Source organism: Myotis yumanensis, unplaced genomic scaffold (assembly GCF_028538775.1).
Source record: "Myotis yumanensis isolate MYYU_CA2020_CCGP unplaced genomic scaffold, mMyoYum1.0.hap1 SCAF_14, whole genome shotgun sequence".
NCBI lineage: Eukaryota > Metazoa > Chordata > Mammalia > Chiroptera > Vespertilionidae > Myotis > Myotis yumanensis.
In genome coordinates, this window is record NW_027223765.1 from 57987154 (window position 1) to 58112525 (window position 125372).

The following is a 125372-nucleotide window of genomic DNA, read 5'->3' on the forward strand; positions in this document are numbered from 1 at the left end:
TCCCTCATGTGTACAGCCAGACAGCACAAAGTAGCTCTCGCTTTACACAGACTCTCACACTTACATTCATACACCAGACAGTTCAAGTTTTTGACTTCTACCAAATGTTTACTCAGAGTTTAAGCAATCCATCCAATTTCTAACAATTTCCCAATTTCTGAGGGAGCTCTATAGCTTCCCAGGAGGTGATCAAGCTCCCCATCCACTCACCCGGAGTGGGCCTGACTGATAGGGGGTTGATGAAGATGACTGACCCTATCCCATTTGACAAAGACAAAGACAACAAAGAACAAAAACAAAACAAACAAGCCAAATGCAACCTAAGGTTGCCCGGAACCTGCAGCTTGCTCCTTGAAGTCCTGAAAATTTTTCAAAAAACATTGCAGCAGGGTGCACACAGAAGCAGACAACTTTTTGACAATAAACACCAAGACAAATACCAGACAGAGAAACCCAGTGCAGCCTACAGCCGCACTAACCAGGGACCCTGGCCACCGTCGTGGCCTCGGGTCAGGACCAGGAGTACCGCTGCGTCCAGCCCTCCGTATAGGTCCTTCCGTGGGACGTCCCAATTCCTGTTTAACGACCGGTCCGTTACCTCTCTCGAGAGTCCAGGTGGCTCGGTTTCCCAATTGAAAGTTTTGGGTGGACTGGAAGCCGCCTTGGTAGTCGTTCTCCACAGGTGTGGGGTATCTCGCTGAGTGCCCGGCGACAAGTGGGGGAGAGCCTCCTGCCTTGAATAGGGGGTCCCTCTCCTCCCTGCCGGGGGAGAGCCTCCTGCCCTAAACAAGGGGTCCCTCTCACCCCTGCCAGGTATCTCGCTGCGGACCTCCAAATGTTATGGGTTGGCTCAACGAGATAGACCACCGACTCAGAATTTAAATTTAAAAGCCTTTTATTAAGCTGGCCAGCTGACCACAGCACCTATCTTCCCCTCTGGAAGATTCGGAGCATGTGGCCCCGACCAAGTGTGCAGCAAGATCTTTTATTGCCAACTACCCAGTGTTAGAAAAAAAAGAAAAAACCAACTACAAAGCGGTTTATTAGCCGTTCCTGGTACTGTCAGGGTAAAAAGTTTACATAAAATTTACGAGCAGGGTCACACCTGGCTGGGTTCAATCATAACACATTGCTTTTTTAGCGAGATAATTAGCAATTTTTCTCTCCCATGGTCCCTGCTCTTGACACAATCAGTAACTTTTTCCAGGCCGCAGTCCCTCCCCCCAACACATTCAGTAAGTTTCTCATGTTTCATTTCCTCCCCCTAGCACACTGGGCCCCGGGCCGAGCAGAGGGGCTGCCGCGCCGCGGGAATCTCCGCGCATTTCACGCCCGGCCCGAGAAGCCGGCTTGGCGGCTGCGGAGGAGCCCCCATGGCACCCGGCTCTTTCGCACCAGCACCTGGCGCCCTGCAGGGCCGGGACGCGTTTCTCCCGCCCTGCAGGGCCGGGACGCGTTTCTCCCGACCTGCGGCCTCGGGGCTCCGGCCCTGAGCTCTGCCAGCCCCGGAGAGTGACTCCCCGAAGACCCCCTTCCTCGGAGCGAACAGGAGGCCGCGCGTTACAGCGCCTCGCTCTGGCCTCAGCTGACGGGGCCAGACGCCCCCCCGCCCCGCCCGGTCTCACCAGCCGCGTCCTCTGGGCGGCCGCCTGCAGGGGTCACGTGCCCACAGCCTGGGGCCTGGCTCTCCCGCGGGGTGGGGGGGACCCCCTGGCTCTGCCACCCGGGGACAGGGACAGGGAGGGCTCTGCGCCCGGAGCCGACTCCGCGTGGGGCCTCCGCCGGCTACTGGGCGGTGGCCACGTCCCCGCGGGCCCGTCTCACTCTATTGGGAGCTTTGGCGCAGAATCCAAACCGAGCGCTGTCCTTGCCGGGCACAGTCCAGGCACCGTGCCTCTGTCCGGACGGTGGCCGCTGGCGGCCCAGGGCGCCGCCTCTCACCCCACATGGCGGCGGCGCTGTGGCTCCAGGCGTGGGGGGCTCACACCCCATCCGGGGAGGGTGCCCAGTCGACCCTCGGGGCGTGTCTCTTCGGAGCAGCAGCCGGGAGCCGGGCCTGCACCCCAACTCTGCATCTGGGGCTTCTGATTTGATTCAACCTTTAGCTGAGAGTTCTTGGGGTTCAGCAGAAATAAGAACTAAGTTTCGCTGGGGTGATGCCCAGGGCGTTCACTGGCCACCCCAATAAACAGAACCAGAGAACGCAGGGGTCTGGGACAGGCAGACCGGACCCTCGGGGTGCAGTCAGGGGCAGAGCCGCGGTCACTGGAAAGAGCCCAGGTCAGGCCGAGGAGGACGCCACCCGCTGAGCTCAAGCGCCTCCCGCAGCCGGTGGGTCGGGATGGGAGTGTGCAGCCAGCCGGCCTGGAGGAGCCCCATCCTGCACATGTCTCCACACCTGCCCCGGGGCAGTCGACAGGCAGGGCCGCCTGGTGGGGAGCACACAGCCCCCCTCCCCCAGCACACAGCCCCTCCCCCAGAACACAGCCCCCCAGCACACAACCCGGATCCTCAGAGGGTGAAGCCACCCCATCACCCTTCTGCCGCCTCGTAGAGTGACAGTGCTAGGGGCCTTGGCGGGGACCGCGCCGAGGGTGGGGGACCTGTGTCCATTCCACTTCCAGGAAATAGTGCACCCCATCTTCACCGGAGGGCTTAGAGCAGCCACGTCTCACGAGGAGGAAGCCGGGCAGGTCTGGGCCCAGGCGGTGCCAGCAGCAGCCTGGAGAGGGGTGGGTGTGGGCTTGTCGGTGAACAGTCCACCCCTCAGGGCCCTGCTGATTCTTGGCAGCAAAGGCGGTTCTGGCTGAGCCGCCTGCTTTGCGCACGGTGGGCTCTGGGCCGAGGAGGGGAGCAGGAGGGGAGCCGGGAAGCCGGCCGATTGCTGTGAGGGCACCTGCCCAGCCTCTCAGGCAACTCCCTGCTGCTGGTCAGGCTGGGTGGCCAGAGACCAGGCCCTCTGCTGCTCCCCGCTGCTCCTGACGGGGGTGGGCCTGTCGCCTCCTCCAGGTCCCAGCCAGCCCTTAGGGCCACTGTCAGGAGACTCACAGACACAGAACTCAACAGGCACTGCGTCAGGGGCCGGCAGGCACCGCCCGGCATCAGTGTGGTTAGTCTACTCGGACAAAGAAAAAGTCAAGAACTGGGCCCCGCCGTGGGTGCTGTGCTAGACTTAGACTAGTAACTCTCATTCTCTCCCCCAAGCATCTGGAAAGATGAAATCATCACCCCCATTCTACAGATGAAGAAATTGAGGCCCAAGGAAGTTTAATGAGATGCTGAAGGTCACAGAGCGGGGAGGGTAGCCCCAACCTGTCTTTACAGCAGGGGAGACACCCTCCCGTCAGCCTCGGTCGGTCTCCCACACAGCACCCCCGCCCTGAGACAGTAGCTGTGCGCCTGGGCAGCGCTCTCGCCCGCCCGTGAGCTGGAGCTGCATATGGACAGGGTGGCCGGGCTGAGTGACTGTGGCGCAGGCCCGGGTCCTGCCTGCCTGGCCTCCCCTCACTGCACAGCCAGGCTGCCTGCCCCCCGCCCCTGCCCGGTGCAGGCGGGTCCCAGCGTGCCCTCAGGCCACAGCTCAGGGCTGGCGGACATGTGTCCTGTCTCCTTGCAATCACCTTGGGGTGATTCAAGGTCAGGCATGTTTGTTTCCATGTCGCAGCCCTTCATTCCTTCAGCCATGAGAGCCACCAGGTGATCAGGTACACTGATGGTGCCTTTTATACCTCTCTCTTTTTGCCTACATACAGCTTCTGCTGCCTTGCAAACCACCTGGACATTTCCGTCTGTCATCCACTCAGGGGGCTGTGGGCGGAGGCCACGCCCACCACACCTGCTCGCAGGTGCCAGCCTCCCAGTGGTCCAGGCAAGTTGCTCTATGTCCAAGGTCACAGTGGAGGACACTGAGAATCACGTGACAATGGGCTGGGTACCAAGGGAGACACACTGTGCTTAGCTGTGGACGAAAGGGGCCACAGGCTGACCTGACCAGCTCAGGGGAGGCCTGCATGGCGGTCTTGCAAACTCAGACCTAAAGTCACCACAAAGGATGGTCTGAAATTAAACTTTAATTGAAAGCAGTGATGGTGGGTAGTCACCTCCTAAGCTGGTATCTTCACTGACAAGGTCAACCTTTACCTTTACTGAGCCTCTGTCTTTTTGCATCTAAGATAACATACCCTTGAAATGTCTGGGTAACCTGTAACTTCTCTTTTTCCAGACCCCTTGGGGCACAACCTAATGTGCCTGGGCGCCAGGACAGAGACCACAAATTCCTTCATTGTTATCATGTTAATTGTTCCTACACCCACCTAAGTATGTGTCTATCATTTTACTTTTTATCCAATCCCAGGATAATCTATCACCAATGGATTTCATGTGACCCCCCTGCATCCCTCCTTTGATTGCAATGAATAAAAATAGATATAACCCGCCATTCTCTGGAGCACTATCCCAATCCGTTGAGATATTACTTCCCGGCAATTGTCGACAGTTTGGCTCAAATAAACTCACAAAAATTCTTTACAGGTTTCAATGTGTTTTTTTTGTGTTTTTTTCGTTAACATTACTTGGTGTACTCACGGCAGGATTCCAAAGCAGCTCACCCAGGACCATCCTTTGGACCCGTACTCGGTGCTAGGATCCAGCAAGGGGCCCATTGGTGAACTTGGGAGAGTTGTCTCTTGGATCCAGGACCTTTCCTTGCTTTGGTAGAGGGTCTGACTTTATTTGAGCTGTTTTAAAATCCTCGAGGTGGAACCAGGGTTGACAGAACCCAGGCTAAGGTGGGACTGGAGGAAAAAAATGGGTGGCTGGTTTTGATTTTGGCTTTTCAAATGGAATTGCTTTCTGAGAGTCTAAGAAAAAACCTATGCATATAAATGAGCTGAATTCATTCTGCCCCGAGATAAAGGGGCACATCCTCCCTCCAGTCCAATTCTGGGGTGTTCTTAGGTGACTAAGAATCTTTGTGGAGGTGTCCGAAATGCAGGAGCCCCATAAGGAAGTCCCAACTCAACTGTAATTAACTCACTGGCTCATCTAGGGGGCCACCATAAGGCTTGGTACCCACTACATAACATGTCTAAAAAATTTGCTCAGACTACAGATATCCAAAAATAAAAAAATTTACAAGTGAGAACAGAACAGAATGAGCCCTATCCTGTTCTGAGCCTGCTTTCAGTCTGGGGATCCTTGGAGGTATTGTTTTCCGACTTTGACTTTTGGAGTTCCAGGGAGATAAGGCTTCAACTGAGATAACCAGAATCAGGTCAGCGAGGTGAGGAGTCCCAGACTCTGCCAGTCATCAAGGAGCCTGAAGAAAGTGAAGCTTAGTGGCAGACTTGTAACGTCAGATCAACAGAGGAAAGAGTCCCAGGTGCTGCCAAGCGTTAAGGTCAGTGGGTCCCAATTGGCCAGCTGTCCCCAATACAAGTCATGCCTCACAGTCGGAATAATGAGAGCTGCAACCTTAAGGAAGATCTTCAGGCCCCAAGAGAGGCACAGGGCCTGGTAGGTTTACAGGTTCCCATCGTTGAAGAGGAAGAAGCCACCAGTACCAACACCTCATTCTCCTCTCTCTCTCCTTTGACCCCTGGCACTCGAGGATTTGCCTGCCACTGGGATACTTAGTCTTTTTCAGAGTTTACAGATAACCTACTCCTCCTCCACTGCCAACACAGTCACTCTATCAAGCCACCAAGAAGAGGATCCAAGTACCTTGCAAACTCCACCAAATCCTGAGTCCTTGTTCACTGAAGTGCTAAAAAATAAGATGTATGACTTGGTGCGGTACCTGATTATCAAGTATGCCACAAAGGAGCCCATCACAAAGGCAGAAATACTAGAGAGTGTCATCAGTGAGCACAAGGATCACTTCCCTGTGATCTTCAAGAGAGCCTGTGAGTGCATGGAGATTGTCTTTGGCGTTGAAGTGAAGGAAGTGGACCCCATCAGCCATTCCTACGTGCTCATTAAATTACTAGACCTCACCTATGATGGGATGCTGAGTGATGTCCAGGGCATGCCCAAGACTGGCCTCCTGGTATTAATCTTGGACATAATCTTCATGCACAGAAACCGTGTCTCAGAAGAGAGAATCTGGGAAGTGCTGAATATGATTGGGTTGCATGCTGGGAAGAATAATTTCATCTATGGGGAGCCCAGGAAGCTCATCACTGAAGATCTCGTGCAGGAAAAGTACTTGGAATACCAGCAGGTGCCCACTAGTGATCCTCCATACTATGAGTTCCTGTGGGGTCCAAGAGCCCATGCTGAAACCACCAAGATGAAAGTCCTGAAATTTTTCACCAGGGTCACTGGGAATGACCCCACTGCTCTCCCACACTTGTATGAGGATGCATTGAGAGATGAGAGAGAGAAAGCCCAGGCTGAAGTTTCCTCGGATGATACTATTGCCACAGACGATGAAAGTTCAAGTGTCCTGTCCAGCAGCTTCTCCTGCCCTGAGTGAAGTCGGAAGCTTACCATTCTTCACTCTCCATTTGAACACAGCAGCCAAAGTTCTAAGCAGTGGAGGACTGGGGTGGATATGGAGGGAACACCTTAGTGTTCCTGTTCAATATAGGTGATTTGGAGATTTTATCTTTTTTGTTTAAATTGTTTTTCCTTGTAATAAAAAGTTTAACTAGAAAAAATAAAATAAATAAATAAATAGAATTTACAAGTGTGCACAACCCACAGACACCACAGAATACTCTCCAAGGCCAGAAGCTCCCAACCCCAAGCCCTCATTTAATAGGAAGCCTTTACTTGCGAGTGCTTTACAGAAATGGGAAGATTTAACTAGAATATATCAACTTAGAAATGGCCAAAGTGCAGTTGTCCTTGGGTACCTACATTAATATCTTGCATGCAGAAATTAGAAAAATGCCTGCCAGCTCTGAAATTAAACTGAATGAGTATATGGGAAACATGTCTTGATTTGGAAATTAGAAGCTTCTAAGGAAAAGCATAGAAAAAAAATTCTTCTAAAAAAGATGAAAATAAGAAATGTTAGAGACTGTCTCAGAACTATTCTGAAGTTAATAAATGCCTACACCCCGTCTTCCCCCCTGTAGGAAGCATGCCTCTGACTTATCGTCATAGAAAAGAAACAGTAGGGGCCAGGCCATTACTGAATTCCCCCAGAGCAAACAGGGTGTGGGGTGGGGAGAGGGTATGAGCTGGCAGCACAGGTCCTAGGACAAAGGGAGGCTGAGCACAAAAGGTCACAAAAGACCTGCCAAGGATGGGAGACAGACATTCCAGGCCTAGGGAATACTTTCCCCAAAACAGTCCATTGAGAGAATGCTGAGGTTCTGGGGAGCAGCCGTCCCCAAACCAGGGACAGGAGACACTGCCCTGCTTTGGTGTGTGTGTGTTTGTTTTCTAATGCAGGGCGCTCTGTGGTATCTGTGGGTTGTGCGTGCTTGTGAATACTGTATGTTAAGTTTCTGTTGATGTTTTGTGTCTTTGTTGTTTGGATCAATCTGTTCACAGATGGGGCATGTCCGGCTTTGCTGGGAGCCCAGCTGCTGTGGGCAGGCTGAACGGCAGGAACTTCAAGGTCTCTTTGCTAGCTTAGTTTTGCCGTTTTATGAACATAGGGAAAGGAACCCTCTGTCTCTGTGCTGTGTGGTCATTTTGCTGAGCTGGGTTAAGGTTCTAAGGCTAATGTCCCAGTCCATCCTTTTGAGAGGACTCATGTATTTACTGTACGGTTGTTTTTTATGTTTGTTTACCAGCTCTGCAGTCTGCAGAAATGGTAAGGGGGTGGAGGGCACTCCCATTTTGTAAAGAATAAGCCTGCAAATTACCCATTTAAAAAAAAAAAATTTGGGGGGGGGGGGGGTCAAGATAATGCTTTGGGTAATAATTGGCTTTAAAATCTCACAGTTGTTAAAATTAGAATAAATAGATGTAACTAAAATGAAGGGTTTATGATAAAGCTTTTCAGTGATAATTATAAATATGTTAATGATAAAAGTTCAGTCACTCAAGAGGAGATTGACTGCAGGAAGGGGCCAGTTGTCCTTAAAGGTAGAGCAGTTTAAAAATAAAAAAATAAAAGAGTTAAAACTTCTGTTGGAAGATCCACGTGACTTAGCTGACCAGCTAGACCCATTTTGGGGCCCACAAGTGTATATGTAGACCGAGTTAATGTCTATCGTGGGAATACTATTCTCAGGAAAAGAAGGGGGAATGATTCAAAGGTCGGCTATGGCTATCTGGGAAAGGGAGCACCTGGCTGGCCCTGGTGTGCTTCCAGCAGATGTAAAATTTCCAAAAACTGGAGCCTCAGTGGGACCTTAACAACGAGGCTCATATGGGACATGAGAGATCTCAGGGAACTAATAATTAAAGGGATTAGGGGAGCAGTTCCCTGGTCTCAGAACCTAAATACAGCCTTCAATAATCAGCAAGGCAAAGAAGAAGGGCCTTCGGAATTTTCCCAAGACTAAAGATCAAATGAGAAAGCACTCTGGACCAGACCCCAAGGACCCATTGGGACAAGGAATATTAAAATTACATTTTGTCATCGCTTCTCGGCCTTTTGGCTAAGATCAAGTGTGTAAAATCACATTTTGTCACCAATAGTTGGCCTGACATCTCAAGAAAACTATAAAAGTTAGAGAAGTGGAAGGACAGAAGTATAGAAGAACTGTTAAAAAGAGGCTCAGAAGGTCTATGAATGCAGAGATGAGAGAGGCAGAAACAGAAAGCTGACATAATGCTCACAACTGTAGAACAAGTAGCTCAGCAAAGGGCTGGCCCTGAGGGCCAGAAACAGAAGCCATAACAGTATGGGCATCCCCAAAGAGGGGGAGCATATGGTCACACAGAAAAAGGAAGGGGCCCCTCACTGGGCCTTTAGATCCCAAGGCCAGCATTCTCACCCCTCTTCCCAATGAACAGTTTCTTTACTTAACAGTCCTGATACTATCAGAAGCTGAATTCATTATCACCCAAACCTGAGCATGTTATCTCTAAGGAAAAGTGTGGCAGTTTTAAATCCAAGCAGCTGGGGGCCCGGAAACTGCAGTCCTAGAACAGGCTGCAGGGCCTGCTCCCTTCCTCCTTCGCCTTTTCTCTGGCCTCATATGTCTAATTGGTAACTTAAGAATTTTGGAGCATTGCTGGGTTAAATAGGAAAAAATATTCCTATCTACTTATATAAAAACCATGGGTGGTGTTCATCATGTCCAGAACCGCTGTGACCAAGCAGAAGGAAGTCAGTCCTGCAGGGGTTGTCTTGGAAACGGCTGCACCCTCCCACAAGCTGTTTCCCGGAGCTGTTTCCTGTAAGGGTGGGGTTTGAGGCAGGAACCCACCCTGGGAGCGTGGAGGCATATCTTTCTAAAGTGTGCCGGGCCAGCACGGCCAGGAGTGAACCTGAGTGGAGGTGGCTGAAAGGCTTAGAACAGACAGACAAGAGAATAAAAGCCGGGTCTTGGTGGGACACTGCTTCTCTGAGAGACAGAGACCACGCCCACAGCCATGCCTTTATTTTATAGCAGATGCTACAAGGCAAAGTAAGGGCGTGACCAAGATGTTTACAACATTCTCCTGGGTTTCAATCCTACTCAACTACATGCAACTGAACTCTATTAAGCCCACATCACTCAGGCACGTGGAGTCACGTGTGTGGACCATAGGTTCAAGCTTACAACTACAGCTGTTGGCTATAATTGTGCTGGGAGGGCCCTGCCCTGCAAGCTGGGACTTGCATGTGGCAATGAGAGGACTGTGCCCTCTCATCAGTCCAAGGCTTGGACCTGTCCAAAACACTGTAGCGGCTCCCCACAATAAAGTTTTAATTCTGTTTCTTTGTTACTAAAGTTGTGGCCCCACCCCATAACAAAGAAACAATTTCTGGAGGATGAGGCCCAGGAATCAGGATTTTAAAAAGATTCCCAGGTGATTCTAATGTGCAGCCAAGGTTGAGAACCACTTCTATAGATAATATTAAAAATATATCTAGCCCTAACCAGTTTGGCTCAGTGGATAGAGCATCAGCCTGTGGACTGAAGGGTCCCAGGTTCGATTTCGGTCAAGGGCATGTACCTTGGTTACAGGCACATCCCTCGTGGGGGGTGTGCAGGAGGCAGCTGATCGATATTTCTCTCTCATTGATGTTTCTAACTCTCTATCCCTCTCCCTTCCTCTCTGTAAAAGATCAATAAAATATATTAAAAAATATATATATCTAAATGTGCAATTCTTTGTCCAAAAAATGAGCATGTTCAAAAATTAAATGAAGAAAATTTGGATATACTCAATGGAGATTTTCACACATATTTGAGTGATGATTCCATTGATTCCACAGATGATGCTGAAAAGGAAAATTTTGCCATCGAATTTCTTAATAGTATTACTCCTTCGGGAATGCCGTGTCATAAATTAAAATTGAAAGTGGGTGCAATCATCATGCTATTGAGAAATCTCAATAGTAAATGGGGTCTTTGTAATGGTACCAGATTTATTATCAAAAGATTACGACCTAACATTATGGAAGCTGAAGTATTAACAGGATCTGCAGAGGGAGAGGCTGTTCTGATTCCAAGACGGTTTCCTGTGATGCTAGCATTTGTGATGACTATTAATAAATCACAAGGACAGACTCTAGACAAAGTAGGCATATTCCTACCTGAACCCATTTTTGCACATGGTCAGTTATATGTTGCTTTCTCTCGAGTTTGAAGAGCATGTGATGTTACACTTAAAGTTCTAAGTACTTCATCACAAGGGAAATTAGTCAAGCACTCTGAAAGTGTTTTCACTCTTAACGTGGTGTACAGGGAGATATTAGAATAAGTTTAATCACTTTATCAGTCATTGTTTGCATCACTGTTGTTTTTATATCATGTTTTTGTTGTTTTCATATCATGTTTCTGTTGTTTTTATATCATGCCTCTGTTGTTATATCCTTTTGTTACTGTTTATTAATAAATTTATATATTATTTTCATATACATTTTACTAATTTCATCTCTCACACTTCTATTATAGAGAAAGGGCAAATAGCAATATTAAAATATCTCTGCTAATTAATTCCCCTTTTTTAAAAAAAATCAGCTGCCTCCTGCACACTCCCCACTGGGGATGTGCCCGCAACCAAGGTACATGCCCTTGACCGAAATCGAACCCGGGACCCCGCAGGCCGATGTTCTATCCACTGAGCCAAACCTGTTAGGGCAATTAATTCCCTTTTAATGTGCAAGAATTTCATGCACCGGGCTACTAGTATAATAAAAGCCTAATATGCAAATCTACCGAATGGCAGAACAACTGGTTGCTATGATGTGCACTGACCACCAGGGGGCAGACGCTCAATGCAGGAGCTGCTCCCAGCCTGAAGGCCCCAACCAGCAGCAGCGGCAGGGCACAGGGCTGGTGAGTGGGCAGCACCAGGCCAGCCAAGGTGGGTGCCAGCAGGGGCCCAGCCACCAAGACTACTCCACCTGCACCCATTAGTACCCACCCGAAGCCGGCCCACCCACACCCAGTGCAGGGATTTTACTATCCTAGCCTATATGGTAAGAGCCTAATATGCTAAGTGTCCAATTGTTTGTTTGACCAGTCGCTATGACGTGCACTGACTACCAGGGGGCAGAAGCTCCAATTGGTAGGTTAGCTTGCTGCTGAGGTCTGGCCAATAAGGACTGGGCGAGATGGGCAGGACACGCCCTGGGGCCCTCCCTCGATCCCTCCCTGACCCCAATCGTGCACCGGTGGGGTCCCTCGGCCTGGCCTGCATCCTCTCGCAATTTGGGACCCCTCGAGGGATGTCGGAGAGCCAGTTTTGGTCCGATCCCCGCAGGCCAGACCGAGGAATCCATGCACCGGACCTCTAGTGTTAGCATAAAACATTGAAACCTGTAAAGAATTTTTGAGTTTATTTGAGCCAAACTGTCTACAATTGCCAGGAAGCAAAACCTCAACTGATTGAGATAATGCTCCAAAGAATAGCAGGTTACATCTATTTTTATACATTGCAATCAAAGAAAGGGACGTAGGTGGGTTACATGAAATCCATGGGTGATAGATTAGAGAGGCAGGAGAAAGCAAAGTGGGGAAACCTCTGGGACTGGATAAGAAGTAAAATGATAGACACATACTTAGGTGGGTGCAGGGACAATTAACATGATAACAATGAAGGAATTTGTGGTATCTTTCCTGGCACCCAGGCACATTAGGTTGTGCCCCAAGGGGTCCGGAAAAAGGGAAGTTACAAGTTACCAGACATTTCAAGGGTATGTTATCTTAGATGCAAAAAGACAGAGACTCAGTTAAGGTAAAGGTTGACCATGTCAGTGAAGATACCGGCCTAGGAGGTGACTATCCACCATCACTGCTTTTAGTTAAAGTTTAATTTCAGACCATCCTTTGTGGTGGCCTTAGGTCTCTGAGTTTGCAAGATCGCCATGCAGGCCTTCCCTGAGCTTGTCAGGTGAGCATGTGGCCCCTTTCGACCACACATCCCCCTTTTGGCCATAAATCAATCCAAAGGATGCATTGATGACCAACCTTTTGGTTGGATAATGCAGTCCCACGGTGCTAGGAAGGCTCATTCCTAGGATGTCTCAGTGTCAGCATGTCTTGCTGAACAGGTGAACCACTGGGGATGGGGCAAGACCATAACTTTAGATGGCATTTAAGGTGGAATTATTATTATTTAAAAAAAAGGGCATGTAAATGGGAGGCAGTCAGTTCCTATATGTCCTTGTTAAAAAGTATTTTGGATCGTTTATAATTTTTGAGCCACCATGATCCAAGTCTTTTTGCTGTTTGTCAAGTTTTGATTTTTTGCATCTAGTATAACATTTACATACTAGTAACAAAAGTAACAGTAATAAACCAGTAACATTGATAAGGTACAGAAAATGTCTACTATTAGACAAGGAAGGATCTGAGGGGAAATAAGTATCTGCTATTAACCAGAAGTTCCAATTTTTCTTCTGGGCAGTTAATTTCATCTATTGCTATATTTAGACAATATTCATCTAAAATACTCATCTAGATTAGATCTATATATAATTCTACCAGGGGACTTATTAGGGAGGTTTTCTTGGAGAAGTTTGTCCAAGGTAGGTCCTTTATAATAGATACAGCATGAAAAAATGCACCAAAGCTTATATTGATAGTAGAAGACCACCAATGTGTGGCCAACAAAACATTAACTTCATTATCATAGCTGATAATCAGAATATCACTGTCGAGCAGGTGGGAAAGATTAGCAGGTACCCAAGTTAAATTTTTCACGTCTAATAGGGAAAGGGGTCTAGGGAGACAGATGTTGTTTCCACTAGGAAATCATAAGGAGGATAATTATTTTATATACATTCAATCAGTAACAAGTAGGTGATATAAGAATAAGGTTTGAGCAGCATCAATCTGTGAGCATACAGGCCTTGTTGACGTCTTGGGATGGCTGTCTACCTCCTCCATAGTCGGCGCTTCTCATCCTTGAGATGAAGCTGAGTGTCAGAGACGGGGCAGATGTCCATTCATGGTGGTCAGGTACCAGGTAAGGTGAGGTCCCTTTAACACTGTTGGAGAGCATCTTTCATTAATGTATTTCCCGATAGACAAAAACCTCCAGGTTGTCGTAGTCTTTGAATCTTTGTCTCCTGTGAAATGAATGTTACTAATTTGTTAGTCCCTACAATGCAGAATGTCTGCTTTTTAGTTTTCCTTACATTTGGGAAACAAAAGATTTTAAAAATCAACAATATTTTAAAGAGTCATAAGAATAATCATTCTCAATTCATTTAGTCCCATAATTATTTTTGTTTATCCTGATTATTTGCCAGTACTTTTCGAATTCAGTTATTCCTTGAAGGTCTATAAATCTTCATTCAGTTTAAAGATCTGACCTGCTTAGAAGCCTGCAAGTTAGAGTAGGTCAGAGTCCTTTTCATGGATTTTTTTAAAGACATAATATACCTGCAAATGCATCAGAGTAAAGCCATGGCTGTCCATGAGTGACAAAATTTAAAAGTGGCACGGTTATAGATTTGATAAAATGTTGCTTTTCTATAAAATATAACATTCCAAGACAACATTTTCTTAGTAAATATTAATTACTGTAAAGTGACATAGAGAATAATATAAAATTTGTATACTTTTAGATTCAATATATAATTTCAGCATATAAAGTAAGTTTTTAAAATGGGGCACATGGCTTATTGCAAACGGTGTATTGAGCATTGAAAATAATTCATAAACTCCGAATATGTGAAATGCAAATACCCAGAGTATCACTCACTGGCAGACGCCCCCCAGGGAACCGTCACTTTGGCTTGCCCGGGGTCCCTGACTGGACACATGCCCGCCCCACTGAGAGTTTCCTATTTGAACTTGGCTCTGAATCTTTGCAAGTTCCTTTCTGAAGCAGACTGAAATTTCTATAACATTCATTTAAACAAAATATATGCATATAAATAGAACATATTTATTAATTTCTATTTGACAGAGCTTCCCATGTAATGTCAAGTATATTAAATTGGCCTAATTTAGTTCAAAAATATTTCTTTTAAGAAGAGAGAATAAATCCTTGAGTTACTCCAGGGCCCATTGGAATGACTCAAAGTCATCTCTTGGTTAAAGTCTTAACATTTTAACTTTTTGAAAAATTGTCAAATATACTTAACCAAAAGATTATATCATAAACTCTTTGTAAATCTAGGAAAAAACATATATTTTATGGTAGTAACTCTAAAAGACATTAATCAAACTTAAACCGCTTTTAATATTAAAAATTTTGTCCAGACCACAGAATTCTGCTTATAAGTATTTAATATCTTTTTAATCGGGCCAATAAAATATCATATCCTAGTAATGCCATCCGGAGGCTGAAAATTTACCACATGTAATACACAAACACATACCAGAGGAAACGCAAGAATTATTTTCCTCAAAAATGAATTTCCATACTTCATGCATTCTATTATCACAACCATATAATTTATCCCAACTTAATTTGAACTTTTAACTCTTAGAAGCCTCAAATTTTAGGTGGCAATTGTTACTTAGCATTTCTCAGATTAGTAATACATTCACATTTTTAAGGATATATTTCAAATGAAATACAAGACATACTCAATTAATAGATTCAAATCTATCCTCTAGATTCCCCAAATGAGGCAAACTCAGATTAATTAATGTTTCAGTATCCTGTTATTTCAAAATACCTAGGTATTAAAAATTATTGTTATTACTAGAGGCCCGCTGCATGAAATTCATGCACGGGTAGGGTCCCTAGACCTGGGCGGTGATCAGGGCTGATCTGTGGGGCGACTGGCGGGGCGATCGAGGGGCCCCTGAGAAAAGTCTTTTTTTTTTTTTTAAGTTTTTATTTTTTATTTTAATTTTTATTTTTTTTTATTTTTCGCTAAAAGTATTACAAAGGGTATTACATAAGTGTCCTTTTTTCCCCCCCGCCCTTAACAAGCCCCTGCCCTTCCTTACCCCCCAGTGTCTTATGTCCATTAGTTATGGTTATATGGATGCATACAAGTCCTTCGGTTGATCTCTTACTCCCCTCCCTCCAGTCCCCCAACCCTCCCTGGTCTTCCACTGCAGTCCGACAATCAGTTTGAGGCAGCTCTGCCTCTGTATCTATTATTGTTCAAAAGTTTGTAATGGTCTTAATTATCCATGAAAGAGTGAGATCATGTGGTATTTTTCCTTCACTGACTGGCTTGTTTCACTTAGCATAATGCCCTCCAGTTCCATCCATGCTGTTGCAAATGGTAAGAGTTCCTTCTTTTTAATAGCAGCATAGTATTCCATCGTGTAGATGTACCACCGTTTTCTAATCCATTCATCTACTGATGGGCACTTAGGCTGTTTCCAGATCTTAGCTATGGTGAATTGTGCTGCTATGAACATCGGGGTGCATATATCCTTTCTGATTGGTGTTTCTGTTTTCTTGGGATATATTCCTAGAAGTGGGATCATAGGGTCAAATGGGAGTTCCATTTCCAATTTTTTGAGGAACCTCCATACTGCCTTCCATAGTGGCTGCACCAGTCTGCATTCCCACCAGCAGTGCACAAGTGTTCCTTTTTCTCCACAACCTCTCCAGCACTTGTCGTTTGTTGATTTGTTGATGATGGCCATTCTGACAGGTGTGAGATGGTACCTCATTGTTGTTTTGATTTGCATCTCTCGGATGATTAGTGACTTTGAGCATGTTTTCATATGTCTCTTGGCTTTCTGAATGTCCTCTTTTGAAAGGTGTCTATTTAGATCCTTTGCCCATTTTTTGATTGGATTGTTTATCTTCTTTTTGTTAAGTTGTGTGAGTTCCCTATAAATTTTGGAGATTAAGCCCTTATCAGATATGACATTGGCAAATATGTTTTCCCACGAGGTGGGTTTTCTTGTTGTTTTGTTGATGGTTTCTTTTGCTGTGCAGAAGCTTTTTATTTTGATGTAGTCCCATTTGTTCAGTTTCTCTTTAGTTTCAACTGCCCTAGGAGCTGTATCAGTGAAGAAATTGTTTTGGCATATGTCTGAGATTTTGTTGCCTTTGTATTCTTCTAGAATTTTAATGGTTTCCTGTCGTACATTTAAGTCCTTTATCCATTTTGAGTTTATTCTTGTGTATGGTGTAAGTTGGTGGTCTAGTTTCATTTTCTTGCATATATCTGTCCAATTTTCCCAACACCATTTATTGAAGAGACTATCTTGGCTCCATTGTATGTTCATGCCTCCTTTGTCAAAAATTAATTGAGCATATTGGTTGGGGCTAATTTCTGGACTCTCTATTCGATTCCACTGATCTATATGTCTGTTCTTGTGCCAGTACCAGGCAGTTTTGAGAACAGTGGCTTTGTAATACAGCTTGATATCTGGCATTGAGATCCCACCTACTTAGTTCTTTCTCAGGATCGCTGCAGCTATTCGGGGTCTTTTTTTATTCCAGATGAATTTTTGGAGAGTTCGTTCTAGATCTTTGAAGAAGACCATTGGTATTTTAATGGGAAGTGCGTTGAATTTATAGATTGCTTTGGGTAGTATGGAGATTTTAATGATGTTGATTCTACCAATCCAAGAACATGGTATGTTCTTCCATCTGTTTATGTCTTCCTCTATCTCTTTTTTCAACGTCCTGTAGTTTTCTGAGTAGAGGTCTTTAACCTCTTTAGTTAAGTTTATTCCTAGGTATCTTAATTTTTTTGGTGCGATGGTAAATGGGATTGTTTATCTAATCTCTCTTTCTGAAAGTTCACTATTGGTGTAAAGAAATGCCTCAGATTTCTTGGGGTTAATTTTGTATCCTGCTACATTGCGAAATTCATGTATTAAGTCTAGTAGCTTTTTGATGGAGTCTCTAGGGTTTTGTATGTATAATATCATGTCATCTGCAAATAAGGACAGTTTTACTTCCTCTTTTCCAATTTGGATGCCTTTTATTTCTTCTTCTTGCCTAATTGCAATGGCTAATACTTCCAGTACTATGTTGAACAGGTTGGTGAGAGTGGGCATCCCTGTCTTGTTCCTGTTCTTAGGGGAAATGGTGTTAGTTTTTGTCCATTGAGTATGATGTTGGCTGTGGGCCTGTCATATATGGCTTTTATTATGTTGAGGTATGATCCTTCTATTCCCACCTTGCTGAGAGTTTTTATCAAAAATGGGTGTTGGATTTTGTCGAATGCTTTTTCTGCATCAATTGATATGACCATGTGGTTTTTTTCTTTCAATTTGTTTATGTGATGTATCACATTTATTGATTTACGGATGTTGTACCATCCTTGCATCCCTGGGATAAATCCTACTTGGTCATGGTGTATGATCCTTCTGATGTACTGCTGGATCCGATTTGCTAAGATTTTGTTGAGGATTTTGGCATCTATGTTCATGAGGGATATTGGCCTGTAATTCTCTTTCATTGTGTTGTCTTTACCTGGTTTTGGAATTAGGGTGATGCTAGCTTCATAGAATGTGTTTGGAAGTGTTCCTTCCTCTTGAACTTTTTGTAGTAATCTGAGGAGGATAGGTTTTAGTTCTTCCTTGAAAGTTTGGTAAAACTCCCCTGAGAAGCCGTCTGGTCCTGGGCTTTTGTTTGCTGGAAGCTTTTTGATAACTGCTTCAATTTCTTCCATAGTTATTGGCCTATTGAGATTTTTAGATTCTTCCTGATTGAGTTTTGGAATGTTGTATTTTTCTAGGAATTTGTCCATTTCCTCCAGGTTGTCTAGTTTGTTGGAGTAGAGTTGCCCGTAGTATTGTTTAACAATCATTTGTATTTCTGTGGGGTCTGTTGTTATTTCACCTCTATCATTTCTGATTTGGTTTATTTGAGACCTCTCTCTTTGCTTCTTGGTGAGCCTGGCTAGGGGTTTGTCAATCTTGTTTATCCTTTCAAAGAACCAGCTCTTGGTTTCATTGATTTTCTGTATTGTTTTTTGGTCTCTATTTCATTGATTTCTGCTCTAATCTTTATTATCTCCTTCCTTCTGCTCACTCTGGGGTTTTCTTGTTGCTCTCTTTCTAATTCTTTGAGTTGTAGAGTTAGATGATTAACTACCATTTTTTTCTTGTTTTTTTGAGATAGGCCTGTAGACCTATAAACTTCCCTCTCAGGATTGCTTTTATTGTGTCCCAGAGGTTTTGGATTGTTGTGTTTTCATTGTCATTAGTGTCCAGGATGTTTTTAATTTCTTCTTTGATGTCATTGGTAACCCAATCAATATTTAATAACATGCTATTCAGCTTCCAAGTGTTTGAGTATTTTGGGTTGTTTTTATTGTAGTTTATTTCTAACATTATGCCATTGTGGTCTGAGAAGATGCTTTTTATGATTTCAATCTTCTTGAATTTGTGGAGACTTTGCTTGTGACCCAATATGTGGTCTATTTTTGAATATGTCCCATGAGCACCTGAGAGGAATGTATATTCCGCAGCTTTGGGGTGAAGTGTTCTGAAGATGTCAATTAAGTCCATCTGATCTAGTGAGTCATTTAGGATTGCTGTTTCTTTGCTGATTGTTTGTCTAGCGGACTTATCCAGTGATGTCAGTGGTGTATTAAAGTCCCCTACTATGATTGTATTATTGTCGATCTCTCCCCTGATATCTTCCAGAAGTTTTCTTATGTATGTGGGTGCTCCTGCATTGGGTGCATATATGTTTACCAGGGTTATATCTTCTGTTGTATTGATCCCTTTAGTATTATGAAGTGGCCTTCCTTATCTCTGGTTATGGCCTTCACTTTGAGATGTATTTTGTCCGATATAAGTATTGCTACCCCAGCTTTCTTTTCCTTTCCATTTGCGTGAAAGATATTTTTCCATCCCTTCACTTTCAGTCTGTGTGAGTCCCTTCTAATGAGGTGGGTCTCTTGTAGACAGCAGATATATGGGTCATGTTTTTTTATCCATTCAGCCACTCGATGTCTTTTGGTTGGAGCATTTAGTCCATTTACATTTAAAGTTATTATTGAAAGGTACTTGTTTGTAGCCATTTCTTTTTTGTGTGTGTGGCTGTTTTCTTTCTGAGCTTGATATTTCTTCTTTTTACACCAGTCCCTTTAGCATTTCTTGCATGGCTGGCTTGGTGGTGATAAACTCCCTTAGCCCTTTTTTGTCTGTGAAGCTTCTTATTTCCCCTTCAATTTTGAATGATAGCCTTGCTGGATAGAGTATTCTTGGATTCAGTCCTTTGCTTTGCATCGCTTTGTAGATTTCCGTCCATTCTTTTCTGGCCTGATGTGTTTCTGTTGAGAAATCATTTGATAATCTAATGGGAGATCCCTTGTATGTTACTTTCCGTCTCTCTCTTGCAGCCTGTAAGATTCTCTCTTTATCCTGAACATTTGCCATGGTAATTATGATGTGTCTTGGTGTGGGTCTTTTCGGGTTCACCTTGTTTGGGACTCTCTGTGCTTGTGTGACTTTTTTCTTCCTCACCTCAGGGAAGTTTTCTGATATTATTTCTTCGAATAGGTTTTCTAACCCATGTCCATCTTTCTGTTGTTCTGGCACCCCTATTATTCGTATGTTGTTTTGTTTCATGTTGTCCCAAAGCTCCCTTAGGCTCTCCTCCTGTCTTTTAATTTTTTTCTCCATTTGCAGTACAGTTTGAGTGTGTTTTGCTTCCTTGTCTTCTAACTCACTAATTCGGTCCTCCGCTTCTCCCAGTCTACTGTTGATAATTTCAATGGTGGTTTTTATTGCAGCTATGTCGCTCTTCATTTCTTCTTGGGACTTACTTAAGTTGTTGATTTTTTCATCTGTTTCTTCTAGCTTCTTGCATAAGTAGTTGATTTTTTCATCTGTTTCTTCTTGCTTCTTGAACATCCGGTGCATGTACTCTAGGAACCTTATTCTGAATTCTTTTTCCGTCATGTTGCATATCTCTGTCTCACTTAGCTGCTTTTCTGGCGAGTTCTCCTTTTCTTTCCTTTGGGGGTTTCTTTGTCTACCCATGTTTGATCTCACTGACATGACTAGTTGAGTCGTTCAGTGGCTGGACCCTGGGTGGCAGTGGCTGCTCCCTGGGTGGCAGTGGCTCCTCGGGCTGTGGTTGCTCCTTGGGCGGTTGTGGTAGCAGAGGCTCCTGTGTTGATAGCAGAGCCTCTGGTGGGTGCTGTTAACAGCTGTGGTGGCTCTTCTGGCTGGTGGAGGGAGGCTTCACACACAGCAACTGTTCCCCAGGCAGAGCGTGTGGTGATCAGGAGGCCGCTGTTGCTTGAATCTGCTTTCCGTGGAGGGATGCAGGTCTCCTCTGGGCTCTTGCAGTCGCGCTGCTTTAGAGTCGTTGCCTCCGGGTTAGTAGCCGATCTCTGGATGTGGGTAACAGCTACACAAGATGGCGCGGTCTCGCCGCTGCGCTGGCGCCCAGGGGGAGGTTTCAGCCTCAATCTCTAACCATCCCCATTTTTTAGGAGTTCTCTGTCTTTCCTGGCTGCAAACTGTCTCTCAGCTGAGCCTCCTTAGCTTGATTGGGCTGATTGTTACCCGTTTCAGCTGCTCGCCCTTATCTGCTCCGGGACAAAGCACCAACACGTCCGTCTAAGCCTCCGCCATTTTTTCCCTGAGAAAATTCTTGAGCACGTTCTGACATGCTGTTGGTATTCAGGAGTTTACACACGTGCCAAATGGCAGTCACCCCAACTAGACTGTTAAGACAAACTGGAATTTATATTGGGAATACAAACACTCTCAACCTGCATAACCCAGAGTAAAAGTGTCAGACCCTTTCTTGAAATAAAAATGCTACTGAGATTAATGCATATCATTTCCTCCCCAAAGCAAACTGGTTTATTTAATTCATTCAACAGATATTTATAGAGAGCACCAAGAACATGGGCATTGATGATTTAGCGGTAACAAACCACAACACAGACCCCACTCCCTATGAGCTAACACTCAAATGAGAAAATATTAATGGACATTTACACTTCCAATCAGGATGGAGTAACAGGGACCAGATTTACTCTCCCACCTGAAATAACCAAAAAAGAAAAACAGAAATAACACACAAACCAATGGACATCAGGTAACAAAAGACAGTGATCCTGTGGGGTGGAAAACAAACTTCGTGAGGCTCACCCACTGCCCCGAGGGACTGTCCAGGCTGCACAGGGAGGGGAAACCCAGGCAGAAGCAGTGGACTCGGGTGCAGGGGACAGAGGCGAGGGCGCAGGGAGAGCAAGGCAGCGGGAACTGGCAGGTCAGAGCACCGAGAGGAGACAGCTGCAGAGGGACCTCTCCTGATACTGGCCTGGTGTCAGGAGAGGTCCCTGCACACTCCAGAGGACACCTGCTGATGAGCATGCAATGAGGCTGGAATAGCACTGAGCACTTACACAGGTACCCGCTCCCACCAGATAGATGGGAAAACTCATAATTCATAGGGCATGGGAAACTCTTTCCTTAGTCCTGTGACATAGTTTGTCCCACACTGAGCCCTCTTCCAGGCCTGCCTATAAATTACAAAAGCAAGACCCATAAAGATCAAACTATTTCCAAGTAACTTAACTGCATCCCCAAACAAAAGTAAAGAACATTTGTCATACATACCCAGTACCCAATGAGATAGAATTCACAATGTCTGCATTCCAACAGAAAATTACAAGGCATGCAAAGATGACTCCTATTGAGCAATTGTATCCAGAATTTATAACAAAAACTCTCAAAACTCAAAAATAAGAAAGCAACCCCAGCTTAAAAAAATTGGCAAGATAGGGAACCAGGATGGCGGCATAGGTAAACACCTGAATTTGCTGCCGCGCACAACCACATTAAAACTACAACTAAAAGACAAAATGAATATCATCCAGAACCACGGGAAGGCTCGCTGAGTGGAAATTCTACAACTAGAAGGAAAGAGAAAAGCGCATTGAGTCTGGTAGGAGGTGCAGAGGTGTGGAAGTGTGGAGGTACAGAGGCACGCGAAATGGGCTGGCAGCTGGGTATGCTGTTGTCTTTTTCAACCGGGAGGGAGATACAAGTTCCCAACTGCTCTGAACTCCAGTTATGGGTGAGAATTTGGGGACCCAGACTCATACGGAGAGAAACTGAACTGTCTGGCATCGGGCCGGAACATGAGGGCGGCTTTCTCGCAGAGGTGCTTGCAGCGTTCACTGTTCCTGCACCGGGCCATGGGACACAGAGACCCTGGGGCCTATCTGGGACAGAGCCGATGGCAACCATTGCTGTTTGCACCGCCTGGTGATTCCCTGAGACCTCGCCCCACACAATTGACAATCCCACCCAAGCTCAGTGCAGAGGCTTTTGCATACTAATGGCCTGGCCTTTCTCCACCTAAAAACCTGTCAAACTGTAGCTGGGTCAGAGAACCCCAGAGCTTCCAAAAGAAGGCCTAAGGCTCGTCAGCAGCCTGCATTGCTTCACAGCTGTGCCTCATCTGGGCACCTCCAAACCCCAAACAAAGAGGAGGAATCTGCAGATCTCTCTGTAGCTCTTGCTGGGTGGTCTCAGGCCATGGCTGACTTTGCACCTCCTTGGAGATCCAAGAGCCAGTCTATCCAGTGGTCAGAGTGAGACCATCCAGATTACAACGCTTCACATCCATAAGAGACACACTCAAGGGGCAGACTCAGTGAGTGCCAAAGCCCCACTGAAGCAAGGCCTACCCCATAAGGGTGTGTCCAGCACAGAAGTTCTTCCATTGTAGACACAATTGGTCCTCACAGCCAACTGACCTGGAGGTCAATTCCTCCCAGTGATACCAACAGCAATCAAGGCTTAACTACAAGACTGTGCACACAGCCCACAAAGGGGTGCACCAAGAGTGTCCACCTCAGGTAATTAGGGATGCTGAGCCACTGGGCACTATAGGACACCTACCACGCAAGGCCACTCTATCAACACAGGGAAGAAGCCAAAATGCAGAGACAAAGAAAAAGGTCACAAATGAAAGAAATGGAGGAAAGCAAACTACTGGATATAGAGTTCAAAACCACGGTTATAAGGCTACTCAAGAATTTTCTAGAAACCTCTGAGAAATATAGTGAAACCCTCAAGGATATGAAAAAGGACCAATTAGAAATTAAGCATACACTGACTGAAATAAATAATAATATACAGAGATCCAACAGCAGATTAGAGGATCCCAAGAATCAAGGCAAATATAAAGAAGCAAAAAACACCCAACTGGAAAAGCAAAAGGAAAAAAGAATCCAAAAATATGAAGATAGTGCAAGGAGCCTCTGGGACAACTTCAAGTGTACCAATATCCAAATTATAGGGGTGCCAGAAGAGAGAGAGCAAGATATTGAAAACTTATTTGAAGAAATAATGACAGAAAACTTTCCCTACCTGGTGAAAGAAATAGACTTACAAGTCCAGGAAGTGCAGAGAACCCCAAACAAAAGGAATCCAAAGAGGACCACACCAAGACACATCATAATTGAAATGCCAAGAGCAAAAGACAAAGAGAGAATCTTAAAAACAGCAAGAGAAAAACAGTTACCTACAAGGGAGTACCCATACGATTGTCAGCTGATTTCTCAATAGAAACTATGCAGGCCAGAAGGGAGTGGTAAGAAATATTCAAAGTGATGAACAGCAAGAACCTACAACCAAGATTACTTTACCCAGCAAAGCTATCATTTAGAATTGAAGGTCAGATAAAGAGCTTCACAGATAAGAAAAAGCTAAAGGAGTTCATCACCACCAAACTAGGATTATATGAAATGCCGAAGGGTATTCTTTAAGAAGAGGAAGAAGAAAAAGGTAAAGATAAAAAATTATGAACAACAAAGTGACAACAAATATGTATCTATCAACAAGTGAATCTAAAAATCAAGTGAATAAAAAATCTGATGAACAGAATAAACTGGTGAATAGAATAGAATCAGGGGCATAGAAAGGGAGGGGACTGACAATTCTCGGGGGGAAGGGAGTGTTGGGGGTGCGGGAAGAGACTGGACAAAAATCGTACACGTATGGACAAGGACAGTGGCGGGGGGGAGGGGGTGTGGGTAAGGGCAGGAGGTGGGGTAGGAACCAGGTGGAGGGGAGCTATGGGGGGAAAAAGAGGACCAACTGTAATAATCTGAAAAATGAAGATTAAAACCACAATGAGATACAGCTGCATACCTACTAAAATGGTAAAATTTTAAAAAGCTGACCATACCAAGTAATGACAAGAATGTGAAAGAACTATAACTCTTATACACAGCTGGTGGGAATGTAAAATGGTATAGCCACTTTGAAAAAACAGTTTAGCAGTTGTTTAAATTGTTAAACATACACTTACCATGACTGCTCAGTCATTCCACTCCCAAGAGAAATAAGCATATGTCCACACAAAAGCTTGTACAGAAATATTCATAACAGCTTTATTGGGAGAGCGGTGGGGTGGGCGCCAGGGCACCATGAGGACACTTGGAGCTGAGGTAAGTACAGTCTCTTAATTGCAAAGATGATTGATTTGGTGCATGTGTCAACGCCGATCGCATCGTACTCTTGAAGTGTGTGCAGCTTATTGCATGTCAAGTATATCTTGGTAAAGCTTTTGAAGATATTAATGGGCTCCACATTCAAGGGATTCTGGCAGAACTATTGTTTTCCATCTTTAGATACTAATTATACTTTGGTAAAAGTACTTTAGAACTTTATTTTTAAAGTAGCAGGAAGGAAACTAAAAGTTATCAACATTGCTCATTAAAAAACTATGTTGTATACTTTAAGAAAAAGTACAAGTAAAAATGAAGAATTCTCAGTCAGTAACTAAAACCAAACCTGACATCATTCTCACCCATAAATGGAACCCTCACCGCCCGTCCCCGGGAGGGTGCCATCTGCCTGTGCCCTGCGGGGCCCAGGAACGGGACCCTCGGGCTCTGAGAGCTGCACCACCGTCTCCAGTTGTTCTCCAAGCTCCTCTATCAGAGGCCCGGCTCCCACAGGGGCCTGCGCAGAGGCCAGTAGCTCTCCCCGACAGGCATCAGCCCTCGGGACAGCCAAGCGTCCGCATAGCCCATGGCCATCAACACGCAGGGCGCGGCTTTCGTCAAGAACGGGGCCTTGCAAGGACCGTCCTCTCCCGGTTCCCCTGCCTGCGAGCCCCTCTGGCTCTGAGTCTGGGTCTGCGGTCCCGGCTGAGGAGGTGCTGCTGTTGGAGTCCTCGGAGCCACTGGCCTCAGAACTGGAGGGTGGTGTTGGCCTGGAGGCGGGGCAGGCTGCTTCTTCCTCACAGACGAGCAGTGCAGCTGCCTCCAGCTCATTCACTTCCAACCCCAGCTGGGCCTTCGTCAGGGGGGCTTTCTTCAAGGCTTCTGCAAGAACTGCCAACCTTGTGGACCTTGGAAACCATGGAAGAAGAAATAGTCAGATATTCATTACCTGGCCTGTGGGCACAGGAAGCTGTGCTTAAAGCAATGACGCCCTAGAGCTGATGCACCCTTCCCATGATACCAGGACACTCGCCCAGCAGATCAAAGCCCTCACTGATACGGAGCTGGTCACGCATGACCCGGGAGCCCGCAAGCCTTCCTTTATGATCTCAGGATGAGGAAGGGCCTTGTAGCCAAGACTCAAAATCCAGAAGCCACAAAAGCAAAGCAAAAATGGGCAACTTCAACTAACGAGACCAGCAACTTCTGTAGCAAAACACTAAAGCCATCGCCACTGAAGTCCGAGGCTGTGTGCAAACTGAGAGAAGTACCCGCAGCTCCTATCACAGCACAGGCCCCATGTCCATAACCCACCAGTGACACGGATAAAAGATGTCAGCAGGCAACTCTCACCGAAGGAAACACAAATCCTTTTGAATATATAAAAAAGGATTTAACTTCAGTCAAATAAGCGAAATACAAATTGAAGTCACACAGATAGTGTTTTCACTTATCAAATTGCAAAAATCCAAGCATTTGATAACCCTGCCCAGGCTGTGGGGGAAGGGCCACCATTCGCTGGTGGTAAGAGAGGAAGCAGGCACAGCCCCACAAGGAGCACTTGGCAACAGCTTTCAAAATGGGAAATGTCCACACTCCTGATCCAGCAAAACCGTTTTGGAAATTAAACACATGTGCTACACAACACAGGCCCGAGGTTTTTACTGCACCATTGCGTTTAGTGCCTCAAATGGGAAACAACCAAATGTCCATGAACCCGGGACCAGTAACTAATCCTGGCACATCCATACCAAGGATGTAAGTCTATAGCTGAATAAAAAATAAAGCATTCCATGGGCTAACCAAGACCCATTGTTTATTTTTAAGTCTTTGTAAACATAATACCTATTCAAAAGTTTCAAATGTACAACAAAGAAAAAAAGCAATATTAGAGAGTAGCATAGACTGCTTTTTATTTTTATAAAAAAAGTTTCATGATATTTCAGAAAATATTTTTCTAAATCTGTCACATTCTGTTATACTGAGTAAATAAACTTTTCATTAACTTGGAAGTACTGAGTTTTTTGGTTTTTGCAAGAAGCAACACAAAGCATATTGCAGTTCTCCAAACATGGTCTTCATTGCTCTACAGAGGAATCTGATGTGACTACTGCGCAAAGGGGCAGCAAGTGAAGAGGTCATGACTCTGCCTCCCTAACTTCAAAGGTTAAATAAGTGTAGTCTGTCCCATATTTTGAGCATGAGGCTTCATTTCTTTTTTTTTTCTTTTTTAAAATATATTTTATTGATTTTTTACAGAGAGGAAGGGAGAGGAATAGAGAGTTAGAAACATCCATGAGAGAGAAACATGGATCAGCTGCCTCCTGCACACCCCCTACTGGGGCTGTGCCCGCAACCCAGGTACATGTCCTTGATCAGAATCGAACCTGGGACCCTAGTCCACAGGCTGACGCTCTATCCACTAAACCAAACCGGTTAGGGCGAGGCTTCATTTCAATAGAGCTGAAGAGAATGGAACCTGCAGGGGGAGCCACTGAACAAGGTGGTAATTTTCATCTACGCACCAACATATATTTGAGACACTTTTGTTTCAAAATATTTAGCGTAATAATGAGTTTGTGCAGCATAGCTTCCCCTGCCCTGCCTCTCCAGTGTAACCACAAACAGAAGCTCCACTACAAGGTGTTTGTGTCCCGGGGAGGGGGGGGGTCGGTACAGTGGGGAGGACGGGATAAGGGCAATAGCCATCACTGATGGGCAACTCCCTTCTACGTGGGGACAACCCTGTTTCAGTGCTGGACTTTCCAGAGCTGAGGAAAGGGACGGTGCCCAGGGTAAGCAGAGACGAGGTGAGATCGGCAGAGTCAGTAACTAATTCCCCAAAGGGCTAGAAGCCTGGCATGAAGTCTGGCCAGTGGAGGCAGCTTCAAGCATACTGATGGAGTAGGACGGCTGTAATATAATGTGCATCCATGTTCAGGATAGTTGTTGTTGATGTCCACCATACGTGTACACTGAAACTTCACTTCCAGTGGTGAAGGGCTCAGCCTGAGCATGAGCCGGGACATCTCTCCCCCGAGGCCCTATCAGCCTGAGAACCAGCCACAGCCTCTCTCTGGCTGAGGGAGGTCCTGTCCGCACGACACAGCTTTACAAAATAAAGAGCAATGACCTTGGGAAAGAAAACTATGTCTCTTATTAAGCTGCGATATTAGAAATAAATATTTTCAAATAAATGCTTTTCTTCAGTAAATGTGAGACTATACATCTCCCATTTTTAATAGTCACGACAAATACTTTCCACAATACATGAAGGATGATGTTTCACAAACATCACTGCACAGCCCACGAAGAAGTTTCAGTTTTATTCCCACACTAGTGGCCCAGTGCACGGATTCATGCACATTGAAAATAAAATAATTATGGCCCAGCTCCCAGGTGCTGAGGTGACCCCCACTGCTGCCGCTGGTTGCCATCTGCAGGGCAATTGGTTGGGGCCAGGCCACCCACCTGGCTCCCTCAGCAACTGGGAGCTGGCCCCACTCCCCCCTGCTGGTCACCAATTGCCCCGCAGATCAGCCACCACTCGCACCCACCTTAGCTTGGCACCACCCACTCACCTGCTCCACCATCCCATCACAGTCCCACTGTCATGGGGGCCCATTGGAGCCGGCAGCGCCTTCACTGCTGCCCGCTGCCAGCGCCGGGTCACCGACGCCCACCATGTCCTGGGCCACTCTCTGGTGGTCAGAGCACGTCATAGTGAGCAGTCGAACGACTGCCCGAGGGGGCAATTTGCACATCAGGCTTTTATTATATAGGACTACAGATGATACAGAAGCTGAGGGTCTGAGCCCTGCTGGCCTTCCCAGCCACAAGGGTGCAGGGCCAAAGGCTGCGCAGTGCTCCTCCCGCCCCCGTGGGTGTCCAGGCCTGAAGAGTTTCACCTCTGAGGACCTCCTTCCTTCCTCCCTTCCCAATTGGAGCTCGATTCCACATCCCCAAATAAGCCAATTCGGACTGGCACAGCCCAGAATTCTCCAAAGAAGCTATGACTGATACCCCTCACTGAGCAATCTCAGAGTTCATTCCAAGTCTGCCACTCCTTGAAGTATTTACACCTAACCTTTAACTACAGAGGTTTAGAATAAGAGAAAAGAAAAGAATTATTTTGGTGGATATTAGTAAACACTACAGTAGATAAGTCAATTCAAGTTGAAACTATTTTGATCCTTGTTATCTATTATAAAAAAGTTTTATCTGTCATTTACAACAGTATGCATTTGGAATTTCAAAGTCCCTCACCTGTAATCCTGGCTCTTTTCAACAAGCATACCCCTCACATGTTGGGATTAAAAAGAGTCAACTCGTCCTAGCCGGTTTGGCTCAGTGATTGGAGCACTGGCCTGTGGACTGAAGGGTCCCAGGTTTGATTACAGTCAAGGGCATGTACCTCAGTTGCAGGCTCAATCCCTGGCCAGGGCGTGCGCAGGAGGCAACCAATCCACGTGTCTCTTTCACATGGATGTTTTTTGTCTCTCCTCCTCCCTTCCTCTCTCACTAAAACTCAATGGAGGAAATATTATTGGGTGAGGATTAGCAACAACAACAAAATAAAATAAAAAGGGTCAAGTCTAACAGGCTGAGCAGTGAAGAGGAGGAGCCCTGAACCAGTTGGAATTCTGTCTATCACCAGCTGATTGAATTTTTATCCTTCAGAAAAAGGTCTGTTTCTCACTATTCACACTATATTATGTTTAAAGTGACCTATTTACATAAGATATGTAAAAATGACTTATATGCTCTCTTCTGATTCTTCACCAAGCTGATCCATCTCTAGTTCTTATTATTCTCCTCTTACTGCTTGAAGCTGGCTAGTTTCCTAAATTAATATTAAGGTTCTCATTGAAACAGTTTATAGAAAAATCATTCAAAACCCTCTCCCTAAAGAATGCTAGGATAAAAAGTGATTAAAAATGTCAAATATCATTGGTGTAGACTGTGTCCTAATAGTCTGAAGAATGAAAGTTGGGTTTGTTTCTATTCAATTATTTTCCACTGATAACTTAGCAATCACTGTTTGCTAAAAAATAAAAATAAGTTAAGCCATGTCCTTCCACCAGGCCCTGGCTTGGGGTGCCGTCCTTCCCATGGCGGGACACCTGGCTTCTAACTTTGCCTTCTCGTCCCCACCAGGTGGTGGAGGCAATGGGCCAGGAGGGCCGGAGCCGGGCTGGGTTGACCCTCAGACATGGCTGGGCTTCCAGGCCCTCCCGTCAGGTCTGCCATTGGGCCGGGGCTTGCCCCCAGGGCCGAGGTGTGGGGGATTCCCCCATGCCCCCCCCAATATGAGGTCTGCAGGGGGATGGCCCACTGTGCACCTCAGGCTGGAGTGGGGCTGGCACCCCAAGGTGGCCTGGAGACCCCCCAGCTTGAGGGCAAGGCAGGAGCCAGGGGGGACAGCAACTCCGAGGGGGCCTCCCCCGAGCCCTGCGCTGCCCTGCCTGGGGCCCTGAAGCTGGACAAGGAGAAGCTGGAGCTCAACCCCAAGGAGGAGAGCATGAGAGCTCTGCAGAAGGACATGGAGCAATTCACCAAGCTCCTGAAGCAGAAGAGGATCACTCTGGGGTACACCCAGGCCGATGTGGGGCTTACCCTGGGCATTCTCTTTGGCAAGGTGTTCAGCCAAATGACCATCTGTGCTTTGAGGCTCTGCAGCTCAGTTTGAAGAACATGTGAAGCTGCGGCCCCTGCTGCAGAAGTGGGTGGAGGGAGCTGACAACAACGAGAACCTGTAGGAGATATGCAAACCAGAGACCCTGCTGCAGGCCCCAAAGAGAAAGCAGACGAGTATGGAGACCTGAGTGAAGGGCAACCTGGAGAACATGTTCCTGCAGTGCCCGAAGCCCGCCCTGCAGCAGATCAGCCGCATCGCCCAGCAGCTCGGGCTGGCGAAGGACGTGGTCCGAGTGTGGTTCTGCAACCGTTGCCAGAAGGGCAAACTATCAAGCAGTGACTATTCTCAAAAGAGGATTGAGGCTCCCAGGCCTCCTTTCTCAGGGGACCAGAATATTTTCCTGTGGCCCCAGGGCCCCACTTTGGCCCAGGCTATGCGGGCCCTCACTTCACTACGCTGTACTCCACGGTCCAGTTCCCTGAGGGTGAGGCCTTTCCCGCTGTGCCCGTCACCACTCTGGGCTCTCCCATTCATTCAAACTGAGCTGCCTGCCTTCCCAGGACGGAGAAAAGGAAAGAACCCCGGACAGTTCCAGGGCTTTGGGATTATGTTCTTCTCATTAAGCACTGGGAGCACAAACGGTGTGGGGAGCTGGTTGGCGGGACGGTAAAGTTCAGTGATGCTCTTGATTTTAATCCCCTATCACTTTGATTTTAATAAAGAAACATGTGACACAGAAAAAAAATTAAGCCATGTAAAAGTAGCCTTTTGTTCTTTCAATCACTGGTACAATTAAAGCTGGTTCCAAGTTGGCCACTCCTTATCCATTACAGAGTCTGCCTCTGTAAGGCCTTTCCACTTCAGGAAGCACCTCATTTAACGTAGTCAGTGGTTTTGCACTGTCACAACTCAGACCAGGCTGTGCATGTCAAAAAGCCTGTCAAACAGCATTATCGGTTCACACAGTGCTTACAAACACCAGGTCCATGCTGATGCATCACAGCAAGTACGCAATCTGTGTTACTAGTTGTATTACAGTGTATATTTTATATTTAAGTAAAAGACATCTACCTGGAAGAATGTACTTGTTACAGAACAAAGAGATTTAGCATTGAAAAGAGACGATAATTGAATTGTGCTGTATTTTCATAAATTATACTCAAAACAGGTTTTTCTTGGAAAGTTTTTAGAAACATAATCTGCCATGTAACTTTTAAAAAGTTTCATTTTGTTTGTATATGCAAAATAATATTCTGTTTATAAAAAAATTTCAACTGAAAACTAGCTGGAGAGAAGCTGATAACCACGGATGAAAAATGGAAACCGCATAGAGACTAGAAAGTGCAGAGAACAGAAAGGGGTGGCCGGGCTCCCACAGACAGCAGCTGAGGTCTGGAACGCTATCTCAGCTGTGAGTGGTTCCCATTCAGAACTCTGGGGTCTAAACCCCAAGCTGGGTCCCCCAGCAGAGAGAACCAGAACTGAGAAGGGTACCCACATAACATCTGGCTGTGAAAGGCAGCGGGGTTGCTGTCTGCCAGGAAGAGAAGACGGAAATGCAGGCACCTTTTTAAAGGAACACACAACATTTCATGTGCAGCCACTCACCTTGGGCTCCAGCAGAGGCAGGGCAGAGTGGACTGGACCTGAGTAAGCAGAAGCCAGGGTTGGGGCTCTTGGGTTGGAGCCAGGAGGGCAGCCACCCCGGTTGCTTGTGCTGAGTCATTCCCTCATGCTGCAGAGGACATCTTTTTCCTGTGAACCTTTGCTATCCAGGTGGTTTTTGCCTGGGGAGGTGGGAAGGGAGGCAGTTGACCCACACTGTTGGAAGACCTCTCCCTCCAACCAGTTGTCCATAGCCTAAGGCCAATCAAGGCTGAGAACAATCAGACTGCTGGCAGAGGAGGGCCTCTGGAAGCTTTGAGTCTTTGCCTGACCTCCTTCTGGGCCCAGGGATAGGAAAAGCAGACCCTGGTGCACATGTTGGTCCTTTCCAAAGGCACCCGGCCCCAGCAGAGGAGGCACGGGCTGTGGTTTGCTAATAGTTCCAAACGATACTCAGGGCCAGTCACAAACAGCATCTGACACGGTCCTGCACTAGAGGCTGGAAGTCCTAGCAGATCTCTTATTACACAGACACAAACCCAAACAGGCAGCCAAAATGGGAAGACATAAAAACAAGTACCAAATGAAAGAACAAGGGATAAATGAAATGGAGATAAAAAAATTTATGAGATACAGAGTTCAGAATAATGACGGCAAAGATGCTCAACAGAATGAAAAAAAATATAGTGACTATGAAGAATGACATCTACACTAATAAAAGAGAAACATGGTAATTAGCGTACAACCGCTACCCTTTTCATTGGCTAATCAGTGAGTATATGCAAATTAACTGTCAGCCAAGATGGCGGCCGGCAGCCAGGCACTGAAGTGAGCATGAGGCTTGCTTGCTGCGGACTCCAATGTTCCCCGCCTCACTTGCCGGCCTCTTAACTGCAAGTCTATGCAACTACGTACTATGTTGCAAATAAGAAGGTAAACAAAACCCCAGAAACAGGCGGACTGAAACCCAGCCGGACCGAAACATTGTATCCATGTTTTCAGCAGCGAGGCCTCAGAGCTAAAGCTGGCCCAGAATAAAAAAAAAAAAAAAAGAAGAAAACAAGGAGTGGTTGGGAGCTTTAGTCACTCGCCACCCGGAAAACAGCCCTCAGCCCCTCACCCAGACTGGCCAGGCACCCCAGTGGGGACCCCCACCCTGATCCAGGACACCCTTCAGGGCAAACGAGCCGGCCCCCACCCATGTACCAGGCCTCTATTCTATATGATAAAAGGGTAATATGCCTCCCAGCACCGGGATCAGTGGAGCAGCGAGGCTCCCGGCACCGGGATCAGCGTGACAGGGGGCAGCGCCCAAAACACCTGATCACCCTGCGGCTCTGTGTGTGACAGGGGGCGGGGCCACAACCTCCCTATCCGCCCTGCTCTGTTCGTGACAGGGAAAGGCGCCCCAACCCCCTGATCAGCCCTGCTCTGTGCCTGATAGGGGGGAGCTCCCCAATCCCGATTGCCTTGGGTCTCTGTGCTTGACAGGGTGCGGCGCCCCAACCCACCCCCGCCACGGGCCCTGCTCTGTGCCTGATAGGGGGGAGCTCCCCAATCCCCTGATCGGCCCTACTGTGTGTGTGACAGGGTGCGGCGCCCCAAACCCCGCCCCCCTGCCCCCATGGGCCCTGCTCTGTGACAGGGTAGAGCCATAACCTCTCCATCAGCCCTGCCCCTAGTGTGACAGCGGTGGCACCCCATCCCCCTGATCGGCCCTGCTCTGTGGGTGATAGAGGGTGGCGCCCCAACCCCCCTCCACGGGCCTTGCTCTGTGTGTGACAGGGTAGAGCCATAACCTCCCCATTGGCCCTGCCCTGAGTGTGACAGGGTGCAGCGCCCCAACCCCCTGATCCGCCCTGCTCTGTGTGTGACAGGGGGCGGTGCCCCAACTCCCCTATCGGCCCTACTCTGTGAGTGACAGGGGGGAGCTCCTCAACCCCCCGATGGGCCCTGCTCTGTGTGTGACAGGGTACGGAGCACCAACCCCCCTGATGGGCCCTGCTCTGTGAGTGACAGGGGGCAGCGCCCCAACCCCCTGATTGGCCCTGCTCTGTGCATCACAGGGGGTGGCGCCGCAACCTCCCCACTGACCCTGCCTTGAGTGTGATAGGGGGCGGTGCCCCAACCCCCCAATCGGCCCTACCCTGAGCGTGACTGAGGGTGGCATCACAACCTCCCAATCCGCCCTGCTCTGTGCATGACAGGGGGGTGGCGCCCCAACTCCCCAATCGGCCCTGCTCTGAGCCCGACCAGGGGCTGCACCTAGGGATTGGGCCTGCCCTCTGCCACCCAGGAGCAGGCCTAAGCCAGCAGGTCATTATCTCCCTAGGGGTCCCAGACTGTGAGAGGGCACAGGCCGGGCTGAGGGACCCCCCTTTCCCCCACCGAGTGCACAAATTTTTGTGCACCATGCCTCTAATCTATATATATAAAACCCTAATATGCAAATAGACTGAACAGCGAAACAACAAGTCGCCATGACGTGTGCTGACCACAGGGGGCGTGCGCAGAACATGGCAGGCATTGGCAGCAGAGCGTGGAACATGGCAGGAATCGGCCACGGCGGGATGGTGGAGCAGGTGAGTGGGGGCACCAGAACAAGGCAGGGAGCTGGTCACTGTTATCAGGGTGAGCCTCTGGTGGTTACTGAAAATTCTTTGCTCCCGTGCACCGCGGTCCTGCTATGCACTTGCACCTGCTGCCGACTCTGGCCCCCCTCGCACCTGCTGCTGGCAGTGGCCCCACTCAAACCTGCAGCTGGCACCAAAGCCCTCGCTCACACCCAGGGCCAGCGCTGGCTCCAATCGCTCTGCACCATCAGCAGGTGCAAACGGGGCTGGTGTTATCAGCGCATGGGAGTGGTAGCGGAGGGAGTGGGGCTGCCGGCCAACAGGGGACTGGAGGCTGTGGCGGGAGGGGCAGAGCAGGGGCGCAGAGGATGGGCCAAGACCTGCCCCTGTGCCCACCACGGCCTCGTGGCCCACGGTTCCTTTCAAGGTGCATGAATTTGTGAATTGGGCCCCTAGAAGAACTATAAAAAACACAGTGGAAGGAATACACAGAAGATTGGGAGATGAGGAGGATCGGATCAGTGAATTAAAAAACAGGGTAGAAAAAATTCACTCAACCAGAGAATTAAAAAGAAAAAAACAATTTAAAAATAGGAGGACAGCTTAAGGGAGCTGTGGGACAACATGAAACCGTAACAATATTTGCATCATATGTGTGCTAGAAGGAGAGGAAAGTGAGTAAGAAATAGAGAACATGTATGAAGAAATAATGTCAGGTAACTTCCCTAATCTGGTGAAGGGAAAAGTCACATAAGTCCAGGAGGCACAGAGAGTCCCAAGCAAGAAGAACCCAACAGACCCACGCCCAGACACATCATATTAAAATGTCAAAAATTAAGGACAAAGAGAGAATCTTAAAGGCAGCAAGAAAAAAGAAATTTGTTATCTACAAAGGAGCTCCCATAGGCTGTCAACTGATTTCTCATCAGAAAGTCTACAGGCCAGAAGGGAATGGCTATGAAGTATTCAAGGTAAAGAAAATCAAGTACTGAAACCAAGATTACTACAACCAGCAAGGCTGTCATTCAAAATAGATGGTGAAATAAAGAGCTTCCCAGACAAAAAAGGCTAACGGAGTTTATCGCCACCAAGCCAGCACCGGAAAAAGTGTTAAGGGGCTTCTGTAAGGGGAAGAAGAGAGAGAGAGAGAGAGAGAGAGAGAGAGAAAGAGAAACATAGGCACACAGAATTAAAATGGCAATAAATAAGTACCTATCAATAATAACCCTAAATGTAAATGGATTAAATGCTCCAATCAAAAGATGTAGGGTAGCTGAATGGATACAAAACATGACCCAACTATATGCTTTCTACAAGAGACCCACCTCAGAAGAAAAGACTTACAGAGGATGAAAATGAAGGAATGGAAAATAATTTTCCATGCAAATGGAAACAAACAAACAAAAATGCTGGGGTAGCAATACTCATATCCAACAAAACAGACTTCAAAATGAAGGTCATCACAAGATACAACAAAGGTTACTACATGATACTAAAGGGATCAAGCCAACAAGAGGATAATACTTTGATAAACATATATGCACCCAATTTGGAACACTGAGATATACAAAAAAACTTCTAGCCCTAGCTGATTTGGCTCAGTGGCTAGAGCGTTGGCCTGGGAACTGAAGGGTCCTAGGTTCGATTCCGGTCAAGGGCATATGCCCAGGTTGCAAACTCAATACCCAGTAGGGAGCGTGCAGAAGGCAGCCTATCAATTATTCTTTCTTATCATTGATGTTTCTATCTCTCTCTCCCTCTCCCCTCCTCTCTGAAATAAATAAGAACATATTAAAAGAAACAAAAAAACAAGCAAAAACAACTAGAATACTAGAATGCTCATGGCTGTGTGAGATGAAGTGAGGAAGTGAGAAATAGACTCAGGAAAATACAGAATTATTTTAAAATAAGGTGCTAGCTTTCACGGATAAACTATATGGAAAAGAAAGAAACCAGAAGGTGAAAGGTGAGAAAGAAATTAGTTATGAAAATCATGGACATTCACTGCAATATAATTAATCCAGAGCCAAGAAAGTCCACAGCAACAGATATTGAAAAGCTCAATTATGTTGTACTTGAAAAATTAAGAATGAAATTAGAAAATTTAATAAAATTTTCCGCAACCTAAAACCAAAGAAAAAAATGTTTAAGAGAAAGTCTAACACTCCCCATATCAACCTGAGGGCACCCTTCTACTTAATGAGATATGTGATTTCCCTTGTTATTAAGAAATGCAACTCAAAGAAATGGGATCCTAGAACAATTATCAATGTTTATCAATGTTCATTACATGTTTATAAAATCCTTTCCCTCAAAGAAAAAAAGAAAGATGTAAATCCACACAAAAAGACTATTTCAATTTAGTTTTGTTATGAAAGCAGCGGGATTGGCAACACAGCATGATGAGCTCAATCAGCTGAGGACTGAATGAAGTGATGCCACACCATCATGACTTCAGGGCTGGAGACACAATTTCCCATCTGGCAAAATCTACATTTCCAACACAAATGCTGACACCACCTGCTGAATATTATTAGGGGTTATCTTGCCCAGTCCCTAACATTTTCTTTACAACAGGTAATAGCTTCAAGATTTTTTATTTCACTCTGCAATATAATTGCTTCCCCATGAACAGAAAAAGAAGTAAATGCTATATAATGGCTCACTTGAAACAGGCATTAAAGCCATACTAGAGCATTAATTTACCAACCACAATAATAGAAAAAATATCATAATCATTTTTCTTCTAAGTAACAAATGATATTGCGCCATTACTTTTCTACACTGAAGAATCACTGCGATCAAGAGCTCTCTTTGTGAGTTCTCAATTAATAGTTTCTTAATAGTGAAATGGATACTTGGGCATGTGTGGTAAGAATCAGGTCTAAGAACCCTTTCACAAATGAAAATTCACTGCATTGTTAAACTGCATATAGTCCTGAGTGAGGCAATGGGAAACCCTTTCTGAAGTTTACATACAAAGTGCAAGCATCCCACTTGTGAGTGTTCAGACCCTTAGGTATATGTTACCAGGAATCATGTGATTCGGCTCTGAGGGTTGCATTTTTTAATGCTCTGAACAATGGATTCTGTTAGCCAGTGGTTAGCCAGTGAAGACACAGCTTTGTAATCAGCACTGATTAGGTTTGTGCCCTGAGATGTTTACATAGGTGCACACAGGCACACTCACACTGCACTGAAGTAAAGTATCAACAGGTTCCAATCCTCAGGCTTGAGATTTCATATTGTACTAGAGCAGTGGTTCTCAACCTTCTGGCCCTTTAAATACAGTTCCTCATGTTGTGACCCAACCATAAAATTATTTTTGTTGCTACTTCATAACTGTAATGTTGCTACTGTTATGAATCGTAATGTAAATATCTGATATGCAGGATGGTCTTAGGTGACCCCTGTGAAAGGGTTGTTCGACCACCAAAGGGGTTGCGATCCACAGGTTGAGAACCACTGTACTAGAGGCCCGGTGCACGAAATTCGTGCACTTAGGGGGCGGTCCCTCAGCCCAGCCTGTGCCCTCTTGCAGTCCGGAAGCCCTCAGGGGATGTCCAACTGATGGCTTAAGCCTGCTCCCCAGCAGTCAGACATCCTTAGCACTACTGCGGAGGCGGGAGAGGCTCCCGCCACCACTACCACGCTCGCCAGCCGTGAGCCTGGCTTCTGGTTGAGCAGCGCTCCCCCTGTGGGAGCGCACTGACCACCAGGGGACAGCTCCTGCATTGAGCGTCTGCCCCATGGTGGTCAGTGCGTGTCATAGCAACCGGTCGTTCCACCATTCAGTCGATTTGCATATTAGCCTTTTATTATATAGGACAGTCAATGGCATAGCATTAAATATTTATAACTGCCTGTTTTAACATTTATTTCCTAAGCAGTGCCAATTTTTTTTTTAAGTAAAATTAGCTTTTCAACATCTGCACTTCCTCCCTAAGCTACCCAGGTTGATTCATTTACTTCTTAAAATGTTTGGTAGCTAAGTGAGGCTTCTTCTCTTTCATTAAAATTTATCTCCCAGGTTATTTCATGTTCTTCCTCAGGGGTAAGTAGGTATTCCTGAAATGGGAACATACAGAATTCATATGTAATTCAAAACTTACTTGGCTTTCTGAATCCACACACAGTAGTCCGAGATATAGAGATCGTTTAGAATGTAAGCTTGGTCACTTTCCTGAAAAATTTTGTGAATATCCAGGAGACACTTTAAAACTGCACTTTTACCTAAAGGAAATTTAAAAAAATAAAATCATCTTTAAGAAAATATATCTGATTTTTTTAAACTGAGAATTTCAGACACCAGGAGGTAATATACAGCAGTTCAGAGTTTTAATTGTTCTTTAGAATATTTTCCATATTCCTTTGTTGCATAAAATTGTATCACACTATTAGGTCCAAAGCCCATTATTTTTTCCTTAAGAATTATGAGTAAGCCTTATACGCTATTGCTATAGCTAATTAACTGTGGTTACCAAAAGAAGTACTATGAACACAGCTAGATATATTAAACAAAAAGAAGCAACCCAGACTAAATGAATATTTACATGCACCATAACTTCAATCAGATAATGTTCTTCTAATTCAAACTTTCAAAACACCATTGGGAATTATATTTTAGTTTTCAACTTCTTTATTTATGTCAATATTTTTTTGTCAAGTAATTATCTAGTACTAACTTACATTTTTTTCAACTTAAAGAACTGAAGAAAAGCGAGACTGAAAACAAAACATCATAGCACTACTTCAAAAACAAAGCAACAAAACCACTTGGAAAAAGCTATCAAGTACTACCCTCTTGTTCACTCTAATTACTTCCTCCTGATTGTTAAATGAACCTGTATAGGCCATTAACAACCGATGAAATAGAAGCACTAATCAAAAACTCCCAGAAAACGAAAGCCCTGTTCCAAATAGCTTCACAGGGGAATTTAACCAAACATTCAAAGAACTAACACACCTATCCTTCTCAAACTATTCCAAAAATTCCAAGAGGAATGGACACTTCCAAGCAAAATTGAGGCCAGCATTACCCAAATTCCAAAACCAGACAAAGGCACTACAAAAAAAGAGAATTACAGGCCAATATCCCTGATGAACACAGATGCTAAAATCCTCAACAAAATATTAGCAAATCAAATACAGTAATATATTAAAAAGTACATATATCATGACCAAGTGGGATTTATCCCAGGGATGCATGACTGGTACAATATGCCAGTTCGGAGGACAACATAAAAAGGAGCAGACGTGGACTTAAAACGGGGTGGTTCAGGGAATAACAGAAAAAAAAATTATTTAGCTGGAGCAGATGGCTCCAGTAGGGAAATAAGGGAGTCAATAGGTGAGTTTGGTAGAAGTCAGACTGTGACAAGGAGGAGACTAATGCAATCGGACAGGACTGTGGTGAGAGGCCTAAACACAGGTGTCTGCAATAGAAATAAGACTCTACTCCAGAGATTTTTATCAAGAAAGTTATAGAATTAAGGCCACAAATGAGAACCCATAGCAACCATTACCTAATGAAATTATATAGCTTCATTTAACAGACATGCCAAAAGCAAAGTTGCCTCCTTGCCAATGGCTACGGCAAATTTATTATCACAAAAGAATAATAATAAAAAAGTATTCTGTATTTTTAATTTAAAGAGAAGTTACATTGTATTTACATAGTTTTATCCCTATTTTGTTTAAAAAAAGATAAATACATATGTGAAAGAAGTTTTATATATGTAAGTTTATATATATATGTCTATATATATGTGTGTGTGTGTGTGTGTGTGTCTCTACAGTCATTGAACAAGTATATGTTTGTCTCTACAGTCACTGAACAAATGTGATGTGTGCCTGACATTATTTCATATGAGGAATTACAGTACTTTACTCTTCTTTGCACTTCCCCTATTTTCAAAATTCTCCACAATGAACATTTATTTGTTCAACAAAAAGACAGACATACTTGATTATACAACTAAGCCTTAAAATACTGATAAAAAATGCTAGACATTTAAATTCATACTTGAACATTTTCTTTAAAATGCATTTTTGAACAACTGACAAGCAATATTTTGATCAGGTGTTTTAGAAAATTTACAAAAATTATGACACAGTTTTGAAAAGGAAAGTTACATACTCTTCAAAAACTGTGCTTTCCTTTTAAGTCTTGTTAATACTATTTTCATACTTGTTAATACTTGTTAATACTATTGGTTGTGCAGGAGGCAATCAATACATGTCTCTCTCTCTCTCTCTCTCTCTCTCTCTCTGTTTGTTCCTCCTTCCCTCTCTCCCTTACTCTAAGATCAATAGAAAAAAAAAATTAACAACAAAAAAAAGTCCTTTGAGTAGCTGTGCTTTTCTTTGGAAAGCCTTTCCAAGCCCAGGTCCCCTTGCCTCTTCCTAGTGGATCACTGTACTCCCGCAAAAGTGCATTTCACTCTATTCTGAAATTGTGTGTTATTTATCATCCAGGTAAAACTGAAAACTTCATAGGAACAGGAAATTTATCTTATTTACGATTATACCCACAGTCCTAGGAATTATAAGCACCCAAGAAACACTGAATGATGAAATCTACTAAATACAAAGTGGGTTGGAATATGGTGTGTACTTCTTTATTTACCTTCCCACTCCTTTCAGAAACACCTGATTTGTGTGATTATACATCTGTATAGAGGGACTATTACTTTACATACACCTGGGAGGAAAAGTGGTTGGATGAATCATTTCATTATTTACATATAGAAAAAAAGAACATTACTTCCTTGACTAAAAACTTGCAATTTTTCATTCTCAATTCTGTAAGCACAATAATATCTCACCTAGTTGCAATATCTTTATAGTGTCTCTGCAGGCTTTCGTCACCAGCTTGAAATGGCGGTAAAGTGGGTAGCACAAAACTCTTCTTCCAAAAGACACCAGGACTTCATGAACATTAGTCCAAGTCTATGAAGTATCAATTAAATAAGTAAGCATTTCCATATTATACAAACAAAAGTATATCATGAAATATTGTCCATTAAAAATTAAAAGTTTGGCTCTAGCCGTTTTGGCTCAGTGGATAGAGCGTTGGCCTGTGGACTGAAAGGTCCCAGGTTCGATTCCGGTCAAGGGCATGTACCTTGGCTGTGGGCACATCCCTGGTAGGAGGTGTGCAGGAGGCAGCTGATGAATGTTTCTCTCCCATCAATGTTTCTAACTCTCTATCCCTCTCCCTTCCTCTCTATAAAAAATCAAAATACATATTAAAAAAAAAATTAAAAGTTTGGCCCTAGCTGTTTTGGCTCAGTGGATAGAGCAGGGGTCCTCAAACTACGGCCTGCGGGCCACATGCAGCCCGCCAAAAACATTTATCCGGCCTGCCGGGTGTTTTTGCTGCCACTGCCTGTTGCTTAGCAGCTGACTAGTTTTTTTTTTAAACTATAGTCCGACCCTCCAACAGTCTGAGGGACAGTGAACTGGCCCCCTGTTTAAAAAGTTTGAGGACCCCTGGAGAGCGTCGGCCTGTGGACCAAAGGGTCCCGGATTCGGTGTTGGTCAAGGGCATCGAATCTGGGACCCTTATTATTTACTATTATACCCACAGTCCTAGCATAGTACCTAGAAATTATAGGTACTCATGAAAAACAAGAATACAAAGTGATTTAAATTTGTCACTTAGCTTGTTTTAGAATATGTACCTCGGTTACAGGCTCCTCCCCAGCCTGGGCTCTGGTCGGGGCTCGTGCAGGAGGCAACCAATCTATGTGTTTCTCTCACATCAATATTTCTCTCTGTCTTTACCTCTCTCTTCCACTCTCCCTTTAAAAAAAAGGAAAAATATCCTCAGGTGAGGATTAAGAAAAATTTTTTTTAAGTTTGGATTATAATGAAGCCAAGTAAAGAGAAATATAAAACCATAAAATGAGTTTTACACCTTACAATAAATTATTTAATCTTATTAGTCTTTGTAATTTCCATATTTTATCACACCCGCTCTTTAAAAATCACATATGTAGTAGGAAAGCTTTTAAAAGTCTCTTAAGAATTACAAATGTGAATCTAAAACACATGGGTCTAACCAAACACACATGCACACAAAAGACCTTTCTCAATAATCTATATTTTATGCTTTCGTCTTTTAGGACCATTCCACAGAGTATAGATGAAAGGTGTAGAACTTTTTAGTGGTGTGTGTTCAGTCTCTCTCTTTTTTACTTTGGGCATGAATAATACATGGTATTTACTTCAGTAATTTATTTTTAATCATCAAAGAGAAAATAATTCCTGGAAGAGTGTTTTATTGTAAATAGTATTAAACTGATAACCATTAGCAATTCAAAACTTACTGAAATCACTAGACAAAGGTAATTTTCTACCAAACTGTTTTCAAATTGAGGTGTTTTTTTGTTTTTTGTTTTGTTTTGTTTTGATTGATTTCAGAGAGGAAGGAAGAGGGAGAGATAGAAACATCAATGATGAGAGAAAATCACTGATCGGCCTCCTACATGCCCCTACCAGGGATTGAGGCCGCAACTTGGACATGTGCCCTGAGTGGGAATCGAACCACGACCTCCTTATTCATAGGATGATGCTCAACCACTGAACTACACTGGCCGGGCTTAAATTGAGTTTTGATAAAAAAATGTTACCCATATATAAAACTTAAAATATAAAATTAACACTAAGGGAGCAGTAATGGGAGAGCTGATTAAGAATATTGAGTATCTGACAAAGAATAGTTTATATCTAAAAAGAGCTATGGCCCTGACCAGTTTGGCTCAGTGGATAGAGCGTCGGCCTGTGGACTGAAGGGTCCCAGGTTCGATTCCGGTCAAGGGCATGTACCTTGGTTGTGGGCACATCTCCAATAGGGGGTGTGCAGGAGGCAGCTGATCGATGTTGCTCTCTCATTGATGTTTCTAACTCTCTATCCCTCTCCCTTCCTCTTTGTAAAAAATCAATAAAATATATTTTTTAAAAAAATAAAAATAAATCAAAAGAGCTATGAACTTTTAAAAAATTCTAGCAAAAAAAAAATGAAATACTTATAAAAGTCTGACAGTTATTACCATGTCTGGCAATTCTAAGTTTTCTCAAAATCTAAAAATTTCAAAATAAAATCATAAATAGGTGATGTTATTCATGTAGATTTTAATAACTGAACTATAAAATTGACCACCAACTCCATAATGAATGCAATTACTACAAAAACCAGTTTCTCCATTATATGCTGATGGTGGCAATACGTAGAACCTAAATGAAGTCTAGCAAACAGCACTTCTCCATCTTTAATCCTATATAATAAAAGCCTAATATGCTAAGTGTCTGGTTGACCAGGCGGCTGTTCAACCAACCAAAGTGTAATATACTAATGATACTAAGGCTGCTCAACCACTCACTATGAAGTGCACTGACCACCAGGGAAAAGACGCTCCAACGTGTAGGTTAGCTTGCTGCTGGGGTCTGGCCAATCGGGACTGAGCAAGGTGGGCCAGACATGCTCTGGAGCCCTCCTGCAGTCCCTCCCCAGCTGGCCAACCTCCCATGTCCCTCTCAGGCCCCGATTGTGCACTGGTGGGGTCCCTCGGCCTGGCCGGCACCCTCTCACAACCTGGGACCCCTTGGGGGATGTCAGAGAGCCAGTTTCAGCCCGATCCCGAAGGCCAGGCCGAGGGACCCCACTGGTACACGAATTCGTGCACCGGGCCTCTAGTCTACACATAAAACCCTGGAGATCTAGCTACAGATTCTGACTCAGTGTATCTGGACTGATGTTATGTGCTGCTAACAATCTCCCAGCCACAGATGCTGGCCAAGCTGTTGGTCCATGGACCAGATAAAGTTAAGTGTTTCAGTTCCTGTTTACAACATACCTTTTACTTCAATCAAATGATGCCATGAAACAACTTTGATTTTACAACTTAAAATGTACTATACTAGGTGTATCAGTTAATAATGCGGATTTTGTAATCAAAGAAAACACGATAATTTCAAGAGAAACATCGAAAGTGCTTTATTCAAAGTAATGTCCATCACTAGCTACACATTTCCCCCATCTTTCAGGTAATTTGTGGATACCGTCCCAATAGAACTTTTCTTGTTTTGAGGCAAACCATTCAGAGACCCAATTTTCCACTTCTTCATGTGTTTTGAAGTGCTGCTCAGAAAGTGCGTGTGCCATCGATCAGAACAAGTGGTAATCTGAAGGAGCAAGGTCTGGTGAATACAGCAGGTGGGTTAATACTTCCCAGGCAAGATCTTTTAATGCAGTGGTTCTCAACCTTCCTAATGCCGCGACCCTTTAATATAGTTCCTCATGTTGCAGTGACCCCCAGCCATAAAATTATTTTCGTTGCTACTTTGTAACTATAATTTTGCTACTGTTATGAATCGTAATGTAAATATCTGATATGCAGGATGTATGTTCATTGTTACAAATTGAACATAATTAAAGCATAGTGATTAATCACAAAAACAATATGTAATTATATATGTGTTTTCCAATGGTCTTAGGCGACCCCTGTGAAAGGGTCGTTAGACCCCCAAAGGGGTCTCGACCCACAGGTTGAGAACCGTTGTTTTAATGTGTCTTTAACTGATTTTGAAGTGTGTGATGGTGCGTCATCATGAAGCAAAATTACTTTGCTGTGTCTGCTAGCACATTCTGGTAGTTTCAGGATCAAAGCGTGGTTCAAACTGATTATTTGTTGTCGACAGCGATCAGTATTAATGGTTTCACCTGGTTTTAGAAGCTCATAATACACCACACCTTCCTGATCCCACCAAACACAAAGCACTGTCTTTTCCGAAGCGATTTGGCCTTGCAATCCATGTTGATGTTTGACCTGGATCAACCCATGATTTTGTGCATTTGGGATTCTCAAAATAAATCCACTTTTCATCGCCAGTCACAATTCGATGCAAAAAAGACTTTCTTTCGTGCCGCTGAAGCAACATTTTACCGATGACTTTTCGGTTTTCCATTTGTCTTTTGTTCAGTTGATGTGGCACCCACTTTCCTTCCTTTAAAATCTTTCCCATTGCTTGTAAACGATCAGAAATTATTTGCTGAGAAATGTTTAATCTTTCTACAAGTTGTTTTTGAGTTTGACATGCATCTTCATCCAATAATGCTTGTAATTGTTGGTCTTCAAACTTTCTTGGTTGACCTGAACATTCTTGTCTTTCACATAGAAATCATCACTTTTAAAGCATTTAAACTAGCATTCACAAGTATCTTGAGATGGAGCATGTTCACCATAAGCTTCCTGAAGTATTCAGCAGCACTTTTCTTCAAAATAAAGTAATGAATTAAAACTTCTCGCAAATGCTCTTTTTTGGGCACGAAATTCGACATTTTTAAATGTAAAAATATCTATTATGATGTTAACACCTTCAACAAATTTGACATATGAAGTTTTGAAGCTTCTTGTCAATACAACAAAATAGCATACATATCAAATCACATATATATCAACGTATGTGTAACTCCATCTATTGAAAAAAATCCGCATTATTAACCGGTACACCTAGTATGTAGGCTTTTAACTGAGGGAAATTTAAATTGACACTTTTTAAAGCTTCTACTCTTAATTACTATTTTGATGTATAACATTTTGTCCAAATCAGGTAAATTTAAAGATATCACCCATTGATATTTTTGGTAAGACCTACAAAACTATTTTCTAGAAAATATATGTAAAAACAAGTATCACTATATTAAAAGATTTATCAGATCTAACTATACTAATTATAGGACTAAGAGAAGTTATTTAAGCTATATGTGCTAAGTTTCCTGGTCTGTAAAATGTTAATAATACTTCTCACAGACTATGGGAAGGAGTCAGTGAGGGAATGCATGTACAATGCCTCCACAGCTCCTGGTGGTCAGTGGGAGCCATTGGTTAGGACCACTAGGTGTGATTACCATCTTTGACCTCTGAGCCCCAATATATGCCAACTCATAAACATGCCTCAACTCTACCCCACAGTCTTCCCCAACAGACCACATACCCATTCTTTCTCCAAAATGCGTTCTCCCTCTCCTGATTTCCAAAATACCCCACCTGGGTATTAGTATACTATAATTAGAATACTATACTAATAGTATTCTTCATTAGTATACTATAATTAGAATAAGAGTAACAAATGGATTAGAATTTTATTAAAAAAAAAAAATAAACTTGTACAATAAACCTTCCATTTTTAAAAAGTCAAGGAATTGCTTAAATTACCCAAAATGAACTAATGACAATGAAAAAATACATTTCTGGACAAAAAAATCTAAAAAATTGCAATTAAAAGTCATACCTCAAACCAGCACAGTGTTGGACTCAGTTTTCTGATATTCCACGCAGATTCAACCTTTATTTGTTTTAAAGAAAAGAATACAGTCACGTGAGAGATAGTCATATAAAAATAAAACAAATATATCCATTTATTCAAATAGCATGTGAGTAGTGTTGACATAAATATAAAAGCTAAGAAGTGTCTATGATTGCAAAAAATAAAATAAAATACTTGCTTTACTAAATGCAGATGCTATCAAAGGCAAGTTTCTGTCTATTTGGATTTTATTAAGTAAAGCTTTTCCACTAATAAGAGTCCCAGGGCACAAGAGCAAATGAGCACAGCTATGAAAGTAAAATTAAAGTAAAGTGATGCATTGCTCAATTTCTGTCCTTCTCAACTAAGTTACTTACTTCCCAAACATTCTATCAATGGTCTCAAAAATAATATTAATGTGTCTGTGGCACACAAAAAAGCTGCTCAAGAATTTGGCCTTTTCAGAGAATGCTTGTGAGAGTAAGTATATTCTAAAGAAGGTTTTGAAGTTTCAAGACTTCATAATTTCAAATATGCAAATACAAGAATAAATGTTATCGAGTAAAACTAAACACTCACTTATCTCCTCAAGCAACAAGCACTTTTTGCCAAAGAAAACATTTTCTCCAATTGCAGTATCTTAAAAAGATGAGTGGAAACAAAAAGCATTTTCAGTTATATTAGGCCCTTGATACACTCATTTATATTCATTTTGGAGTGAAATGCAAATCTCAAGAGTCTCTCTTGAAATTTTCAGAATCATGACAATATAAATCATCTTGGCACATATAAAATTCTAATCCTAAAACTATGATGTTAAGTGAGAACAGCAGGTTATATAATGCATACATCATGACCCAATACCATACATGCATACATACATGTGCACAATGAAAGAGAGTGAAAGAGATACATCACCTTTTAACAGTGGCTTTTTCTGGGGCTGAGGTTACAGGACATTTTAATGATTTTTTTCTTGTGTGTATTTCCCTTTACAATGATACGGAGTATTTGTGTATTTAAATTTTTAAGAAAGCTGAAATTGGTTTGGCTCAGTGGATAGAGCATCGGCCTGCGGACTGAAAGGTCCCAGGTTCGATTCCGGTCAAGGGCATGTACCTGGGTTGCGAGCACATCCCCTGTAGGAGATGTGCAGGAGGCAGCTGATCGATGTTTCTCTCTCATCGATGTTTCTAACTCTCTCTCTCCCTTCCTCTCTGTAAAAAATCAATAAAATATATTTTAAAAAAAATTTTTTTAAGAAAGCATGTACACAGCTCAAGAAATCATAAATAGCTGCAGTGCACATTAACCAGAAAGACTTTTTGTTGTTGTTTCCCAGCTTTTTTAAAAGTAGAAGTGAGAAAAATGTTTAGCTCTTCATTTACAAAATCAAATGTGGTTTAAGGAGAGCTATGATAAAGTCTGTGTTATTAAAAAAGAATATAATTTAAGAATACTAATGTACTTTACATTAGTACTTTACATTAGTATATTCTTAATAACAGACTAGAGGTCCAGGGTACAAAATTCGTGCACTGAGGCAGGGGGGTGTAATCCCTCAGCCTAGCATGCACCCCCAGGAGCCCTTGGGGGATGTCCGACGAACGACTTAGGCCCGCTTCAGGTCTAAGCCAGCAGTTGGACATCCTTAGCACTGCCACAGAGGCAGGAAAGGCTCCCACCATTGCCGCTGCGCTCGCCAGCTATGAGCCCCAGCTTCTGGCTGAGCGGCATTACTCCTGTGGGAGCGCACTGATCATCAGGGGGCAGCTTCTGTGTTGAGCGTCTGCCCCTGGTGGTCAGTGTCCGTCATAGTGACCAGTCGTTCTGCTGTTAGGTCGATGTGATATTAGCCTTTTTATTATATAGGATTTCTTTAAAACAGTGGTTCTCAACCTTCCTAATGCTTCGACCCTTTAATACAGTTCCTCATGTTGGGGTGACCCCCAATTTCATTGTTACAAATTGAACATAATTAAAGCATAGTGATTAATCACAAAAATAATATGTAATTATATATGTGTTTTCTGATGGTCTTAAGCGACCCCTGTGAAAGGGTTGTTTGACCCCCAAAGGGGCCGCGACCCACAGGTTGAGAACCGCTGTTTAAAAGATTCCTATACCTTGCACCTGCTAATTGACAGCTCCGAGAAAGAACATAAATGGGTTGATAGTTTACTCCTTGCCAAAGTCAAGTGTCTTATTTGAGCAATTTATCTCCTAAAGATCCTTTTTCTCTAGCCTCAGTTTTACTTCCCCTCTTTGCTATGTGTAAAGACTGATGCCAAGAGAGAAAAGAAAGACACCAAGTAAGCATTATGCTTCCATGTTGATACCCACCACCAACAAACATGTGCAACTCTGCCCCAAGCGTCCCCTAAGTAATGATCACCACAGGTCTTACTCTCTACAAGAGGAGTGAAGTACTAATACAGTTTACTCAGTGCAGGAGTCTCAGCCAACAAGCACAGACACACACGCACTTACGTTCCTCTCTCCTTCATTGACACGAGTCTCATAGCAATAGGCCAGAAGGATATCAATCAGACTATAGTACACTTGACGTTGGGCTCTTTTGTCCAGCAGGTAAGACTTATGGACAAATTTTCGCAGCTGACACTTCTCTTCTTCAGAGAAAGATACTAGAAGAAAATGTATTTAAAAATTAGATGTTGCATCCAGTTTTGTAGAACCCCCAATGTTGAAGATTTGTCAAAATTAGAACTTTGAGTATAGAAACTGAAATAATTATTTAATTCTAGATACATAAACAACTTTTAAACTAGACGTCACCGTTTTATTTTTTAAAATATATCTGTACTGATTTCAGAGAGGACGGGAGAAGGAAAGAGAGAGAGAAACATCAATGACAAGAGAGAATCACTGATTGGTTGCCTACTGGGGATCAAGCCCACAACCAAGGCATGTGCCCTTGACCTGAATCAAACCCAGGACCCTTCAGTCCAGCAGTCGCCAACCTTTCAGACCTCACCAACCACCAATGGTCCGCGGACCATCATTTGCTTCAGTCCACAGGCTGACATTCTATCTACTGAGCCAAACCAGCTAGGGCTAGACTTCACCATTTTATTAATAGCTTTGTGTTTGCTCAAATCCTACTAGGGCTAAATAAAGAAATGTTTAAACAATATCTATTGCTATTACCAGATTTCTTACACCTCTTTTTGCTAAAGTGTTCTGTATTCTTTTTTTTTTTTTAAATATATTTTATTGATTTTTTACAGAGAGGAAGGGAGAGAGATAGAGAGTTAGAAACATCGATGAGAGACAAACATCGATCAGCTGCCTCCTGCACATCTCCCACTGGGGATGTGCCCGCAACCCAGGCACATGCCCTCGACCGGAATCGAACCCGGGACCCCTCAGTCCGCAGGCCGACGCTCTATCCACTGAGCCAAACCGGCTTCGGCAAGTGTTCTGTATTCAAGGCATCTAAATGTCAGAGTTATTGACTTTAAAGTTACCATAATATATTTTGACAACAGAAAACATCTATAATAATAAAAGCATAATATGCTAATTAGACCGGACGTCCTTCCAGATGACCTTCTGAATGAAGCAGGGGCTACGAGGGAAGCCCGGGTCCCGGGTGCCAGAGGGAAGCCAGTGCTGGCAGCCGGGGGAAGGAAGGTCTACTCTTGCATGAATTTCATGCATCGAGGCTCTAGTATAATATAGCTAAGTAAAGTACTCTTTAAATATTCACTATTCATTTTTAAAGTTCTATATAAAAAAGTAGGAGTATTCTCATATATTAGTCCATTTAAGTGTATAGTATTAATATTCTGTATAAATAGAAACAAAGTTACACATAAATACACAAATATGACCACATCACACATGAGACTTATGGAAAGAGGATGTTTCTTTTCAACACAGTCATTTCCTTTTTCTTGTTCTGCTTGTCACCCTCTTTTCATCTTCATCAATAGCCCCAAGTTAAAAATTTAGTATATATACTAATTATTATATGTAACATATACTAACTTTTCTTTCTTTTTTTAATACGGTTTAGAACCCTGACCTTTCACATGGCTGGTCCTGGGTTTAGACCCCTGACCTTTCACGTGGCTGGTCCTGCAGTTTGGACCCCTGACCTTTCACATGGCTGGTCCTGGGTTTAGACCCCTGACCTTTCACATGGCTGGGCCTGCAGTTTAGACCCCTGACCTTTCACATGGCTGGGCCTGCAGTTTAGACCCCTGACCTTTCACATGGCTGGTCCTGGGTTTGGACCCCTGACCTTTCACATGGCTGGGCCTGCAGTTTAGACCCCTGACCTTTCACATGGCTGGTCCTGGGTTTAGACCCCTGACCTTTCACATGGCTGGTCCTGGGTTTAGACCCCTGACCTTTCACGTGGCTGGTCCTGCAGTTTGGACCCCTGACCTTTCACATGGCTGGGCCTGCAGTTTAGACCCCTGACCTTTCACATGGCTGGGCCTGGGTTTGGACCCCTGACCTTTCACATGGCTGGGCCTGCAGTTTAGACCCCTGACCTTTCACATGGCTGGTCCTGCAGTTTAGACCCCTGACCTTTCACATGGCTGGTCCTGCAGTTTAGACCCCTGACCTTTCACATGGCTGGTCCTGGGTTTAGACCCCTGACCTTTCACATGGCTGGGCCTGCAGTTTAGACCCCTGACCTTTCACATGGCTGGTCCTGCAGTTTAGACCCCTGACCTTTCACATGGCTGGTCCTGGGTTTAGACCCCTGACCTTTCACATGGCTGGTCCTGCAGTTTAGACCCCTGACCTTTCACATGGCTGGGCCTGCAGTTTAGACCCCTGACCTTTCACATGGCTGGTCCTGGGTTTGGACCCCTGACCTTTCACATGGCTGGGCCTGCAGTTTAGACCCCTGACCTTTCACATAGCTGGGCCTGTGGTTGGACCCTCCTTCCCCTTTCCTCCCCTGCCGTATTGCTAGTCCTGCGGGTAGACCCTGAGAGGGAAGGAACGGGCTGGAGAATAGCCCTTAGGCATCAAGCCCCCAGGACAGTGAGGTTCTGACCCACATCAGATACATCCGGCCTTGGCTGTGTTTCAGCTCCAAGCCCAGAAATGCAGCCAAACCAGACAAGCAACCCCATGGATGCCTCAGGACCAGCTGCCCCGACGCAAGCGGCCCAAGACCACCTCCCAACATTAAAAACCTCATCAATACCGTTTGTTGACTGCAAAAAGACTCCCCCCAAAATGCAAAGTGACCTTATTTCATGTGAAACATTTTCTAGTTTAGTTACTTTTAAATCTTCCCTTCTAAATACCCCACCCCAAAATCCTTATCTTCTGTGGGTCAACAACTAAATCATCCATGACCTGGCTCCTCTCAGAGGAATGCAAATCTATTACATTGTACACTTTCTGGGAACACAACAATGGGACCAGAAAAAATCTGCTGCATTCAAACCCTTGGTCTAAATGGCTAGCCGTGCAGTGGCTACAACACTCCAGTTGAGACTCACAGCTCTACAAATACTAAATATCCCTGCTAGGAAGTTCATTGACTATAAATGCGAAGTGTCATAACAAGCAGTCATGTGCCAGATTCTTGATCTGAAGTTAACCACTGAAAGACAACATGGGAAACGTGGAAAATCCATCCTCAGGAAACTGGATCTCAGCGGAAGCATAGCATTTAACACTTCCAATTACAAGCCTTTGGGGAGAAAGATCAGACCATGTCAAAACTGAAGAGATTAACGAAAGTATCTGCATTCTAACTCAGGGCTACGAAGAAAATGATGAGAATCATAATGGAGCCAAGAGGCTTATCTGGAACTGAAAACAACTGTAGCTTAATATTTTAAGACTAGAGACCCGATGCATGAAGATTCGTGCAAGAATAGGCCTTCCTTTCCCTTGCTGCAGGCACTGACTTCCCTCTGGCACCCGGGACCTGGGCCTTTGCTCTGGAGCCACCTCCCACTCACTCCAGCTGGCTCCGTGGTCGCTGCCCAGAGGCCAGGGCTTGTGGGAGGCTTGGCTTCCTTCATCGCTGGGGCAACAAAGGAAGCCAAGTGTCCCACCTGAAGGAAGCCAAGCATCCTGCCCGCTCTGGCCGGCTCCATGGCTCCAGCTGCCGCCATCTTTTTGGCTATGGGCGCCGCCATCTTTGTCGTGGAGTGATGGTTAATTTGCATATTACCCTTTTATTAGTATAGATGAGGAGGAGTCAAAGGCCCTTCACACTTGCACTGTTATATCTGTCTGGCAACATCTGACCAGGGAGCTTAAGAGGAAGGAGGCCTGGAGGTGAAGAGAGGAAAATGAGGGAAAACTAAAGCAGCAGCATGCTCCTTGATCCTTATTTCTTGGTTTACTTCTTTTCTCCCATATTTTATTCTGGTTTAGCACACTTCAATGTATTCCTCCAATTCTGGGGGCCTCAAATATTTGAACAAAGAAAAAAATTGAAAGAAAAATCTCACTAACAAAGAACTCCCTTTTAAAGCTTTGTAAATGCATAAAAATTGTAATTTCATAGAGAGCCATTCAATTCCTTGCTCTCCTGCCATTGATTTTACTCTATAATAATAATATTTCTGGTTGATTCCAAAATGGCGGCAGAGTAAGTGGAAGCTACACTAACATTCCTAGGACCAAACTGGAAATACAACTGAAATACAGAAAAACCATTCTGGAAATCAACTGAGGACTAGCTAGAGAGAACCCTGACAACCAAGGATGGAAAGTTGAGACCACATAGAGACTAGGAGGAATGTGAAGATGAGAAATGGTTAGCCGGGCTCCCACAGACAGCAGCTGAAGGTAGGGGCAGAGGGGGTTCCCACTGAGAACTTTGGGGTCTAAATGCCAAGCTGGGCCCCCCAGCTCAGAGCATCAGAACTGAGAAAGGTACCCATGTAACATCTGACTGTCAAAAGCAGCAGGGTTGCTGTCTGCCAGGAGAGATGGCTAGAAATGCAGGCACCCTCTTAAAGGGCCAATGTACAAAATTTCGTGTGTAGCCACTCACCTGGGGCTCCAGCACAGAGAGGACAGAGTGGACTGCAGCCGTGTGAGGAGAGTTCCAGCTTGGGGACTCTGAGGTTGGAGCTCAGAGGGCAGCCACCTGTTTTCCTGTGCTGAGTCCTTCCTTCACACTGTGGACATCTTTCGCCCGAGGATCTTTGCTGTCCAGGTGGTTTCTGATTGGAGGAAAGGCAGTTGTCCCATGCTGTTGGAAGACCTCTTTCCCACCTTGAGGTTGGTAGCCTGAGCCTCTCAAGACTGAGAACAATCAGACTGCTGGCAGAGGAGGGCCTCTGGAAGCTTTGAATCTTTGCCTGACCTCCTTCTGGGCCCAGGGATAGGAAAAGCAGACCCTGGTGCACATGTTGGTCCTTTCCAAAGGCACCCAGCCCTAGCAGAGGAGCCACTGGCTGTGGTTTGCTAATAGTTCCAAATGATACTCAGGGCCAGTCACTAACAGCATCTGATATTGTCCTGCACTAGAGGCTGGAAGTCCTAGCAGATCTACTTAATACACAGACACAAACCCAAACAGGCAGTCAAAATGGGGAGACAAAAAGACAAGCACCAGATGAAAGGACAAGAGAATTCTCCAGAAGAGAAAAATGAAATGGAGATAAGACATGGAGTTCAGAATAATGACGGAAAAGATGACCAACAGCATGAGAAAAGACATAGTAACTATGAAGAATGACATAGCACTAATAAAGAACACAGTGGAAGGAACACACAGCAGATTGGGAAAAGCCAAAATCAGTGAATTAGAAAACAAAGTAGAAAAAAAATCCACTCAATCAAAAACCCAAATAGAAAAAAATTTAAAAACAGGAGGACAGCTTAAGGGAGCTGTGGGAAACCATGAAACTTAACAATATTCACATTATAGGTATGCCAGAAGGAGAAGAAAGTGAGCAAGGAGTAGAGAACGTGTATGAAAAAATAATGACAGCCAACTTCCCTAACCTGGTAAAGGAAAAAATCACATAAGTTCAAACGATATAGAGTCCAAGAAAGAAGAACTCAAACATGCCCATGCCCAGACACATCATAATTAAAAGGCCAAAAAATAAAGACAAAGAATCTTAAAGGCAGCAAGTAAAAAGCAATTTGTTATCTACAAAGGAGCTCCTATAAGGCTGTCAGCTGATTTCTCATCCGAAAGTCTGTAAGCCAGAAGGAAATGGCATGAAGTATTTAAGGTAATGAAAAGCAAGGATCTGAAACCAAGATTATTATATCCAGCAAGGCTATCATTCAAAATAGATGGTGAAATAAAGAGCTTCCCAGAAAAAAAGGCTAAAGGAGTTTATCACCACCAAACCAGTACTGCAAGAAATGCTAAAGGCACTGCTGTAATGAAAAGAAATAGAGAGAGAAATATACGCATACAGAATTAAAATGGCAATAAGTAAGTACCTTCAATAATAACAGTAAATGTCATTGATGAAATATTCCAATCAAAAGACACAGGGCAACTGAATGGATACAAACACATAATCCAATTATATGCTGTCTACAAGAGACACACCTCAGAACAAAAGACTCACACAGGATGAGACTGAAGGGATGGAAAAAAATTTCCATAAAAATAGAAATGAAATAAAAGCTGAGATGGCAAGATTCATATCTGACACAACAGATGACAAAATAAAGGTCATGACAAGAGACAATAAAGATAACTATTAAAGGGATCGATCCAAAAAGAGGTTATAACTCTGGTAAATATATAAGCACCCAAAATAGAAGCATCTAAATATATAAAAAAAACTTCTGGAAGACTTTAAGGAGACACTGGCAACAATATAGTCATAGTAGAAAACTTTAACACTACACTGACTTCACTGAATAGATATTCCAGACAAAAAATTAACAAGAAAACAGAGACTCTCAATAACACACTGGATCATATGGATTTCGTTGACATTTATAGAACATTTCACCCCAAGGGGAAGACTATACATTCTTCTCAAGTGCACATGGGTCATTCTCAAAGACAGACCACAAGTTAGGACACAAAACAAGTCTCTACAAGTTCAAGAAGACTGAAATCATATCAAGCATCCTCTCAGATAACAATGGCAAGAAATTAAAAATCAACTACAGTAAAAGTACTCAAACATTAAAACATATGGAGGCTACATAGCATGTTATTAAAGAATGGGATATCAATGAGATGCAGCAAGAAAGTTCCTGGAAAATGCACAATAACCCCAAATCTCTGGGACACAGCAAAAGCAGTCCTGAGAGGGAAGCTCATGGCACTACAGGCCTACCTCAAAATACAACAAAAATTAATAATAAACTATTTAACCCTACAATTTAAAAGAATTAAAAAGAGAAAAACAAGAAAAGCCCAGAATAAGGAGAAGGAAGGAAATAATAAAGATTAGAGCAGAAATAAATGACATAGACATTAAAAAAAAAACAAAAAAAATCAATGAAACCAAGAGCTGGTTCTTTGAAAAGATAAACAAGATTGATGAACTGTTAGCCAGACTCATCAGGAAACAAAGAGAGAGGACCTAAATAAATAAAATGAAAGCAGTGAAGTAACAACTGATACCACAGAAATACAGATGATTGGAAGAAAATACTATGAACAACTATACTAATAAAAGGGTAATATGCTAATTAGACAAGGAGACCTTCCAAGAGACCGGACGTCCTTTCGGACAAAGCCATGGTGGCGGGGCCGAGGCAGAGGCGGTTAGGGGTGAGCAGGCCAGCAGGGCGGGCAGTTGGGGGCGAGCAGGCTGGCAGGGGGGGGCAGTTAGGGGTGATCAGACCGGAAGGGGGGCAGTTGGGGGCGATCAGGCCGGCAGGGAGAGTGGTTAGGGGCGATCAGGTAGGTGAGTGATTAGAAGCCAGCGGTGCCAGATTGCGAGAGGGATGTCTGACTGCCAGTTTAGGCCCGATCCCACGGGGGTCGGGCCTAAACTGGCTGTCAGACATCGCCCGAGGGGTCCCAGATTGGAGAGGGTGCAGGCCAGGCTGAGGGAACCCCCCTCCGTGCATGAATTTCATGCACTGGGCCACTAGTCTATATATATAAAACCCTAATATGCAAATAGACTGAATGGCAGAACAACCGAATAACCGGTCACTATGACGTGTGCTGACCACCAGATGATGTGCACAGAATACGGCAGGCATTGGCAGCAGGCAGCAGAGTGGGGAACATGACGGGTGTCGGCCATGGCAGGATGGTGGAGGAGGTGAGTGGGGGCGCCAAACAAAGGCAGGGCACCGGTCAGTGTCATTGGGGCAAGCCTCTGGTGGTTACTGAAAATTCTTTGCTCCCATGCACCGTGGTCCTGCCCAGTGCTCGCACCTGCTGCCGGCACCAGCCCGCTCGCACCCGCTGCCAGTGCCAAAGCCTCTGCTCGCACCTGCTGCTGACCCCCAGTGCCGGCCCTGATCATTCAGCACCATCAGTGAGTGCGAGTGGCAGCTGCCAGCCCCAATTACCCCTCAGGGCTTCTCCACCTCCCTCTGCTCCTGAGGGGTGATCGGGGCAGCAGCAGCCACCACTCTCACCCACTGACAGCGCCAGTCCTGCTTGCACCACTGTTGGCGCCAGCCCCAATCGCTCTGTGCCATCAGCAGGTGCCAGCGGGGCCGGCGCCGTCAGCACATGGGAGCAGCAGTGGCAGTAGCGGGGCTGCCGGCAGACAGGGGACCAGGGGCCATGGTGGGAGGGGCTGGGCAGAGGCGCAGAGGATGGATTGAGACGCGCCCCTGTGTCCACCACAGCCTTGTGGCCCATAGTTCCTTTCAAGGTGCATGAATTTGTGCACTGGGCCCCTAGTATGCCAATAAGCTGTGCAATGTGGATGAAATGGGCAAATTCATAGAAAAATACAATCTCCCAAAACTGAATTGGGAAGAACCAGGAAACGAATAGGCCAATAACAAAAGATGAAATAGAAGCAGTAACAAAAATATTCCCAGCAAACAAAAGCCCTGGTCCCGACGGCTTCATAGGAGAGTTTTAACAAACATTTAAAGAACAGCTGTCACCTATACTCCTCAAACTATTCCCAAAAAATCCAAGAGGAAGCAACACTCCAAGCTCACAATACCAGATTTCAAGTTATACTACAAAGCCACCGTAATCAAAACAGCCTGGTACTGGCACAAGAACAGGCATATAGATCAATGGAACAGAACAGAGACCCCTGAAATCGACCTAAGACATTACGCTCAATTAATATTTGACAAGAAAGCAAGAACATACAGTCACCTCAAGAGAGTCTCCTCAATAAAATGTGTTGGGAAAATTTGGTACATGCAAAAACAATGAAACTAGACCACCAATGTACACCATACACAAGAATAAACTCAAAATGGATAGAAGACTTTAATGTAAGCCGTGAAACCATAAAAATCCTAAAGAAACCATAGGCAGCAAAATCTCCAACATCTCTTGAGCAATATGTTTACAGATACATCTCCTAGGGCAGTGGCCGGCAAACTCATTAGTCAACAGAGCCAAATAACAACAGTATAACGATTGAAATTTCTTTTGAGAGCCAAATTTTTTAAACTTAAACTAGGTAGGTACATTGTTATTAACTTAATTAGGGTACTCCTAAGGCTTAGGAAAAGCCACACTCAAGGCGCCAAAGAGCCGCATGTGGCTCACGAGCCGCAGTTTGACGACCACGGTCCTAGGGCAAAGGAAATTAAGGAGAAAATAAACAAATGGAACTATATCAAAATAAAAAGCTTCTGAACAGCAAAAGAAGCCATCAACAAAATGAAACAAGAGCCCACCGAATGGGAGAACATATTTGGCAATGACACATCTGATAAAGGATTAATATCCAAAATACAGACAGTCCTCGGGTTACGTCGGACTCGACCTAAGTCATTTCATGGTTACATTGCCATCTCCCATTTATGAAAAAAAAAAAAAAAAGTTCCGTCATTTCAACATATGTACATATGTGCCTTATGTTTTTTATTATTTATTTACTACAAGTAAAGGTCAGGAATTGTTATCTTTCTTTAAAATTTTTTTTTTTACTGTTTCACTTCATTACTGCTGTGTATGTGCTCCATGTGAGTGACGCAGGTGCTTATGTAGGTGGGTTCCGACTTACAGTGAAAATCGCGTTATGTTGCGGTGTAGGAACGGATCTCCAACGTAACCCAAGGACCTACTGTATATAAGGAACTCACATAACTTAACAAAAGAAGACAAACAATCTAATTAAAAAATGGGCAAAGGACCTAACTAGATACTTCTCCAAGGCAGACATACAGACGGCCAAGAGACATGAAAAAATGCTCAAACTCACTAATCACCAGAGAGATGCAAATTAAAACAGCAATGAGATATCACTTCACACCTGTCAGAATGGCTATCATCAACAAATCAACAAATAACAAGTGCTGGTGAGGATGTGGAGAAAAGGGAACCCTAGTACACTGCTGGTGGGACTGCAGACTGATGCAGCCATCATGGAAAACAGTATGAAGTTTCCTCAAAAATTTAAATTTGGAAATTTAAATTTGACCCAGTAATCCCACCTCTAGCAATATATCCTAAGAAATTCGAGGAACTAATCAGAAGTAATATATGCATCCCGATGTTCACAGCAGCACAATTTACAATAGCTAAGATCTGGAAACAGCCCAAGTGCCCATCAGCAGTTGAGTGGAGAAAAGCTGTGGTACATTTACACCATGGAATACTATGCAGCAGTAAAAAAGAAGGATCTCTTACACTTTGAGACAGCATGAGGGGACCTGGAGAGTATTATGCTAAGTGAAATAAGCCAGTCAGAGAAAGACAAGTATCACATGATCTCACTCATATGTGGAATCAAAAGAACAAAATAAACTGATGAACAAAATAGATCCAGAGACATAGAAGCATGTCGCGCCATAGGAACAGATCTCCGACGTAACCCAAGGACCTACTGTATATAAGGAACTCACATAACTTAACAGACTGTGGAATCTCAGAGGGAAGGCAGTGAAAGATGGGTGGGAAGAGATCAACCAAAGAACTTATATGCATATATGCATAACCTGTGGACACAGACAATAGGGTGCTGAAGGCTTGGAGCAGGGGTGGGCTAGAAGGGTTCAGTGAGGGGTGGGAGGGATGAAACATATGTAATACTTTCAACAATAAAGATTTATCTTAGTAATAATAATAATTTCTAACTACTACAATATACCAAGGATGTTAAATACATCATCTTATTCAATCCTCATGACAACTCTTATGTGGTAGCTACAGAATTCCCACAGCAAGATCACACTGCCAGCCTGTCATGGACCAAAGCGTTAAACCTCAAGCCCTGTATTTAGCTTATAATTGATCCTTAATCCTATGCTTGACACATTTAGAAGAGGCATTTTCTGCACAACACAGCACTCAAGTTCTTCTAACTTAGGTCAGAAACCCCTGCTATCTTTAAAGGTAATTTTTAGAATGAATCACCACACTAGTTTAGCAGATTATGCTTTTTCTTGAAGCATCAGACTGGATATATGCTATGGGTCAGATGAAGATGAAGGGTAAAGAGGGCCAGTGGTTAAATACGCAGCCTGGCTTAATCTGTTAAAATTATACATGAGAACTCTGATTTTTAGGGCAACTAGCTCACCCTTGTGGACAGAAAACATAACTACACAACCACCACCTCATTAAAACACTGCACTAAAACTGGGGAAACTGATTCAAACCAGTAAATATCTTTGACTTAAGTTTGAGCAAATTTTCTGATCAGATCTACATGGCATATACAGTTATTATCTATATTGTGCTTAAACTGAAATATAAATCCAAGAATTTATTGAAAGCAATATAACAAGAATCATTATTTAAAAATGAGTTTTATGCAGCAGTCAATTCTAAAAGATTAGAGTAGCAATTTTTCAATCTGGTAGAAATCACCTAAACTCTAACAAAACCTAACTACAAAAAAAATTTCTGCAATATTTACTTTTTCTATAACTACTTATCGAGTACCTATTTTGTAACAGGCATAAAGTTAGACACTAAATATAGAATATATAATGGGCTATTGCTTTGCTATGCAGAAAAATCAAAATAAGACATGCAATAGAGACCCTATAGCTACTCTGGATTTAGTAATCAAAGGAGACAACTCCAGAACACTGCAAACAACCCAAAGTTTCATCAGTAGTCAACAGCACAAATGTCTACCAATCATGATACAAATACACAACAGAATACTGGAGAGAGATTAAAAATGTCAGCTATAACTATAAGTGCTAATTCAAATGATATACAACATATATCACAAAATTTTAAAAAGCAAGGTAAGAAGAGAATATGATTCTATATATATAAATCTCTTAAAGCAAGTATTTAGATGTGGGTATATACATTAAAAATATAGCCCTAGCTGGTCCGAATCAGTGTTGGAGCGTTGGCCTGTGGACTGAAAGGTCTAGGGCAGTGGTTGTCAAACTGCAGCTCACGAACCACATGCGGCTCGCACGTACAGTGCGATTGAAACTTCGTGGCCCATGCACAGAAGTCGGTTTTCGGCCTGGGCGAGTCTATTTTGAAGAAGTGGCATTAGAAGAAGTGGGGGGTGGACATATAGAGAAGATGAACGAAAGGAGATAGACAAAACAAGTATACAAGACGAGTGTGGATGGGAGAGTTGGAAGGGGTTGACCTCAGCGAACGTACCTCAATCAGACTGAGGACGTTTTTAGCAAAGGCCAGTTTAGGAGTACCCTAATCAAGTTAATAACAATGTACCTACCTATATAGTTTAAGTTTAAAAAATCTGGCTCTCAAAAGAAATTTCAATCATCGTACTGTTGATATTTGGCTCTGTTGACTAATGAGTTTGCCGACCACTGGTCTAGGGTTTTATCCTGGTCAAGGGCATGTACCACAATTGCAGGCTCAATCCCTGGCCTGGGTTGGGGCTTGAGCAGGAGGCAACCAATCAATGTGTCTCTCTCACATCGATGTTTCTCTCTCTGTGTCTCTCCCCATCCCTTCCACTCTCTCTAAAAATCAATGGGGAAAAAAAATCCTCGGATGATGATTAAACATTAACAGTAATACTTTCAGAAGAGAAATTTTAAGTGGGAGATTCTATATTCTATTTCACGTGTGTGTGTGTATTCCTCTTATTTAAACACTGAAATTTGGTTTTTAATATATAAATAAAGCCAAAAAAGTATGACAGAAAACATGGGCCTTCTACTCCTGATCTATCTGAAACTGTTATAATTCTAATTTACACTTAATATACCAACCTCCCACTAGAAAAGGCAGTAATAAAATGATCATTTAAGAAAGGATTCTGTGAATAATGTTTGCTTAATGTTAAATATGGCGTAGCCATCTCCTGTGATTCATGACCCCACCCCCAACCCCAGTTCAGCTTTCATTGGTAAAAACTGGTCCACCCGTTCTCTATAAGATGCAGGTATAAGGATAACTATCCCAACTTCTACATAAATCCATTTAGAAAAAAAACTGGGAGGACATATCAAATTCATTCAACAAAGGGAATAAAAACTGGGTCTTCTCCCACCATTCTAACACTCACATGCCCTTCCCACAAAGGAATGTTCAGATCTCTCAAGCTGCTTCCTCAACTACAAATGTCCTATGTGCTAATGCTCCTAAATTTACTAAATAAATAAATAAATAGTTTAAAAGGATTCCAATGATTCAAAAGTAAAACATACTCCAGAACAATTTAGACAAATAAGTCTAATGTTGAGTGGCATTTTCCAACCTAGGCTGAAGATCCCATTTCCAAAAGTAGCAAACCAAAAACATACCTCCTCATAGAGCGTATTTAAAAAAAAAAAAAATGAGCCTATGTTTTAGTTTCTTACCTAAAGCAGCATGATTTTCTTTCTCCTGACTCTTTTCCATAAAGGCCATCATCTTTGAATACGTATCAGTCCACCAAGGATTATACTGTAAAACCTGTTCAACTGCCTCATCTTCAAAAAAGTCGGCTCTGGGGAAAAACAATGAATGTTAGATGGGCTTGCTATACAGACTTTGGCTGGGTTTGATGTTTTCTAATTTATAACTCATTTCATTGCACTAGAAATACAGATCAATTCAGAGTACATTTCAAAGAAAAACGAGCACTACATTTAATTTACTTTAGTAATCATCATAAAATGAAAAGTAAGCAACTAACTAAAAGGATAGTTGACATTTATGATCTCTTACATGGGAGGTACACAAAAGACCAGTCTTGCCTTAAGGCAGCGGTTCTCAACCTGTGGGTCGCGACCCCTTTGGCGATCGAACGACCCTTTCACAGGGGTCGCCTAAGATGATCCTGCATATCAGATATTTACATTATGATTCATAACAGTAGCAACATTACAGTTATGAAGTAGCAACGAAAATAATTTTATGGTTGGGTCACAATATGAGGAACTGTATTTAAAGGGCCAGAAGGTTGAGAACCACTGCCCTAAGGGCCCGTCCCCTGCACTACAGTGGTGTGGGATGACGGGAAACCCAACACACAAGGGACTGAAACTTAGCACTTGTCCTATATTTGCAAATATCACAGATTCTGGTAAAATTACAACAAAGAAAAGAATCTTTTAACTCCACTAACAAAGAAAAATAAGCACTTGAGTAGAAAATTTAGGATACTGAATATCCACACACAGGCTACACACGTCACCATTTAGTTTGTGCACTCATATTTTCTACCAACACACAATCTATTTTATTTAGCTATGCTAAACCTAATAGGTCCTTAAATTAAAACTACTAAAAACGATAAAAATAATCTTTGTTGAGACCAGAAAAATACTTTTCCTTCACTTCACTTTCTTAGTTTTAACTGGAAAAGTAACTGCTATATTTGAAATAGCAGGACACTTGTTCAGAAAATATGCCTCATTCAAAGCTGGAAAATGGTATTCTTGGGGTAACAATGAGAAAAAGTATACTAGTGAAAAATTCATTTATATTTTAGTTAATTTGAAACTCAAGGGATTGAGGTTTTGATAAATTGGATTTTCTAGCTGATAGTTTTATGACCTTAAATACATTTTTCTTTCAAGTGAGATACTGAAATCTTTTTAAAATTAGAAACATCACAGATAACAAATTCTTCGTATGCGCGAAGTACTGTACTAAGTACTTCTCATTCATTATTTTTTTGAATCTTCAGATAATCCCCATGAGCAGGGGATACTCCCTGCCCATTTTACATGGGTGAAACCTGACGCTCAGAAAAGTTGTACACCCATGGCTACTGTCAAAAAACCAGTAAGCAGTGTGTCCTGAATTTGGACCTACTTAAGTCTTACTCCAGGATCCAAGCTAGCAATCAAAATATGTGTTCTATCTTTATGCTTAAGAAAATAAAGTACATATTGGACAAAACTGAATAGCAATGATCTTGAAACAATAATTCTCAATATCAATTTTCAGGCACACATTTGAGACTAGGATGAAGAAGTTGCTTTATAAACTAATCCTGTTAAGAGTCTCTCATTAGCCATCTGTGGGAGAACAAGGCCTCCTCTACTAGGAGCTGTACCCCCATGGACACCAGGTATTAGATGGAGAAGACATGAGAAGTCATAGGCTGTAGGAGAGTCTTTATTGCAGATCAAGTAGCCATTGCTACCAAGGAGCCATCAGACAAAACAGTTCTTCAAAGTAGTCTCACAAAGCAGCTGCAGCAGCCTTGCTTATGCAGTAGCAAACACAGGAGCCCTTGTAAGCACAGCAGCCATTCCTAACAAAGCAGCCCAACCAAGCAGCCAGGCACCGCTGCTCGGTAATATCAACTCAGACAAAAGAGGCTTCTTACCAAACAGTGACATCAATATTTGGGCTATGGAAAGGCACACCTGCGCAGTGCATACAGTAAGATTGTTGAGTCCTTGCTTTTGCACCTGTATATGGCAAGCTGGCCTTGGACATCCAGTGTACTCTGAATAGGGTTCCCACACCATCTCTCTCTCTCTTTTTTTAAATTAAATCTTTATTGTTCAGATTATTACAGTTGTACCTCTTTTTTCCCCCATAGCTCCCCTCCACCCAGTTCCCAACCCCCCACTGCCCTCACCCACCCCCACTGTCCTCATCCATAGGTGTACGATTTTTGTCCAGTCTCTTCCCACACCCCTTCCCCCATGAGAATTGTCAGTACACTCCCTTTCTATGCCCCTGATTCTATTATATTCACCAGTTTATTCTGTTCATCAAATTATTTATTCACTTGATTTTTAGATTCACTTGTTGAGAGATATGTATTTGTTGTTCATAATTTTTATCTTTACCTTTTTCTTCTTCTTCCTCTTCTTAAAGGATACCTTTCAGCATTTCATCTAATACTGGTTTGGTGGTGATGAACTCCTTTAGCTTTTTCTTATCTGTAAAGCTCTTTATCTGACCTTCAAAACTGAATGATAGCTTTGCTGGGTAAAGTAATCTTGGTTGTAGGTTCTTGCTATTCATCACTTTGAATATTTCTTACCACTCCCTTCTGGCCTGCATAGTTTCTATTGAGAAATCAACTGACAATCGTATGGGTACTCCCTTGTAGGTAACTGTTTTTCTCTTGCTGTTTTTAAGATTCTCTCTTTGTCTTTTACTCTTGGCATTTCAATTATGATGTGTCTTGGTGTGGTCCTCTTTGGATTCCTTTTGTTTGGGGTTCTCTGCACTTCCTGGACTTGTAAGTCTATTTCTTTCACCAGGTAGGGGAAGTTTTCTGTCATTATTTCTTCAAATAGGTTTTCAATATCTTGATCTCTCTTCTTCTGGCACCCCCATAATTCGGATGTTGGTAGGCTTGAAGTTGTCCCAGAGGCTCCTTACACTATCTTCATATTTTTGGATTCTTTTTTCTTTGTTTTTCTGGTTGGGTGTTTTTTGCTTCTTTGTATTTCAAATCTTTGACTTGATTCTTGGGATCCTTTTGTCTGCTGTTGGATCTCTGTATATTATTCTTTATTTCAGTCAGTGTATGCTTAATTTTTAGTTGGTTCTTTTTCATATCCTCAAGGGTCTCACTAGATTTATTGAGGGTCTCACTAAATTTATCGGCGGTTTCTAGAAAATTCTTGAAAAACCTTATAAGTGTAGTTTTGAACTCTCTATCCAGTAGTTTGCTTTCCTCCATTTCTGTCATTTGTGACCTGTTTCTTTGTCTCCGCATTTTTTATGCTTCCCTCTGTTGATAGGGTGGCTTTGTGTGCTAGGTGTTCTATAGGACCCAGTGGCTCAGCCTCCCCAGTTACATGAGGTGGACACTCTTGGTGCACCTTTTGTGGGCTCTGTGCAAAGTCTTGTTGTAGTTAAGCCTTGATTGTAGTTGGTATCACTGGGAGAATTGACCTCCAGGCCAATTAGCTGTGAGAATCAGCTGTGGTTATGGTGGGAGAACTTCTGTGCTGAAGACACCCTTCTGGGGCAAGACTTGCTTCAGTGGGGCTTTGGTGCTCACTGAGTCTGCCCCCTGAAGTATGTCCCTTATGGATCTGAGGAGTTGTAATCTGTATGGTCCCACTCTGAACACTGGGTACACTGGCTCTTGGATCTCTAAGGAGGTGCTAATTTAGCCTCTCCCTGAGGCTGCCCAGCAGGAGCTACTGAGAGATCTGCAGATTCCTCTTCTTTGTTTGGGGTTTGGAGGTGCCCAGGTGAGGCCCAGCTCTGAAGGAATGCAAGCTGCTGTGGGGCCTTGGGCCTTCTTTTGGATGTTCTGGGTCTCTCTGGCCCAGCTGCAGTTTGTTAGATAATTTTAGATTGCAAAAGGCCAGGCCATTCATATGCAAAAGCCTCTGCCACAGCTTGGGTGGGGTGGGGTTTCAGGGGATCAACAGAGTGGAGCAAACAGCTATGGCTGAACCTCAGTCCTGCCCTAAGAGGTCCCGGGTCTCAGTGTCCTGGTAATCGCTGCCAGCACCTCTGAGAGAACACTGCCCTTGAGTTCTGCCCAATGCCAGACAGTCCAGTTTCTCCCGTCATGAGTATGGGTCCCCAGATACTCGCCTGGAACTGGCTTTCAGAGCCGTTGGGAGCTTGTGTCTCCCTACCGATTGAAAAAGACAACCGCATCCTCAGTTGCCAGCCCTTTCCTTGCATGCCTCCGTACCGCTGCACTTTACTCCCACACCTCCTCTGAGTCTCAGTGTGCTTTTCTCTTTCCTTCTAGTTGTAGAATTTCCACTCAGCCAGCCTTCCTGTGGTTCTGGATGATGGCCGTTTTGTCTTTTAGTTGTATTTTTGAAGTGGTTGTACAAGGCAGCAATTTCAGGTGTTTATCTATGCCGCCATCTTGGTTTCTCCCATATTTCTCTTTTGACCATTTCTTTTTAAAGTGAAGAAAAATCCAAATTGATGGTTGCCAGATGTGAATAGGGGGTGGGTGAAAATGGTAAAGGAATTAAGAAGTACAAAATAGTTACAAAATAGTCACAGGGATATAAAGTATAGCATAGGGAATCTAGTCATTAATACTACAATAACCATGTATGGTGTCAAGTGGGTACTAGACTTATGGGGAAGGGGTCATTTTGTAAATTGTATAAGTGTCTAACCACTATATCGTACACCTAAAACTAATTTAATATTAAATATCAACTCTAATTAAATTTTTTTTAAATAAAGTTAAGAAATACTCCTTTGAATTGATGTTTATTACAGACTTACATCCACTAATCAGAATGCAAACTTTTTCTAGGAAATGAACTTCAAAAAAGATAAATAATTAAAGTGGCTAAAATGCTAAATAAGTCAACAAAAGTACTGGCCTTCACGGTACCTGCAGTCTCCCAGGAGAGTCAAACAACTATAACTCAGCATAAGTGCTATGATAAATGTTATAGCAAAACGAAGGTGGGATGCAGGCAAGGCCGCTGAAGCAAATAATATCTAAGCCAACAGCTGAATAGTAATTAACAGTTAACCAGTTAAGAGAGGTAGAAGAAAATAATCTGGGCTGAAAGAATAGTTAGCAAAGGCTAGGAAACAGGAAGACACATTTAAGAAAAAAATGTTGAAAATAGCTGAAAATAATGGGTTGTGGTAACAATGACCTTGTAAACCATGTTAAAAATATCTAGAGTACTAAGATCAACTGAGTACTTAAAAGCTTTTGCATTTGGGGGACTAAAACATCACTCTCACTGCCACCTAGAAAATGGTTTAGAGCAGTGGTTCTCAACCTTCCTAATGCCGCGACCCTTTAATACAGTTCTTCATGTTGTGGTGACCCCCAACCATAAAATTATTTTCGTTGCTACTTCATAACTGTAATTTTGCTACTGTTATGAATCCTAATGTAAGTATCTGATATGCAGGATGTATTTTCATGGTTACAAATTGAACATAATTAAAGCATAGTGATTAATCACAAAAACAATATGTAATTATATATGTGTTTTCCGATGGTCTTAGGCAACCCCTGTGAAAGGGTCGTTCGACCCCCAAAGGGGTCGCGACCCATAGGTTGAGAACCACTGGTTTAGAGAGACCTGAAGGAACAGAAATAATGGTGGCCTTAAATACAACCGTGGCTGTGGGCAGGCAGAAAGTGGATAAGTCTGACATATAGTTAGAATCTAGAATCCTCAGGATGTAGGAGTCAAGGGAGGCAGGAGTCAAAACCCATGCCTAGGATTTGGGCCTTGACAATACAGTGGACAACGATGACCTTTGTTGAGACAGGAACACAGGATGCTAACAAACATGACAGGAGAGAGACAATGACTTCTGCTTGGAATAGGCTGAGTCTGAGCTGTCCTTTCAGGACACACAGAGACCTGTCCAACAGTCTGCTGCTCCAGAGAGACACATGGGACAGTTAAGGAGGCCAAAGAAGAGGCCAGAATTGCCCCGGAAAAATGTCAGGGGGAGCAAAAAGGGCCTTGGAGACTGGAGCACCAAGGACATTTACTGCAAAGGTAGAACAGCCCATCTGAAAAATGCTGTTTTTTTCCCTAGGAGAAAAATCGTAAAAAAATAATAATAATAAATAAATAAATTAATTAATTAATTACTGGATCCGTGAAACAGTATCTCTGCCACCTTCATGCCCCCTTTCTCCTTGCCCCCACCCCAAAATTTCAGAATATTTATGTGATTATTTGGAGTAAAACATCACTAATATAGTTTTAGTAATTTAACTGTGATGGTTTTTATAGTGTTCATGATTTAAGAGTTTTGTGAACAGATCTGAGGCTAATAGTCTACTTTCCAGAATAAATTATTTTAAATGCATTAAATTCAATAAGCATTCACCAAGTACCCTCTACATGCATGCCAATCAGAAAGATAAAGATTGGCAACACTCACTCCCTGCCCTTCAGGGCTTCACAATTAACACGTTAAGCACCCAGTCACTCACCGGTGACTGACACTATACTTTCCGTCTGGAAGACAAAACAGGCTGGCGCTTAACGTGCTAATAGATACCACACACACACACAAACAGAATGTTGTAAAAACAAGATGAGCTATAACAGAAGCCCTGAGGAGAGCTTCCCCTACCAGTCTGGGAGAGAGGGACCAGAGAGTGACAACTAAGCCCTGTCTTTACAGATAAAAGTAATTCAGGTAGGATGGACAAGGGAGAAAACAGCTTGCGAAGGGATACCGTGAGAACAAAGTGTGTGAGAAGAGGTATGGGTGGAGAAATGCAAATATTCATTACTGTTACAGTATAAAAGGTGGGCAAGGAGGGGCACGGCCAGATCACCAAGAACTTTATACGACATTATAAGAAGTTAGAAGCTGTGGACCCTGAGAAAGAAGAAAACTACTAAAAAGGGCTCCCAGTGGCTAACTGGGCTCAAATTTAAAAAACAAGAAACTAAAAACAACCAGAGTCTAGCAGCCATTTCTACATGGGCCTCTCATGCAAATAGCACTTCACAGAGAAGCCTGCATAACTACCTGTCTCCTACACTGTGCTCCAGACATCTCAGCCAGCCCTTATAAAGGAGTTCCTGGAATCCTATTTCAGCCAATAGGACTGAGGTTTTTCCTTCCAATTGGAGCTGTCAACTTCTTCACTGACCAATCAGAGCATCTCCATTCTGAAAATTCAGGACAGTGTCTTTTGGACCAATCAAACTGCAAAGATTTGGAGCCCTCATGTGCAGAAGATGGACCAATCAGGGACTGGAGGCGGGGGGTGAGGGGGGAGGGTGGAATTGTGTCTATATTTCAGCTCCCCTCTGGTTCTGAGAGTGCAATTTCCTTTTCCACCAAAGACTGCATTTCCCTGAATAGCTGAAACACTGAAGATGTCTCGCAATAGCAGACTGGCACAAAATTGAGCAGACCGCTGTAGGGCAAAGCAGACCAGCACACAGCAGAGCAAAGAAGACCAGCAAGGAGCAGAGCAGAGCTGTCTAGCTGGAGAGAGAGACCAGGCCGCCACCTCACCCCAGGGCCACCTCACAGCTGTGCTGTTTTCATAGCTCTGCTGAATCATAATTGAGCTGTTTGCAATGAATAAAGTTTCCTTTTTCAATGAGCCACATATTGGGGATTCCTGTTGGCACTGAATTGGCGCCAAGACCATTGGATGAAAAAGCTTATGCTTTAAGCAAAGGAGAACCCATTAAGAGTTTAAGGCAGGTTTTCATTTTTGGTACATAAGCTATTGTACTGCTGGTTTTATAGTTGATGGACTTGCAGAATTTCAGGCTGGAGGAAGAGAGATCAGTTAGGCAACAAGGAGACTGCCACAATAAGGAGGACACAAATGAAGGTCAGAAATAGACGGAGTAAAGGAAATAGTAGAGATGAGTGATATAACTTCAGGATGGACTGGAAGTGTGGGATACAAAAAAAGTCAAAGATGAATCCCAGATTCCTAACCTGGGTGACTAACGTGAAAAATGAGGCTCTCTACCATGGAGAAATTTCAGGAAGTTTTTATACGTAAAGTGATGAGTTCAATTTGGACATGTTTGAAATAGAAAACGTAGTACCAAGCCCAGCTGCTCTCTTAACCTTAACCTGGCACTTAATCACAATTGGAATACTGTGTACTTCCCCACTAAATGCAAGCCCCGTGAGTGCAGCGACCTCGTCATAGTCACCACATGCTCCTTGCTATCTGTCAAACTGCCCGGCACAAAGTTCATTCGAAAAATAGTTACTGAACAAATAAGTGTGCACATGAAAAAATAAGTAAATGAAGTTGCATTTTAATGCTTTTCCCTAAGCAAGGTGTTTTGAATAGAGACACTTTTGGAAGTAGATGACCCTCTTCTCAGTCTCCTAATTACTACTTGTCCTGAGTTCTCAACAAATCCAGAAGCCTGATCAGCATACCACCTTCTTTAATAAATTTTAGCACTGAAAATTACAATTTAAAGTGGGACGCCAAACGCTATTTGATCATTTTTGTCCCTTTTCTTATCTCGCACATATTTAAATGTTGACTAAATTATTTTACTTTCTCCCAAGAGAGGAAACAGGCAAGATTTTTATTACCTAGTTGAAGCAAAAAATATACCAACAATTAAAACACAATTTTTCAGGGAAGGAAAAAAAGCACACTCTCAGCAAGAGAAATATAAAAACTTGGCTAAAATAAACAAAAGAAGGACTAGAAAAAATGTCTCAAGATGCCTTCAACATTACTTTAATGTAAAAATAAGACCCAAAAGATATTATAAATGGCAAGAAACAGATAACCAAAAATAATAAATGGATCATCTATGTGCCCAGAATTCTACTGAACTACAAAATATAGGGGGAGGATGGAAACATATGCTGGCATCCAGATATTACAACAAAGGATTTTAAAAAAACAAGGATAATCCGAGGAGATGAAAAATGGTGGCAGAGCCCTGCCCGGCTTGGCTCAGTGGATAGAGCGTCAGCCTGCGGACTGAAGGGTCCCAGGTTCGATTCCGGCCAAGGGCACATGCCTGGGTTGCAGGCTTGATCCCCCATGGGGGGTGTGCAGGAGGCAGCCAATCAATGATTCTCTCTCATCATTGATGTTTTTATCTCTCTCTCCTCCCTTCCTCTCTGAAATCAATAAAGAAATATATTTTTTTAAAAAGATGGTGGCAGAGGAAATGGATGCTGCACAGAAAAGCTCCCAGGACTAAACTGGAATTACTAGAATACAGAAAAACTGGGGGATCCAAGATGGCTGCCTACAGGACAGCAGGCTGCAAGATAGTGTGAGAGTGCGAAAGAGAGTGCGTGGACGTGCGGTGAGTGTCTGTATTTGTGAGTGAGGGACAGCTATATTCCAAGGGACTGATGGGGACTAGCGGACCAGGCTCCCCTGGCCGGGCAGCCTCTACTGCTGCTGAAACCTCTCCCGGAGCAGCCGACTCTGCCACAGAGACCACGCCATCGTGAAGGGGAGAGCGGCTGTGATTGGAAACCCAGCCTTAGCTTCAACCAGGGAGACCTTGGATACCTCCCAGGATTCTACAACCACAACACCCCGGGACCAGCTGCCTCAGCTGCGAATCCAGGAACACCGAGACTCCAGTCTCCCTGGCTGCGGGAGCCTAAAAAGTCTGTCCAGGGGGAGACAAAGTGGCGCAAATATGCAAACGAGCCCTGCACCTTCTCACAGAGCAGATAGAAGAAACAGCTGAATCGAATAACACCCACCCGGAATTGGCAAATTAAACATGGCTGGTGAGGCAATCAGTGGACAGAAAGATCAGATATTGCCTAGAGAAAGCTTTGCCTCCTCAGATTCCTCTGGGTGTTTGTTGTTTGGGTGTTTGTAGTTTACACATTTTGGATTAGTTGTTGTTTATAGTTTGCATTTATCTCTGGGTGTTTGTTGTTTGCATTTTTTGGATTAGATGTGTTGGGGGCCAGATGTAAGCTGGCAAGGTCCTTGCACCTGAAGGGGCTAGCAAGGCTGGGATCCTTACCCACACAGTTTTCCCAGACTTGTTTGGATGGCGTTTATCAGTAGAATAAGAGCAACATTTGTAGAATGAGAACAGCCTTTCATAGCTTACCAAGAAGTCTGTAACTATTTACTGAGATATGCTGTACTGAGAACTTGCCCTTCTGCTGTGTCCCTCCCTTAGAGATTAAGAGGAACAAAGAATACATTCCTCTTGATAGACCTCCTATTCAGTGTATTATGTATAAATAGTATTGTGTGGCTAATAAAGTTGCTTCAGTTCATCGAGAGAACTGGGGTCCTCCCGACCCCGCTTTCCTGTCTTTCTTTCTTTTCTCAATTCCCACCTCCCTGCCTCAGCCCGGCTCAACCCTGTCAGGCTGGCCCTGACAAGATGCTGTTTGATTGGAGTTTTCTCCCCATCTATATAATAAAAACCCAGTGGTTATAACGCTGTAACGACCAAAGACCAGTCACCAGGAGGTGCACTGAGCACCTCTCGGTCCCCCCCTCCCCCCCCCGGCCTGTGAGCAGCGCCTCTCGTGGTGGGCGGGGAGGGGCGTGAACTGCTAGCAGTGGAGAGTTACAAGCTGCTGAGGGCTACGAGTGGAGGAAGGCCACAAGCAGCAGAGGGCAGGGCAGTGAGTTACAAGCAGCGGAGAGATATGAGCAGCGGATGGAGGGGCAGCGAGCTACAAGCGGCGGAGAGCGGGGCGGGAAGCTGAGGCAAGCGGAAGCAAGCTACTCACGCACGATTTCATGCACACTGGTCCTCTAGTATACATATTTTTCCCCTTCTTTTTTCTTCTCTTTCTTTTCTCTCTTACATTTTCTCCTTTTCTCAATATCATTTTTGCAGTCTTTTCTATCCTCTACTTTTCTTTTTCCTGATGGTCACCTTTATTTGGGGTTATTAGTATTGTGAATACATTTGTGTTTAGTGCCCAGTGTGTTGTGTCTTCTTGTGTTGTATCTTGTGCCTTTAAGTCAGTGCAGGAGAGAGAAAGCTACATAACCAGACACCTGGAGAGGAGCGATCACAGGGAGACACAGAAACAGCCTACATATGAAAGATAAGGAGGAATCACCAGAAAAGGAAGTAAACGAAATGGAGGCAAACAATATGTCAGAGAAAGAATTCAGAGAATGGTCATAAAGTCGCTGAAAAGGATGGAAGACAAATTCAACAATATGTGTAAGAACCAAGAGGAAATGAAGAACCAAGAAGAAATAAAAAATGACATCGCTGCAATAAAGAGCTCAATAGAAAGCATTAACAGTAGATTACAAGAAGCGGAGTACTGCATCAGTGAGCTAGAAGACAAGGTAGGGGAAAAGACCCGAGCAGAGCAGCATCTAGAAAAAATAACTTAAAAAACAGGAGGTGCCGAAACCGGTTTGGCTCAGTGGATAGAGCGTCAGCCTGCGGACTGAAGGGTCCCAGGTTCGATTCCGGTCAAGGGCATGTACCTGGGTTGCGGGCACATCCCCAGTAGGAGATGTGCAGGAGGCAGCTGATCGATGTTTCTCTCTCATCGATGTTTCTAACTCTCTATCTCTCTCCCTTCCTCTCTGTAAAAAATCAATAAAATATATTAAAAAACAAAACAAAACAGGAGGAGAGCCTAAGGGAACTCTGGGACAACAGAAAATAAAACAACATCTGCATCATCGGGGTGCCAGAAGGAGAGGAAACTGAACACGGAATAGAAAACCTGTTTGAAGAGATAATGACAGAAAACTTCCCTGATATAGGGAAGAAAAAACTCACACAAGTCTAAGAAGCTCACAGAGTCCCAAATAAGATGAACCCAAAAGACCGACACCAAGAAACATCATAATTAAATTGGCAAACACCAACAACAAAGTAAGAATCTTAAAGGCTGCCAGAGACAGACAGAAAGTTACCTACAAGGGATCTCCCATTAGAATATCAACTGACTTTTCAACAGAAACACATCAGGCCACAAGAGAATGGAATGGAATGAAATATATAAAGCCATGCAAAACAAGGGGCTAAATCCAATAATACTGTACCCAGCAAGGCTATCAATCAAAGTTGAGGGTGAAGTCAGGAGCTTCACAGAGAAAAAAAGGACTAAGGGAGTTTATTACCACCAAACCAGGAAGGCAAGAAATGCTAAAGGGTCTGCTATAAAAAGAAGAAATAGGAAGGGAAGAAGGAACACAGGCAAAAAGAATAAAAATGGTGACAAACAGGTACCTATCAATAATAACTTTAAATGTAAATGGATCAAATGCCCCAATCAAAAAACATAGGGTAGATGAGTGGATAAGAAAACATGACCCATATATCTGCTGTCTACAGGAAACCCACCTCAGAACAAAGGACTCACACAGACTGATGGTGAAGGGATGGGAAAAGGTTTTTCAGGCAAATGGAAATGGGAAAAAAAAAAGCTGGGGCAGCAATACTTACATCTGACAAATTAGACCTCAAAGTGAAGGCCATAACAAGAGATAAGGAAGGTCACTTCATAATACTAGAGGGAGCAATTCAAGAAAAAGATATAACTCTGGTAAACATATATGCACCCAATACAGGAGCACCCAAATACATAAAAAAAACTTCTGGAGGATATCAAGGGAGAGATTGACAACAATACAGTCATAGTAGGGGACTTTAATACCCCACTAACATCACTGGACAAATCTTCTAAACAAAAAGTCAGCAAAGAAACATCAATCCCAAATTACTCACTAGATCAGATGGAATTAATTAACATCTTCAGAACATTTCACCCCAATGCCACAGAATATACATTCTTCTCAAGTGAACACAAGTCATTTTCAAAGACAGACCACATAATGGGACACAGGCAAACTCTCTTCAAATTTAAAAAGATAGAAATCATTTCAAGATTCTTCTCAGATCACAATGGCATAAAACTGGAAATCAACTACAATAAAAACAATTTAAAAAATCAAACACCTGGAGGCTAAATAGCATTCTATGACTGGGTTACCAAATAATGACTGGGTTACCAAAGAGATCAAAGAAGAAATAAAAAGCATCCTGGCAACAAATGACAATGAAAACACAGCAATCCAAAATCTATGGGACACAGTGAAAGCAGTCGTGAGAGGGAAGTTCATAACTCTACAGGCCTATCTCAAAAAACAAGAACAAATGGTAATAAATTATCTAAAACTACAACTCAAAGAGTTAGAAAGGGAGCAACAAGAATCGCCCAGAGTAAACAGAATGAAGGAAATAATAAAGAACAGAGTGGAGATAAACAACATGGAGACAGAAAAAAAAAAAAAAAAAAAAAAACAGTACAAAAGATCAACAAAACCAAGAGCTGGTTCTTTGAAAGGATAAACAAGATTGATGAAACTCTAGCCAGGCTCAAGAAGGAAAGAGAGAGGACCCAAATAAACAAAATCAGAAATGAAAGAGGTGAAGTAACAACCGATCCCACAGAAATACAAAGGATTATACAAAAATACTAGGAACAACTCTATCCCAACAAAATGGACAACCTATATGAAATGGACACATTTTTAGAAAAATACAAGCTCCCAAAAGTCAATCAAGAAGCATAAAAAAACCTGAATAGGTCGATAACTACTAAAGGAATTGAGGCAGCAATCAAAAATCTGCCAGCAAACAAAAGCCCTGGTCCAGATGGCTTTACAGGGGAGTTCTACCAAGCAAAAACTAAAACCATTTCCCCTAAGAACAGGAACAAGACAGGGATGTCTGCTTTCACCACTCTTATGCAACATAATATGTGAAATCCTAGCCACAGAAATCACACTACAAGAAAGAATGAAAGGCATCTAAATTGGAAAGAAAGAAGTAAAACTGTCATTATTTACAGACTAGAGTCCCGGTGCACGAAATTCATGCATGGGTGGGGTCCCTAGGCCTGGCCAGCGATCAGGGCCAATCAGGTTCCCCGCCTCCCCCCCTTCCCTTGCCACCGCATCCGCCACTACCCCCACCCCCCACCCCTGTTTCCCCGTCCCAGTCTAGGGCCCGGCCCTAATCAGGCGATCGGGACCTGCTGGCTGGGGGTGAGGGACTGGGAGGATGGCCAGAGGCCCCAATCAGGTGATCGGGGCCTGCCAGCCAGGTTGAGGGGCCAACCGCCACCACGGCAGGTGGTTGGCAGCTGATCAGAGCCTGCTGGCCAGGGGGAGAGTTGGGGGAGGAACCTGGGAGGTTGGCCACCGGCCCCGAGGAAGGAGCTGGCCCTCGGCCCCCCTGGGAAAGGGGCCGTTTCCGCCGCCACCCACTCCCAGTTCCCCGTGCCAGCCCGAGGGCCCAGCCCCAATCAGGAAATTGGGGCCTGCCGGCCGGGGGGAAAAACCAGGAAGTTGGTTGGCAGGCCCCATTGGCTATCGGGGCCTGCGGGCTGGGGGCAGCACCTGCATTGAATGTCTTCCCCGATGGTCAGCGCACATCATAGTGACCGATCGTTCTGGTCGCTTAGATTTTTATATATATAGATGACATGATATTGTATATGGAAAACCCTAAAGACTCCACCAGGAAGCTACTAGATTTAATACATGAATTTGGCAATGTAGCAGGATCCAAAATTAACACCCAGAAACCAATGCTTTTTTATACACTAATAATGTATTCTCAGAAGGAGAAATTAAAAGAAATACCATTTACCAGTGCAACAAAAAAAATAAGATACTTCGGAATAAACTTAACCAAAAAGGTAAAAAGACCTATACTCAAAAAACTATAGGACATTGAAAAAAGAGACAGAGGAAGAATATAGCATGCTCATGAATTGGTAGAATTAACATCATTAAAATGTCTATACAACCCAAATCATTCTATAGATTCAACCCTGTCCTTACTTAATTTGGCTCATGTAGTGACAGGTAGCCTCGGACCCATTGTATACTTCCAACAATAAGGATAATTTTGTTTTAAAAATATAGAATCCAAGACTGGAGTTCTAAAAAAATATCAGTTGCGATCTAAGAAAACTCTAAAAGGCAGTTTAATCAACTCAGAAATAAAATCAATGAATAAAAGGAATACCTGATCAAAGATAGTGAAACTTAAAAAAAATAAATAGAAACTCTGGAAATGAAGGACAATAAAAAAGATGAAGAAATAGAGCTAACCTGAAGGAGGAAAGAATTAGAAATATTAAAGATAAAAATCCAGAAATGATGTGCATGGAAAAGAGAGGGACCTGAAGGGAAGGGAAGGGAAGGGAAGGGAAGGGAAGGGAAGAGGAGAGAAAGGAAGGGAAGGGAAGGGAAGGGAAGGGAAGGGAAGGGAAGGGAAGGGAAGGGAAGGGAAGGGAAGAGGAGAGAAAGGAAGGGAAGGGAAGGAAATGGAAGGGAAGGGAAGATAATAAGGAAGAGCTCTAGGAGAACTATTTGACTCCATCAGAAAGAGCAATAAAAGAACAATGTGTATTACAGAAGGATAAGAACGGCGAAGGGAATAAACCACCTATTCAAACAAATAATCAATGAGAACTGAAAAAACCTATGGAACAAACTGGAACCTCAAATCTAAGAAGCAAACAGAATATCTAATTATCTCAATCCAAAAGGCCTTCCAAAGAACAATATATTAAAACTGTCAAAAATTAATGTCAAAGAAAGAATTCTCAAGGCATCCAGGAAATAAAAGATGGTAACCCACACTAGAAATCCCACTAAATTATCATCATGGGTTTGTTTTGTTTTTTCACTAGAAATCCTACAAGCTAGAAAAGATTGGAATCAAATATTCAAATTATTAAAAAAAAAATTCACCAGCCAAGAATAATACATCCAGCAAAGATATCTTTTAAATATAAAGGAAAAATGAAGACTTTTCCAGGCACACAGGAGCTGAGGGAATTTACCACCAGAAGACCTGCATTATAGGAAACACTGAAGGGTATTCTACCTAAAACAAAAGATAAGAGAATACAAAACTATGAGTAAGATGACTAACAGAGAAACAAAAGTAGGAAATAGCAACCCTTATTCAGAACATGATAACATAGACTCAAATATAACATAAAGGTTAAGAGAGGTAAAAAACATTTAAAAAGACAACAGCTCCTGCAATTGAGAAATGAACTCACAACATAGAAAGGGATAATTTGTGACAACTAAAACATAAAAGGGAAGGAGGTAAAGGTCTGAATTTGCACAGGGAAATGGAGATAAGATGCACAAAAGGAAAAGGACAGTGTATATATGAAACTTTCTTTTACATGAACCTAATTATAACCATGAAATAAAGTCTAGAACTGAGATACATAACATAAAAATCATAGAATAACACCAAACTAAAAATAAAAAGACAGAAATACAAGAAAAAATGGAATAAACACAGATGACAGAAAACAAAAAATAAAATGGCTATAGAAAATGCTTATATATCAATAGTCACCGTAAATGCAAAACAACTTAACTCACCAATTAAAAGGCACAGAGTAGAGGGTTGAATCAAAACACAAAACCCATCTACATGCTGCTTTCAGGAGACACACGTCAGTTGCAAGGACAAACAAAGATTCAAAGTGATTTGAGGTGGAAAACAATACTCCAAAGAAAAGTGACTCTAGCTACACTTATATCTAAAAAATAGATTTCAAGATAAAAAGGAAAGAAGAGACAAAGATGAACATTTTATAGAGGGAGGAATAATAAATCAAGAAGACAACACTTTTCAATATACGTATTAAACACCTAAATATATAAAGCAACTACTAACAAAACTAAAGGGAAAAACTGACAAAAACACAATTATAGTGGAGAACTTAAATATCCCATTCACAGCAATGGATAGATCATTCTAACAAAATAAATAAGGAAATGTTGACATTAAATAACACACTAGAACTGGAGATAATCGAAGAGCTTTTCATCCCAGAAAACCAGATTATATATTCTCCTCTAATGCACATAGAACATTTTCAAGGATAGACCATATGTTGGACACAAAACTAGCCTCAGAAGACTGAAATCATATCACACACATTCTCCAACCACAATGCTTTCAAATTAGAAATATATTGAAAGAAGAAAGTGGGGAAAAAAGTAGAAATTGGTGAAGATTAAACAACATGCTGCTGCCCTGGTCAGTGTGGCTCAGTTGCATGGAGCATTGTCCCACATACAGAAAGATCGTGGGCACAATTCCCAGTCAGGGCACATACCTAGGTTGCAGTTTCAATCCCTGATTGGGGCACATACAGAGGCAATCAATCAATGTTCTCTCTCACATCAATGTATCTCTCTTTCTCTCCCTCTTCCTCTCCACTCCTTCTCTCTAAAATCAATAAGCATATTCTTGGGTAAGGATTAAAGAAAAACACATGCTACTAAACAGAGACTGGGTCAAAGAAGAAATAAAAGATCGAAAGACAAATACAGAAATATAGAATAACAATAAGACATAGCAAAATTTTGAGGTTATAGCAAAAGCGGTAATAAGAGAGAAGTTTGTATTATTACAGGCCTTCCTTAAGAAACAATAAAAATCTCAAATAAACAATGTAATGTTTCACTTTGAAGAACTATAAAAAGAAAAAACAAGGGCCAAAATCAGTAGAAGGAAGGAAATATTAAAAATTAGAGTGGATTTAAACAAAATAGAAAACAAAAAGACAATTGAAAAAAATTAATGCAACAAAGAGCTGGTTCTTAAAGATTAGTAAAATTGACAAACCTCTGGCTAGATTCACTAATATCAGAATAGTGAATAGACTCAAACAATATCAGAAATAAAAGAGGAAAAGTTACAACAGACACCACAGAAATACAAAGGACTATACAATACTTTGAAAGGCTAAATGCTTCCAAATTCAATAACCTAAAGAAATGGACAACTTTGTAGAAATATATAACCTTCCTAGACTAAATCATGAAGACCTGGGAAATCTAAATAGACCAGTCAACAGTGAGAAAATTAAAACAACCATTAAAGACCCCCCCCCCCCCCCCCCCCCGCCCCATGAAGCAAAAGTCCAGGACCAGATGGCTTTACTAGTGAATTCTACCAGGCATTAGAAGATTTAATAACTATTCTTCTCAAACTCTTCCAAAAAGCTGAAGCAGCAGCAATACTTACGAATTCATTTTAGGACATAAAGCCTGGCAAGGGTAACACAGAGAAAGAAAATTAAAGACCAATATCTCTGATGAACACAGATGCACAAGTCCTAAACAAAATACTAACAGGGGCACAGGATGTTGCAGCATACACAAACTGATCCATGTAATACACATTAACAAAATAAAGGATATAAATCATATGCTCATATCAACAGATAGTGAAAAAGCAATAGACAAGATACAACATCCATTCATGATTCACTCAATAAAAGAGTGTATGTATAGAAGGAAAGTACCTCAACATAATGAAGGTCATTAATGATAAACCCTCAGCTAATATTATACTCAACGGTGAAACAATGAAAGCTTTTTCTTTAAGGTCAGGAATAAGACAAGGATGTCCATTCTCATCGCTATTATTCAACATCCTATATAATAAAAGGGTAATATGCAAATTGACCCAGAGGGATCTCTGAGTGCAGCTTAGGCCCTATCCCCCAGGGAGCGGGCCTAAGCCAGCAGGTGGACATCCTCCGAGGGGTCCCAGACTGCGAGAGGGCTTAGGCCGGGCTGAGGGACGCCCCCCCCACCCCGAGTGCACAAATTTTTGTGCACCGGGCCTCTAGTCCTATATAATAGAAGCTTATATGCTAAGTGTCCGTTCGACCAGTTGGCTGTTCAACCAATCAAAGCGTAATATGCTAATGATATTCTAAGGCCACTTAACCGCTCGCTATGATGTGCACTGACCACCAGAGGGCAGAAGATACGAGCGGTAGGTGAGCTTGCTGCTGGCGTCCGGCCAATCGGGACTGAGCGAGACGGGCCGGACATGCCCTGGAGCCCTCCCATGGTCCCTCTCCAGCTGGCCAACCTCCCGCGTCCCTCCAGGGCCCTGATCGTGCACCAGTGGGGTCCCTCGGCCTAGCCTGTGCCCTCTCGCAATCCTGGACCCCTCGGGGGACGCTGACCTGCTGGTTTCAGCCTGATCCCCACAGAACAGGCTGAGGGACCCCACCAGTGCACGAATCTATGCACCAGGCCGGATTCAGCCCTATCCCTGCAGGCCAGGCAAAGGGACCCTGGGCCTCTAGTCCTATCTAATAAAGAGTAATATGCAAATTAACCATCACTCCATGACAAAGATGGCGGCGTCCATAGCGGCCAGGGCAGAACACTGGCGGCATCACCCCAGCAACGTGAGCCTAGGAGCCAAGTGCAGCCCGCAGGCAGCACCCAGCAGGGCCTGCTTGCCCATTGCCATGGTGTGGAGCAGGCAGGCCCTGCACAGAGCAGAGAACCATGAAGAGCGGGCCCAAGCTGCCAGTAGGACATACCCTGAGGGCTTCCAGATTAGAGAGGGTGCAGGTCGGGTTGAGGGACTGGCCCCCCCACCCCGTGCATGAATTTCGTGCACCGGGCCTCTAGTCTATATATATAAAAGCCTAAGCAACTAAACGACTGGTCGACCGGTTACTATGATGCGCACTGACCACCAGGGAGCAGATGCTCAACACAGGAGCTGCCTCCTGGTGATCCGTGCACTCCCACAGCGGGAGCAAAGCTCAGCTGACCAATGGGCGCCAGACACAGGGCTCACGGCTGGCTGCTGCAGCCCAGAGACCGCAGCAGAGTGGCAGCAACTCGTGGCGGCAGCAAGCGCAGCAGGGCCGGGATAAGCAGGAGCAGCAGGCAGCATTGTACTGCCGGTTTTGGCCCCAGCCCCGCGGGCTACGCTGAGGGACCCCACTGGTTTAGGAATCCGTGCACCGGGCCTCTAGTATGCATATAAGGTCTTTGGTTAATCTCTCCCTACCCTCCCGCTTTCCCTCTGAGATTCATCCGTCTGTTTCATGTTTCCATGCCTGTGCGCTGAGCATCTGCCCCCTGGTGGTCAGTGTGCATCATAGCTACCGGTTGAACAGTCAAATAGTCACTTAGGCTTTTATATATATAGATGCCTGCAAGAGATCCCGGATTGCGAGAGGGCGCAGGCCAGGCCAAGAGACCCCACTGGAGCACGATTGGGGCTGGGGAGGGACCGCGGGAGGTTGGCCAGCTGGGGAGGGACTGCAGGGCGTGTCTGGCCTGTCTCGCCCAGTCCCGATCAGCTGGACCCCGGCAGCAAGCTAACCCACCAGTTGGAGCATCTGCCCCCTGGTGGTCAATGCGTGTCATAGCTACCAGTCGAACAGTGACTTAAGGTTTTATATCCTACTAGAGGCCCGATGCATGAAACTCGTGAACAGGTAGGATCCCTAGGCCTGGCCAGTGATCAGGGTCAATCTGTGGGGTGACCAGCGGGGCAATTGGGGAGCCCCTGCTGGCACCCGCCTTGGCTGGGCTGGGGCCTGCGGGCTGGGGGCAGCTCCTGCATTGAGTGTTTGCCCCCTGGTGGTCAGTGTGCATCATAGCAATTGGTCGTTCCGCCGTTCAGTCAAGTTTCATGCACCGGGCCTCTAGTATATAGATAAGAATAATATAAGATGATAGCTGAATATATAACAGAAGTTGTTGGCCCAGAGCTTAGGAAGAATAATAATTGAGGGCTGAATCAACTTAGAGTAGGAGAACCCAGCTACACAAAGGCCAGATAACACTTGCTTCCTTGGAAGAAGTGTTGCTATCATAACAAATGGGACACATCACAGTCTCTCCTCAAGTGATTATTTACCTATCTACTAATTATAAAAAGTAATTATTTATTAATTTGAAACTAGATACTGGTGCTAGTGGATGAAAGTGTTAGGAAAACCATGGATCAGCCAAGAAATGCAGTAAATGTAGATTTAAATTCATCAACACCATTAATCACAACAAAAAGCCTACTTAAAGTGCAACTATGTTCGGATTCAGTGTTCTATTTTTAAGCCTGGAGAGAAAAATCTCAAAGAAGCATGTTAGAAGAGCTCTCTGCTAGAATGAACTGCTAAGAAGCAACATTCTACAAACATCACGAAGGTTTTTACAGTGGTAAGTTAATTCAGATGTCAATTAAGGCTTTAAGCCTTCAATAATTTCCAGAATCCAAAAAGCACATACCTAACATAGTTAAAAAGACACTCAAAATTTATAAACAAATGTCAAGCAAATTATTTAATCCTCAAAAAACTCAATACTCACAGATAATGATCAGGATCAAATTTGGCCAGCTCAGCAGCCAGGCGTTTCTGCCTGCGTTCAGCTGCAGGAGTAAAATCTGGATCCTTAATATCAATGACGTCACTGAATTCATCCTAAGGACATCAAGAAAAAATAATTGCTATCTCTTATTTTAGCACTGGCAAGTCTGATTTTATACAAATTGTGAAAACACAGAAAGAATCTAATTGATCAGTAAGCTATGATACTACCTGTGACATTTTGATTCAAATCCAGCAAATGTTTGTTAAACACCTACTACTTGCCAAGCAAAAATTATCTGATTTAATCCTTACAACGAACTTTTAAGGATATATTAAGGCTATATAAGCTTAAAAAAACAGAATGCAACAAAGCCCTGTAAACTAGCAGAACATTTAATTCTCCATAATTCCCCATTTACTATTAGAGATCTGAAAGTTTTATTAAAAACATCTATAATAATAAAAGCGTAATATGCTAATTAGACCGGACTCCCTTCTGGATGTCCTTCTAGCCCAGCGGTTCTCAACCTGTGGGTCGCGACCCCTTTGGGGGTCGAATGACCCTTTCACAGGGGTCTCCTAAGACCATCGGAAAAACACATATATAATTACATATTGTTTTTGTGATTAATCACTACGCTTTAATTATGTTCAATTTCTAACAATGAAATTGGGGGTCACCACAACATGAGGAACTGTATTAAAGGGTCGCGACATTAGGAAGGTTGAGAACCACTGTTCTAGACAAAGCCGGGGCTGTGAGGGAAGCCCCGGTCCCGGGTGCCTGCTGGCAGCTGGAGCGAAGCCCGGGCCCCGGGTGAGGGCCGGTGGCTGGAGCGAAACCCAGGTCTCGAGTGCCTGCTGGCAGCTGGAAGGAAGCCTGGGTCTCGGGTGCCAGAGGGAAGCTGGTGCAGGCAGCTGGGGGAAGAAAGGTCTACTCTTGCATGAATTTCGTGCATCGGGCCTCTAGTCCTATATAATAAAAGGTTAATAAGCAAATCAACCAAACAGCGGGGGAAAAACAGTTGCTATGATGCGCACTGACCACCAGGGGAGCACTGCTCAGCCAGAAGCCGGGATCGAGGGTGGCGAGTGCAGCAGTAGTGGTGGGAGCCTTTCCCACCTCCGTGGCAGCGCTAAGGATGTCCAACTGATGGTTTTGACCCACTCCCCATGCCTTCAGTGGGACATCCCCCGAGGGCTCCCAGACTGTGAGAGGGCGCAGGCTGAGCTGAGAAACACCCCCCCAAGTGCACAAATTCCGTGCATCAGGCCTCTAGTCTATATATATGAAAGGCTAATATGCTAAGTGTCCGACCATCTGACTGGTTGCTATGATGCACACTGACCAACAGGGGGAAGACATTCAACGCAGGAGCTACTGTGACATGCACTGGCACTGCAGACCTGGCTCCCACAAAGCAATACTTGGCTTCCCCCAAGTGGGACACAGGCCCTGCCACCACCCCAGAGCGACACCCCACCAAATAGCAGCTAATGCTGCCGGGACCCCATGACGCAAAATGTGGCCCACAGCCCAGCCCAGCCAGGAAACAGTTGCTGTGGGTGCCAGGTAATGATGTAACATAGCAACGCCTGGCTTCCTCTCCCTCCTTGCTGTTTCTTCAGTCCAGGAACATGATCTGCTTTATAGTCAGATGCAAACATTTCACACTTTAACCAAATGTCTGTGAATCATTTTCCCGTGCCTCATCTCATTTGATCCTCACAAAAGTCCTGGGGTAGGTAGATAGGAAACTTGGTAAAATCCTGTTTTCTTTTCATTAGCCGGAACGGAGATTTAGAAAGTTTAAAAACTTGACCCAACTGGAAACAAGAAATGGTGGACCTTGAAAATGACTTCAGGTTTTCTCACTGTGCAGAATATAGTCAAACACTGTGGCAGTTAAGTATTTTACCCTTTGTTCTCCCAGCGTGATCTACAAAAATAATCTGCTCCATGTTGATATTTACTGCTGTTTTGCTGACAATCACCTGAAAGAGAAGTTGAGGTGCTTCACTGGGCTGGAAAAAGTTTAGCTACATCAGAAAGCAGGTCTAATTAAGCAAGTTTATTTATTTATATATATACTAGAGGCCCGGTGCACAAAAATTTGTGCACTCGTGGGGAGAAAGGGGGGTCCCCCAGCCCGGCCTGTGCCCTCTCACAGTCTGGGACCCCTCAGGAGATAACGACCTGCTGGCTTAGGCCTGCTCCTGGGTGGCAGAGGGCACGCCCAATCCCTAGGTGCAGCCCCTGGTCAGGCTCAGAGCAGGGCCGATTGGGGAGTTGGGGCGCCGCCCCCTGTCATGCACAGAGCAGGGCGGATCAGGAGGTTGCGATGCCACCCTCAGTCATGCTCAGGGTAGGGCCGATTGGGGGGTTGGGCACCGGCCCCTGTCACACACAAGGCAGGGTCGAGGGGAGCTTGCGGCGCCACCCAGTCATGCACAGAGCAGGGCCGATCAGGGGGTTGGGGCACTGCCTCCTAACACTCACAGAGCAGGGCCAATCAGGGGGTTGGGGCACTGCCCCCTGTCACTCACAGAGCAGGGCCGATCAGGGGGTTGGGGCGCCGCCACTGTCACACTCAGGGCAGGGCCAATAGAGAGGTTATGGCTCTACCCTGTCACACACAGAGCAGGGCCCGTGAGGGGGGATGGTTGGGGCGCCACCCTCTATCACCCACAGAGCAGGGCCGATCAGGGGGTTGGGGCGCCACACCCTGTAAAACACAGAGCTGCAGGGCGATCAGGGGATTGGGGAGCTCCCCGCTATCAGGCACAGAGCAGGGCTGATCAGGGGGTTGGGGCGCCTTCCCCTGTCATGAACAGAGCAGAGCAGATAGGGAGGTTGTGGTCCCGCCCCCTGTCACACACAGAGCCCCAGGGCGATCAGGGGGTTTGGGCGCTGCCCCCGTCACGCTGATCCCGGTGCCGGGAGGCATATTACCCTTTTACTATATAGAATAGAGGCCTGGTACATGGGTGGGGGCCGGCTGGTTTGCCCTGAAGGGTGTCCTGGATCAGGGTAGGGGTCCCCACTGGGGTGCCTGGCCAGTCTGGGTGAGGGGCTGAGGGGCGTTTTCAGGCTGGCGGGTGACTGAAGCTCCCAACTGCTCCTTTTGTTCTTTTTTTTTTTCTATTCTGGACCAGCTTTAGCTCTGAGGCCTCGCTGCTGAAAGCAGGTTTCTGGCCTTTACCTTCTGTATTTGATACAATGTTGCGGTCCAGCTGGCTGAAGCCTGGCTGGCTGAAAGCCGGTTTCTAGGGTTTTGTTTAGCTTCTATATTTGCAACATAGTTGCTTAGAGTTGCAGCTGAGAAGCCGGCAAGTCAGGTGGGGAACGTTGGAGTCCGCAGTCACTGGAGCAAGCAAGCCTCCCTGCTCGCTTCAGTGCATGGCTGATTAGCCAATGGGAAGGGTAGCGGTCGTATGCTAATTACCATGTTTCTCTTTTATTAGTGTAGATAAAAACTGGAACGACCAGTCACTGACGCGCACTGACCACCAGAGGGCAGACCCTCAACGCAGGAGCTGCCCCCTGGTGATCACTGTGCTCCCACATCCAACCTCCCACAGCTGGCCGGCTGGTGGGCGGCGTTGGCATCTGGCGTCCGTTCCTTCTGCCCCCAGCCTGATGATCATCGCCTCCTCTCCCAACCCCGCCTGGACCCTTTGGCTCCAGGCTGGGATGGGTAACTGGGGGTGGGTTGTGGCGAACACAGCCTCTTTCCCAGGGGAGCCGAGGGCCGGCTCCCTCCTTGGGGCCGGCAGCCAACTTCTCAAACCCTGTCCCTCCCCCTGCCAGCAGGCCCCATCAGCCCTGCCCGCCTGCTGCAGTTGCAGTGCAGTGGGAGGAGGGGGGAGGCAGGAAACCATGCAGGGGCAGGGCGCCGGCATCAGCATCCTGCGTCCATTCCTTCTGTATCCAATTCAGCGACCCGTCGCCTCCTCTCCCAACCCCGCTGGGGCCTTTGGACCCCATACTGAGATAGGAAACTGGGGGGGGGGGGGGGGGGGGGCGATGCAGCCCATTTCCCAGGAGGGCCTGAGGACCAGCTTCCTCCTCAGGGTCAGCAGCCAACCTCCCACGCCCTGTCCCTTCCCCCGACTGGCAGGCCCTGATTGGCCCAGACATAACCGGTCCTGATCGCTGGCCAGGCCTAGGGACCCCACCCATGCATGAATTCGTGCACCGGGCCTCTAGTTCTATATCTATAAATGGCTAAGTTGACTCACGCATGTGCGATACATATAAAGCTCTGGATCTGGAGAGCATTATGCTAAGTGAAATAAGCCAGTCAATGAAGGAAAAATACCACATGATCTCACTCATTTATGGATAATAAAGACCATTATAAACTTATGAACAAAAACAGATACAGAGGCAGAGCTGCCTCAAACAAACTGTCCAACTACAGCGGGAAGGCTGGGGAGGGTTGGGGGGCGGGGGAGGTGGGTAAGAGATCAACCGAAGGACTTGTATGCATGCATATAAGCATAACCAATGGACATAAGACACTGGGGGGTAGGGGAGGTCAGGGGATTGTCAAGGGCGGGGGAAAAAAGGAGACATATGTAATACTCTTTGTAACACTTTAAGCAATAAAACAATAAAAAAAACTATTAAATCAGATTGTGTAAGTGGAATGACAGGTTAGTGCCTACCAATCAGGCTTAAAGTCCATTGAGGTAATGCAAAATTCCCTACAATGAAATGAGCTATGCTGAATTATGCAGGGAGAAAATAGGGTACACATTCCCCACCTAATCAAAATTTCTGCATAATAAAAAAATTCTCTCCTCCCTACCACAATCCATTTAGCTGAAGTAGTATTGACATATAATCTAAGCACAATCGAACACAAGGGCCCACAGACTTTTTTGGAAGTTGCAGCCACAACATCCTAATATTTCTAAACAAACATTCAGAGCAAAAACCAGATATCTGGCCATCCCCAACCTCAATAGAAATGTGTATTCTTGCAATTTACATTTTGAAAACTTAGAATGTATTTTCCTATAGAAATACTATTATAAATAGTTAGATTCTAAAGGCAACCAACAAATCTCTTCAACTCATAATAAACTAAACAGAATACTCATGACAAATTATTTAATAAGCACTCAGCAATGTTTCATGGGAAAATACTTTCAAAGTTCCAGTTTAATCCACCAGAAACATCTCTTCCCCAGTAATACAACCTAGATTCAACCTTCCTCGTCCACTGAAAATGAGCTCCTCCAGCCATAGAGCTGGAAAGGGCGCTGTTGTAGGGCTTGGAGGAGAAAAGTTACACTCTACCTGCAGGATTTACCTCAGCTAGATGACTACTAAGGGAGCCATTTCTTGCCCATGGACCCCAAGTCCCCCTCCCTAGCACCCTTGAGTCAAGGCTTTCTTTTCTTCTAGCCCCAAGAAGTTCCCTGCACACTCTCCTGGGTGCATGCGTGCACGCACACACATACACACACACATTCTGAAAGCAAAATGAAGTAGAAAAACATGACTTTGAAGTTAGACAAACCTGGATTTATTTATTTTTTAATTTAAGTACTAGAGGCCCGATGCATGAAATTCGTGCAAGGGCTCAGCCCCTGCCGCCACAGCGGCTGCCGCTGCCTCTGCCTCGGCCTTTGCTGCTGTGGCTTCATCCGGAAGGTCATCCAGTCTAATTAGCATATTACGCTTTTATTATTATAGACTAGAGACCCGATGCACGAAATTCGTGCAAGAGTAGGCCTTCCTTCCCCCAGCTGCCGGCACCGGCTTCCCTCTGGCACCTGGGACCCGGACTTCCCTCACAGTGCGGGCTTCCTCTGGAAGGACATCCTTTCTAATTAGCATATTATGCTTTTATTATTGTAGACTAGAGGCCCAGTGCACAAAAATATGTGCACTCGAGGGGGTCCCTCCTGCTCACTCCAGCTCTGTGGCCACGGCCGGCTGAAAGCAGGAATCTGGGGTTTATTTGTCTTCTATAATTGAAACTTTGTTGCCTTGAGTGGAGCTCAGAGCCGCCGTGGCAAGTGGGAAGCTTGGCTTCCTCCATCACTAGGCAACCAAGCCTCCTGCTTGCTCCAGCTCCATTGCTGCCGGCCGCCATCTTGGTTGGGTTAATTTGCATATAATCGCTCTGATTGGCTGGTGGGTGTGGCTTAAGGCATAGCAAAGGTACGGTCAATTTGTATGTTTGTCTTTTATTAGTGTAGACTAGAGGCCCGATGCACCAAATTCATGCAAGCGTAGGCCTTCCTTCCCCCAGCTGCTGGGACCGGCTTCCCTCTTGCACCTGGGACCTGGGCTTCCCTCGCAGTGTGGGCTCCCTCTGGAAGGACATCTGGTCTAATTAGCATATTACACTTTTATTATTATAGACTAGGGGCCTGATGCACGAAATTCATTCAAGGGCCTTGGCCTTGGCCACCGCCTGCTGCGGCAGGGGGCATCTGCCACCTCTGCCATGGCCCCCGCCCACTGCAGCTTTGTCCGAAAGGACGTCCAGTCTAATTAGTATATTACACTTTTATTATTATAGATAGTTGTTATACAATGTTATATTATTGGTTGTATTATAGTTTCAGGTATACCATACAGTGATTTGATATTTTTTTCATCTTACAATGTAATAATCCCACTATTTCTAGTAATCATCTGTCACCAAGCAAACTTGTAACAGTACTATTAACTACATTACCCCACCTTTTCATCCATCTCCTCACCTCTTCCCCTTTAACCCTTTGAGTGCCAACCAATATCCTAGGAACTATGCTAAAATTGCCAAGGCATTTTTGCTGATTTTACAGCAGTTTAGAAAAAAAAAATATGAATCACAAGTAAATGAAGTTACATATTCAAAAACTTAAGGAAACCTTTACTACATTTGTTTTCATCTTTGACATATATTGTTTGCTGATTGTATTATAAAATACTAGTAGGAAAAAAAAACTGCAGGAGCTCAATAGCACTTTTCCGGCACTTTTGGTGAAAGACAGGAGGAGTGCGATTGTGCTCCCCGGCACTCAAAGGGCTAGTAACCATCTCTTTGGTATCGGTCTACATGAATCAGACACAGCACAATAAATACCACATAGTCTCACTTATATGTGGAATCTAAAAATAAAAAACAGAGGATTAAAAATGGCAGTGGAGTAAGTGGAAGCAACACTGATACTCTCCCAGGACAAAACTGGAAATACAACTGAAATGCAGAAAAACAACCCTGACAAATCAACTGAGGACTAGCTGAAGAGAACCCTGATAACCAAGGACAGAAAGTGGAGACCTCACCGAGACTGGTAGGAAGTGCAAAGACAGAAAGTGGTGGCTGGGCTCCCACAGACAGCAACTGAAGTTCCAGAGGGATATCTCAGCTATGGGGAGGTCCCACTGAGAACTCTAGGGTCTAATCCCCAGGCTGGGCGCCCCAGCAGAGAGCACCAGAACTGAGAAGGGTACCCACATAACATCTGGCTGTGAAAAGCAACTGGGCTGCTTTTCAGGGAGAGATGGCTGGAAATACAGGTGCCTTCTTAAAGGGCCAATACACAAAATCTCGTGTCAGCCACTCACCTTGGGTTCCAGCAGAGAGAGGGCAGAGTGGACTGCAGCCGTGTGAGGAGAGTCCACGGTTGGGGGTTCTGGGTTTGCAGCACTGAGGGCAGCCACCATGGTTTCCTGTGCTGAGTCCTTCCCTCACGCTGTGGACATCTTTCGCCCGAGGATCTTTGCACTCCAGGTGGTTTCTGATTGGGGGAAAGGCAGTTGCCCCATGCTATTGGAAGACCTCTTCCCCACTCTGTGGTTGATAGACTGAGCACAATCAAGGCTGAGAGCACTCAGAGTGCAAGATGGAGGTGGATCTCTGGAGGTTTTGAGTGTTTGCCTGATCTCCTTCTGGGCCCTGGGCTAGGTAGGCAGACCCTGGTACACATCCTAGTCCTTTCCAAAGGTACCCAGACCCAGCAGAGGAGCCACAGGCTGTGTATTGCTGATAACTCCAAACAGGGTACTCAGGGCCAATCAGAAACAAAGTCTGACATTGTCCTGCACTAGACATTAGAAGTCCTAGCAGATCTACATACTACATAGACACAAACCCAAACAGGCAGCCAAAATGGGGAGATAAAAAATAAGCCCCAAATGAAAGAGTAAGCTAATTCTAAGAAGAAGAGATAAGTGAAATAGAGATAAGAAACTTATCTGATATAGAGTTCAGAATAATGGTGGCAAAGATGCTCAACAGCATGAGAAAAGACATAGTAACTATGTAACAAGAACAGTCAAAAATAAAGAATGACATAGCACTAATAAAGAACACAATGAAAGGAATACACAGCAGATTGGGAAAAGCTGAGGATCGAATCAGTGAATTAGAAGACAGAGTGGGGGGAAAAAATCAATCAAAAAACCAAAACCAAAAACAATTAAAAAATAGGACAGCTTAAGGGAACTATAGGACATGAAACAGAACAATATTCACCTAAGTGGAGTACCAGAAGGAGAAGAAAAGAGCAAGTGATAGAGAACATGTTTGTAGAAGTAATGGCATAAAACTTCCCTCACCTGGTGAAGGAAAAAGTCACACAAGTTCAGGAGACACAAAGAGTCCCATCCAAGAAGAACCCAAACATGCCCACACCCAGACACACCATAATTAAAATGCCAAAAGTTAAAGACAAAGAGAAAGTCTTAAAGGCAGCAAGAGAAACGCAATTTGTTATCTACAAAAAAACTCCCATAAGGCACTCAGCTGATTTCTCAACAGAAACTCTATAGGCCAGAAGGGAATGGCATGAAGTATTCAAGTAATGAAAAGCAAGGATCTGAAACCAAGATTACTATACTCAGCAAGGCTATCATTCAAAATAGATGGTGAAAAAAAGAGCTTCCCTGACAAAAAAGGCTAAAGGAGTACATCACCACCAAGCCAGCATTACAAGAAATGATACAGGACTGCTGTAATGAGAAGAAAAGAGAAAGAGAGAGAAACATAGGCATACAGAATTAAAACAGCAATAAATAAGTACCTTTCAATAATTACCTTAAATGTAAATGGAATAAATGCTCCAATCAAAAGATACAGGGTAGCTGAATGAATAAAGAAAACATGATCCAATTATATGCTGTCTACAAGAGACATACCTGAAAATAAAAGACTCACAGGATGAGAGTTAAAGGATGGAAAATAATTTTCCAATCAAATGGGAATGAAAAAAAAAAGCTGGGGTAGCGATACTCATATCTGACAAAATAGACTCCAAAATGAAGGCCATCACAAGTGAACACTAAGGTCACTACATAATACTAAAGGGATTGACCCAACAAGAGGATATAACCCTGGTAAACATATATGTACCCAAAATAGGAGCACCTAAATATATAAAACAACTTCTGAAGGACTTCAAGGGGACATCCTATATAATAAAAGGGTAACATGCAAATTGACCCTAATGGTGGAACGACCGGTTGCTATGACATGCACTGACCACGAGGGGGCAGACACTCAATGCAGGAGCTGTCCCCTGGTGGTCAGTGTGCTTCCACAGAGGGAGCGCCGCTCAGCCAGAAGCCAGCTCATAGCTGGCCAGCACAGCGGCAGTGGCGGGAGCCTCTCCCGCTTCCGCAGCAGCACTAAGGATGTCCAACTAATGGTTTAGGTCCGCTCCCCAGGGGAGAGGGCCTAAGCCTGCAGGTGAACATCGCCCAAGGGGTCCCGGACTGCGAGAGGGCGCAGGCTGGGCTGAGGGATCCCCCCCTCCTGAGTACACGAATTTTCATGCACCAGGCCTCTAGTAATCATAGACTTCACTGGATACATCCCCCAGACAAAAAAATCAACAGCGAAACAGTGACTCTAAGTGACACACTGGATCAGCTAGATTTAATTGACATTTATAGAACACTAGTGACCCAGTGCACAGATTCGTGCACATTGAAAGGAAATTAATTAGTTGGTGGCTAGTGGGGCGGGACTGGGCAAGACGGGCCGGACACACCCTGGAGCCAACCTCCCGCAGTCCCTCCCCGGTGTCTGTGGAATAAGCAGGGTTCTGGCAGGTGGGGTTCCTTGGCCTGGTCTGCAGGGATCAAGCCAAAACCAGCTCTCCAACATTCCCCGAGGGGTCCTGGAGTGCAAGAGGGCACTCTGCAAAGTTGCTGTCATACAGGGTGCGGAACGCAAATGCAAGTGTGCAGTAAACCAGATTTGGGGCCCACAGTGCCCCAGCAACAACATAACCCACGGCCGAAGGTTTTGGGGTGTGGTACCCGACAACCATCACTGCCAAGTCACTGCAGCTCACAGCTCCTGTATTGAGCGTCTGCCCCCTGTTAGTCAGTGCGCATCATAATGACCAGTTGGACGGTCAGACACTTAGCATATTAGCCTTTTATATATATAGATTTCACCTCAAAGAGGCAGAATATACATTCTTCTCAAGGGCACATGGGTCATTCTCAAAGACAGACCACAAGTTAGGACACAAAAGAAGTCCCTATAAGTTCAAGAAGACTGAAATTATTTCAAGAATCTTGTCATATCACAGTGGAATAAAATTAGATATCAAATACAGTAAAAACACCCAAAATCATTTAAACACATGAAGGCTAAACAGCATGTTATTAAACAAACAATGAATTGGTTACCAACCAGATCAAGAAAGAAATCAAAAACTTCCTGGAAACAAATGAAAACAAATACACAACAACCGAAAATCTCTGGGATACAGCAAAAGCAGTCGTGAGTAGAAAGTTCATTGCACTACAGGCCTACCTAAAAGACAAAACAAAACAAACAAAAAAACAAAAAAACACACCACAAAAATTAATAATAAACTATTTAACCCTACAACTTATAGAACTAGAAAGAGAACAACAAGAAAAGTCCGGAGTAAGTATAAGGGAGGAAATAATAAAGATTAGAGCAGAAATAAATGACATATAGACCAAAAAAAATACAAAAGACAAATGAAGCCAAGAGCTGGTTCTTTGAAAAGATAAACAAGATTGATGAACCATTAGCCAGACTCATCAAGAAACAAAGAGAGAGGACCCAAATAAGTAAAATCAGAAATGAAAGTGGCAAAGTAACAACTGACACCAGAGCAACACAAAGAATTGTAAGAAAATACTATGAACAACGATATGCCAACAAGCTGACAATGTGGATGAAATGGACAAATTCCTAGAAAAATACAACCTCCAAAAACAGAGTCAGAAGAATCAGAAAACCAGAATAGGCCAGTAACAATGGATAAAACTGAAGCAGTAATTTAAACATTCCCAGCAAACTAAAGTCCTAGTCCAGATGACTTCACAGGGGATTCTTACCAAACATTTAAACAATTAACACCTATACTCCTCAAACTATTCCAAAAATTCCAAGAGGAACCAACACTCTGAAGTTCTTTCTATGAGGCCAACATTATCCTAATCCCATAACCAAATAAAGACACTATAAAGAAGGAGAATTGCAGGTCAATATCCTAGACCAATGGTAGGCAAACTGCGGCTCGCGAGCCACATGCGACTCTTTGGCCCCTTGAGTGTGGCTCTTCCACAAAATACCACGTGCGGGCACACACGTACAGTGTGAATGAAACTTCGTGGCCCATGCGCAGAAGTCAGTATTTTGTGGAAGAGCCACATTCAAGGGGCCAAAGAGCTGCATGTGGCTCGCGAGCCGCAGTTTGCCGACCACTGTCCTAGATGAACATGGATGCTAAAACCCTCAACAAAATATTAGCAATTTGGATCCAGCAATATATTAAAAAGATCATGACCAAGTGGGATTTATTCCAGGGATGCAAGGTTGGTACAATATTCACAACTCAATAAACATGATACATCACATAACAAACTGAAAGACAAAAATCAGATGATCATATCAATAGACATAGAAAACACATTTGACGAAATCCAACACCCATTGTTGATAAAAACTCTCAGCAAAGTGGGAATAGAGGGACCATATCTCAACATAATAAAGGCCATGTATGACAAACCTACAGTGAACATCATACTCAATGGACAAAAACTAAAACCATTTCCCCTAAGAACAGGAACAAGATAAGGATGTCTGCTTTCACTACTCTCATTCAAAATAGTACTGGAAGTCGTAGCCACAGGGATCAGACAAGAAGAAATAAAAGGCATCCAAATTGGAAAGGAGGAGATAAAACTGTCATTATTCACAGATGACATGATATCATACACAGAAAACCCTAAAGATTCCATAAAAAAATACCAGATTTAATAAATGAATTTGGCAATGTAGCAAGATACAAAATTAACACCCAGAAATCAATAAAATTTTTACACACCAATAATGAATTCTCAAAAAGAGAAACTAAACAATTATTTTCATTTACCACTGCAACAACAAAAAAATTAAGATTCTTAGCAATAACCTTACCAAGGAGTTGTAAAAGACTTACACTCGGAAGACTTATACAGGATGTTGAAAAAAGATAGAGAAGATATAAACAAGTGGAAGGATAGACAGTGTTCATGGATTTGTAGAATTAACATCATTAAAAGGTCCATACTACCCAAAGCAATCTACACATTCAATGCAATCCGTATTAAAATACCAACAGCATATTTCACAGATATAGAACAAATACTCCAAAAATTTATATGGAACCAAAAAAGACCTTGAATAGCCACAGCAAACTTGAGAAAGAAGAACGAAGTTGGAGGAATCACAATACCAGATATTAAATTATACTTCATAGCCACTGTAATTAAAACAGCCTGGTACTGGCACAAGAACAGGCATATAGATCAATGAAACAGAACAGAGAACCCAGAAATCGACCTAAGACATTACACTCAACTCATATTTAACAAAGGAGGCAAGAATATACAACGGAGTCAAAACAGTCTCTTCAATAAATGGTGCTGGGAAAATTGGAGAGATACATTCAAAAAAAATGAAACTATACCACCACCTTAAACCATATACAAGAATAAACTCAAAATGGATAAAAGACTTTAATATAAGACATGAAACCATAAATATCCTGGAAGAAACCACAGGCAACAACATCTCAGACATCTCTCAAGGATACACCTCCTAGGGCAGTGACATGCGAACTCATTTTTTTGGTTAATTTTTCTTTGCTAAATGGCATTTAAATATATAAAATAAATATCAAAAATACAAATCTTTGTTTTACTATGGTTGCAAATATCAAAAAATTTCTATATGTGACACGGCACCAGAGTTAAGTTAGGGTTTTTCAAAATGCTGACACGCTGAGCTCAAAAAGTTCGCCATCACTGTCCTAGGGCAAAGGAAACTAAGGAGAAAATAAACAAATGGAACTACATCAAAATAAAAAGCTTCTGCACAGCAAAAGAAACCATCAACAAAATAAAAAAGGAGCCCACTACATGGGAGAACATATTTGCCAATGATCCACCTGGTAAAGGATTAATATCCAAAATATATAAGGAACTCACACAACTTAACAAAAAGAAGACAATCCAATTAAAAAATAGGCAAAGGAACTAAATAGACACTTCTCCAAAGCAGACAAACAGATAGCCAAGAGACATATGAAAAAATGCTCAAACTCACTGATCACCAGAGAGATGCAAATTAAAATGACACTGAGGTATCACCTCACACCTGTCAGAATGGCTATCGTCAACAAATCAACAAATGAGGAGTGCTGGCGAGGATGGGAATGCAGACTGGTGCAGCCATTTTAGAAAACAGTATGGAGTTTCCTCAAAAAATTAATTACTGAAATGCCATTTGACCCAGTGATTTCACTTCTAGGAATATTTCCTAAGAAACCCGAAACACCAATCATAAAGAATGTATGTACCCCTATGTTCACAGCAGCACAATTTACAATAGCTAAGATCTGAGATCAGCCCAAGTACCCATCCGTAGATGAGTGGATAAAAAAGCTGTGGTACATGTACATCATGGAATACTATGCAGCAGTAAAAAAGAAGGATCTCTTACCCTTTGAGTCAGCATGGAGAGTATTATGCTAATCGAAATAAGCCAGTCAGATAAAGACAAGTATCACATGATCTCACTCATATGTGAAATCTAATAAACAAAATAAAGCGGTGAACAAACTAGATCCAGAGACATGGAAGCATGGCACAGACTGTGGAATTTCAGAGGGAAGGCAGGGGAGGGGGGAGGAAGAGATCAACCAAAGAACTTATATGAAAATAAGCATAACCCATGGGCCCAGACAATAGGGTGGTGGAGGCCTGGGGCGGGACCGGGGGGCAGGCTAGAAGGGGTCAAAGGGGGATAAAAGGGAGCATATGTAATACTTTCAAAAACAAGGATTTAAGGAAATAAATAAATAAAATAAATACGAATATAAAAAAAACAGAACCGATAAACCTCAATTTAAAACCAGCTCCAGACTGATTGTATAGCATCTCTGAACCTCGCAGCTTTCTTACTGTTAAAATGAGTCTAGTGACTCCATCATGGGGCTGGGTGTTAGTTTCCTCTTCCTGCTATAAGAAGTTACCATAAACTTAGTGGCTTAACACAAAACACATCTTTTTTTAATAGTTCTGAAGATCAGAAGTCCAAAATCTAGTTCCTTCCTAAAGGGTCCAGAGGAGAATCTGCTATCTGCCTTTCCCATGCTAGACAGGCTGTGCTCATCCTTGGCTCATCGCCCCTCATGTCTTTCCTCCCTCAGCTTCCATCACCACATGGCCTTCTCTTTTTTCACGTTGACTCTCTTACCTCCCTCTTATAGGAACCATGCGATTACACTGGGTCCACCAGGATCCCCACCTGAAGACCTTAACTTAAATCTGCAAAGTCCTTTTACCATGTAAGGCAGCGGTTCTCAACCTGTGGGTCGCGACCCCTTTGGCGGTCGAACGACCCTTTCACAGGGGTCGCCTAAGGCCATCCTGCATATGAGATATTTACATTACGATTCATAACAGTAGCAACATTAGTTATGAAGTAGCAACGAAAATAATTTTATGGTTGGGTCACAACATGAGGAACTGTATTTAAAGGGCCAGACGGTTGAGAACCTCTGATGTAAGGTAACATGTTCCTAAGTTTAGCATATGGACCTTTATTTGGGGGCTGTCGTTCTGTCTACCACAGGCTATTGTGAGGATTCAATGAAATCAAGTATAGGGCTTGATACATTCAATAATGCCAGTTTCTTTTCTCCCGTCTCCCTATTCCACTAGTTACTGCTGACTTCCTACTGAGAATATATCCCTCTCCCCTTCAGTTTCCTGACTTGCTAGTAGCAATAGAAAAGGAAAAAAAGAAATTGGGATTAATATGTCCCACTTAATTATTTTATCTGGACCAAATATAAATCATAAGTAATGTATAATCTGTGAGTCTTTGTAGATAACTCCACATTTCAGAGGATAAGTGGATCGAAGTAACCACAGGCATTTTAAAACACTGCCTGCACTGAGAATAAACTCAGATTCCACAGCTCAAAGCTCTGTACAATAGCCCTAACCGGTTTGGCTCAGTGGATAGAGTATTGGCCTGCGGACTAAAAGGTCCCAGGTTCGATTCCGCTCAAGGGCATGTACCTTGGTTGCGGGCACATCCCCAGTAGGGAGTGTGCAGGAGGCACCTTGTCGATGTTTCTCTCTCATTGATGTTTCTAACTCTATCCTTCTTCCTTCCTCTCTGTAAAAAATCAATAAAATATATTTAAAAAAAAAAAAAAAAAAAAAGCTCTGTACAATCAAGCCCCCATCTTGCTCTTCAACCTTACTACCTAACCTTCCCCTTCTGCTCAAATACACTAAGCCACACCCAGACTTATTTCCATTTCTGGAACTCAGCCTTTGCACTTACAGTAAGTACCCTTCTCATCATTCAGGATTCGGTGTAAATGTCACTTCCTCAAAGGGGCCTCCTCTGGACACCCTGGTCCAAGTATTTAGCCCCCTATGGTTTCTCACATCCCCCCACCCATTTGTTCACTTGTCATTTTCTAAAACTATCTTGCTTATTTGGTGTTTACATGATCACAGTCTATCTCCCCAAAGAATATTCCACGGGGCAGAGGTCTGATCTATCTTCTTCCTCGCCCCAGCAGTGTGCCTGAAGTAGTGCATGAGGGTCTTCTCTGGGCTACACTCTGTTCTGGGTGCTAAAGATCTAGAAATAAAAACACAGACAAGGTCTCTGCTCTCATGGGGGATGGCTGATGGTTAAGAAAGCAATCATCCTTCCTTCCTTTCTCCTCTTCCCCCTTGCTCCACACTCAGGAGCTCCACACACACCTATGCAACTGATGCCCAAAAGAACTTGAATGTCCACAGCAGTGCCAGCCTTGTCGGATGCAAGATCAAATGCAGTGACCCTGTTCAAATTAGATCCTCAAGAAAAATTGGAACAAACTAAAGATAGAATTAGCTTGAGGTAGAGAAATCTAAGGCATCAATCAACCAGAGGGAAGGAAGAAAAAGAGGATGAGAAATGTTAAACTACAGCAAGACAAAGGTGATTAAAAAAAAAAAAGCATTGCTATGGCTGCTGTTATTAAAAGTATTTAAAGATGGGCATTGCTAAGAAAAGGTCGTGCAGGATATGTCAGGCTAGACTATTCAGAGAAAAAATGAAGAACTGTGTGCACATCTGACCAGTGTATCTCCTGAAACAATGGCCTCAGGTCCCTGGTGCAGCTGAGGGAAGGAAAGGGTGGCGAGAGTCCTAAGCTCCTGGCAGCAGCAGTCCTGGGCGATGACCAGGGTGGTGCCGAGATGCCAGGGCTGTTGCTGCTGGCGTGCAATGACCAGAAGCTGTGTGGAGCCTGACTTTGGGCAGCCAAGGCAGGTTTCCCAAGGCTGGCAGCAGTTTTAAAAAGGAAAGAGAGAGGGGATATATGTGGGGACAGAAGGAAGGAAGGCAGAAAGAATTTGTTTCAGCAAAAATAATTTTATTTTCATCATATCAGTATAAAATACAAAAGTTCACAAGCAAATCCTGTGTAAATGGCTGGAGAGAAAAAAAAAAAACATGAAAGAGCATACTACCCACCATAAAAAGTTAAATTTGTCAATTAGCAGGATACCTATTATTGGAATTATGTATGATTTACTTTCTTTGCTATATTATATTTTTATAATGACTACACATGGCTTTTATCATCAGAGGAAATAAAACTATTTTTCATTTAAGGGAAGAAAAGAAACTAAAAATACTAGTAAAATATGAGTCATTAACAAAACTTTACAGGTTTTTCTCATCCAAAGGCAGAGTTTGAGAAACTCTAAACTTAAGAGAAAACACTATTTGAGAAAATGGTGATGGTGGTTAAATACGTCATTTTAAATTCGAACAGATGCTCTTAATGCTCTTATTTATGCAGCCATCACTTCTTTCGCTTACGTGAGTCACAGAGAAAGGCTCATATGGTTAATCTTACATGATCACTCAGCTTTTAACCACATGGGTATAAATGTCACAAACAGAGCACCCATAAATGCAAAAGAACTCTGCAAGTAATACCAATTATATAAGACTAGAGGCCCAGTGCTAAGAATTTGTGCATGGGGCGGGAGTGTCCCTGCACCCTCTCCAATCTGGGACCCCCTCAGGGGATGTCTGACTGCGGGTTTAGGCCCCATCCTTGTGAACCCTGTGGGATGGGGCCTAAACCAGCAGTCAGACATCCCTCTCACAATCCGGGACTGCTGGCTTCTAACCGCTCGCCTGCCTGCCTGCCTGCCTGCCTGCCTGATTGTCCCTAACTGCTTCTGCCTGCCAGCCCAATCGCCCCCAACTGCCCTCCACTGCTGGCCTGATCTCGCCCCCAACTGACCTCCCCTGATGGTCCAATGGCCCCCCAACTGCCCTACCCTGCCAGCCTGATCTTGCCAACTGCCCTCACCTGCAGGCCTGGTCACCCCCAACTGCCCACCCCTGCTGGCCTGGTCGCACCTGACTACCCTGCCCTGCAGGCCTGGTTGCCCCTAACTGCCCTGCCCTGCAGGCCTGGTTGCCCCCAACTGCCCTCCCCTGCAGGCCATCTTGTGATGACGTGGGGGCGGCCATCTAGTGACAATGTCACACGACACCACCTAGCCTTTTATTATATAGGATTTTTGTAGCACTATCTCATAAAACACATCTACCTGAATACCTCTAAGAGGGCAGCCTTTAATTCTTGGTATCTTGGTTCACATCATTTTCTAAAGTGCTGATATTTCCTCATTGTCATGAAGGAAAGCAAAGTCTTCTAAGTTAATCCATGTAAGAAAACATGTTATTCTTTAAAGATTGCCTATGTCTATTGGTGCATCCACTGGTAAAATGTGCGGCTCTAACAGCAATGATGCCATGATGGAAGAGCAACGGGGCCCCGGCAGGCACCAGAGCCCCGCACGGTCCAGTCCCAGTCAGCTGTGACCCACAGCCCCTGGAGCTCCAGGGTGAGCTTCAGGATTCAACTCTTTGAAGAGTTCAGAAAAGTACTACAGTACACATACATGCCATATTTTACTTAAACCCTCCAGGAAGTCTGGGTCAGCACCCCATATTCAAATTCATTACTGTTTCTACAGCAAAATTTTGAATCTGAACACTAAGTGGGGGAAAAAAAACTATTGAAAGACTAACATCCATTCAGATCAGGTTTTGCCACTAAGCTAAATTTAAAAAAACTTTTTGTTTCAGAACTTTTTGTGATTCCAGTATTACACACGTGGAGTTATACACCTTTACGAGTAGTGGTATTACTATTTATATCACCCCTTAGTTTTGCCATATGTACAGGTTCTTCTCCCCCTACATTGAGGAAAATATGCATTCAAACTGTTTAGAATACCAATGTTCATTCCATTAAAATCTGAGGAACAGTTTAATGATTTTAGACAATCAAGCTAAATGCTCAGGAACAATAAACATTAAAGTCAATGTTCATTTTTGCGGGGAAATATAGGGAAGCAACCAGGAAGGGACACACAAGGGCTTCAACTATGCTGGTAATGTTTTACTTTTAAGTTGGGTGATGGGTACCTAGAGATTTGGTACATTAGTTAAGACATTCAGAAGGATATAAAGAATATTTCACAATAACCCTTTTCTTAAATCAACCAAAATTACTTATTTAGTGAACATTTTAATAGATGTGAGAACTTTGGACTTAATGGGGACTTGCTGCGGCTCACACTGGCATTCCTGCATCTTCGCAGCCTCCTGGCACATCCCTTCCAAAGGTCTTCCCGCAACAGCAGCAGCAACTAAGAAACCAGGTTCCCTGGCTTCAAAAAACACTTTCAGTCCGAACGTACGATCTGCACTTAGCCTGCATGGCTTCTGTGTTCACTCACCGGTAGCTTTAGGCAGGCAAGCCCCAGACAGACTGACAACTAGCTCTCAGCCAAACAGCTGAGGTCTGTCCATTCACTCTATTTTCTGCTGTAGTAAAAACTAACTCCATTCTTACTACCTCAAGATGATCAGGGAATGTAATTAGGGAAAGAATACAGAGAGATCATAATTCAGCAGAAAAGTGTCACAGGTTTTTTAAGGAAAAAGTTCATCAACATTGTTTGCTCCTAAGTAAATCCCAATTTTGTTCCCTTAAGAAATCTTGAAAGCATTTTATATTTTTTCAAGGGCAGAGGTCTTTCCAGCATCTTATAATTGTTCTCAAAGAGTTTACACAATGTAGCATCTCCTTAAACTTCCTAGAAATAAATTACATGGCATTATACCTTATAAAGAGGTGAACAAAGTTATCTCTGCTTTAGAAAGAGGAAATGAAACTTTCTTGTAGTCAAGTAAGTGACCCCGCATCCCAAATTAAAACACAGATAGAAGTGGGACTACAGTACAGGTCATTTACCTTTCCTTGGTAAACTCAAATATGTCTTACTATAATAAACCACATTCCAACAGGTTTAGCATTCTTTACTCAGACAGGAATTAAATAAAACAAAGAAACTATTCATTGATGTTTCTTTCATTTTAAAAAAGTTAAGATCCTGCCCTAGCTGGTTTGGCTCAGTGGATAGAGCGTCGGCCTGCAGACTGAGGAGTCCTAAGTTCGATTCTGGTCAAGGGCATGTACCTTGGTTGTGGGCACATCCCCAGTAGCAGGTGTGCAGGAGGCAGCTGATCGATGTTTCTCATTGATGTTTCTAACTCTCTATTCCTCTCCCTTCCTCTTTGTAAAAAATCAATAAAATATATTTTTTAAAAAAAATTAAGATCCTAAGTGAGTGGTTCATTAGCACTTTCATCACACAGCATTCTAGGAATACATTTTCTATAAAACCATTATTACAAAGTAATCCCAAAATCTCTCCTCTCCATTTCATTCATTTCAATATTCCTAGATACCCTAAAATGAAGCCAAATTTCCTACATTATTTGAAGAAGAGAAAGTGATGCCATTCCTGTTTAGCCTAAACTATAATAACAAAAGCATAATATGCTAATTAGACCGGACAGCCTAACAACCTTCCGGATGTCATTCCAGACGTCTTTCTGGACGAAGACACAGTGGCGGGGGCTGAGGCAGAGGCGGTTAGGGGCGATCAGGCAGGCAGGCGAGCAGTTAGGGGCGATCAGGCAGGCAGGCAAGTGGTTACGGGTAATCAGACAGGCAGAGTGGTTAGGAGTGATGAGGCAGGCAGGCGAGCAGTTAGGGGGGATGAGGCAGGCAGGCAGAGGTGGTTAGGGGTGATCAGGCAGGCAGGCAGAGGTGGTTAGGGGTGATCAGGCAGGCAGGCAGAGTGGTTGGGGAAATCAGGCAGGCAGGTGAGTGGTTAGGAGCGATCAGGCAGGCAGGCGAGTCGTTAGGGGTGATCAGGCAGGCAGGCGAGTCGTTAGGGGTGATCAGGCAGGAGGCAGATTGGTTGGGGCAATCAGGCAGATAGGCGAGTGGTTAGGGGCAATCAGGCAAGTGGTTAGGAGCCAGCGATCCCGGATTTCGAGAGGGTGCAGGCCAGGCTGAGGGACCCTCCTCACTTCCCACCCCCACCCCGTGTATGAATTTCGTGCACCGGGCCTCTATTTGACATATAATGGGGTTTTAACAAGAGATTACATTCAATCCCCATCAAGAGTAAAGAGACAAAAGTGCCTACTGTACACCAAAAACTAAACAATCTGATCCAACAAAAAAAAACTCACTCTCACCAGGAACATCCTATATAATAAACCCTAATATGCAAATTGACCGAATCGCAGAACAACCAGTGGCTATGACGCACACTGACCACCAGGAGGCAGACGATCAATGCAGGAGCTGCCCACCTGGTGGTCAGTGCACTCTCACAAGCCGGGCTCAGCCAGAAGCCGGGTTCACGGCTGGCGAGCACAGCGGCAGTGGCGAAAGCCTCTCCCGCCTCCTGCAGACGGGCGATAAGAAGCGAGGGGTCCCAGACTGCAAGAGCCCCAGACTGTGAGAGGGCACAGGCTGGGCTGAGGGATCACCCTCCCCCGCCGCAGTGCACAATTTTCATGCACCAGGCCTTTAGTTTATCTGTAAAATGAAAGAGGTATCAGGCCATAAGCACGACTTTCATATAAAACACAAAGCTTTCCAAAAGTATAAGGAGATGGGGTTCCACTTTGTGTTTTAAAACCTAATGTCTAGAACTGTGAACCAAGTGCAGAACAAAGAGTTGGAGAGCATCATCTACCTGGACGCGCGGAGCATGGGCAGAGCAGCAGTGCAGTGGACAGGCAGGAGCACCTATCGTGTGTGCAGACAGGAGCTGAGCTTTGTGCTCTAAACAGGTCACCTTCTATAACATTCACAAACTCCCAGGATGAGCAGAACTGAGACTATAATATCTACGTGGTAAAACCTAGATGCCCAGGTCTTCTGGGAAGACAGCATACCTGTAACCGCTGAAATACTCCTGATCGCAGGCCTCCAAATCCATAGTGGCCCTGCGGGTGCAGAGCACCTTCTGACACCTCTTCATAGGGGGACTGTTCAATTTCCCAATCAAAGTCTTCATCATCATCTTCTACTCCTTCCTCAGAAACCTCAGAAGCACCTAAATATGTTAAAAATTAACTTTTTAAAATACTGAATTTCCTAGGTACAACTCAGGGAAGAAAAAAATGACTGCCTGTGCTGCACCAAAACACAGTAAAAGAATATTCATATACTAGATAGCCAAAAAAATTGATCTAACCCATAACCCACCCATGATAGGATGTATGAACAATCTATACTAATAAAAGGGTAATATGCTAATTAGGGCGGATGTCCATCCAGACAAAGCCACAGCAGCTGCGAGGCCCGGGGCTCAGGCAGCCATGGGCTCATGCAGCCGTGAGCCCCGGTGGCTGCAAGGCTCAGGGCTCAGGCAGCCATGGGCTCAGGCAGCTGTGAGGCCCAGAGGCTGCAAGGCCCAGGGCTAAGGCAACCATGGGCTCAGGCAGCCATGAGTCCCGAAGGCTGCGAGGCCTGGGGCTCAGGCATTCATGAGCCCGGTGGCTGCGAGGCCCGGGGCTCTGGCCTCACAGCTACTGAGGCTGGCAGTGGCAGCAGCAGCAGGGTGATAGGGACAGTGCTTCCCCTGATCAGTCCAGTTGCCTCCTGCAGAGGGAGGCCAGACTGCAGCTTAGGCCCGCTCCTGGACCATGAGAGGGGGCAGGCCGGGCTGAAGGACCCCCCTCCAGTGCACAAATTTTTTTGCACCGGACCTCTAGTAAATACAATATAAGCAAACAGACCTCAGCCATATATGCATAAATCTCACAAAAATGTTAAGTGACGGCAGCCAGTCAAAAATGAACACATACTGTGTGAAATTATATTTATATACAGTTCAAAAACAGGCAAAACTGAGGACAGTGGGTACCTTGGAGAGGAGGAGGAGGGAGAAATAACTGGGAGGAGACCCAGGTAGGACTCCAGGGTACTGGAAATGTTCCATTTCTAGTCTCAGGTGGTATTAACATCATGGAACTCACTGAACTGTACACTTCTAATTTTAGCTCAAGTGGCCAATATTTTGCCAAAGACAGATGCTATTTCAATTTATTAAAAAATATGACTGACCTACTGGTTCAATGGAATTCTTTATGTCTTTAAATTATATGTTGCCAAATGAGCTATTTTCACATAACCTCCTTATTTTGTCACCTAAAGTATTTTCTCCAATCTCCTATTTGCTATATCCCTTTTCCCCTGAAAACATACAACATTCCAAATATTCTTCTTTTCTTTCTTTCTTCCCCTTTTTTTTTTTTGGTTCCAATTGCAATAAACATACCTATTTCCTCCACAAGTGGTTTTGCAGTCCTGGATTTTCTTGGTGCCAGAAGCGTAGTTAACATGTTCAGCCCTTCAAAATGCTGACCAGGAGTTTCTTTGGGCAACTGAATGGTAAAAATTCCTTAAACATAAATTTGTTTAATGGTTAACAAGATTAAAATATTCAAAGACATCACAAATATATCTATGTAATATATGTGTTTACATATAATTCTATTTTATAGAGTTAAATTTATGGCCTTACATAAATTTAGTGACTAAAAATCAATGAGGAAAGTTCCAACAGGGTTTTTCAGAACCACTAATTCAGCTGTCACCACTACAAGAAATTAATTTGTTAAAGCTGCAGAATGCTTTAGTCTTATTGCAATATCACCCTAACTATTAATAATATTAAAAGTCCAAGTCAAAAAGTCCAAAACTCAATAGCCTGAGAAGGTAATAGCAGCTACTTATAAAATTTATTTCTGGACTAGGGAGGCAAAAAATCAGGATACATTATCCTATAGAGCAGTGGTTCTCAACCTTCCTAATGCCGAGACCCTTTAATACAGTTCCTCATGTTGTGGCGACCCCCAATTTCACTGTTACAAATTGAACATAATTAAAGCATAGTGATTAATCACAAAACAATATGTAATTATATATGTGTTTTCCGATGGTCTTAGGCGACCCCTGTAAAAGGGTCATTCGACCCCCAAAGGGGTCGTGACCCACAGGTTGAAAACCACTGCTATAGAGAATAGCAGCAATTTCAAAATTACACAAAAAGCAGTTAGGCTTAATAAAATCCTAGAGCTACATTCCTAAAGTCAGTCTAAGGCAGATATAAATTATACCTATGTACTTCTTTTCTTTCCTTGACTGGGTTTATCAAACTTCATCTGTCTAGGCTCAGCTATGAACTCATCACATTATTTACTACTCACATTTTAAAACATTTTACTCTTTCAGTGTACTAAACCTCATCCAAATATATTAAATACAACTTAACCCAAAATATTTCCACATACAGCAACATTCCTAAAGTTCTGTGTCCTTTAAAAATGTAGTACAACTTATATGCAATTAAAAGCAGATTTAAACCTAGGAAGGCAGTTTCATTATACTTCGTTGTCACATTAATTACATTAAACTATTGGATAGAACTTTCTCACTTAACACTGTCATCCCATCTTTCCTCCCTCTCCATAGTTCATGAAGGCCAATAGATAAATACTCACTGGGTAAATTACATAAGAGCACACAGTGTATTCTTATTCCTATCCAGTAACAAACTACAGGGGCTTATATAAAGAGAAAAAATAGTTTCATAGCTAGCTGAAGTGAATGACTTATCATTCACAAGAAGAAAATTCTGTCAGCCTTTAAATGCCACCTATGAACAGCTTCTTTCTCATCTACATATAATTAAATTTTAAGTTTGAAATTATATAAGAAAGATTTGATTCACAGCTAAAATCATCTATGTTGTCTATTGTCTCACACAAGCAGAGTGTTAAGTTTATGGTGAAGAATACTGTGAAATACTTTCAAAGACTAAAAAAATTGTCATTTTTAAGAAATCCATGAATAATAGCACTGGACACTGAAAAACTTTAGTGATAGGGACAAACTGCACTTGCAATACACCTAAAAGGTTCTCACAGTATCTATACTAATAAAAGAATAATATGCTAATTAGACCAGGAGACCTTCTGGGAGACCTTCCGGACGTCTTTCCAGACAAAGCCATAATGGCGGGGCTGAGTCAGAGGCGGTTAAGGGCGATCAGGCCGACGGGGGAGGGTAGTTGGGGGCCATCAGGCCGGCAGGGGGGCACAGTTGGGGGCAAGCAGGCCGGCAGGGGGTACAGTTGGGGGCAAGCAGGCCGGCAGGGGGTACAGTTGGGGGCGAGCAGGCCGGCAGGCGGGGGCAGTTGGGGGTGAGCAGGCTGGCAGGGGGGCACAGTTGGGGGCGAGCAGGCTGGCAGGGGGGGCAGTTGGGGGCGATCAGACCAGCAGGGGGGGCAGTTGAAAGCGATCAGGCCAGCCAGGTGCTGGCAGTTAGGGGGATCAGGCCAGAAAGGGGGGAAGCTGGGGTGATCAGGCAGGCAGGCAAGCGGTTAGGAGCCAGCGGTCCCGGATTGCGAGAGGGATGTCCAACTGCCGGTTTAGGCCCGATCCCCGAGGGATCCCAGATTGGAGAGGGTGAAGGCAGGGCTGAGGGACAAACCCCCCTCCCCCCGCAAGAATTTTGTGCACCAGGCCACTAGTCTATAATAATAAAAGCATAATATTCAAATCGACCAAATGGCCAAACAGCGGAACCACCATGCAGATGACCTTCCAGATGACCTTCCCGGCAAAGCCAGGGCTGCGAGGGCCTACTCTTGCACTTATTTTATGCATGAGGCCTCTAGTCTTGAAAGATTTGTACATAGTTACTTTAACATGAAGAATCCAAAGAACAAAACTAACAAAATTTCCAAAGTAAATACCTTTATCTGCATCATAGGACCCTTTTTCACTTCCATTTTCTACAATTCTCCCAGGAAGAGTTAATCTGCAAATTTAATATAACATCTCATGAAGCCCTTAAATTACAAAGTATAAATGACCAGTATACATTGAAAACTATCAACCATTTAAAAAGGAAATCCCTCAACATTTCTTTAACATTTTACAAAGTAAATAACCGACTTCTTTCCTAACTAAGATAAAAAAAAATTAGAGATGACTCCTCTCTGTCTGAATACCCACTATTCATCAATAAAATAGATACTTAAAGAGGAAAGCCACAATAAATATAGTTATAACCACTGTTACAGTACTTCCACCTCCCTAATGAATGAGTTATTTATATACCTGGTGCCTCACACAGCATGGGTCCAATAAAAGTAGACTAACTGGCTACCAAAAAAGAGGGGGAAGAGGAAACAATAAAGAAACAACAAAACCAATTATTTGTATTGGGCAAATTACTACTTAAAAAAAACAACACACAAAAATGTTTTTCTCAAATCTTATAATTACTATATGGGGATTTTCTCTTCTTTCATACTAAAAGAAATGAACTGATTCCTGTTTCCAGTTTTCCTCTGGTTCAGTCAGTCTTCCATTGACGCCCTAAAATAATTTTTCTAAAGCAGAAGTCTGGACTACAGGGAATTCAAACATGATGGCCAGCAGGACAGCAGGGAAGGAGAGAGTGTGACAGAGTAAAGGAGTAAGGGGGTGTGTGTGGACATGTGTGGTATGTGTGTGGGTGAGAGAGGGACAGATAGCTATCTCAGAATCCCGGGGACTGGCAGATCGGGCTCTCCTAGATGGGCTATCGACACACACACTCCTAGGCCAGCACAGCTTTGGCACCAAACCCACGCCATCTTGTAGAGGGGAGCAACAGAGGCCAAGAGTGCAGCCATGTCAACATCCACACCGACCTCAGATACCACCCCTGGACCTGTACAGGGAGCCACTTGCCAGACATAACCTGTGCGGAACCACCACTGCCAAGTGCCCAGGCAGTGAGCAGCCAAGATACCATACCATGGGTCCCAGGCATCTGCAGTGAGTGCATAGCAGAGAGACCTCCTGAGGGGCGCCTCCTCACCAGAGCCCAAACCCATGTTTCAGGTCCCCACGCTGTAAGTGCAAGCCAGGGGTACCCCACACCCTGCTCCATCCCTGGTCCCAGTATAGAGCTGTCTCCCTGGCACACGTCCTACCCCCGGCCCAGGTCAGAGCTGCTGGTGCAAACTGGTGTGCCCAGCCACAGGTCACAGGACCACACTGCAACTGTGCTGCCAAAGAGACCTAGGGCACCATCCTGCCTTGGTGCTGGGGCCACAGAGTGAACTGCATGCCAGAGGGCTCTGGGCCCTCTCACAGAGTCCCACACCAGAGGAACTGTGTACTCGCGCCCGCCAACCTCAAGAATCTGAAGAGGACAACTGAGGTACAAGACTGTGGGAGAAGGAGATACAACTCAGAGCAGAGACAATAAAGGTGTGAAACTCAAGACAGACCCAGCCCCCAGGCTAGCTAGTCCCGCTAGGGGAAGCATGTCAAACTTGTGGCTCATGGGCCACATGCAGCCCACAATGAATATTTTTGTGGCCCAGCCAATATAACGGTATGTAAGAAACATTTTAATAAAAATTCCATATCTTAATTCTTACAATGTCCTGTTATACCTAATTATTAATAATGAACTACAACATTTACTAATGACTAATTACTATAATCATGTTGCATTCATTTCCCTTACATGCAGGCACACCATTTCTCTCCACTAATACTAGCAGTGAATATTTTAGCAACCAACCGCCATGTAATTAGTCTTGGACTGACTTGTTTGGTGTACGCAACAGGAAATATTTTGCTTTCAGAGAACAAAAAAAATAGGTTTATTTACATTACACTTATTAATTTGTGCAGTTATTCAGTGTCTGCTAAGTTAATGTTCAAGAAAAAATATTAATTTTTATTAAAATGTTCTATTATTTCATGTTAACGATGACTCATTTATTTCAGCTCTTTGTATTCAACATGTCTATCAAAATAAACCTATGTTTCTATGAAAATTGAAGCTTTTGTGTTTTTTGCGGCCCAAACAAACTTAAACCTTATTTGGTCCATGTTAGCCTTTGAGTTTGATGTGCTTGTGCTAGGGATTTCAACCCCTCAGACCCTAAACAGGGAGCCCAGGACCAAAAAGAGACCGCAAAAATGGGGAGACAAAGAAAAAAACCCCAAATGACAGGATAGTAGGAATCGTCAGAAAAGGAATTAAATGAAATGGAGGTAAACAATATGTCAGAGAAAGAATTCAGCGTAATGGTCATAAAGTTTCTAAACTGGCTGGATGAGATAATCAACAACATATGGAAGAATCAAGTCAAAATGAAGAATGATATTTATACTAATATAAGGGTAATATGCAAATTGATCAGGATGCCCTCATGCAACGACCGAACAGCAGGCTGCGTGGGGCAACCAGGCCAGCAGGAGGGACAGGGAGGGGCGACCAGGCTGGCAGGATGGGGCAATTAGGGGTGACCAGGCCAGTGGGGGGGGGGGGCAGTTAGGGGTGATCAGGCTGGCAGGGGGGCAGTTAGAGGCGATCAGGCTGACAGGCAGAGGCAGTTAGGGGTGATCAGGTTAGCGGGGGGTGGGGGGGGGCAGTTAGGGGCAATCAGGCAGGCAGGCAAGCGGTTAGGAGCCAGCAGTCCCGGATTGTGAGAGGGATGTCCGACTGCCAGTTTAGGCCCGATGCTGGGGATTGAGCCTAAACCAGCAGTCAGACATCCCCCCAGGGGTCCCAGATTGGAGAGGGTGCAGGCTGGGCTGAGGGGACCCCCTACCTCGTGCACGAATTTCGTGCACTGGGCCTCTAGTAGCTACAATAAAGAACACAATGGAAGGTTTCAACAGTAGACTAGAAGAAGCTGTGGACCAAATCAGCGAGTTAGAAGACAGGGTAAGAAATAACATGCAATCTGAACACAAACTGGAGAAAGAAATTCTAAAGCAAGAGGACAGCTCAAGGGAGCTTTGGGACAACATGAAAAGAAGCAACATTCATATAATAGGGTTGCCAGAAGGACAGGAAGAGGAGCAAGGATTATAAAAACTATTTGAGGAAATAATGACAGAAAACTTCCCTGATTTGGGGAAGAAAAGTCACACGAGCACAAGAGTCCCAAACAAGATGAACCCAAAAAGACCCAAAACACTATGCGTCATAATTACAATGGCAAACATTAGCGACAAAGAGAGAATCTTAAGGGGTGAAAGGAAAAGACAGAAAGTTACCTACAAGGGATCTTCCATTAGATTATCAAATGATTTCACAACAGAAACACATCAGGACAGAAAGGAATGGAAGAAAGTATACAAAGTGATGCAAAGCAAGGGACTGGATCCAAGAATACTCTATCCAGCAAGGCTATCATTCAAAATTGAAGGGGAAATCAGGAGCTTCACAGACAAAAGAAGGTTAAGGAAGTTTATTACTACCAAGTCAGCAATGCAAAAAATGCTAAAGGGAAAGTTTAAAAAGAAGTAGAAAGGGAAGAAGGAACACAGGCATAAAGAATAAAAATGGCTACAAACAAGTACTTATCAATAATCTTAAACATAAATGGATTAAATGTTCCAATCAAAAGACGTAAGGTGGCTGAATGCATAAGAAAACATGATCCAGCCCTAACCGGTTTGGCTCAATGGATAGAGCATCGGCCTGCAGACTCAAGGGTCCCAGGTTCGATTCCGATCAGGAGCATGTACCTTGGTTGCGGGCACATACCCAGTGGGGAGTATGCAGGAGGCAGCTGATCGATGTTTCTCTCTCATCAATGTTTCTAACTCTCCATCCCTCTCCCTTCCTCTCTGTAAAAAAAAAAAAAAATCAATAATATATATATCCTATCTAATAAAAGAGTAATATGCAAATTAACCATCACTCCACAACAAAGATGGCGGCACACATAGTGGCCGGGGCAGGACGCTGGTGGCATAACCCAGGCAACACAAGCCTGGCATCTGCTCCTCAGCCACGCAGAGGGAGGGGAGGGGCCTCTGGCCAGAGGCCGGGGCAAGGGATGCTGGAGTCGTTGAAGGCCAGGCTGAAGGACCCCCTGCCCCCCTGCACGAATTTCGTGCACTGGGCCTCTAGTGTGTGTGTGTGTGTGTATATTTATATATATATAAATTTATATATTTATATATATTTATATATATTTATAAATTTATATATATACTAGAGGCCCGGTGCACGAAATTCGTGCACTGGGGATGGGTGGGGGGTCCCTTAGCCCAGCATGTGCCCTCTTGCAGTCTGGGACCCCTCCCTTGTTACTGCCCAGCTGCTTGCTGCTTCCTACCACTTGGCTTGCTGCTCCTTAGTGCTGCCACAAAGGCCTCGGGTCTGCTGGGTGCCAGGCCTGCCGGTTTGTGTCTCTGATACCCCCAGCAGCCCCAGCACCAAGGTGGCGGGCCTTGGAGCTGCTGGGTACAGGCCCCCCGTTGCGTGTTTGTGTCTTCTATCAGGCCCCCAGCAGCCCCAGCAGCCCCAGCACCACCTAAATAACTTAAGGGAAACTTTATTTAGTCTTCTTTTAAAAGCAATCTAGTTTAAAAATGAGTTGCAGTTAAGACAGAACAAAGAACATGGTACCTAAGAGTGAGATAGACTGACAGAGGAGAGGCTGGGCACTGGTCAGGGGCTTACATGCCAACTGTTCTCCACCTGGGAAATGATGTAAAATCGGTTTCTTTAGTTTTCTGCTTAATTGTCTTCTCCAGCACTGAGGTCAGAGGAGCTGCCTTCCAGCCCATAGGCTGCTTCTCAGAGTCGAAAATTTCGCCATTGGCCTCTGCCTAGGACAGGACCTCTGCACCCCCAGGGTGCATAAACACACAGGGCTTGCATCAGGATCCGCTGATATCGGGGCGGGAGGCCTCTTGGCTCCGCTGACCCAGGGGCCGGGAGGCCTCGCAGCTCCGCTGATCCCGGGGCCGGTAGGCCTCGCGGCTCCGCTGATATCGGGGCTGGGAGGTCTCTCGGCTCTGCTGATTCCGGGGCAGGGAGGCCTCTCGGCTCCGCTGACCCAGGGGCCGGGAGGCCTCTCGGTTCTGCTGATCCCCGGGCAGTGAGGCCTCTCTGCTCTGCGGCTTCAGGGCTGTTTGGCTTCGCTCCACCGCTTGGAGCCTGAGTATGCAGATTAACCGCCGTCTTTTAGCTTCTCCTTGAAACATTGTATCTTTTGGAGCTGTTGCTTCAGGAGCTCAGAGCCTCGCAGCTGCAGGCGGGATCCTTGGTTTCCTCTATCGCTGGGGCAACCAAGCATCCTGTTCTCAGCTGCTTGGCTGCCCGCCGCCATCTTGGCTGACAGTTAATTTGCATATACTCACTGATTAGCCAATGAAAAGGGTAGCGGTCGTACGCTAATTACCATGTTTCTCTTTTATTAGTGTAGATAAATATTTATACACACACACACACACACACACACATATATATATATATATAAGTAAACATGATCCATATATATGCTGTCTACAAGAGACCCACCTCTGAAGAAGGGAGTCATGCAGATTGAAAGTGGAGGGATAGAAAATATTTTTTCAGGCAAACAGAAATGAAAAACAACAAAACTAGTGTGGCTTCATCAACAAATCAACAAACGACAAGTGCTGGAGAGGATGTGGAGAAAAAGGAACACTTGTGCACTGCTGGTGGGAATGCAGACTGGTGCAGCCACTATGGAAGACAGTATGGAGTTTCCTCAAAAAGCTGGAAATGGAACTCCCATTTGACCCTGTGATCCCACTTCTAGGAATATATCCCAAGAAACCAGAAACACCAATCAGAAAGGATATGTGCACCCATATGTTCATAGCAGCACAATTCACCATAGCTAAGATCTGGAAACAGCCTAAGTGCCCATCAGTAGATGAATGGATTAGAAAACGGTGGTACATCTACACGATGGAATACTATGCTGCTGTAAAAAAGAAGGAACTCTTACCATTTGCAACAGCATGGATGGAACTGGAGAGCATTATGCTAAGTGAAATAAGCCAGTCAATGAAGGAAAAATACCACATGATCTCACTCATTCATGGATAATAAAGACCATTACAAACTTTTGAACAATAATAGATACAGAGGCAGAGCTGCCTCAAACTGATTGTCAAACTGCAGTGGGAAGGCCAGAGAGGGTTGGGGGCAGAAGGGTGGGGAGTAAGAGATCAACCGAAGGACTTGTATGCATGCATATAAGCATAACTAATGGACATAAGACACTGGGGGGTAAGGGAGGGCAGGGGATTGTCAAGGGCGGGGGGGGGGGGGACACATATGTAATACCGTTTGTAATACTTTTTATAATATTTATTTTAAAAAGAATAAAAAAAATAATAATAAAAGAAAGAAAAAAAAACAAAAAACAAAAAACAAAACTAGTGTGGCAATACTTACATCTAACTAAATAGACATCGAAGTGAAGGCCATAACAAGAGATAAGGAAGGCATCATAATACTAGAAAGATTGATACAAGAAGAAGATACAAGTCTGGTAAACATATATGCACCCAATACAGGAGCATCCAAATACATAAAAAACCTTCTGGAAGATATCAAGGGTAAGATCAACAGCAATACAATCATAGTAGGGGACTTTAATACCCCATTGACATCACTGGATAAATCTTCTAGACAAAAAAATCAACAAACAGCAATCCTAAACAACTCACTAGATCAGATGGAACTAACTGACATCTTCAAAACATTTCACTCCAAAACTACAGAATATACATTCTTCTCAAGTGCACAGAGGACAGTTTCAAAGATATACTACATTTTGGAACATAGGCAGAGTTTCTTCAAATTCAAGAAGACTGAAATCATATCAAGCATCTTCTCAGAACACAATGGCATAAAATTAGAAATCAACTACAGTAAAAATAATTTTTTTAAAAATGAAACACTCGGAGGCTAAAAAGCATGCTATTAAACAATGATGGGATTACCAAAGAGATCAAATAAGAAATAAAAAGCATCCTGGAAACAAATGACAATGAAAACACAACAATCCAAAATCTATGAGATACAGTGAAAGCAGTCTTGAGAGAGAAGTTCATAGCGCTACAGGCCTATTTCAAAAAACAGGGAAAAATGGTAATAAATTACCTAACTCTACAACTTAAATAATTAGAAAGAGAGCAGAACGAACAGCCCAGAGTGAGCAGAAGGAAGGAAATAATAAAGATCAAACCAGAATTAAATGACATAGAGACCAAAAAAACAATACAAAAGAATCAATGAAACCAAGAGCTTGTTCTTTGAAAGGATAAACAAGATTGATGAACATCTAGCCAGGCTCACCAAGAAGCAAAGAGAGAGGATCCAAATAAACAAAATCAGAAATACAAAGGATTGTAAAAAAAGATACTATGAACAACTCTATTCCAACAAACTGGACAACCTAGATAAATGGACATATTCCTAGAAAAATACAAAACTCTACCAATGAAATTGAAGCACTAATCAAAACACTTCCAGCAAACAAAAGCCCTGGTCCAGACAGCTTCAAAGGGGAATTTTACCAAACATTCAAAGAAGAACTAACACCGATCCTCCTCAGGTTATTCCAAAAATTTCAAAAAGAAGGAATATTTTCAAGCTCGTTCTATGAAGCCAGAATTATTCTAATCCCAAAACAAGATAAAGACACTACAAAGAAAGAGAATTACAGACTAATGTCCCTGATGAACATAGATGCTAAAACCCTCAACAAAATTCTAGCAAATCGGATCCAGCATTACATTAGAAAGATCATAAACCACGACCAAGTGGGATTTATTCCAGGGATGAAAGGCTGGTACAATATCTGCAAATCAATAAATGTGATACAACACATACACAAACAGAGAGACAAAAATCACATAATCATATCAATTGATGCAGGAAAAGCATTTGACAAAATCCATCACCCTTTCTTGATAAAAACTCTCAGCAGCCCTAACCAGTTTGGCTCAGGGGATAGAGCGTTGGCCTGCTGTCCAAAAGGTCCCAGGTTCCATTCCAGTCAAGAGCACATAACTTGGTTGCAGGCTCCTCCCTAGCATGAGGTCAGAGCTTGTGCAGGAGGCAACCAACCGATTTATTTTTCTCACATCAATGTTTCTCTCTGTCTTTCCCTCCCTCTTCAATTCTAATAAGATCAATGGAAAAATATTCTCGGGTGAGGATTAAGAACAAACAAAAAACTCAGCAAAGTGGGAAATGGGGGGATCTTACCTCAACATAATAAAAGCCTTATATGACAAACCTACAGCCAACATCATACTCAATGGGAAAAAACTAAAACCATTTCCCTTAAGAACAGGAACGAGACAGGGATGCCTTCTTTCACTACTTCTGTTTGACATAGTACTGGAAGTGCTAGCCATAGTGATCAGACAAGAAGAAATAAAAGGCATCCGAACTAGTTCAGAAAAGAAGTAAAACTGTCATATTTGCTGATGACATGATATTGCACATAGAAAACCCTAAAGACTCCATCAAAAAACTGATTTAATAAGTGAATTTGAAAATGTAGCAGGATACAAAATTAACACCCAAGAAATTGATGGCATTTTTATACACCAACGATGCCTTGTCAGAAAGAAAAACTAAAAAAAAAAAAAAAAAAAAATCCCATTTACCACCACAACAAAAAATTTAAGCTACCTAGGAATAAATTTAATTAAGGAGGTAAAAGACCTGTACTCGGAAAACTACAATATGTTGAAAGAAGAGATAGAGGAAGATATAAACAAATGGAAGAATATACCATGGTCATGGATTGGTAGAATCAACATCATCAAAATGTCCATACTACACAAAGCAATCTATAGATTCAATGCAATCCCCATTAAGATACCAATGGCATATTTCACAGACCTAGAACAAACTCTCCAAAAATGTATACGGAATAAAAAAAGATCCCAAATAGCCACAGCAATCTGGAGAAAAAAGAACAAAGTTGGAGGGTATGCCGAGCCAGCTCAGCCAAGGGTTCCGCAAGCCTGAGTGAGGGTGGTGAAGGATGGAGAAATGACAAAGAGAATAAGCTGGGTCTAGGACTCAGCCGTGGGCAAACTACGGCCCGCGGGCCGGATCCGGCCCGTTTGAAATGAATAAAACTAAAAAAAAAAGACCGTACCCTTTTATGTAATGATGTTTACTTTGAATTTATATTAGTTCACACAAACACTCCATCCATGCTTTTGTTCCGGCCCTCCGGTCCAGTTTAAGAACCCATTGTGGCCCTCGAGTCAAAAAGTTTGCCCTCCCCTGCTAGCCCCTCGTTGTACCAGGGGTAAATAACAGAACCTATTTTGCCGGGACTTCCCTAAAATCAAAGGAGGTCATTCACAGAAAGCACCGACTGGAGTGAAACTTCAGTCACTGTGTGCTGACACCATCACCATCTCCTGTCCTGCCTGCGTCCAACATCCGCTCACAGAAACAGGGCGCCCTTTCCTCCGCCATGTCTTCCCTACAGAGCACTTCCTACGACTTGCAGCTCTGAGTTTACTTACTTTTCTGTCCCCGCTACAACCACATCCCCAGCCTGACAACCACGCCTGGTAGACACCATGGAATGACAAATCCATCACAGAAATGGGTGAGTGAGTGGGGAGGGGAGGACATCCCAGGAGGCGCGTGGTGGGGGTCGGGCTGGAGCTGCCGGCTCCGCGGGGGGGCGGGGGAGAGCCCGACAGAGAGGCGGCGGGGCTCCCGGTGGGAAGGGCCGTCGGGGACGCTCGGGTAGGAGGTCCGCGGGCAGGACGCGCTGAGAGAGGGACACGGCCCGCCGGTCCGGCGAGGACCCACGCAGCGCGGGGTGCAGGAGCGGAAGCCGGCAAGGCGCGGTCTGGTCGCGCAGCCACCTTCACGGTCGAGGAAGCCCTTTAACGTGGCGCTGAGTGCGACGAAGGGCGGGCAGGCGGGCGGGCGAGGGGAAGCGGGCTCCCGCCGCGTCCAGCGCCCAGCAGGCCCAGAAGCCAGGAGAGGGTTTGTTCTGCGCGAAGAGAGCACTTCCTCTTCGCGCAGGGTCCCGGGCGCCGAGCAGCGGCGGGCACCGCGGGCCCCACCCCCACCCCCACCCCCGGGGAGCGGCGAGACCCGCCAGGGACGCGAGGCCCACTCGCCTGAGGAAGTACGGCTTGGCGTAGAACCTGAAGTCGACGCCCTGGAAGTAGACGTCGAACTCGGAGACCCGAGCGTGGGGCACGCGGATGGCGACGGTCAGGAAGTCGGGGTCCTGGCTGAGGTCGAACGCCGGCGTGAGCATCGCCGCGGCCCCACTCAAACCCTTGAGAAATCTTCGCTCGCCGGCACCGTTCCTTTACCCCAGCGCTTCCGGATCACGGCGGAAGTGCTCCTACGTGGGAGAGGAAGTCCCGCCACACCGCTATCTCCATGGAGACGAGACGCTATTGGTGAAGAGACGAGAGAGCTGGGAGCAGGACTTTGTGCATGCGCTCAGTGCATAGCTTGGAAAAACCAGGGCATGTGTCTGCCTCAGAGGCACCCAACCCTTCGCGGTGCTTAGAGATGATTTTAATAGCTCGGCTTCCCAGGTAGAGGCCTGCGTTTGAATCCCTTCTCGGCCACTTCCCAGCTGTACGACTGGGAATATTACAAAACCTCTCTGTGCTTCAGCTATCTCTTCTATAAAATGAGGCTAACACTAGGACCGAGCCTCACAGAAATACTGTGAGGATAACATCAAATTCTGTAAAGCTCTAAGAACAAACGTACCTGGCAAGTTGTCAACGCTCGGCATGCTGGAGCAGTCACTGGGGCAGCCAAGCAACGTCTTTACTGTGGTTTTCCTTAGTTCTCATCTGTTTGGCTAACAATTCTCCCCACCACTCCTCTCCCCCGCCACCTTTCTCTCCCTCTTCCTCACTCTTATAGTTCCTTATTTGAATAGAGTTTTTTTATTTGCAGAGAGTCCATCCAACTATTCTCTCTCTCAATTATATATATGTGTGTGTGTGTGTGTGTGTGTGTGTGTGTGTGTGTATCAATTGATTTCAGACAGAAAGGGAGGGGGAGAGAGAGATAGAAACATCAGTGATGAGAGAGAATCATTGATGGGCTGCTGCCTGCACACCCCACACTGGGGATCAAACCCGAAACCTGGGCACGGGCCCTGATGGGAATCCAACGGTGACCTCCTTAGTTCATAGATCAAGGCTCAACCACTGAGCCATGCAGGCCAGGTCCAACTAATCTCTTTTAATCTGCACTATGAACTCTGAAGAATATGACTCAGAGCAGTTTAGCAATACATCCTATATAATAAAAGGCTAATGTGCTAATCAACCAAACAGCAGAACGACCAGTCGCTATGACGCACACTGACCACCAGGGGGCAGATGCTCAATGCAGGAGCTGCTCCCTGGTGGTCAATGCACTCCCACAGGGGGAGCACCACTCAGCCAGAAGCCCTGAGCTGGACTCATGGCTGGCGAGTGCAGCGGTGGTGGCAGGAGCCTCTCCCACCTCTGAAGCAGTGCTGAGGATGTCCAACTGATGGCTTAGGCTCGCTCCCCTGGGCCTAAGTCCGACATCCCCTGAGGGCTCCTGGACTGCAAGAGGGCACAAGCCGGGCTGAGGGACCCGCCCCCCCCCCCCCACACACACACCCTGAGTGCATGAATTTTGTGCACCAGGCCTCTAGTCCAGGGGTAGGCAACCCCTGGCACGCGTGCCAAACATGGCACACCAGTAACTTTTGCTGGCACGCGAAACCCTCTCTTATAATCTTCCATTTACAATTTTTGTGAACATTTGAATGACTTAAATGTTAAATTACAAGGAACTGGCAAGACACTTGATGTTATGTTTGGTTACATAAAGGCTTTTGAAAAGAAACTGGAAGTCTTTAAGAGGGATGTGGATGGTGAGAGATTTAGATATTTCCCAAACCTTAAGAGGCACATCAAAGACCTCCCGAAAGATGACAGGACAGACTGTCAAAGCCTTCAAAAGCTGTTTTTAAACATCATCGAGTCAAGTATTGAGCAGTTCTTCTCAAGATTTGCGAAATTCAGAGAACTGGAAGAGACAGCAAAATTCATGAGGTTTCCAGACAGCATGAAACTGGAGGAACTAAACTTACAAATGTTTTCATGGATAGACATGGCTGACTTTGAAATGCAGTTGATTGAATTTCAGAGTAGCTCAATTTGGAAGCAGAAATTTATTGACCTTAGAGTTGACTTGGAAAACATTAAAAAAAGCAATTAGAGACAGGAGTACCAGAGAGAAGTGTCGAAAATGAACTATTGAGGACTTGGAATGCCATTCCAGAAATTTTTTTTTTTCTGTTTAAAAAACTTTGCAACAGCGTTACTCTCCATGTTTTCATCCACATACGCTTGTGAATCTTTGTTCTCAGTGATGAATTTTGTTAAGTCTCATAATAGGAGTAGCCTGACGGATGAAAGTAGTAGCTTGTGCATATCTCTGAAGGTCACGAAATATAAACCTGATGTAAAATCTCTGTCATCAGTGATGCAGCAGCAAAGTCCCACTAATAATGTCAAACAGAGTCATAAAGTTTTCTGTCGGACTATCAGTGTACATGTATACATTAAAAAATAAATTATTTTTCATCATCATATACTGTGTTTTTGTCACTTGAATGAATTTTATTATGTCTTCAAGGTTCTTCACATACGTACACCTTAAGAGATATCAAGTAGGCGTAACATGTTCTCAAAAAATTAGGGTTGGCACGCAGAAGAATTTTAAGTCAGAGATTTTTCTGGTTTTGGCACGCACTCACAAAAAGGTTGCCCACCCCTGCTCTAGTCTTACAATAATCATGTATTTTACAATTATCAGAACCCAGAACGTCTGACTCTTAAACCCAGTTAGTGCCTGTATTAACAAATTACAGTCCCTCTATACTTTCCCCTTTCTTGAATTTTCTCCTTAGACTTGTTTGAAGTCCTCTTCCATGTCTCATTTTTCCTTCTCTTCCCTTTAGTCTATGCTCCTCATACTCTCCCAGAATCTCTCCAATTAATCTCTTTGCCTACATATATTTCCTCTCATTTTATATCATGTTATTCCAATAATAGCTAGAATAATCCAGGACACAGCATTTATTTCCTGGTTTTAAGTATAAGTGAAGGAGGGGGGAAAGTCCTGTCCTCAGACAGTGGACCAGATAACCTCAAAAGCTTTGTCAACCTCCAATTTTTCATGAGTATTGGAAATTAACTAGGATTCAGAAAAAATGCATTAACTGGAACAAATAAAATAAAAAACACTCTCTTTAAATCTGGGAGTTTTGATAAAGACAAAATAAGAGGTCTTGTGTAGCACAGAGATTAACTGAATACTTATATGTGCCAGCACTGTACACAATCATTTATACTGATCTTATTTCCCCCTCCTGACAGATCTATAAAGTAGGCATTATATGTCCCCTGGTTTGCAAAGGATTACACAGCTAGTGAGTGGTGAAAGGGGAATTGAAACCCAGTGATTCTGATTTCTAGGTCCAGGCTCTAAAATTCTACAGAACTGACTCCCTCTAATATCACCACCTACCCAACTTGTTTCACATTATGAGCCCAAGCTTCTCTGCTTTAAGCCATACTGAGCTTTACAAATAATAGGCACTCAATATTGTAACTGAATTGTTAAAAACTTGGAATTAGGAAAGCCCTCAAAAGGTTCCTTGAGATAGGCCTTTGCATGGATCATTCCAAATGAGCTTCTCTAGAAAGAATCTTTATAATTACTAAGGGCCCTTGTTCCTGTAGGTCACAAGCATTAATATTTTTAAATTATTAATGCAAGAACATTAACTGATACTGAAGCTATGCTATCCACATGGAAACTCTAAATTAAAAGCACTTTACAAAGAGCTATGAACCTTCTAGATATTTTATTGTGGGCTTGGCAACACACACACACACACACAAACAGGATTGCAACACAGATAAACAGACTGCATAGTTCATTGCTGCTGTTATTTATAAGAAATATGTTATTGCCGAAACCGGTTTGGCTCAGTGGATAGAGCGTCAGCCTGCGGACTGAAAGGTCCCAGGTTCGATTCCGGTTAAGGGCATGTACCTGGGTTGCGGGCACATCCCCGGTGGGAGATGTGCAGAAGGCGGCTGATCGATGTTTCTCTCTCATCGATGTTTCTAACTCTCTATCTCTCTCCCTTCCTCTCTGTAAAAAATCAATAAAATATATTTAAAAAAAAAGAAATATGTTATTAAGTATTGTATCTGCTGTATCACAAAATACTGATAGCTGCAACTATATGTAAAGAGGGTTTTGTTGGTGGTGTTTTATTGCAAGTTATAGTTCACTTTAGTTTTGCATTTACAATTAGTGGTCAATTATACAAGTTATAAGTTCTGTAAAAAAAAAATGTCAACAGTGTCACTTTAAAATGGAATCAGAGCTATCATTCCAGGGGAATGCCTCAACTTTCTGCAATATTAAAACGGGGCAAAATAACCTTTGAACCGGGTCTAAATCAAGATTGTGTCCCAAAGAACTGTTTACAAGGATAACAAGAAAGCACATATTATGGCCACCAACTGGTGACTACCAAACTAAAAATTAAAAACATTCTAGCCCTGGTCAGATTTCTCAATGGTTAGAACATCAGCCCATGGACCGAAGGGTCATGGGTTTGATTCCCAGCCCAGTTGGGGCCAAGCAGGAGGCAACCAATTAATGTGTCTCTCTCACGTGGATGTTTCTCTCTCCCCCCTCCCCTCCTCTCTCTACCTTCCACTCTCTCTAAAAAATCAGTGGAAAAAATATCCTCGGGTGAGGATTCAAAAAAACACACATTTTTTAGAATCAGTGTCACTGTGTTTTCTGCACCAATAGCAGCGCTTTCCCTCTGCTGATGTAATTGTCCCCCTTCCCTTTTGCATAGATACACCTTGCCTTGCTTCTGTCTCCCAGTTGGAGCACTATTTGGGTTTCTGCCTGAATTGTGCTTCCCAAATAGCTATTTTTAAAATCTCAAATAAATGGTTATCTCCTTTCAGTCTGGGCTTTGATTTTTAGGTTAACGTGTTGATTGTAGGAGTGGGATCTGAAATGGTTTCACCTTCATGGACTAGCATCTCCTGGAACCAGGTGTGGTACCAACAGAGCCTCTTGTGTGCTCCTGGCTCCCATGGGCCACTTTCTCCTTCACTGAAGAAGCCCTCTGAGGTTTGGAAGTCCCTCCTTTTCGGTGGAGACCAGGAGGGTTTTTCCCTCAGGGTGTGGGTGATTGTCCTGGGGTGAATGTCCTGGTGTGGGTGTGCAGCATGCAGGAGCTGGCTACCTCACAGGGAGGAGGGGCATTTCAGAGCTCTTACTCTTGTAAGAAGCGCCATGGGGATAAGTAGCTCACAGGGGTTTCCCTGATGAAGGAGTACTCATTTGGTTGAGAGCTCTTTTTTTGTTTGTTTGTTTTTGTTTTTGCTAAACTTTTTTTTTCTTTAAGTGAGGAGAATTCTTTCATATGGAAAGAGTTAGTACAATCACATATTTGAAAGAAGAAAC

General features: G+C 43.8%; 2 protein-coding genes and 1 pseudogene across 2 annotated transcripts; 2 read left to right on the forward strand and 1 right to left on the reverse strand.

The window, feature by feature from the left end:
* The first annotated feature begins 5439 nt into the window (after positions 1 to 5439).
* On the forward strand, positions 5440 to 6475 carry LOC138992794 (putative MAGE domain-containing protein MAGEA13P). Its single transcript, XM_070391820.1, is given in 2 exon segments — positions 5440 to 5603; positions 5605 to 6475. Coding segments are annotated over 2 exon segments (1035 nt in total).
* An 18320-nt stretch (positions 6476 to 24795) lies between these two features.
* On the reverse strand, positions 24796 to 120168 carry SHQ1 (SHQ1, H/ACA ribonucleoprotein assembly factor). The gene is made up of 11 exons (XM_070391032.1): positions 119972 to 120168; positions 109765 to 109829; positions 107284 to 107406; positions 105896 to 106056; positions 84046 to 84158; positions 62861 to 62988; positions 49496 to 49650; positions 46991 to 47044; positions 41521 to 41644; positions 38806 to 38926; positions 24796 to 25785 (listed from the first exon to the last, which is right to left on the reverse strand). Exons 1-11 carry the CDS (start codon positions 120112 to 120114, stop codon positions 25236 to 25238), a joined length of 1737 nt encoding a protein of 578 aa, XP_070247133.1. The 5' UTR covers positions 120115 to 120168; the 3' UTR covers positions 24796 to 25235.
* On the forward strand, positions 29989 to 31058 carry LOC138992311 (POU domain, class 5, transcription factor 1 pseudogene; annotated as a pseudogene).
* Positions 120169 to 125372: the final 5204 nt, after the last annotated feature.

Excerpts from the sequence above, each read along its gene's own strand:
- SHQ1 (XM_070391032.1), bottom strand. The coding sequence starts at position 120,114 with ATGCTCACGCCGGCGTTCGACCTCAGCCAGGACCCCGACTTCCTGACC. Across the intron at positions 107,407-109,764 it reads GTCCTATGATGCAGATAAAG|GAATTTTTACCATTCAGTTG; the intron begins GTATTTACTTTG and ends TTTATGTTTAAG. Across the intron at positions 38,927-41,520 it reads TATAAAGATATTGCAACTAG|GTAAAAGTGCAGTTTTAAAG; the intron begins GTGAGATATTAT and ends AATTTCCTTTAG.